The sequence below is a fragment of the Amblyomma maculatum genome, chromosome 3 (assembly GCF_055883805.1).
Source record: "Amblyomma maculatum isolate TAMU_Amacu chromosome 3, ASM5588380v1, whole genome shotgun sequence".
NCBI classification, from domain to species: domain Eukaryota; kingdom Metazoa; phylum Arthropoda; class Arachnida; order Ixodida; family Ixodidae; genus Amblyomma; species Amblyomma maculatum.
In genome coordinates this window covers 30,612,035-30,756,213 of record NC_139346.1, presented here as the reverse complement: position 1 = coordinate 30,756,213, position 144,179 = coordinate 30,612,035, and the positions used below count along the sequence as shown (strand labels likewise).

The 144,179-nt window shown below is 45.8% G+C and overlaps 1 protein-coding gene and 1 long non-coding RNA gene across 3 annotated transcripts; one reads left to right on the top strand and one right to left on the bottom strand.

Moving 5' to 3' along the window:
* Positions 1 to 26,578: 26,578 nt before the first annotated feature.
* LOC146194444 (aminopeptidase NAALADL1-like) lies at positions 26,579 to 126,118 on the bottom strand. The gene is made up of 18 exons (XM_084597412.1): positions 125,956 to 126,118; positions 122,867 to 122,951; positions 102,207 to 102,548; positions 98,521 to 98,680; positions 88,509 to 88,637; positions 86,264 to 86,358; positions 83,968 to 84,179; positions 82,959 to 83,049; positions 62,085 to 62,168; positions 61,917 to 62,002; positions 59,861 to 60,063; positions 52,180 to 52,243; positions 51,035 to 51,099; positions 50,853 to 50,947; positions 36,037 to 36,127; positions 32,706 to 32,964; positions 27,970 to 28,051; positions 26,579 to 27,594 (listed from the first exon to the last, which is right to left on the bottom strand). The coding sequence occupies exons 2-18, from the start codon at positions 122,896 to 122,898 to the stop codon at positions 27,303 to 27,305; spliced, it is 2,382 nt and encodes a 793-aa protein (XP_084453538.1). The 5' UTR covers positions 122,899 to 122,951; positions 125,956 to 126,118; the 3' UTR covers positions 26,579 to 27,302.
* On the top strand, positions 107,298 to 113,803 carry LOC146194445 (uncharacterized). 2 transcript variants are annotated; one of them, XR_014705449.1, is made up of 5 exons: positions 107,298 to 107,368; positions 109,253 to 109,389; positions 111,737 to 111,894; positions 112,810 to 112,950; positions 113,686 to 113,803. It is a non-coding gene; the product is annotated as an uncharacterized LOC146194445 (long non-coding RNA). The 2 variants fall into 2 exon arrangements; XR_014705450.1 differs by having other exon boundaries at positions 107,305 to 107,368; positions 109,256 to 109,389.
* Positions 126,119 to 144,179: the final 18,061 nt, after the last annotated feature.

Below are 144,179 nucleotides of genomic sequence, written 5' to 3'. Positions count from 1 at the left end.
AAATTTTGCCCCTATTTGTACGAACAACCATGCAGGTTGTGAGCGATTACCATGCTCTGTGCTGGCTCGCCAACTTAAAAAGATCCCTCCGGCTGCCTTCAGCGATGGAGTCTCGCCTTCAAAGATAGTATATACGTCCGCCCGCGAGTATTTCGATGCAGACTGCTTGTCACGAGCACCCGTTTATGCGCCACCGAAAGAAAACAGCAATGACGGCTTCTTGTGACTGGCAAGCGGCAGCAGTTCTGACCAACTGCAGCTCTCGGGCCCTGAGTTGAAAGACCAGGCGGATTACCCGGAAGGAAAGGTCGCTTCTCCTCCTGCTGTGTTCAGACGGCATTAATCGCCATTCGCCTTAAATAATCAAGTCGTCGTGAATAATAATTTCGCAGCATGTTGTGCCTCAGACAGGAGATTCTGCTGGCGCTGCATGATGAGCCGACAGCAGTTAGTCTCGGGTTCGTATGCCCGTTGCACCACATACAGGAGAAATATTACTGGCCGCGTTACCTGCCGATCGCACATTATGTGAAAACATGCCATGAGTGTCAGCGACGCAAGACGCCCCCAATCAGACCAGCTGTTCTAGTGAACCCAATACGCGATGCGCATAACGCCGACAGCGCCGCCTGTCGCCAAAGCCGTAAAGCGTAGGCGGGCTCGGTCGGGCGCTGTTCATGTCAGCGTCTATGCGCGCGCGTCGTGTTTTCGTCTTTGGTCGCGATTTAACAGATATAACGCCGTTGCAATCTTTAGCAATGTCCGGGAAGAATTGCTGCGTAGTTGGTCTTTCGAACACACATAAGACCTTGCCAGGAACACGTTTGTATGTTTCCAGTGATGCTTCACGAGAACGACGGCGGATGTGAATCGCGGCTGTTCGACGCAGAAAGCAAGCAATCGCATCGAATGACATTTGTTCAGGTTAATGACATTTTTTAGACACGCTGCTACACGATCAAAGCTAATGCAATTTCCAAATTATGGTAACTGTGATTGATATGCAAATGTGGAGTGCCTACAATATGTTGCGAAGATGACGGCGCTGTAAACGAAAGCAGCCTTTAAATTGACATTCATGTCTTGCATACCTTGTAACCAACCTCTTGATTAGGACTATCAATTACGAAGTTAGTGGCTGTGTCGGCGGCGTTTTGTTTACGAAAGGGTACGGAAGGTACGCACGTGTGCGCTCGACTGCGAAACGCGTACGAGTTTCAACAACGTACACTTTCCGCACTAAAGCAAGTGTCAAGAGCAACACGTAAAATAGGCAGTATCTGGTGTACTGAACCTTCGAGTATCACCCGACACCGAAGCATACTACAGCCTCGTTGACTCCCGTACGTTTTCGCCAGATCGTTCGCTTGGCGTATTAAGGCCTATCAAAAAATTCTCGAGCTTAGCCTCACCAAGAAAGCATACGGCAAATTCATAAAGCTTGCCACATCGGATGCCGCGTGCTTACCGCAACGACACTGCCCGAGAAGGCGGCCGATGACGGCGTTCTGGCCGTGTGCTAGGCCTTAACGCCTAAACGGTTTCGCTTGAAACCCGTAGCTGGAAGTGCTTTGGAAATAGTAAATTTTCTATTCATAAAACTGCCTTACTATAAGTTCAATTGTCTCACAAATTCTGTTACAGTAAGCTTAAGGTACAACTTCGGCGACGCCTCAGCAGCGGAGCTAGAGAACGAAATTGGATGAGCTGCGTCACACCGGTAGCAGCTGCTGAAAGCAGAAATTTGCTTGTATTGATGTTATCACTTCTTCTAAAATCTCTTTACATAACGGCGATCCTCAGTAAAGATAAGTTTTTTAGATTCCTTCCTCAAATTAAGTGCGTATTATTTAAGATGAATGCAGCATGCTATTCTGAACGTGGCGACAGAAATCCGCCGTGTCGGTGACTCGGCGCCTACGGACCGCAGCAGGAGCGACCTATTCCGCCTGAGCTGAGTGCAGTGGCTACGGGTTGGTTGGCAGCGATGGGTGCCAGTTATTTTATTTTACGATGCTATTTGGCGTAGTTCACATAGATGACTAGCTGCAAAATTATAGGAGCACAGTAGTATTTAATGCCGGTGGCACTTTTGTAGTTTATTTTGGTTGTATCTTCTCACCGAGTCTCTGGTGTCAACATAGCACACTTTCTCCTTAATCGCATTCGGATGATTACCTCAAACTCATTTGCTGCCTAATGTCGTTTTCATCAAATTTCATTATATTTTCTCATGTAGCAGCAAACAAATATCATTTTGAACGAGCGTCATTCGATGGAAAAGGCATTACATTTGCCGTGTAGCAGGCCTGATTGATACATATATGTTTTCAGTGTTTTCTGCTTGTCATTGCACCTTCCGCGAACATTTCTTGTTCAAACGTGGTCGCCTCCGCTAGCCGGGAAGATACCGCACGTATTAAATTTGTGAAACACTTATTCAGACGCTGGTCAGCGTGCATTGGCATCGCACAGCACACGGTTGCATTTTGCGTTTCGTTGGTTGGTTGGTTGGTTCATAGGAAGGGAAAGGCGCAGTATCTGTCACACTTGTTTCTGTGGACACCTGAACCGCGCCGTAAGGGAAGGGAGGAAGGTGGGAGTGAAAGTAGAAAGAGAGAAAGGGGAGCCGTAGTGAAGGGCTACGGAGTAATTTCGACCACCTGGGGATCTTTAACGTGCGCTGACATCGCACAGCACACGGACGCCACTTCGTTTCGCCTCCATCGAAACGCAGCCGCCGAGGTCGGGTTCGAACCCGGGAACTCCGGCACAGTAGTCGGGCGTCTTATCGCCTCCACCAAAACGCGAGCGGCGCGGTCGACTTCCGTCCCGATAACTCGATCCTGCTCAGTAGCCTGAGGCACTGCAGCGGGTTATTGAAGAGATATTTGCCAATGTGCGGTTTGAAAGTTGTCATGCAATTACTTTGATGACCAGAGCCAGTGTTAATTCCTGTTGTCTGGCAAGATTACGAAAACATAACATGTCGCTGCACTTGCTATTCAGGCTGAACTCTTGCTACAGGAGCCAAATATGCGCTATTGTTCAGATGCTGGGAATGCTGGTTTGCAAGATCAATTGTATTGCGTCATGGCGCTCCTCGGGTGCTCCTAAGTTACCGCGAGACGGCCTTCTTATCGACAGTCGTATCCGAAGTTCTTCGTGCGTCATCCACCCTCCATAAGACAACCTCAAGCTACCATCCCCAGACTAACGGTCTGAATGAGCGATTTCATCGCACTTTATCGGATATGATATCCATGTACATCACACCGGAGCATCGAAATTGGGATACTGTTCTACCATTCGTCACATTCGCCTATAATACTGCAGTACAGCGGACTACCCGCTACTCTCCATTTTTCCTCGTTTTCGGCCGTCCTCCCACTACAATCCTCGACACTTCCTTCTTCTTTACGCCCGACTACTTCTCATGATTACCAGCCCAGTTCTTATCCCGTGTGGTCAGATGCCGTCATCTTGCCCGCCTCAACACAGAAGCGCGCCAGCAAAACCGCGAGAGTCGCTACGATTCGATGCATCGCGTCGTCTCTTTCCTTCCTGCTGACGAAGTACTGCTCTATACACCACTACGCACCCCTGGCCTCAGTGATAAATTTCAGCGCAGCTATCTTAGTCCCTACAAGGTCATCAACCAAACTTCCCCAGTAAACTACCAAGTCACACCTATTGATCCCCCTGCAAACCGACGCCACCGTGGAACTGAAATTGTACATGTATCTCTCTTGAAGCCGTTTATGCGCAGCGGTGCATCGGTTGGTTAGGAGCGGCCAGGCTGGCCGCTTCCGACCCCCCGGGCAGATTGTGTGAGCCCTCAGCGGATCTTCTTTCATTTGTACATACCATGATATTCTTCTTCCTCTTGTACACACCATCATCATCGTTCCGCGGCGCCGGCTCCGGCACGCGCTTGGGGTTTTCTCCATCGGATTAAACGCTGACACGGCATACCTTGCCTTGCCTTCACGACCTTGCCGCCTCGACCTGGCTTTCTTTCACAGACGCATCCCCGACGACACGATCACATCCGAAAGCCGCCGGGCGCGCCCATAAGTCGTCCATGTTGTGCGCCTCAAACCTTATTACGCACGCTAAAGTTATTTTTAGATATCTATTGTTTTGTTTAAATTTCTCAATTTATTTTGTAAGCATCGGGTCGATGCCTTTTTAAGGGGGAAGTAATGCCGCAAACCACTAAAAACTTTATTCTTTTTTCGACAGCCACCGGCATGCGGCCTTATCGGATTCTGGCACGTTCTATATTCTTTGTTTATGCTCGTTGTCGCGAGACACAACTTTATCAGTTTCTTTGTCATGCAAGATGAGCCGAGATGTGTCTCGAAGATTCTGACCCCTCGCATGTGTTTCTATATTGTTCTAGGTTGTGCTAGTCATCGTTTGCGGCTTTACCTACAGCATGTTGCACAATTAGAGGCGCGTTGTAGAATGCTCTCCCAGCTAAACTGTGAAATCCTCGCAGTTCAAATTTTGCACAGAAATGGTATTTTGTCGCTAGTATTTTTCAATACCAAATTTTTTTTGGAGTACTTGCTTGATTCGATCAAAAGAAGTCAGATGTTTCCATCTTATGCGGCGGCGACGACTCCAGACGAGCCGCTGCCCCAACGATGGTACTGGTGGCGCCACCGCATGCTGCTTACAACAACTCTGTAGCCGGAAAAGAGGGGGCGAACGTTTTGGCAGAAGATTTAAGTTGTTGTGGGATAGGAAAAAATGAGATGCAAGCGCAAAGGGACAAGGCGGGCAATGTCATCACGAATATGGACAAGATAACCAAAGTAGCCGAGGAGTTCTATGCTAACCTCTACAGCAGCCAACGAAGTCATGACAATAATGAGACTGGCGGTATGGAAATGCAGTCAGACGTTCCGCCAGTGACGAAGGACAAAGTTGCGAAAGCATTAGAAAGTATGAAAAGGGGAAAAGCAGCTGGAGGGGATCAGGTAAAATACATTTCTTGAACAACGGGGGGATATCGTGCTAGAAAAAGTGGCCACTCTGTATACGCAATGTCTGGTGTCATGGACGATACTGGAACCATGGAAGAACGCAAACATTATCTTAATCCATAAGAAAGGGGATGCTAATGACTTGAAAACTTGCAGACCAATTAGCTTACTGTCTGTTACGCATAAGGTATTTACCAAAGTTATCGTTAATAGAAACAGGCAACTTTAGACTACAACCAAACATAAAATCAAGCAGGTTTTCGCAAAGAATACTCTACTATCCATCATATCTATACCATCAACCAGGTAACAGAAAAATGCTCGGAATATAGCCAGCCCTTACACATAGCATACATTGATTACGAAAAAGCATTTGACTCAGTTGAAACCTCGGTGGTCATACAGGCATGGCGAAATCAGGGTGTAGACAAGCCGTACGTGAATGTTCTGGAGGATATATATAAAGCGGGCACAGCAACCTTAATTCTGCATACAGAAAGTAACAAAATTCTTACAAGCATGGAGACACGATCTGCCCAGTACTATTCACAGCGTGCTTAGAAGAAGTATTCAGATAGTTGGAATGGGAGCAGTTAGGGATAAGAGTAGATGGAGAAACCCTAAGTAATCTGCGATTTGCTGATAACATTGCCTTGCTAAGTAACTCAGGGGATGAATTGCAAATAATTGATGACCTAGAATGAAAGAGTAAAAAGATCGGCTTGAAAATCAATATTTATTATTTATTTATTTATATTACCTGTCAGGGCCAGAGGCATTAAAGAGGGGGAGTGGTAAATACACAAAAATGAAGAGAATACAGTATGTTCAGTACAGTTCAGTCGTGTCCGACTCTTCGTGACCCTATGGGCCATGTCACGCCACGCTTTCCGTTCTCTCACTATCTTCCTAACATCACATAACTTCATCTGCAGTGCCTCGAGGATGCCATCTAACCATTGCGTTCGCTGCCACCCCTTCTCGAGCGACCCTCAACCTTTCCCAACATCAAATCTTTCTCCAGCGACTCCTCTCTTCTCATCAGATGACCAAAGTAGCTGAGCTTTACCTTTAGAATTTGACCCTCCAATGAGCAGTCAGGGTTTATGGTCGACAATATCGACTGATTGGATCTTCTCGCAGTCCAAGGAACTCTCAAGAGTCTTCGCCAGCACCACAATTCAAACGCGTCAATTCTTCGGCGGTGATCCTTTTTCACAGTCTAACTCTCGCATCCATACATCACAACTGGAAAGACCATAGCACGAGTTATACGGATCTTGGTTGGCAGACTAGTGTCTCTGCTCTTTACTAGGCGGTCAAGGCTAATCATTGCTCTCTTTCCCAGAAGCAGGCGTCTCCTAATTTCATGGCTGCAGTCTCCTTCCGAGGTAATCTTGGAGCCCAAGAACAGAAAATCTGTCACAGCTTCCACTTCTTGTCCGTTGATGCTCCAAGACTTGATAGGGCAAGACGCCATGATCTTTGTCTTTTAAATGTTCAGTTTAAGCCCAAAATTCTCACTCTCTTCTTGTACGCACATCAGAAGTATCTTGAGTTCCACTTCACTTTCTGCCATTAAAGTGGTATCATCCGCATATCTAAGGTTGTTGATACGTTTTCCATCAATCTTCACTCCAGCTGAAGACTCGTCCAGGCCGGCCTTCCTCACGATGCACCCTGCATATAGGTTAAATAGGCAGGATGACAGTACGCAGCCTTGCCTCACTGCTTTCTCAATTGGAAACCAATCAGTAAGACCATGCCCAGTTCTGACTGTGGCCTCTTGCCCTTCATACAGGTTCCTGAGGAGACAGATGAGGTGAATTGGAACTCCCATCTCTTGGAGAGCTTGCCACAATCTACGCAGTCAAACGCTCCCGCATAATCAATAAAGCAGAAGTAGATGGGTTTCTGGAACTCTCTTGCTTTTCCCATGATCCAGCGAAGGTTGGCAATTTGGTCTCTAGTTCCTCTGCCCTTGCGAAACCCAGCTTGCACGTCCGGAAGCTCTCGATCCACATACTGCTGCAGCCTACCTTGGATGATTTTCAACATCACCTTGCTAGCATGCGAAATAAGCGCGATCGTGCGGTAGTTGGAACAATCTTTGGCACTGCCTTTCTTTATAATGGGGATGTACACTGACCTCCTCCAATCCTGTGGCCACTGCAGGGTTGTCCAAATATTCTGAAATGACGTATGCAGAATGTTAACAGCGTCATTGTTGAGGTTTTGTAGCAACTCAGCTGGAATGCCATCAATTCCGCTAGCTTTGTTCTTAGCAAGGCTGGCTAAGGCCCATTAAACTTCACTCTTCAGGATGCCCGGCTCGAGATCAGTAATCACAACAGTCGTATGTTGGTTTTGCACATTCGGGTCCTTCTTGTACAGTTCTTCTGTGTATTCCTGCCACCTCTTCTTTATCTCTGAGGCTTCCGTGAAGTACATGCCTCGTTTGTCCTTTATGACGCCCAGCTTAGCACAGAAGCTTCCTTTGATATCTTTGATTGTCTTATACAGAGCTCTTGTGTTCCTTAATTGGCTGTTGTCCTCAACTGCTTGGCACTGTATATTCAGGAAGGCATTCTTATCCCTCCTTGCTATTTTCTGAAAATCCGCATTGAGAACCTTGTATCTTTCTCTTTCCCCATAACTTTTGCCATCCTCCTTTCCTCAGCTATTTGCAAAGCCTCTTCAGATAACCAGTTTGCTTTCTTGCATTTCTTTTGCTTTGAAACTACCTTAGTAGCAACTTCCTGTATTATATCACGAACATCAGTCCACATCTCTTCATGCTCTTTGCCTTCTAGATCTAATTCTTGAAATCTTTGCCTTCTAGATCTAATTCCTCACTTCCACAGCATATTCTAATGGAATTTGATCCAGATCATACCTGAAAGGCCTTCTGGTTTTCTGCATTTTCCTCAATCGAAGCTTAATTTTGGCAACAAGAAGCTGATGATCGGTGCCACAATCGGCCCCAGGCCTTGTTTTTACTGCTTGTATAGGACAGTATGTACATGAATTTTAAATAGCACCTGAGAATACAATGTTAGCTAGAGCTACACGGATCTTTTTTTTTACGCAATCTTGCCATAAAGCATATTATAGAAACTCGTGTATATTGAACCGGAGCAGGCTCCCGCTCTTATCGTTGTCGGTGAGCCATTTAGAAAAGTCCTATTCCCTCATAGTAATGCCAACAATTTCTGCGGGAAGGTTGTTCCAATCTCTTGAGGTTCGCGGCAGGAAAGATTGCGAGAAGGATTTCGTGTTAATGATAAAATTCCTACTCTGTGTTGATGATCAATGCTATGGTTAGAGCGCCCGTCTCGGCTGCGGGAGGTGGTCAGTTCGAAACCCACCGCCGGACACCCACCGGTAAAAATGGGTACAAGCGTCCCCCGGCCTGGTGCTCGGCTTTTACAGGGGTGTGCGTTTGGGAGAAGCTCCGTAAACCCCGCTGCGCGCCCCTCCTCCGCAGTGGGCCCAAACCCAGTTTCGAACCTCGCAGCCTGCAAAGGTGGTTCTGTTTGTCTTGCAAAGGACAAAAAAGGGCCACATAATGGGCTGTTGCCGCGCAAGGCGGACTTATTGTTGTCCGATGGCGGAACGAATCACTGCCACATCGGCGCAACTATTTGGGCCGTGACCCCTTTTCCCAAGCATTTCACCCCAGAAGAGCCGAGCACCAGGCCGGGGGAAAGCTTGTACCCATTTAAAAACCGGTGGGTAACCGGCGGCACCAGGGATCGAACCCGGTACCTCCCGAATGCGAGGCGGATGCTCTACCACAAGGCCACCGCTTCGGTTTCGAACTGACCACCTCCCGCAGCCGAGACGGGCGCTCTAACCACTGCATTGATCATCAACACAGAGTAGGAATTTTATCATTAACACGAAATCCTTCTCGCAATCTTTCCTGCCGCGAACCTCAAGAGATTGGAACAACCTTCCCGCAGAAATTGTTGGCATTACTATGAGGGAATAGGACTTTTCTAAATGGCTCACCGACAACGATAAGAGCGGGAGCCTGCTCCGGTTCAATATACACGAGTTTCTATAATATGCTTTATGGCCTAGTGGTTAGAGCGCCCGTCTCGGCTGCGGGAGGTGGTCAGTTCGAAACCCACCGCCGGACACCCACCGGTAAAAATGGGTACAAGCGTCCCCCGGCCTGGTGCTCGGCTTTTACAGGGGTGTGCGTTTGGGAGAAGGTCCGTAAACCCCGCTGCGCGCCCCTCCTCCGCAGTGGGCCCAAACCCAGTTTCGAACCTCGCAGCCTGCAAAGGTGGTTCTGTTTGTCTTGCAAAGGTACTTCCTTTGACCCTCACCTGAAGTGCTCCCTTAGAGCCTCAGCTGCAGCAGTCCTAAAAAAACAAAACATAAATTGCACGGGGAATGAGGCGATCACGGAGAGCGGCATGATGGTACAACTTGTGGAACAGGGTGATGCGGAAAACTTTTCTGCGCGATGTCAGTATAGTGGGAGGCACAAATTAGTCTTCATAGCTGTTATACTGCCTGTTCGGTTTTAGTTAGCAAGGTGTCGTGTTTGCGCATCGTCGATGTAGAACAGATGTACGCGCTACTGTTAAACTGTTAACTTTGTTAGCGTCGACCGAGACGTAAGCCGAACTGGTCGGGCGAAGAACGGAGGGAACGGAGGCCGGAACATGGGGATAGGACTTGCTTCCCAGAACTAGAGGAGGGTGAGTGAGCCCGCCGAGCGCAGGCAGGCGGCGAGTCCTCCCTGCTAAGCGCGGAGAGGGGTGGCGGGCTGGCCATTAACGCGCACTGCTCCAGTCACAACAGAACGGACGAGGACACAGCACTTCGAACACAACACTTCCTTTCTCCTTAAAAAGTTGCCTGATAGCGTGCAGGGGGTCGGCGAGGACGCGTGGAGACGCGCTGGCTCTGTGCGCACAGGGAAGAACCACTTGTAGGCTGCATGTTGCTCGCTGTGCTTTGTAGGTCTGCTCTGGGTGCAGTCTTTTCTTCTCTGGAGAGATGACAGGCTATATGGGAGGATGGTTCAGATGTCCTCGCTGCTGCCGGACTGCTCTCGGAAGACGTCGTAAATCCGCGCAGCTGGTTGAGGTGTTGGCGGGCCACTGTTCTATGTACACTGACCAGCCAAGAACGCAGGCCTATGCGTCTCACAACCGTAGCTTTCTCCCAGCGTGGTTTCCTGAGAAATTGGCGTGCGAGCACGCGCTGCCCTTCAATAAGTGTCCCGAAGCGCGGAATAGATCTTTCTTCCCGGGTCGTCTCTGTTTCAGGCTCGGGGAAAATAGCTGTGAGCTACGTTCGCATTTCGCGCTCGAACATCATTTTTGCTGGGGTATGGCGTATCGTGTTTTGAACTCGCTTGTGCTGCTTGAAAAGAAAACGTGCAAGGCAGGGGTGCAGCGACCCTGTCTGGTCTCTCTCAAGGGCACGCTTTATCTCAGCCACGTAGCGTTCGAGCATTCGACGTGGTAGGGGGCTGATGTGACTGATGAGATCCCGTTGTCGCGATAAAACTTGAGAAGCTCCGCGGACACAAACGGTGTTCCGTTGTTCGACACTACCTTGCGGAGAATTCTGAACGTTGCGAACAGTGATGGGGGGTTGTCAACGACTGCTGCCGAAGTCGTCTGTCGCATTTTCTTTATCTCAAGCCATTTGGTGTAGGCATCTACGAGCACAAGGAAAGTGCAGCCTTCAATTGGGCCTGAAAAATGTGCAGGGTGCGCCAAGGTGTGTGTGACTTTTCCCATTGTGGGAGAGGAGCTTTCGGCGGATTGCTCCGGCTGCTTTGGCAAGGCTTGAAATTTCGGACTGTTGTTTCAATGTCGTGGTCAATGTTAGGGCACCACATGTAACTTCTGGTACACATTTTTCACGGCAACGATGCCCCTTAGTCCAGCGTGGATGAGAGACATAGCTTGTGTGCGTAGCTCACTCGAAATCACAACTCGAGATCCCAATAGGATGCAGTCGCGGTGGGTGCTCAACTCTGTAGCTCGCCTGCGGTAAGCGTCGAAGTTGTCCCCTTTGAGTTGTGCACATTGCCTTGTTGAACAGCTGTCTAAAGTTGCCGAAGAATTGCGCACTTCTCCGTAGATGCTGCAACTGTACATGCTGTAAGCGGAGGTTCTGGCAGTGCTTCGCACATAAGAACGTCTCCGGGCGGAGGCGGTTCGTCAACTGTTTCGTTCAGTGGCAGGCGGCTTAGCGCGTCGGCATTCTGATGTTTAGTCCCATTGCGGTAGACCAGATTGTAGTCGTACGCTGAGAGCTTGATGCAGCAACGTGTCATTCGCAGAGACAATGTCAGTGGCATAGGCTTTTGTGGCCCTAAAATGCCCAGTAGCGGTCGGTGATTCCTTATAAATATCCCCTTTCGCCAGGCAATGTACTGGGGAAAATGTGTCGCCGCGTAGACGATGGCCAGCCCCTCTTTGTCCAGCTGCGCGTAATTGCGCTCCGCTTCTGACAACTACGTGAGGTGAAGGCAATCGGGGCCTTCCTTCCTTGGTCATCAGTCTGCGAAAGAACCGCGCCGACTCCGTACCGAGATGCGTCATGAGACAAAAGCAGTGGCTTCCATTCGTCGTAGTGGCTGAGGACTGTACACCTTCGAAGCAGGTTTTTCGGGGCGTCGAATGTTTGCTGAGGGCGTGGCGACCATATCCACTTGACATCTTTCCGCAGCAGCTGGTATACATCGTTGGCCACAGTTCTAAGAAAACGTCCTAGAACGTAGAATCCGAGAAACGCCTCTAGCTCCTGCTTGTTTGCTGGTGCCCGTGCTTCGATAATCGCTCGCACTTTGTCTTCGGTCGAGTGGGTGCCTTCTGCATCAATTTGATGTCCCAGAAATCGTACCTCTGACACCGCGAAACTGCATTTCTCTTTGCTTAAACTCAAATTTGTGTTTGCTAGCCTTGTTAGTTAACCTCACTGAAGCCTCGGAGATAAAGAAGAGGTGGCAGGAATACACAGAATAACTGTACAAGGAGGACCCGGATGTACAGACCCAATATAAGACGATTGTGATTACTGACCTCGAGCCGGGCATCCTGAAGAGTGAAGTTGAATGGGCCTTAGCCAGCCTTGCTAACAACAAAGCTAGCAGAATTAATGACATTCCAGCTGACGTGCTTCAAAACCTCAACCATGACGCTGTTAACGTTCTGTATACATTGTGTCAGCAAATTTGGAAAATCCTGCAGTGGCCACAAAATTGAAGGAGGTCAGTTTAGATCCCCATTCCAAAGAAAGGCAGTGCCAAAAAATGTTCCAACTACCGCACGATCACGCTTATTTGGCATGCTAGTAAGGTGATGTTGAAAATTCTCCAAGGTAGGCTGCAGCAATATGTGGATCGGGACCTTCCGGACGTGTAAGCTGGGTTTTGCAAGGGCAGAGGAACTAGAGACCAGATTGCCAACCTTCGCTGGATCAAGGAAAAAGCAAAAGAGTTCCAGAAAGCCATCTACTTCTGCTTTATTCATTATGCGAAAGCGTTTGACTGCGTAGATCACAGCAGATTGTGACAAGCTCTCCAAGAGATGGGAGTTCCAATTCACCTCGTCTGTCTCCTCAGGAACCTGTAAAGGGCAAGAAGCCACAGTCAGAACTGGGCATGGTCGTACTGATTGGTTTCCGATTAAGAAAGGAACGAGACAAGGCTGCATACTGTCGCCCTGCCTCTTTAACCTATATGCTGAGTGCATCATGAGGAAGGACGGTCTGTACGAGTCTTCAGCAGGAGTGAAGATTGCTGGAAAATGTATAAACAACCTTAGATATGCGGATGATACCACTTTAATGGCAGAAAGTGAAGTGGAACTCAGGAGACTTTTGATGCGCGTACAAGAAGAGAGTGAGAAGTTTAGGCATAAACTGCACATTAAAAAGACAAAGATCATGGCGTCTTCCTCTATCAAGTCCTGAAGCCTCAAGGGACAAGTGGAAGCTGTGACATATTTTCTCTTTTTTGGCTCGAAGATTACCCCGGAAGGAGACTGCAGCCAAGAAATTGGGAGACGCCTGTTTGTGGGAAAGACAGCAATGACTAGCCTTGACCGCCTAATAAAGAGCAGAGACATTAGACTTCCAACGAAGATCCGTGTAGTTTGTGCTATGGTCTTTCCAGCTGTGATGTATGGATGCGAGAGTTGGACTGTGAAGAAGGCTGACCGCCGAAAAATTGATGCGTTTGAATTGTGGTGCTGGCGGAGACTCTTGAGAGTTCCTTGGGCTGCCAGAAGATCAAATCAGTCGATATTGTCGACCGTAAACCATGACTGCTCATTGAAGGTCAAGTGCTAAAGTCGCTCACCTTCAGTTGTTGATATTCCTGGGTGAGGTCTAGAGCGCTGAAGACTCTTGCGCCGCGTCGTACACTGAACACATCTCCAGGTGTCGGCAGAGGGTAAGGCGACGCTTTAGTCACAAGATTTATGGTGCTCCGGAAGTCTCCACAGAGGCGTAGGTTTCCGTTCTTCCATTGAACTACAACCAGTGGTGTGGCCCATTGTGAATGTTGTGTCGGCTCAATGACACCTTGCTGCTCCAGTTTGTCCAACTCCCTTTATACTGCAGTTCTGAGAGCAAAGGGCACCGGCCTGCCCTTCAAAAACTTCGGTTGCGCGCCGCTTAACAACTGCAGTGTGACTGGGGGCCCTTCATTTCCTGGAATCTCATCACAGAATACTGTTTCGCATTTAAACTGCAATTATTCAATCACGTTGTGGCTCGGCGTTTGGTGTACGCCGCATATCGTCACCCCTAATGGAGAAAACCAGTTCCTTCCTAGAATGGTCGATCCTGATCCCTTCACAACAAGCAGAGGTAGCATATGGGTCTGGCCGTTGTAACTGACCAGCAGTTGGCAGAGCCCAATAGTGGCAGGTTCTGTCCTGATCACGTCCGCAGGTACGTGGCCTCTTGTTGAAAGGATGGTGCATCTGATGGCCATGAAGTTCGAAACGTGTCTTCACTTATCAGAGTGCAGGCTGCACCGGAGTCCACCTCGAACTTAATCAGCTTGTATGTACTGTGACTTCGGTAAATATCTTCGGTGGCGCGCCGAGATTCACGGTGTTTAGATATACAATGCTGACGATACTGCTGATATTGCTTCTTGGACATCGGATGGCCGCCTATGGGGACCGGGCGTCCGTTGTATGGCGCCACCGTCGCCCCGGCGGAACAGCGCCGCCCAAAGTGGAGTGCCAAGGCAGCGGAGTGCCGAGGCAGCTGAGCGGCGCAGTCGTCTCCGTTCTCCGAGGTGTTTTTGAGCAACATCCCTACCCGTCGTTTTGCGATGTGGCTTTGAGAGCTTTGAGCTGATTTGAGTTCTCGCATGGAGTATTTTTCGACCGGGAAATCTTAAAAAAGTAAAGGGCCGTCCTCGGCAGGGCGTGCGGGATTTTTTTTTATTAGAAACCACCCGGCGCATGTTATTTCTTTTATATTCTCGAAAATGCCGCTCGCGCGATTTCACTATGCGCTAGGAACTTTCTTTAGGTCTCGTAAAGACGACTTCGGAGACTGGAATTGCGCCTGCACTGCGCATTCATCTTATATTTGTTCTAGTCTAAACCAGCCTGAAGATCAAATACCGCCGATCCATGTAGCTGTGGCGCCGTAGTAGTGGTAGTTGTAAAAGTCAGCGTTCATGTAAAATGAAAAACATGCTGCACATGTCTTTTTTGGTTCTAGGCTCAAAAGATTCAGAAAAGAATAATAGCAAACGACATTCCAGTTTCAACCTTGCAATGAGAGCTGGAAAGGGAGAAAAATAAACAAGCAAGGCAAAAGTAGGATTCTAATTATTGTTCGAAAAGCAAACACGCATACTTCCAGGACTTCCTGCACCATTACGCTACAGTAGCTCACTGAACCCGGCCTTGAGGCTATCAAACTTAATCATAATATTAGCCAAATGAGTAATACCACCTCAGCATAATTTTTACATATACGACAATGCTCTTGTTGAACACGTCGGAGCTGCTACAGATAATTGACTTGAAAAATATTATACTATAAATATGTACCTTTCGACATGCTGTGGAGGTTGTGAAAAAAAAAAGAACATTAATTATCCTGCTATCAGCAGCCATACTTTTCGGGTCCCCTGCTATTATAGAGAGATCTTGGTAGTATTTGGCTTTTGCTTATTTAGGCGTTCACTCAGCGCAGCAAGTTTAATGCGATTGACCGCAGCAGCCACGAGCATTTGAAGCCAATACTGTCAAACTGTTAAATACAATCGAAACACACAAACACACGCACGCACGCACCCCCCCCACACACACACACAGTGTGATGTGTTGTAAGATAAGCCACCGACATCTAAGAGGGCGTTCAATTGTTAAAGGAATGCCTCTGAAGGCTTGTTCGCTAGGTACTCAGCGTACCACGAACTTGCGGGACCGGCATCTGACCGCAATACCTGATGAGTGTGAGAGGATACGACCATATAGGTAGTCTTCTATTTGCACATAAAGGAATGTGGATAACTGAAAGCCATTCCTTTTACAAACTTGTCACTGCAGCTTGCCGGACTGCCGCTAAATCTGTTTACAGAATTGGCCGTAAAAGCAATTTCTGAGAGGTAAAACGGTATTGTTTTACTACGCCACAATCAGAAAATCTCGCGTCCACTAAAACGACAGTGAGAAACTATTTAGGCGGGCCAGGAAATGGATGCTGCTCACAAAATACGTAAATCCGTGTCAGGTGCAACGTGAATGCGAAATAAAAAAAAATATTTGCTAATCGGCTTTCGAAATTTAAAAAAATAAAATGCTACATTCATGCTGGAATTTCTACAAACTAAATTGTATTTTTTTTTCTTGTTCGGCTTTTATATGAAGCCGATAGTAGATTTTGTAACCATGTGGTATTGAATGAGCGGTGAAATGAGTGATTTTATTAGGCGAGACGGACATGCCACAAACAGATATTAACAAATTCTAAGAGTATCAACGAAGTGCTCTCCGCACATTTTCATTGCTTGACAAATGGAGAGAGGAAAAAGGACCAGATCGTGGTAATAGGAATCGTTCATATCTCCTATCTGCTCTTTCTGTTAAGAGAAAAAAGTAAATTATCTCTAACTGTATGTCAGCGAAAGTAGCTGCATAAGCATATTGTCTTTGCCCATAACTGAAGTTCGTAAAGCTGCTGCCTTTTCGTTTTCAGTGCTGGGGTTTCCTTGTATACACAGGCGGGGAAATGCTAGCGTTTTAACTTACGCTGTCGGGTTCCTTAAATTTCCGGTTGTTAATAAAATGACTACAGATGAAGGAGTGCGGCTTCGGCTTCGAGACTCTCGTGCCGTCACTCCTATGGAACAAAGGCACAAAGCATCCGGTTACTACCGGAATTGAAAAACTCCGGCACTTTCCATGACCACACAGTAACCAAATACCAACCCTAACTGGCCGGGCGAAGAACGGAGGGAATGGAAGCCGGAGCATGGGGATGGGACTTGCTTCCCAGAACTAGAGGAGGGTGAGGGAGCGCGCCGTGGGGGGCGTCCCGCTGAGCGCAGGCAGGCGGCAAGTCCTCCCGGCGAAGAGGGGTGCGGGGCCTGTCCATTAATGCGCACTGCTCCAGTCACAACAGAATGGACGAGGACACAGAACTTCGAACACAACACAAGGATAAAACACACAAAGTTATTTTGGACCATCTCGAGAACAGTACCATGTTAGCTACACTTCGCTGTCGCGTCTTGAAAGAAAAGCCAAAACTCAGCTGCTTACAATCTATAACAACTCTTGGATAACTGGCAGCCTTGTAGAGAGCTGGAAGACTGCGCGCGTAATACCTGTTCTTAAACCTGGTAAGCCATCAATTGATCTAAACGCTTATCGTCCTATTGCACTGCTAAGCTGTGTTGGGAAATTGATGGAAAAAATGATTCATTCACGCCTTACCTGGGACTTGACGAATAGGGGAATTTACCCTCCATCAATGTCTGGCTTCCGAAAAGGCCGAAGCAGTATTGATAATGTTATTGCTCTTGCCAACTGTGTCAGGCGCAGCAAAGCTGAGCGGTCTCTAATTATTGCCGTTTTTCTTGACGTTAAAGGAGCATTTGATAATGTCACGCACGAGGCGATTCATTCAGCCTTGCGTTCAATTGGCATTGCTGGACGAATGTATAGCTGGCTTTCTGATTATCTTCGTGATAGGACCATTTACATGTCAACGGATCAAGGTGACACGTCCTTACATCATGTGTCTCGTGGCGTTCCTCAGGGAGGGATTTTAAGTCCAGCCCTCTTCAATATATCTCTTCTTGGTTTGGACAGGTCCTTGCCACCTACTGTTCAAATCTCCCTCTACGCAGATGACATCTGCATATGGTGCTCCGGAAGAAACAGGCGCATTGTGCATGCTCGGCTACAAAAAGAAATAGTTGGCATTGCATTATTTTTAAACAAGCGAGGTCTTGTTATATCTCCAGAAAAGTGCGCAGCAATTTCATTTTGCCTTGGTCTTCCAAAAACACTTCCACAGTGGGAACTCTGGCGGAGAGCAGACGTCTATCTGTAACCGTGCTGATACTGCAGGAGCTGCTTCGCGCCCAGCTGCGCTTTGCACGTGAACCTTCCTACCCGTTTTCAGATCAAAGCATGACATCACTCTCCAATCTAGTGCCTGCGCAATATCAACGCGCAGTACCGTCATTTTTCCCACCATGGAGGTTTGCTTCATGGCAAATTTCGACAACTATACCTGGCACAAAAAGAAAAGCCCACACCCAAGGACCCGCACTTAAATACTTCGCCCTTGAGCACATCTGTGCACGCTACAGTCATCATTGCCACATCTATACTGATGGCTCTGTCACAGCTATTTCTTCATCCATCGGCGTGTGGATACCATCAATGCACACCACAATCTCGGCAACACTCAGTCATCGCACTTCAGCTGTGGCTACTGAGTTAACAGCTCTGAGAGAAGCAATTATATATATTCTACAACAACGCCCTGCAGCATGGGTTATCTTCAGCGATTGTCGCGCTGCACTACGATTGCTTAAATCATCAAGAATTCAGGAAGAGCTCGTCATTGACATAAGCTACACACAGAGGCCTATGACCTGAGTCACAGCATTGTGCTACAGTGGTTACCTGCTCACTTCGGCATCGCGGGCAACGACCTCGCAGACGCCGCTGCAAAAGAACTAAAAGATTCCACAAGGACAATTTCAATACCATTCTCACGAAGAGATGCAGCAAGACTTGTAGCAACTGAATCATGCCGATTGCAACGCTCTCTGTGGTGTGACCCGAACCATCAATATCGACCTCTACACCGAATAGATCCCACTTGCGTCTTTCGAATTCCTCACAATTTGAACAGGTGGCATCGAAACTGTCTACACAGAATCCGCTTAAATGTGTCATACACAAACTACTTCCTACACAAAATAGGCATAGCGAGCAGTCCTCTGTGCTCTACATGTGATGTGTGTGAAAATTTTGAACATTTGGTAACCTCCTGTCAACGGTTTACTGCACATCGCAGGACACTGCGCAATAATTTAAGCTTACCTAAAGAAACAACCTTGCGCCTTGAACATGTCCTGGGTCCTTGGTGCGACGGATCGTCTGCTGCGCGAGCTACCAAGGCCTTACTAACTTTTCTGAAGGACACAGGGTTGATTAATACCCTTTAAAACTCATCTGTGTGTGATTATGTGCGTGTGAAAGTTAACTTTTCTTAAGGACACAGGGTTGATCAATACCCTTTAAAACTCATCTGTGTGTGCTTATGTGCGTGTGAAAGTGTGCGACACCGATTCTCTTTTTTTCTCATTTATTTCCCCTTCCCCTCCTATACTCTGTCACCCTCATCAGGCATGCTAGGCTTACCACCAGGCAGACATCTCCTGTTGCCATTAAAATATATATCTCTCTCTCTCGAGAACAGTAATTAAGTTCGCATGAGTAAGGTCCCATACCGGTGAAGCATACTCGAGTTTCAATCTTATTAATGTTTTGTATAATAACAGTTTCAAATGAGAAGGAACATTGAAAAATTTGCGACGTAAGTAGCCTAACATGCAATTAGCATTTTTAATTATGTTCTCGGTATGGAAGGACCAGTCGAGATTACTAGTAATGCGGACGACGAGTTATTTGTATTCATCATCATCATCAGCCTGATTATACCCACTGCAGGGCGAAGGCCTCTCCCATATTTCTCCACCTAACCCGGTTCTGTGCTAGTTGCATCCACTTGACCCCTGCGAACTTGTTAATCTCATCCGCCCACCTAACTTTCTGCCGCCCCCTGCTACGCTTTCCTTCCCTTGGAATCCAGTTTGTTACCCTCAGCGACCATCGGTTATCCTCTCTTCGCACTACATGTCCTGCCCATGTCCATTTCTTCTTCTTAATTTCCACTAGAACGTCGGTAACTTGAGTTATTTCTCTGACCCACTCTGCACGCTTTCTATCTCTTAATGTTACCCCTACCATTTTTCGTTCCATAGCCCTCTGGGTTGTCCTCAACTTAAGTAGAACTCTCTTGGTTAGCCTCCACGTTTCAGCCCCATAGGTGAGTACAGGCAAGATGCAACTATTGTATACTTTCCTCTTGAGCGATACCGGTAAGCTGCTAGTCATAATCTGCGAGTGCTTGCCAAATGCGATCCATCCCAATTTTATTCTTCTTGTTATTTCCTTTTCATGGTCCGGATCTGCGGTTACTACCTGTCCTAAGTAGACATATTCGCCTACTACTTCCAGTATTTCGCTACCTAATGTAAACTGCTGTTCCTTCCCGAGGCTGTTGAACATTACCTTAGTCTTCTGCATATTGATTTTCAAGCCTACCTTTCTACTTTTTCTGTCTAGGTCATCAATCATTATTTGCAGTTCATCCCCCCAGTTGCTTAGCAAGGCAATGTCATCAGCAAATCGCAGATTACTGAGGTATTCTCCATCTACCCTTATACCTAACTGCTCCCATTCCAAGTCTCTGAATACTTCCTCTAAACAAGCTGTGAATAGTACTGGGGAGATTGTGTCTCCTTGCCTAACACCTTTCTTTATGGGAATTTTGTTAATTTCTTTATGCAGAACTATGGTTGCTGTGCAGCCACTATATATATCTTCCAGCACTTTCACGTACGGCTCGTCTACCCCCTGATTTCTACCCCCTGATGCATCACCGCCAAGGTTTCAACTGAGTCAAATGCTTTTTCGTAATCAATGAATACTATGCATAAGGGCTGGTTATATTCCGAACATTTTTCTATCACCTGGTTGATGGTATGAATATGATCGATTGTAGAGTACCATTTCCGAAAACCTGCTTGATCCTTTGCTTGACTGCAGTCTAAGGTTGTCCTAATTCTATTAGCGATTACCTTAGTAAATACCTTATACATAACAGACAGTAAGCTGATTGGTCTGTAATATATAAGGTCCTTAGAGACCCCTTTCTTATGAATGAGGATAATGCTTGCATTCTTCCATGGTTCCGGCACCGTCGATGACACCAGGCACTGCGTATACAGGGTGGCCAGTTTTTCTAGCACGATATCCCCCCCGTCATTCAGCAAATCTGTAGTTATCTGATCCTCTCCAGCTGATTTCCCCCTTTTCATAGTTTCTAGTGCTTTCTTGACCTCGTCCTTCGTCACTGGTGGAACGTCTGACTGTTTTTCCCTACCGCCAATCTCATTACGGTCCTGACTACTTTGGCTACTGTAGAGATCTGTATAGAACTCCTCGGCTACTTTGACTATCTTGTCCATATTAGTGATGACGTTGCCCGCCTTGTCCCTTATCGCATACATCTGGTTTTTGCCTATTCCCAATTTCTTCTTTACCGCTTTAAGGCTTCCCCCGTTTTTTACAGCATGCTCAATTTTGTCCATGTTATACTTCCTCATATCGGCCACCTTGCGCTTATTGATTAGCTTTGATATCTCGGCCAATTCGGTCTGGTCTGATGGATTGGAAGCTTTCATACTCTGGCGTTTCTTAATCAAATCTTTGGTCTCCTTAGACAGCTTACCGGTATCCTCTCTAACTATCCTACCACTACCTCTACCGCGCACTCAGTAATGATATTTCTGAAATTATTGTTCCTTGCCTCTAGGGTAATGTCGCCATCCTCAGTTAGAGCTGAATACCTATTCTGTAGCGAGATCCTGAACTCTTCTGCCCTCCCCCTCACCGCTAATTCGTTGATGGGTTTCTTTCTTACTAATCTATTGCGTTCCTTCTTCAGATTTAGGCTAATTCGGGACCTCACCATCCTGTGGTCACTGCACCGCACTTTCCCGATTACCTCTACATCATGCACAATGGCGGGGGTTGAACACATTATGAAGTCGATTTCATTTTTGGTCTCTCCGTTAGGACTTTTCCATGTCCATTTCCGGTTCTTCCGTTTGCTGAAGAAGGATATTCATGATTCGTAAGTTATTGCGCTCTGCAAACTCAACTAGTAACTCCCCCCTACTATTCCTAGAACCAATGCCATAGTCACCTACTGCCTTGTCTCCTGCCTGTTTTTTCCCTACCTTGGCATTGAAGTCGCCCATTAGTACAGTATACTGCGTTTTTACTTTTCGCATTGCCGATTCTACATCTTCATAGAAGCTTTCTACTGCCTGGTCATCATAACTACATGTAGGTGCATAGGCCTGTACAACCTTCAGTTTATACCGCTTATTAAGCCTAATTACGATGCCTGCAACCCTTTTATTAATACTATAGAATTCATCTATATTGCCCGCTATATACTTATTGACAAGGAAACCTACTCCTAGTTGTCGCCTCTCCGGTAAACCTCGATCACACAGTACATGCCCATCTTTCAGTACAGTATATGCCTCATTCGGCCTCCTAACCTCACTAAGCCCTATGACATCCCATTTCATGCCCTCTAGTTCCTCTAACAGCACTGCTGAACTAGCTTCACTAGCTAGGGTTCTAGCATTAAACGTTGCCAGGGTCAGTTCTAGCGGAGCCAGTCTTTCTTAGCACCTCTGCTGCGTCACAGCAGTCTGACCGCCGCCGTGGTCAGTTGTTCCGCAGCCGCTGGTGACTAAGGGCCGGGGTTTTATGGAGCTTATCATAGGAGGTTGTGGCCAATTACTGCACCAGGGTGGCCAACTCCTGTTCTGGTGAGGGAGTGCGTGGCCGAAGGTGTTCACCGGCATCAGGTCGCACCCCAAACCTGTGTATGCAATTCCATCGACACGCGGACTTTTTTTTCCGGTGGAGAATTGCGCGGCCCCGGGATTTGAACCCCGGCCCTCTTGCATGCGAGGCGGATGTTCTACCGCTACGCCACCGCTGCACCATTTGTATTACGAAACTTATTCTAAGGAAATGTTATCGAGGTAGTAGTGGGGCGGGGAGGAAGTTTTCCTAGACACGCGCATGATTTTGCATTTGTTAATATTTACCTGCATTAGCCAATCGTTGCACGATTTACCAATAGCAGAAAGGTTTGACTGAAGCTATGTAATGTCGTTACTATTAGTTATTTTTCTATAAATGACACAATCATCACCGAAGAGGTGAATATGAGAGTTCACAAGACAGGAAAGATCGTTAATGTAAATCAGAAACAAAAGAGGAACCTTGTGGAACTGCGGAACACACCTCTATGAAGCTGGAGTTATAGCCATTAGGAGAGACAAATTGTGAGCGATTAAGTAAAAAAAAAAAAACATTCAATGCATTTCAATAAGTTACAGTCAATGTTCAGATTTGATAGTTTGTGAAGTAGTAGTTTGTGACAGACCTTGTCGAACGCTTTAGAAAAGAATATGCAGTCAGCTAGTGATGAGATGTATAGTATGGTGATGCAGAACATCTGTAAATGATATTAACTGTTTTTTACACGAGTAGGATTTCCGAAAACCATGTTGCATTGACGTTGCATGTTGCAATGCAAAGAAATTAACAAGGTTACTGAATATTATATGTTCGAGCATTTTGCAACAGGTACTGGTAAGGGATATTGGACGATAATTACTAGGGGATGCTTTACTGGCGGATTTGTAGACTGGAACCACTTTTCCAATTTTCCACTCATTAGCAAGTGTTAAATGATCAAGTGATTGCTGGAAACGTTTTGATAACATTATAGAAGAATAAGCTGACGTGTTTTTTAAGAACTCTGAATTAATACCGTCGTATCCCGGAGCAGAGTGAAAACTGATACCATCAATAAGCTTTTTGACATCTGGCATGTCAATGGGTATTGGGGGCATGGTAAAATATTTCGAATAGTGCATTGTTGGCCTGTGTACATCAGATATGGTCGTAAAGTTGTCAGTAAATTCGCAGTTCAGAATCGTAGCACAAAAGTCGGATGAAATGGGGTCACCTGATAGGAAAGTTAGGGCGATGCTGTCATCAGTAGAAGGATTATTGACACGCCAGAATTTTTTTACATTGGTGGTTAGTTTAGAGGGCTGTACACGTGAGTAAAATTTCATTTTAGCTTCTTTGAGCGCATGCACATACGCATGGGACGCAACTATATATGAAGCCCATCGCTCGCTAGTTGGGGAAAGCTTCGCGATACGGTAGAGGCGTTTTTTTTTGTTAGATAGATGCTTGATGTGATTATTATACCAGGAAGCGTTTAAGTTATTGGTAACCGTGCGAAGGGGAATTAACTGTTCAGTTAGTTGAGTCACTATAGCTGTGAACATGCTCCAGTTAGTTTGCACACTCCGGTTGTCAAAGTTATGAAGGAAAACATTTAAAAAGCAAGATAGCTCGTTATTTATCGCCTCAAAGTTTGCTCTGCTGTAGTCACGTATAACTTTTTTCATTTTAAGGTTATTCGTAGGCGATAGGCTAGTGTCAAAATGCAGAAAAAAGTGGTCGCTGATGCCCGGAAGGTATGTTATAGGTGACACTATGTCGGATCAATTTGTTAAGGCTAAATCTAGTATATTCGCTGCGTTGGCTGCTATTCTAGTTGCTTGTGTGCACAGTTGTACTAAGGAGAATGTTGAGCCTACATCTATGAACTCGTGACCTTGAGAAGAGAACGGGGACATTGAAGGGGAGTCCGGGATCCATGTTATGTTTGGAAAATTTAAATCACCAAATAAGAAAAGCGGACATGAAGGAAAACGTGTAGTGACCATATTAATAGCATCATAACGTTCTTCACTAAACGTAGGCGACGAGGAAGGTGGACGGTAGCAAACCCCTATCACTACTCGCTGGTGATTAAGGGTGGTCGCGGACCAAACTATTTCCAGGTTAGTCTCGATGTGTATGCATAATGAAGGGATGTCATTGGAAATAGCTAGGAGCACTCCGTCGCCTCGCTGCGTCCCATGATCACACCGGAAGAATAACAAACGTTAAGTGTTTAAAAAGATTTCACTGTCGTGAACATGCGCAGTGAACCATGTTTCTCTTAAGGCGATTATTTTAGCGGAACAAATGTCGATAGCTGATGTTAAATCGTTACACTTGTTCAAACGCTTCTGACATTGGTGAAAAGAACACATACGGAAACTGCGATTGCCTGACCACTACCGCTCCCACGTACCTATGATGTGTTATCCGAGACAGCGGCAGAGGTTGACCTAGCATGTGCGCTGCGTGTATCAATGTTATGACGGTGTCAGTGTTAGTGTGGTAAATGTAACATGACTTGTTCATAATTAGCTTAATATGCAGAAAACTAAGGTAATGTTCAATAGCCTACGGTTGGAACAGCAGTTTACATTAGGCAGGGAAGCACTGGAAGTAGTAGGCGAATATATCTATTTAGAACAGGTATTATAACTGCAGATCGAGACCATGAAAGGGAAATAACAAGGAGAATAAGACTAGGATGATGCGAATTTGGCAAGCACTCGCAGATTACGACTAGCAGCGTACCGGTATTGCTGAATAGGAAAGTATACAACAGTTGCATTTTACCTGTACTTTCCTATGGGGCTGAAGCGTGGAAGCTAACAAAGAGGGTTCTACTTAATTTGAGGACACAGCCGAGGGCTATGGAAAGTAAAATGGCAGAGATAACGTTAAGAGATAGGAAACGTGCAGAGTTGGTCAGAGAAATAACTCAAGTTACCGACGTTCTAGTGGAAATTAAGAAGAAGAAATGGACATGGGCAGGACATGTAGTGCGAAAAGAGGATAACCGATGGTCGCCTAGGGTAACAAACTGGATTCCAAGGGAAGGAAAGCATAGCAGCGGGCGGCAGAAAGTTAGGTGGGCGGATGAGGTTAAGTTCGCAGGGGTCAAGTGGATGCAGCTAGCACAGAACCGGGTCAATCGGAGAAATATGGGAGAGGCCTTCGCCCTTCAGTGAGTATAGTCAGGCTGATGATGATAATGATGATGATGGTTGAGGGTATGGATATGATCGATAGTAGAGTATCCTTTCCGAAAACCTATTTGATCTTTTGCTTGGCTGCAGTCTAAGGTTGTCCTGATTCTATTAGCGATTACTTTAGTGAATACCTTATACGTAACAGGCAGTAAGCTGATTGGTCTGTAATTTGTCATGTCCTTAGCGTGTCCTTTTTTATTAATTAAGATAGCGTTTGCGTTTTCCCATGGTTCCGGTACCGTCGACGACACCAGGCACTGCGTATACAGAGTGGCCAGGTTTTCTAGCACGATATCACCCCCTTCTTCAAGAAATCTATAGTTACGTGGATGCAAAAACGCTAACAGGAGTCGCAGCAGCGGAGGTGAGGAAATTCGGCGAATCTTCGGGATGAGTAATGAATGCTAAGTTAGGGCAGATGAAAAGAGATGACAAATAAAATGTAGCGGGGCTCGTCTCATGAAGAACAGGAGACGAACACTAGAAAGACAAGCGAGGAAAAATTGTTTAGAATAAACATTTGCCCCAAATAAATAAATAGAGGGCGTACCAAATGATTCATGAGAGCCATCAATTAAATTAAAAGGCTTTTGCAGGTTTGAAGACAGCCTCTGCGGCACTATATATGTAACTAGTTGTGACAGAGAAAAAGTATATTGATGCAAAATCGTTAGCCAGTTACTAATTTAGGACGTAAGACTCATCCTATACAGCTATGTCCTCATTTTGATCAGAGCTTTATAGCCAGCATTCTACGTTATTGATTACGTGAAGTGAAATCATGTTTCATATTATTTTGTAATGCGCATTGGTTAATTTTTTACAAAAGTAAGGTTTAAGATAACTGAGGTAATTTTTTCTGTAATTGATTACCGGTAATGAAACACTTTCTAGCAAGAAATGCTAAAGGGGTGAAGCATACCTGATAATTTAAGTGTATCAGATTGCTCGGCTGAATGGCGGTGCGCATGGCTGCCTGGCGTGTTGTGCTCTCCGCGCTCATTACTCCTGATCAACGCTAATTTCTACGTTTTGGACACCTGAAAATGCAAAACATTCTCCATTTTTGCGATCATCAGCTGAGATTATTGGAAAATTTTTTGCAACAAGAAAGCGCCCATTTTGCACAGAGATAAACTGCCTTCCTGTGACATTAAGACGCTATGGACATCGTGCATATTGTATTCGAATACGCTTGCATTGAAGGACTGCGACTCGTTCTTGGTGGATATTTTATTATTGCAGTTGCAAGCAGTTCTCTCCTAACAACCTGCAAAACGCAATTTTATCTTTTTGGGTTTCAATCCGTGATTACCACACCAACGCGTATTATATGAATAGCGTTACCTGTTTTGTGCGCGTTCGTCATAGCAACACACCATTAGCCGCATCCAGCACCGTTGACTGCAGCCTCTGTCAACACAGTTGGGTTTTTACGCTTTATTCACTCTTAGCTGTGGGTTGTTAAAGCATGTCGTTTAAAGTTCATTTTTCAAAGCTCAGGAATTAAGCATCTGGTGGCGATTGGACTCGGTCTTCCACAGAAAGTGCTGCAGATAAATTATGTGGTACATATAAGCTTATTTTCTTTGTACTAGTTTAAAAAAAAACTTTTTACACGCACAAAAAAAGGAAATCTGTTAATCAATGAATGTAGATGTAAGGAAACCTTAGATGGGCATCGATCTGGCAGAAGGATTTGAAGAGAAAAGTCAGCTTTCTGCTTTGTTTTTCACAACTCACGACCACTCCATATCCGCAGGGTCCAGAAAACAACGCGATCGTTATCACATCGGAGCTCAGGAAAGGCCGGATGCGGTACTTTCAGCGGCTGATTACAGATGCGTCGACATCATGCCCTAATCTGATCTGTAAGAGTAAACGACACACTCAGTCTGCGCACAGCTGAGCTTAATCAGGTTCACTCCTACGACGAAGCAGCGGTCCTACGGCGCGGGTACACGCAGCGCCGCGGCTGCTGCCCTGATGGCCACCAACACATCTGCCAGGTAGAAGCGCACATTCTTCCAGCCCTGGTCGCGCGTCTCCGGTGGGATCTGGGAGATGTAGAACAGTAAGTCGCCGAAGACTGGAAACCCTTTGATGTGGTGCCTGTCGAACTCCGATGGTGCCCAGAGTAGGTGACGGGTCAGAGGTCGGCCGGGTATGCCCGTTGTTTTCAAGAACGACTGCTCCGCGAACATCATTTGGTCGTTGAGGGAGCGAAGGTGTGTGGCCCTGCGCATTTAGGAGGTGAATGAAGATTGACCGAGTGCAGTACAATAAAATAAGCTCAGTCTATGCCTAATTGAACATAATTAAGTCGCAGAATGCTCTGCAGAAAGACTACGTTCAATATCAGATGAAAAGAACATTTTCAAACTAGAGGCAAGAAAATTTTGTGGCTTCCCCTTTCTTTTTTAAACACAGGAAAGTTTATTTTTGTGTACACAAATTAATAGAGTGAAGTCGCATCTTTTTCTAGAGAATTTTAATTTGAGCCGCAATTCATGTTTACGTCAAATTGTTTTGATTATTTTCTTAGGTACAGGCAATTATAGCATAGCGAGATTTGCTGCTATCACCACTTGGATGACAGGAAATGACACAAACCTGCTTTGGTTCAGCTGTGACACGTACTCCGTCCACTTATCGGCAACCTTGCGGAAGTGTTGTATCGCCACTCGAAGAGGATCTGCAAATTGTGCGTTAGTCAGTACTGACTGTGTAGGTAGTGCAAATTTGAGAGCATGATGAGAAAATCATGCGTTGCATTAGAAAAAGAAACAGCATGATTAGTCTCATTTAAAAATTGGGACCAAACATACTAAAGACGGAGATAAGAAGTGCAAGCATAAACGGTATACTGGGGAGTAATTTGAACGCAGCTGAACAGAGTTCAGACGCCTGGCTCGTGTGAAAAGCGAACGTCAGACGAACAAAAACAATTGACGGTGTTCTTCAATAGCATTGGGCGGTGGAATGCGTAAATTCTTCTCTTTGTTCTTTTTTTCTTGACACATACTTTTTATCTACTGCTATTTTACTTTATATTATTTAGAACGTTTGAAGTTTGGAAGTTTAGTTTATGGCACAATAGAAGGAATATACACATATAATACTGCAGAAACCCAACAAGATTTTGTTTAAGAGTTCCTATAAATGCAAACTAAACGATTTGTTCTTTTTGTCAGCGTAACATAACTAATTAACACAGACACATGAGCACTAAGAACTACCCAAGTGGTCATATCAAGCAAGGACATTTGTTAATCACTTGCGACAGCAATCGAGAACACAACAGAATTAAAATTAGGAGGAATAAAGTAGAAAATGTTTTAGTTTTTTCTGAATGGAGCGAGGTGGTGGTAAAACTTAAAAATTATTATTGAAAATATTCCCCTGGTTATTTCTCATGCTAAAAGCTGTATGTAATACCTGCCAGTATTCATACTGAATACTCTTACTAAAGTTGCTCAGCAAACATTTGCTGAGCAACTTCGCTATGGCCATTGCTGAGACATTTGTATTCATTTTAATTCTGTTGAGCCATTTGAGATATTTTTGTTCTGCATAGTGATTAGAAATACCATCCTTTACGGATTTTACAACTTAATTTTTCTTTTTCCGGCGGAGAGAGGGGTCTTCTCCTGGCAGCCACCTGCCGGCCCTTGTCTTCCCTACACAGAGAGAAAGTGGGTTCCGTCTTCTTGATTGACCACCCGCCAACAGGCCAGGGAGAGAGTCACATGTGATACATAGACAACGAGTTTTTCTCCGTGTGGCGTTTGTATTGCTAACGCTTTAAAACGGTCAGAAGCGAAACAGTAAGAATTCTTTAACGGTGCGGAGAAAGAATTGTAGCGGCTGGCTTTAGAATAGGTGTATTGTTTCAGCGGCCATAGCAAAAAAAAAAAAAACACTTTTTCTTCCTGCACTCGGTCGAGCCGCCTGCAGGAAGTCGACGAAGATCACTATAGACGACGGCTGAGCGTAACCTCAATCATTCTCGGCATATCTCTATCCACCCTGCACCTTTGAAAAAGCATCAGTGATATATCGCTGAGGCACTATGAACGTGGCGGAAAGGCATCGATGTGCCGAGCTTTCGCGGAGCTCTCGCATGCGGGAAGTTACTTCAGCACCTTGAACAAAAGGGAGAGGGGAGCGTAACGAATATTTCACCTCCCAAATTCATCGGAATCTATACGCTATGGCCTATGCTATAGCAAGGAACAAATCAAGCTGCACAAGACATGGCAGCAGGACACTGTGAGGAGTATCAGAAGTACCATTGAATAAAAAAACGTGATAGCAGAAATCCAAGTTTGGCTGACATGTTATTAGACATTGTCCAAACCTGCCTTCAATTCAAGCTTGTCCCTGTTCGATCAAGCTGGGCGCAGTCGTCCAGACCAGGACGGTATCCGAGTGTCAGATTTAATTTTTTGTTAACTGTTCTTTCCAAAAGCGTTGTTCCGTGCCAGGCTTTTGTATATGATCACCGTTTAATGTCTGAAAATATATCCGAAACTCGCGGAAGGCTAAAGCCTATTGAATCCCCGAAACTTACTTCACCTGCTGGTGTGAACGCATTCGTTCAAAAATATCATCATAGAGCAAATCTCAAGTCTCATATATTCAATCGATTTCATTCATCAAGTTTGGTTCCACAGGACTGAAACATAGGTGACTCATTTCGGCATAGAACAAGGTCGTCACGGTCACCTAGTAATCGTTCGCCTATGTCACTACCTTGCATTTGCTGCAGATAATTACAACATGTAAATCACTGAAATGTAGAAGATTTTGCTGTCGTAATATTTTCTTCCTAAAACAAATCAAAGGTATTTCGCAAAGGTGAGTTTTGTGAGACAAAGTAAGGATTATTCAGTATTGATCTTAGTACTAGTCCTGATATAATTTTGGCATTGATGCTTTATTGTTAGACTTCGTAAATCTTTTTGAGCCGGTTTCTAATAGTGGGCAATTTTTTACATTTTCATATTTTAACATTCATCCTGATATGTATAAAACGATCTTTTAGCAGAGAGTAATTTGTGTATGCTAACAATGGCGTTATATATATATATATATATATATATATATATATATATATATATATATATATATATATATATATATATATATATATATATATATATATATATATATATATATATATATATAATGTTACAGACTAGACGGATGAAGAAGAGGAGCTTATTGTAGGGGGACGAAGAAGTCTGTGATAGCGGAGGTGCTGTCTGGCTTGGGTCTGCTGTTGTATTGTCGCAGTAGCGTTGACTTACGCCATGACATCAAGAGCGTTACTTTTTGGTGGAGGTCTGGTTTCGATTCCCCGGCGTCGCCCCGCCATTTACGCGCCCTTGGAGCCTCGTCGTAGAGGCGCATTGCTGGACTTCCGCCACTGTTCATTACCATGCCGCCGCCGAGTCTACCTCTGTGCTTCTTACCACTTCAAGTCAGGCGGCTTCCACCCTTTATCCACCGCGCTAGGAGCCCCGCTCTTTTGCTCGCGCAGTGGAAGAGGATGTTGACTAGTGGCTCCGCTACTACCAACGGGTGAGCCGCTACAACCGTTGGGAAGCCGTCAATCAGCTCGACAACGTCGTATTTTTCCTTACCGACACCGCCCTTCTCTGCTATGAAAACCACGAGGACACGCTGACCACATGGGAGTAATTTGTCGCTGAACTTAAACAGTGTTTCGGCGACTCGTCAGCGTGCAGCAAACGGGCTGAGCAGACCCTCGATCATCGTGCCCAACTACCCGGCGAGACCTGCACTACCTATACCGGAGGGCCTCAAATTGTGCAAGGCGATAGACTCCCACATATCGGATGAGGACAAAGTCGGACATCTTCTGAAGGGCATTGCAGAAGACGTCTAGAACTTTCTCATCGCTAAAAATGATCTCTCGACTGTCTCCGCTGTCCTTTGCCACATGCGGACATTTGAATCACTGAAGACTCGTCGAAGAAGGCCAAAGTTTGGAAGGTTGCGCCCTTCGAACCATTCCTTCGAGACCTGAAGAAGCAGGCAAGCGTATGCAATTTTCAGCAGTCGCCTAAATAGACACTGTGACAATTTCGTCTAGTTACTGCCTTCATACGGTCTACGGATAAATCCAGAAAAAAAGTACCTACATGTCTAGACTCCGTAAAATTGTACTAGCAGAAGAATTGATGCCCATGTTAGGGCTATATCCCCACGAGATCTTGTTTAAGAACAAGCGAATATAGGCACAGCTTTTGAAATTTTCTCTGATTGAAAAAAAAACAATCAGCCCCAGAACAAAAACAATAAAATGTTCGGGTAGGTAGCCCTTTTAGTTCTGCCGAACAGACATAGGCGCAGTGAGATTTAGGCATGTAATCTGCTTATACTGTGAATAAGCACTACACGTATTCCTAGTGTCTCTGTACAAGAATGAAGACCTGCGCGTATACACGTTCGTCGGCACCCATGTGTTTCAGTGAAATTGTACCTAGAAGTACTGCTCAAGACAGTCGTTTATGAAGAAGCCATGTATGCTTTCTTTATTGATGGAAGGCAATCGGAGGTCTTCGCAGAATTTCGTCAGCCACGAAGCCGCTCCCCAATTCTTAGACTCTTTCCCTTCGAAGGCGGTCTTTGCAAGATGTTCACTCTTTGAATAACCTTGTTTTTTCACCACTTCGACATTGTTTGTAGGGGGTGTATGGCAAAGTTCCGATTTCATTTTATTCGGCTGTGACGGCATAAGTGGCGCAAGCGACGGTAGGCACAGCAGGAAATCGCAAAGACAAACCTGCCTCGGTCATGACTCCGCTGCTAGCTATCCCTGTTTCCCCGCACTCAGTACGGCACAGCCGCTTAGATCAGGCTGCACCAATTCTTCACACAGCAGGAGCACGCATATTTTTCGTCTCGGGTGAATTAGCTTCGGTGAAGCACACCAATCGTGCCAACGGTGTCGTGCTGCACTGCCATTCGCCGGTTATGGTTTAAGCGGAGCCAAGTGAGTGACACCGTGTTGTTGCAGCGCGGTGGTTTCTCGCACGACCTGTACCTCAATGAGATGAGCGACCAATGGAAGTGGACCAGGTTATGGAAAGCAAATATTGATATAGAAAACAGAAACTTGGTTTTAGGATCCAATGGATAAAGATCTCTCTAGGTGACCCCTCTTCGTGAGCTTAGACGTTCAGACGTAGCTTACAAGTTCATGGCAGCTCCCACTTGTCGTATATGCGGCGCTCAAAATGGCGACAAATACATGGCTGATTGCGCCCCTTCTCGTGTGCCTGTGTCTGGATCGCACGACCTCTGTCTCGAATACTCACCGAGTGACACGCCATTGAGCTCAAGCTGCAGCGCTGTCGGTGATGACTGGAGGACGCTCAGCGACTCTTCCAGACGCCGGCCGAGGGCTGAGAAGTTGGTCGGGACGAGAGCGGCATTGGCTGCAATCCAGGTCGCTGCACCGTGGAGCCGAGCGCACATTGGTGTCAGCCGAGGATCCGTCCAGTTGTGGTAAAGAAGGAGCGTGTCATACGCCGTGTGGTAAGCAGGGTGGGTTACCTCCCCTTCGTCCGTATTTCTCTGTTTGTAATGGGAGATTAAACGCAAGAGCAGGTCTATAAGGAAGCGTTCGTTTGAGCGACATATGCTAATAAATCGTAAATTGTTTTAGCCACAAAGTGGCACTAATTCTTTCATGACCTTTTACTTTTATTGTGCTTAAAACATGAAAACCTAGAAACCTTTTCTCTTCGCAAATGTCGATATAAGTATGCTGCATTTAACTTACAAACTTTGTATTTTACCGAGAAAGGCCAATATTGACAAGCAAGCCAGACGTTAATAGATATGAAGTACGTTCTCACTCAAAAGAAGCCAGTAACAACATGCGGAAGCCAAATTCATGGCTGGAAGTTGTACCCAAAATAACGGCTTGAGGGGTCACCGCCATGTTTGGACAAGGTTAAGGTCTGCGAGGAAGTGAGTGGCATTTTCCCCCTGGGCAAAGAAGAGGAAAATGAGAAGAAGAGGAAGTTGAGACGTGCCTGAGTGTAGAAGAGGAAGTGTTTTCCGGTTCTTCTTACAGTTGGTAGTGTGCGCGTGTGCTGTGTATCTTCTCCTGTGTTTGTGTTTATTTGCGCCACATATCTGAATACGAAGTTGTACCCGTTGATAAAGTAGCGGTCTTGCCCACTTCGATGTATCGCTCTGCCCATCCCTCCTCACGTTGGCGAAATGAATTATTATTGCTTATCGCTATTTATTTATTATAACGTCAAGGCAAACCATTACGTTAAAGTATGGGTGATACAGAAAACAGCGCACAGACAAAAAAAACAGGGCATGCAAAAATAACTGGTTAAAAAAAAAATACAAGGTTGAATTACTTAGGTAGGACCGTATTACACGTTATAAGCGGCAACAACACTAAAGGGTCGAGAATTGACGCAATAGCAGTAGAAATTTGGATCCAGCTGTATATTACACGAGGCAAAACGTAATCTGTGAAGGTTTTATTTCTGCATGTGGTAATAATGCCTAAACCATGAACGTGATGTGAGCGTGGTGAAGTAAATGAAGAAGGAACAAGTATAGCTGATTAATTCATGGTGAACCAAATTCTGAAAACATTCTTACATTTAATTGGACAGATGGACTCGCCGGAATGTTCAACTTGTGGCATCCCAGAGACTGCGGACCATATATTATTGGTGTGCCCAGCGTATGCGCACGAAAGAAGTGTGCTAGCGGCTTCCTTGAAGCGTTTAGACAAGAGGCTTCTGTCGGAGGAACTGCTGCAGGGCGCTTGGCAGGACAAGGGGAAGGGTATCCAGTTAGTGAGGGCTCTTTACTGTTTTTTGTGCGCCGGCGGACTTGATTCGCGCTTGTAAAACAAGCTACTGTGTCTCTATATGTATTTCATATGCCTTCTCCCACATCGTCACCCATCATGATCTTCTTTCTTCTCTCCTTCCAATTCCCCAGTGCAGAGTAGCAGGCCAGATTTGAATTATTCCGGCCAACCTCTCTGCCTTTTCCTTTCAATAAATACATCTATCTATCTATCTGAAAAGAAGACGGGCCGGATATTTCGCATGCTATCTTTATTAATTTTATGCCGACAGCAAATAAAGCATTACATTTAGAGCTTAACTAACACATTCAGTAATTTGCAAATACGAAATTACATGTGACTTGCTATATACAAGTAACGATCTGTTTTGCTAGGAAACGCGTCAAACGGTTTTGACCGTCAAAGCATATGGTCTATATTTCTTGTCTGCGGTTGTAAAAAGACAATTACATCACCGAAAAATACAGGCAATGTATTAGAAAAAATCGTTATGCGCAGATAATCAATATCAGCATTATGAAACGGACGACAACAACAAAAAATAACAACCTTAGAAGCGTTGAGATTCGCGCTAGTTGGTTGCTCATGTTGACTAAAAAAACGCGAAGGACGAGGAAAGTTCTCCAGGCTTCCAAAATATAAAACTATAACACGTAAGTAGATGGGCGAGTATTACCTGTATATATCTCTTTAGTTTTCACGTATTGCGCTGTCGCCTAATAACACAGAAAAAAATGCCGTATTTTGATAACCATTATTATTAAGTACTAGCGTTACAAATTCAAATGCATTGAAGACCAAGAGTAGTTCAATCCATTTGGTAGGCGGTGAAGATGCCTGGCTATTTTCAGCCTCAGTTCGCAAGCCGAGCCAACGTTTCGACAAGTGGACTTGTCTTCGAAGACAAGGCCATGGCCGAAACGTTTTCAAGGCCTTCAAACTCAGGCTACCGCTTAACCCCGGTTCAGTGCTCTTTCATAGTGTGTAGCTATCTTCTTCCGCTCCTTCTACATTGAATATTTTCATGTATACACCGCCTATGTGGCTTAGAGTGGTCGACTGCTGTGCCCAAGGATGCGGGATGGAATCCAAGCCGCGGCTGATGCTGTTCGATGGAGGTGCCCAAAAATCAAACCATACTGCAAAAGGGTATGTGTCTTTTCTGTAGATATTTATTCGCTGCATAACTGTTTGCCGTTGCTTTGTTATAGCTTGTTAGATCCCAAAAAATGGTCGTTTAACGAGCAGCGCAGCTGTATTGCAATGACGATAGTAAATACCTGTATGCAGCTCATTCGTTAGCATCGGGATGGCAGTTCCTTAGAGGCGCGATGACAAAGCAGGGTTGTTTCTGCTGAAGAGGTTGCCTACAAAATACTTATGTGGTGAAAAAATAAGGAAAGTGTCTGGGTAAATGTACTAATAGCCAGTTGTTTTACTAAACATATAGTAGGAAGGAATTGGGCACAAAGGGTAAGGGGGCAGCCTTGCGGCAGAAATGCCGCGCAGACTGACATGGTGCCAAAAATGAATTGTTTCTAGCAGAAAGCTTGATCGCGCTCTCCAATGACTGCACAAAGCTTCTACGTCTATTTTAAATACTGGAGAAATAATGACAGTTCATTTGCCCATGAGTAGCTTAATTCGTATGATCAGTAAGTGCTTTCATGAACCACGCAAAAGCACATATGAGCAACGTTCTGACCCAACAGTTTCTGAACATATTACGCTATGCAATCAGCAATTGGAAGTCATATATTTATACCGTTATTGTTTTAACCAGCATGACATTTATTTACCTTTACTGACTTGAAAAGAAAACTTAGGGAAGGCACCCCAGCATACAGGCTGAAAGGGGTGGTATCTGATGTTGCATCCATTTGTTCCGGCCTGAAAAGAGAATAACCGTCGCATTACTAGATACAGCCAATAACGTTTAGAAAAGTGGCTACAGTCTTAATTCTCTTTACTGCATTCTAAATAACTGAGAGCGAATATAGAACGAAAAGTATTGCATTCAAAAAACACAAATTATCTAATGACCTCTTCAAGTTCACTGACATTTTCGTAATAGTAGTTTCTGAGGAGAGGCCTGGAGGCGAGATCCGCTACATTATTTAGTGGAGGGGGGACAGGGGGATTGCATCCATGTCAGCTACTCCGCCTGTGTGGCGCAGTGGTTACGGCGGTTGACTACTGTTCTCAATGACGCGGGATCGAATCCCGGCCTCGGCGGCAGCTTTTTGATGGAGGCGAAAAGCAAGGCGCCCGTATGCTGTGCGATGTCAGCGCACGTTAAAGAACCCCAGGCGGTAAAAATTTCCGGAGTCCTCCATTACGGCGGCTCTCATAGCCTGGGTCACATTGGGACGTTAAACCCCACAAAACCAAACCAAACCAAACCTTATTTACAAAATGCATACACCTGGTGTAGCTATCAAATGCCACAGCAGTCTATTGTTGAGCATAACATGGTCTCCGGGACATAAACTAAATGCATTCCTGATGCGGAGCTCACACTGATTTACACCCATGACTTCCATCGCTTGCACTCTGACTTATACTGACGCCTCCGAACAAGGGTTTTTGAGTACGCTGCTGTTCGGAGGTTAAGCAGCGTCGCGTCGACGTCGTGGTAACCGAACGAGAGTAACGAACCACGAGCCATGAGAGAGCCACAAGTCAAAGAAGAGTCTTGTTCTGCATAACATGGTCTCCGGAGACATCTCAAATTCGCATAAACTAAATACAATCCTGATGCGGAGCTCGCACTGATTCACACCCATAACCTCCATTGCTTTCGCTTTGACTTATAAAGACGGCTCCGAACAGTATTTTGAGTGCACAGCTCTTATACAACTGATCGGCGGTTAAGCAGCGTCGCCGTTGGCGTCAGGGCAACCGAACGAGAGTAATGAGCCACGCGTCATGAGAGAGTACGAGCCCAGGAGAAAGTCTCTTTTTCTGCATAACATGGTCTCGATCCGGAAACATATCACAAATTTAGATAACTGATTACATAAATTACATAGAGGAAGAGAAAGAAGAGACACGAGCTCTGCGCCGATTGCTCATCGGTTGCATGTGAGTGTTTGTACGACAGATTCTCCTTGTCGCTACTCACAGCATTGCCTCACAGGAATGAGTGACGTAACTAATATTATTATTGTACTAATATAAGCGTTATGCAAAGCTGCATCGTTGCACTTTACATTCCCACTTCCTACATTCCCAATTTCCTGAGTCAACCGTCTCAGGAAATTCTCCTGTGTACGCCTCTACACCTTAGACAATTCCCCATGGGGTTAGGTGTCACGTTTCAAGAGGACTACTGCAACACCAACTATGAAACCAATAGAAGTGCTTCTCATGCCCCTGCTGCTAACGCACTGCTTGAGTAGCACAGTGCCGCCGAAGCACAAGCTTTAAGCACCGCCACCGAGAGAACCCTGCAGCTCGCGCTGTCAAAGCAGATCGTCGCCAGCGCCGAGAGAACCCTTCATACTCCAATTGCCTGCAATAATCAAATACCTAAACATCTGCACTAATCAATGGGTGTTTGCGCCACCGAGAAAACTCCGCAGGCCGTTCGCGCTGCTGAAGCTAAGTAACTGAGCTCACATTTCACATTAGTGAATATCCTACTCAACTTCAGAATTTCTTTTTTCTCATGCTATTTTTCACAGACACCTGTAGACCATGCTTATCGATCTCAGGCAGCTGTGCTTGTAAGCCGCATTGGGCAAGCGACATTGGGGATATCATCTCAAGACTACCGATACCCTTTAGGGAAATGCCATAATGAAAAAAGACACCGTCGTCACTTTTATCTACTGCCCCTTCCTCTTCAGCACTGTATCCTTTTTGAGGTCTTTTATAAAGGGTTTACGTTTATGACCTCATCACACATCTGTATCGTTAATCCGGCTGTAACCTCCGTCTCTTTAGTTTGCACAAAATGTACTGCGTCTTACAATATTAGGTTGTTTAGAGTCAGTCTAAGAAGGCGATATATCCAGCAGTTATGCACCAAACTTCAACGCTTTTTTTAGCATACCAAGTGATCCAGCGGTTGCTTATTGTTCCACTTCGATGACGTGATCGGTTCACTGGGCACAAGCCATGAAATACATCAAATAATTAGCTGGGGCTTAGCTTAGTTAAGCCCGGTAGGTTGCGAAAGCAATAATGGCATGGCTACGCTATAGTTCCGTTGCCATTCTTCTGTTTCCTGAACGTGTCGTTGCCGCCTAGTTGCAATCCTACGTTCTTGACGGCTGAGTGAACACGTCAACAAAGAGTCTTCACTGTTGCAAGCGTCCATTACATTCCATTCGGAAATGTCACTGCTTGAGGACGATTCAAGAAAGGCGCGACGTGCTGGTCTAGCTGCATCTTGAGCGCGCCGTCAAGCGAGACGCCCCCACTACTCTTTAATTTGGCAATGCTTCATCTCCCTGCCCAACTAGGTAAGGTTCAAGGTATACAGCATGCGTTGTATGCCGACGACATCACCATTTGGGCTACAGAGGGCAACATTGGTCAACTGGAGTACTGCCTGCAAACAGCGGCGGGCATAGTGGATCCCTATGCTACGTACTGTGGTCTCCAGTGCTCTCCTCAAAAATCAGAATTCGTGCATCTACGCTCCTCGCCGAGATGTAAGCCACCAATACTTATCTCTCTGGCTAGTGGACCCATACGCGAAGGCACAGAGATTAGAGTCCTCGGACTCTTTATTCACCGAAATCGTCGCGCTGACACAACACTAGCCAAGCTTCGCAAGGTTGGCGACCAAGTGGGCCGCATGGTCCGCCGCGTCTCCAACAAGTGTGGGGGTCACAGAAGCAGGGATGCGATGCGACTCGCCTATGCTTTTGTGACGAGTCAAATTCTTTATTCAACTCCATACCTGCACTTGCGCAATCATGATGAAGACATCCTGGAGGTCACTCTCCGCAAGATGATCAAGAGGGCGCTCGACCTCCCCATCTCTACCTCCAATGCGACGCTCCTTGCATTGGGCCCGGTGAACACCTATCGGGAGCTACGCGAGGTGCACCTCACTAATCAATACACGCGTCTTCCACAGACCATGTCCGGTCGTGTCCTTTTGGACTGGCTTCATATACAACACAACCATCACATTGAGGAAAGGGTACGAGTACTAGAGCTATAAAGAGGCGCCCTGCATGTTCGACCCCTTCATACCAAAATGGACAGAGCAGACCACAATCGACGGCGTCAGGCGCGGGCATGCTATGCAACGCCATTATGGCTCTAAACAATGTTTCTATGTGGATGTTACGGGCCCGCACCATTCCAGGGGCCAGATCCCGCGACGGTTCCGTTCCGGAACTGGTTCCTTTCGCCGCTCCTAACTGGTTGCTGCGCCACGTCCGGCGTGACCCCCAAATCTTCCGGAGGCGGCTCCGCGTTTTTCGCCTACGTCACGGGGCGGGGCCACCGCTCCGAAAGGAACCTTTTTGCCGGCCGGCGCAGGAACCGCGACGAGTTGGTCAGCTTCGAGATGGAACCGCTCTGCGCTCGCTGTGGCGCCTCATGGCCGTAGTCGAGCGACGGCGCGCGCCGCGCAGCTGCTTGAGTACGGCCGTGGTATCCTTTTTTTTTTTTTTTTGTGTGTGTGTGTGTGTGTGTGTGTGTGTGTGTGTGTGTGTGTGTGTGTGTGTGTGTGTGTGTGTGTGTGTGTGTGTGTGTGTGTGTGTGTGTGTGTGTGTGTGTGTGTGTGTGTGTGTGTGTGTGTGTGTGTGTGTGTGTGTGTGTGTGTGTGTGTGTGTGTGTGTGTGTGTGTGTGTGTGTGTGTGTGTGTGTGTGTGTGTGTTTTCGGGCAGCGCTTTGCGCGTTTTGTAAACTGACGCAGTAAAAAAAAGAAAAACGAGACAACGTCTACTACATGTCTCAGGAGGTTTTGCAGCAACACTGGCTAAGGCTGCGTGCCGATCGCGAAGCGAACTGGGGACGAAGAGGTATGCCGGGCTGCCGTCAGAAGCAAAGGTGCTCTGCGCTCTTCGATCGCTACTTTGCGATCGGGAGCTCTCGGTCAACAGCAGTGCGACCATTTGAATCCGGCAGTCGTAGAGACAAATAATTCGCGTCCGTAAGTGCGGGCTGAGTTTTGCCTCCTTCTACATCAGCGGAAGGGGAGCAGACGGTGGCTGACTGGGTCGAGTGCGGTCGGATTCCATGTGTAATCGGCTGCGTCCTACATTGACAGCTATTCACGGAAAGGTCGCGCATACTCACGACGCTTGAACGGTCGATAAGGCTACGGACTCTGCCCCGCTACATAGGCAGGCGCGGACGTGCCGACGCGGTGCCGGTATCAAGCAGCTTGTTCGTACTCGCAACGGCGGCAGCAACTCCTCCGTCAAAGAGCTAGCGTGATTCGGACTGCGTACTACGGGCGTTGTAGACCTCGTTCTTAGGATATTTGCCACTCTGTGCGAAAGGCAGAACTTACAAAAACTTCACAGCGAGCGAGAAAGCAGACGACGCCGCCGCGCGCGCGACACCATCTAGCGGCAAAGAAAGGTACTCATGAGCCAAGACAATTGCTTGGCAGTTGTTAACAGGATGCTTCTAAGAATATTTCAGTCTATTATTCACTCGTTTACATTACTATATAATTATTAGATTTATTTAGTGCTTAACACCACTTTGGTACAAGTATTTGGTACCAGAAAAAGCCACATGCTCGTGGTGGACACGCCTACGACTGGCGCCATCGCTGATTGGCCGCTGTCTTTCCCGTCCTCGCCGTGAGGTGGCGCCCGCTGCCTTGCTGACGTCAAATTGACGTCATCTTGAAAGAGAACGGTTCCCGAAAGGAACCTCCGCTGGATACGGCCCCAGGGGAGGATGGTACACGGCTGCAGTCGTTCACGAGGAAAGACAGGTGGGTGGCCTCACTTTTAAGACCCCTAGCGCAACCCACGCGGAGGAGGTAGCAATCGCCCTGGATGCCTCCCACCCTCAATCTAAATTCATCCTATCCGACTCTAGAGGGGCCTGTCGGAATTATGGGCTGGACTGGATAACGCCTACAGCACAAATAATACTTCGGAAAGCAGCTTGGAATCAGGATCCCCAGACCCGATTTCTCATTTGGGCTCCGGGCCACCAGGGCCTACGAGGGAATGAGGCCGTCAACTCGGCCGCCCGGGCACTCACTAACCGGACCCCCGGCGTAGACCCTGCCGATCTGGATCAGGACACTTGTCCTCTCTTAACTTTTCAAGAAATCTGTGCCTAATACCGGGACTCGCACCATCAGTACCCGGCTCCTCTCAAGGGGATAGGGAAAGCGGGCGAAAGAATACTTCTTAGACTTTCTTACTAACTCTCTACTGTGCACGGCAGTACTCAAACATTTCGACCCTTCCTTTTCTGGCCTCTGCCCTTTCTGTGGAGAGGTGGCTGACACCTTTCACATGGTCTGGGCATGCCAGCTAAATTCTTCTCTTTTACCTTAACCGCTTCCCCTACCCGAGAGGACTGGAAGGCGGCCCTGCTCGGCTTCCTGGATCTAGTGGCACAACAAGCGCTGGTCCAACGATCTCGTGTGGCGGCCCAGACCAATGGAGTCTCGGAATAAGAGACTCCACCTAGTATTGTAAGGGGAGCGGCTCAATAGGGGTGGCTGTCCAAGCAACGTCTCCTTTGGGAATAAATGCTTTCCACCATCACCACGCGTTCTTCATCTGTCTCTGTAGCTCGCTGTCGTTCCTGGCTTCATCGAGACGGCGTGACTTTTCTTTCTGTTCATCAGGATGCATAGCGAGTGCCTCAGCTGAGCAAGCGCGAGAATTTATATACCCATAGTTTTGCTCCCCCTCCTCCTCTCAACTACGAGAGAGAATAGGTGGCAGAAGCACCTCTACTCGGTAGCAGCGCGGCTCCAGCTGCAGCGCGCCGTGCCTACAGACCGCCGCCACCGACGACTCGACTTGGTAGCCCATATCTCACAGCTGGTATGACGTCACAGCTAACTGGGGTCATTAAAGGTCAAACATGCCTACCGACCGTGGCTACGAGAAAGGCTGAAATTGGGAGTAGTATTGCTTTCGCAATAATAACGTTTGCCAAAATATAAGGCTAAAGAGGTTTGGCTTTTAAGCTGTAGTGAGGCGTGTTATGATTATTCCGCCCGAAGGCGTAAGTTCTGGAGATGAGAAAACTAAATTACATCTAAAACAACAAAGTTCAAGCGCTGACGGTGCTTATATATTTGTTGCTCAGAAAGCAAGAAGAAACACTCATTTTTAAAGGCAGTTATGCTACTGCGAGCGCGCAGTTGACAAGCGTATGTTAGAAAGCATTGGTCAGCCGGATGTTCAAGCTTGTATTGCTCTGCCAACCTGCCGCTACAAGCGCGCGCCGGCACGCAAGGTTTTCTGCACTCATCAGCTCCATTTACATTTGGGAAACTAAACATATTCTGTCTCCGCTTTTAAGCGGCAGCCATCTGCTTTTAACCGCAGGTCGCTAGTGATGGCGACAGCACTGCCACAAACGAGCTTAATGCTCCTCCAACATGGCGGCACCACTGCAGCCTAAAAGGTTACCAAAAATGTGTCATCCGCTGTAACATATAAAGATTCTTTGGATCACTCACGAGGCATCTCATGAACAGTTTGGCCATTAAGCCAGGCGGCAAATTTTTCAGCATATTTTGTTTCCTGTTGAAACCGTGCACCTAACGGGGAAACCTTGGGGCCGAGACTTTCAAACCACGTTCTGCTGGTGAGAAAGGCTGGGCTAGATAACATGACGTTATCATCATCATCATCGGCCTGACTATACCCACTGCAGGCGAAGGCCTCTCCCATATGTCTCCAATTAACCCGGTTCTGCGCTCGCTGCATCCACTTGACCCCTGCGAACTTCTTAACCTTATCCGCCCACCTAACTTTCTGTCGCCCCCAGCTACGCTTTCCTTCCCTTGGAATCCTGTTTGTTACCCTAAGCGACCATCGGTTATCCTCTTTTCGCCCTACATATCCTGCCCATTCCCATTTCTTCTTCCTAATTTCCACTAGAATCTCAGTAACTTGAGTTATTTCTCTGATCCACTCTGCACGCTTCCTATCTCTTAATGTTACCCCTACCATTTTTCGTTCCATAGCCCTCTGAGTTGTCCTCAACTTAAGTAGAACCCTCTTGGTTAGCCTCCACGTTTCAGCCCCATAGGTGAGTACAGGTAAGATGTAACTGTTGTATACTTTCCTCTTGAGCGATACGATACCGGCAAGCTACTAGTCATAATCTGTGAGTGCTTGCCAAATGCGCTCCATCCCAATCTTATTCTTCTTGTTACTTCCTTTTCATGGTCCGGATCTGTGGTTACTACCTGTCCTGAGTAGACATATTCGCCTACTACTTCCAGCGCTTCGCTACCTAACGTAAACTGCTGTTCCTTCCCGAGGCTGTTGAAGATTACCTTAGTATATTGATTTTCAAGCCTACCTTTCTACATTTCCTGTCTACGTCATCAATCAGTATTTGCAGTTCATCCCCCGAGTTACTTACGTTATCATTGCGCAGTAATATTGGACTGTTTACAGTTAATTTGATTTTTGTTCTCTCCGCTCTAAAAAGGCGTTGATGCAGCTGTGCGGAGGATTATCATGCACCATGCATGCACTTCTGGCAGCCATAGGCATAGTAGTATTCTGGCTATAGCTTAATTTGTGGCCATTTCGACGGTTCCGCTGCAAGTTGGCACGTAAAGGGGTCATGCCATGGTCATCCAATCTATTATATTTTTGTAGTTTGCTAGATAACACTAGGCTTTATTATTTTAATTCTAAAATCTCAGCTTGCAAGATGAATTTTTTATTTCGAAATAAGTAATTGAAGTTGATACCGAGAAGCTCGTCTCACCGAGAGCGATCGACATATTGAAATGCTTGGTGACGTCACAGACCGACAACGGTCACCCCGTCGTCTGCTGCTGTGCCAGCTCTGTACTGTGTTCGCGCTTGGTCAAAGACTAGCATTGCACGCGATCACACTAGGGATCATGTCTCGCCCAAAGATGGCAGCGCTGCCGCGCAGTAAACACCACCGCGATGGTCGCACCGGCCATGTCTCAATTGCGGTACGGCGGATCCTTCCTTGCGCCGGTGCCAGAAAACCATGCTAAATGTGTTTTATTTTCTCCTAATAATAGTAGGTCATTAGAAAAAGATTAAAATGAATGCTTCCTGAGCAATACTGACGCATGCGGCGCGGGAGTTTCTGCTCACAGCCGCATAGCACCTTCCGCCGGTGCAGTGCCCGTGTTCTTGTATCCGCTAGCTCCGGTGCTAAGGCATGCCGAAAACAATTTCTGTTACTGCGGAACAGTCTGGTACAGACTAAGAAAGGTTCATCACCGAAAATACCAGTTACTATAACGCGTCGCTGATCATTTACAAAGTGCCGTCTGCTGTGGCTGCAATGAGAAGCAATTTAGGCCTAGCAGCGATCAGGGGAACTAAACGTCCAGAGCACCGCCGTCAGCCACTATTGCGGGCGGCACCTTTGCTGCAGGTTTCCGGCACACGGTGCTGTAAGCCTTATGACCTTATCTTCTGCCTTCATTATGCGGCTGGGGGCAGACTTTGACCTGACAACGATCGAGCAGAGCAAACGATGCTGCTAAGACGGGACGAGGTGCAGGGTACATCGATCTATCGCTCCGCAGCACTAGACTGGTGCATCGTAGGTGGTACTCGCAGTTTGTACAAAAGCACCGTCGGACGGCACTCTATAGAGTGCCGTTGGACTGCATTTTTGTGTGTTGCTTTCCATCGCTTTCGGAGAGTGTTTTTAGTGTATATTGTGTATGGTATTGGAGCAGGCCAGCTCGTGCGCCTTTGTACTTGGGCGCCAATGTGCATTTGAATCCCCCTCACCGATTCCGCTATTTCTTTCAATGATCGAAAAACTCAGTTCGCGCTAAACGCGGTTAGCAGCATGGCTGCTGTTTGGTACGCCACTTTGGCTTAACACGGCTTCGTGTAATGAACGCGTCGCGGTTGACGCTGCTCTTGCACAGAACATGGGGCAGACGTTGTTGTGGCTGTAGAAAGAAGAAAAAGAAAATTCACGGGCCTACTACTGGCTCTGTAGCTGAACCCCCTCCGCTGCTTTGTGCGAACAGAAGAGAAAATAGAGAAGAAAGAAGAAGAAGAGGGAGAGAATGGCGCGCGCCGCAACAGCCGTCGTCCACCACTGAAGCGGTGGGGGGTGCAATGACGGCCTATACAACAGATAAATTTCGATGGCAGGCTAGCCCCCGCCACAAACGGCGGTGACCTACCTATCCCAGCCCCATCAGGGCCAGGAGCAACCACCCTCCGTCCACACCTGAGGCAGACGTTGTTGTTGTGGCTGTAGGAAGAAGGAAAAGAAAATTTGGAGGACGCTTAAGCTTCGCCTTTAAGAATGGAACGCGATAGCGTTATCGAGCCCCATTCGCACCGTCTACTCATTTGCTTGTCGCGATTTTGAGTGACACAAAGACGTAGTTCACATCATTCAACACTCGTTAACTTGTCCAAAGCATGTTCAGTTCAGTTCAGTTCAGTCGTTCAGTCGTGTCCGACTCTTTGTGACCCTATGGACCATGTCACGCCACGATTTCCGGTCTCTCACTATCTTCCTAACATCACATAACTTCAACTGCAGTGCCTCGAGGATGCCATCTAACCATCGCGTTCGCTGCCTACCCCTTCTCCGGCAACCCTCAACCTTTCCCAACATCAAATCTTTCTCCAGCGACTCCTCTCTTCTCATCAAATGACCAACGTAGCTGAGCTTTAACAGAATTTGACCCTCAATGAGCAGTCAGGGTTTATGGTCGACAATATAATAATAATAATAATTGGTTCACAGGAAGGGAAAGGCGCAGTAACTGTCACACTTGCTCTGTGGACACCCGAACCGCACCGTAAGGGAAGGGAGGAAGGTGGGAGTGAAAGTGGAAAGAGAGAAAGAGGAGCCGTAGTGGAGGGCTACGGAGTAATTTCGACCACCTGGGGATCTTTAACGTGCGCTGACATCGCACAGCACACGGACACCACTTCGTTTCGCCTCCATCGAAACGCAGCCGCTGCGGTCGGGTTCGAACCCAGGAACTCCGGCACAGTAGTCGGGCGTCTTACCACTGCGCCACCCCGGCGGGGCCGACAATATCGACTGATTTGATCTTCTGGCAGTCCACGCAACTCTCAAGAGTCTTCGCCAGCACCACAATTCAAACGCGTAAATTTTTCGGCGGTCAGCCTTTTTCACACTCCAACTCTTGCATCCATACATCACAACTAGAAAGACCATAGCATGAGTTATACGGATCTTGGTTGGCAGACTAATGTCTCTGCTCTTTACTAGGCGGTCAAGGCTAACCATTGCTCTCTTTCCCAGAAGCAGCCGTCTCCTAATTTTATGGCTGCAGTCTCCTTCCGAGGTAATCTTGGAGCCCAAGAAGAGAAAATCTGTCACAGCTTCCACTTCTTGTCCATTGATGCTCCAGGACTTGATAGGGCAAGACACCATGATCTTTGTCTTTTTAATGTTCAGTTTCAGCCCAAACTTCTCACTCTCTTCTTGTACGCGCATCAGAAGTCTCTTGAGTTCCACTTCACTTTCTGCCATTAAAGTGGTATCATCAGCATATCTAAGGTTGTTGATACGTTTTCCAGCAATCTTCACTCCAGCTGAAGACTCGTCTAGACCGGCCTTCTTCATGATGCACTCTGCGTATAGGTTATATAGGCAGGGCGACAGTATGCAGCCTTGCCTTACTCATTTCTCAATCGGAAACCAATCAGTAAGACCATGCCCAGTTCTGACTATGGCCTCTTGCCCTTCATACAGGTTACTGAGGAGACAGATGAGGTGAATTGGATCTCCTATCTCTTGGAGAGCTTGCCACAATCTGCTGTGATCTACGCAGTCAAACGCTTTCGCATAATCAATAAATCAAAAGTGGATGGGTTTCTGGAACTGTCTTCCTTTTTCCATGATCCAGCGAAGGTTGGCAATTTGGTCTCTAGTTCCTCTGCCCTTGCGAAACCCAGCTTGCACGTCCGGAAGCTCCCGATCCATATACTGCTGTAGCCTACCTTGGAGGATTTTCAGCATCACCTTGCTAGCATGCGAAATAAGCACGATCGTGCGGTAGTTAGAACAATCTTTGGCACTGCCTTTCTTTGGAATGGGGATGTATACTGACCTCCTCCAATCCTGTGGCCACTGCAGGGTTGTCCAAATCTTCTGACATAATGTATGCAGAGTATTAACAGCGTCATGGTTGAGGTTTTGAAGCAACTCAGCTGGAATGCCATCAGTTCCGCTAGCTTTGTTCTTAGCAAGGCTGGCTAAGGCCCATTCAACTTCACTCTTCAGGATGCCCGGCTCGAGATCAGTAATCACAACCGTCTTATGTTGGGTATGCACATTCGGGTCCTTCTTGTACATGGCAATTACTTGTTCTGAAACGTGCTTCTTGGACGTAGAAGCGCTGGCAGCCACCTTGCCGAAACGCGTGGGCCTCAAGTTGCAGTTGTAGTTCGTCGGCAACATCATTGCCGATCCGAGCCGGCGCGATGAAGATCTCGGAGGCCATGCCCTGTCTATCTTATTCCGTGCACCACAAGCATGATGGCGCTACGTGCACGCCAAGCGAAGAGGAAGTACAGCGGAAAAGTAATGTGCCATTCGCTTAACTGCGTTTTCTGTAATTCTGTAATTTACATGCTCATAATTATTATTATACACCACAATACACTTCTCTAAGCGACATTTCTGAGACAACACCGCAATCAGTAGACGCACCTTCGTCCATTTCAAACCATCTAGCACACGGAAACATGCCAGTAAAGAAGTTCTTGGAAGGGAAAAATTTATTTTTACCTTCGGGTTCGCATTGTTTAATTTGTAAACAGCCAGAAACTATAGACCACATTTTCGTACATTGTTGGGAAGAGGTATACTTTTGGGATATTTTACAAAGGACTTTAAAAAAGGAATTTTCATTAGACTCGCATGGTATTAGGTACTTGCTAGTAGAGAATGAGGATGGGGTGCAATTTGACCTTAGTAGGCTAATGGCCCTTCACTATATTTGGCGCTCGAGAATGGCAGGATACCATTGCGATCCCGACGCACGGCCAGCACGGATCTATTTTCGGGAAAGCATGAATAGATATATTGAAATTCAGAAACTTCCTTCTGAAGCTCCCGAGTGGCTCGGAAGATTGGAGCCATTAATGACCCTAAGAGAATTTTAGGCATGACGACGCCACAACCCAGCTGGCTGATTGTTGTATTAATGAATGCTCATTGTGCCCTGTAAGTGGTTTTGTGTATTGTGCCGAAGTCAGGCAATAAATAAAAAAAAAAGCTGGCGTGGTGGAGTGGTTAGCGTGCTCGTCTCGTACCTCGGAGGCCCACGTTCGATTCCTCAGGTCAGCGATTTTTCCTATTTGCTTTTATTTATTAATGCTTCTGGGATTTTTCGCTCACGGCCGCGTATTTGGGTTTGCTCGGTACGGTGGCTCCGCAAGGGACAAAACGACAGAAGAGACGAAGAAAGCGGGCTGTTCCGACTAGCATCTACCGCCCCCAGGAGCCGAGCAGCCTAGCGATTAGCGGCGCATGCTTTTTCAATGGGCGTCATGTTGGACGCGGCACTAGCTTGAGAAAGCCTATACTACTGCTACTACTGTTACTACTACTACTACTACTACTATTATTATTATTATTATTATTATTAATATTAGTAGTTTTAATAATAATAATAATAATAATAATAATAATAATAATAATAGTAGTAGTAGTAGTAGTGGTAGTAGTAGTAGTAGTAGAAGTAGTAGTAGTAGTATAGAGGAAGACTCGTTTCATAAGTTGGCCCTGAATTGTCTGTAGGTAACGGCGAAATTAACTGGCTAAATATCTTTCAGTTTTAATTATTAATGATAATAATATTAATTGGTTCACAGGAAGAGAAAGGCGCAGTATCTGTCACACGCGTGTCTGTGGACACCTTCATCCCTTGGTGTTCACAGACACAAGTGTGACAGATACTGCGCCTTTCCCTTCCTGTGAACCAATCATTATTATTATTATTAATTAAAACTGTGAAGATAATATTTAGCCAGTTCATTCGGCCGTTAACTAGACAATTTAGTGCCAACTTCGTGAAACGAGTCTTCCTCTATACTACTACTACTACTAATGATAATAATAATATTAATAATAATAATTAGCAGAAAATAATACAGTGTATTATTATTATTTAGTAGTAGTAGTAGTAGTAGTAATAGTAGTAGTAGTAGTTGTAGTAGTAGTAGTAGTAGTAGTAGTAGTAGTAGTAGTAGTAGTAGTAGTAGTAGTAGTAGTAATAATTGTATTATAGGCTCTCTCAAGCTAGTGCTGCGTCCAACGAGACGCCCACTGAAAAAGCATGCGCCGCTAATCGCTTTGGCTCCTGGGGGCGGTAGATGCTAGTCGGAACAGCCCCTTTTCTTCGTCTCTTCTGTCGTTTTGTCCCTTGCGGAGCCACCGTACCGAGCAAACCCAAATACGCCTCACGGCCAATGCCAGACGACGCGGGACGGCGGCCGTCGACGACGGCACCGTCTTTTCTGCGACACGGGTCCTTAACGCTACCGCGTTAAAATGCACGGGCCTGCTGCTGGCTCTGTAGCTGAGCCACCTCCGCTGCCTCGTGCGGACAGAAGAACTGATTTATTTATAGGAAGGGAAAGGCGCGGTAACTGTCTCACTTGATTTCTGTGGACACCGCAACCGCGCCGTAAGGGAAGGGAGGAAGATGGGAGTGAAAGTGGAAAGAGAGAAAGAGGAGCCGTAGTGGAGGGCTACGGAGTAATATCCACCACCTGGGGATCTTTAACGTGCGCTGACATCAAAGTAGAGAAGAAAGAAAAAGAAGAGGGAAAGAAAGACGCGTGCCGCAACAGCTGTCGTCCACCACCTAAGCGGTTGCGGGTGCAATGACGGCCTACAAGGGATGAAAATTCGGTGGCAGGCTAGCCCCTGCCGTAAGCGGCGTTGACCTACTGTCCCAGCCCCGTAGGGCGAGGAACAACCACCCTTCACCACCTGACCTCCCTGGGGCAGACGACGCGGCGTCGGCCTATGTCGTAACAGGCTGCGCCGGTTGCCAGATCAGTACAGAGTGGTGAAGGGTGGCAGTTTCTGGCCCTACGGGGCTGGGTCAACGCCGCTTGCGGCGGTGGCTAGTCAGCCACCGAAGTTTATCTGTTGTAGGCTGTCATTGCACCCGCCACTGCTTCGGTGGTGGCGACGGTGGTTGTTGCGGCGCGCGTCTTACTCTCCCTCGTCTTTTTCCTTTCTTCTCTATTTTCTCTTCTGTCCGCACGAGGCAGCGGAGGTGGCTCAGCTACATAGCCAGAAGCAGGCCCACGCATTTTCAGCAAGCGCTTCGCAAAGAAACGAAAAAAAAATGAAGTAATTGTTTGGTTTAGTTTCTTGGCACATCAGGAATAAAATGCAGTAAAATGTTTATATTACAAAATTGGTGTCGTGACCCCTTCAATATGTTCAGAGCAGTCACGGTACTAACCAGATATCTGACTCAGCCGTGCGCTTCTTCATCCCGTTCTCTTGGCGACGCCAGACATCAGCCATAGTCATGTTTGCTTCCCGAGTGTCCCATACCTGCACCGCCAAAAATTTCTCTTTTTGCTTGCGGCATAACGTCGAATGCCTTCTGAGAACATACTACACTGACAAGGGAAAACCCACCCGCGAAGCTGCTTCCACCGCAAGGCTCTCCAATGTGGGCCATGCCTTCGGCACCACAAGCCCACCTGCAAGCGAAAGTTTGGCTGTTAGGATCATATTCTCATTCGCATGATCAGCTATGGAAATAGCTGAGGATGATTATGCAATATAGACAAGCATTTTTGGAAACAAATGAAATGCGAACTGCGGAGCGCTTCTCCAAAGTTCGAGCACACGCTGTTCGCTGTCGGAAATAGGCGCGCTTATATGATTCGCAACAGCATTGCTTCTCTTTTCTTTGATGACGCTCATATCGTCACTTTCCTGCCCCGCCGGGGTGGTGCAGTGGTAAGACGCCCGACTACTGTGCCGGAGTTCCCGGGATCGAACCCCGCCTCGGCGGCTGCGTTTCGATGGAGGCGAAACGAAGTGGCGTCCGTGTGCTGTGCGATGTCAGCGCACGTTAAAGATCCCCAGGTGGTCGAAATTACTCCGTAGCCCTCCACTACGGCTCCTCTTTCTCTCTTTCCACTTTCATTCCCACCTTCCTCCCTTCCCTTCGGCGCGGTTCGGGTGTCCACAGAGCAAGTGTGACAGTTACTGCGCCTTTCCCTTCCTGTGAACCAATTTAACTTTAACTTATCGTCACTTTCCGACTGGAATGCTAGCAGGCGTTAATCACAAGATGAAGTCGGGGTCAAAACTGAGGTGCAGCAGGCAGGGGGCCAAGAGCGCTTGGCTCAACCAGGCGAGCTACAGCCGCTGCCAGCACGTAAACCGGGCTCCGTAACTTGCGATCGGTGAGTATTATGAATATGGCAGTGCAGTTGAAACGCCGTTGTCAACGGCAAGGCTGACAATTATGATTGTTAAGCTTCGGCTGCAGAGCAGAAATGATAGCGCAGTAAGGTGACCTTCACCCGATTACGTTTAGGTGTCCACCTAAAAGTATACCGGGCCTTCCTTTCCCCAAACCCTAACTTAAAGAAGAAATATTAAAAAAAAAATCATTGATTGGCAAAGGCGTTGTTAAAACAGGTTAAAGCAACGGAAACTGCACCACGCATTGTTTATAACGCGAACAACTGCGCAGCTTCACACGCAACAGGTGATTCGTGTGCAATGGAGGTGATCGCATTGACAATATGTGATCGTAATCCACTTACCGCTGGCACATTCACTGATGTCTATATAGGCGACGGCTCGAGTCTGCAGCTCAAAAAGGTGTTCCTGAAGCAAGGAAATGCAAAGGTTGTTATTAATACAGAAAGCAGTATGCGAGCAGCAAGATAATGAAAATAAAATTTCTTCTACCTACAGGTCAAGTAAGAAATTTACGAATATAATTCGAAAGTGCTAAAAAAGTTGTGTTTCCTCTATTATGTATTGCCGCGTGCCTCTCTGAAAAGAGGACAAAGAAGAACAGAGGACAAAAGAGGACGAAACTGAGTGTAGCGCGTGGAACTGTTCCGATCAGTGATCGCTGCCTTGTACTCGTTACAGTATACTATTAATAATATTATAATCTGAACATTGCGCTGTAAACCCTCCTTTGTCGAATGTTTACACGTATCGGGCTTTCCATCCGTAAATGATTCCTTTAAAAAACTTTTTCACGGAGCAAAACTATTTAGCGAACCAAGATATAAGGAAAACAGGAATCTCGTAGAACAATGACAGGATCAATTTTCTCAGATATACTAACACGCGAAGGTGGATTAGGGCCACCTATTTCAAACAAGGAAGAGCAGCTCTATGTAGTGCCGCCATACAAATTCTTCTCTCCAGACAATGCTGCCGCGCAGCTTTGTTCTTTGTTCTTGCTCTATGGCACGGTCTCGGTGTTATGCATTTATTTGTAGCGCAATGTGTACCCATATCTACCTCAAATTATTGCAGCCGCGCGCGAATGTTTGAACACAGTTACAGGTAATTCCACGCCATCCCCGCCCGGTGACCAGTTGAACGCGGGAGGCATAGCGGTTGCTGCAGGATCGTAGATAGATAGATGGATTTATTGAAAGGAAAAGGCAGAGAGGTTGGCCCGAATAATTCAAATCTGGCCTGCTACTCTGCACTGGGGAAGGGGAAGGAGAGAAGAAAGAAGGTCATGATGGGTGACGATGTGGGAGAAGGCATATGAAATATATATACAGACACAGCAGCTTGCTTTACAAACGTGAATCAAGTCCGCTGGCGCTCAAATAACGGCAAAGAGCGCGCACTGCCTGGACGCCCTTCCCCTTGTCCTGCCAAGCGCCCAGCAGCAGTTCCTCCGACAGAGGCCTCTTGTCTAAACGCTTCAAGGAAGCAGCTAGCACATTTCTTTCGTTCGCATACTCTGGGCACACCAATAATACATGGTCCACAGTCTCTGGGATGCCACAAGTTAAACATTCCGGTGAATCCAGCTGTCCAATTAAATGTAAGTATTTGCGCGTGAAAGCCACGTTTAAACGAAGTCGATGTATCAAGCATGTCTGATGACGCGGAATATCACGCGGAACATAAAATTTAAATGTTCGATCAAGCCTTCTTAGACGGATGTGTCGGGCGTCTGGTTGAGCCCAGTAAGCTGCTGTAGCAATATTCATATAACTCTTTAGAAGACACGTCGTATCCGCTCTTGAAAAAGGCACAGCTGTTTGGAAGCCATTGATGAGTGCGCTTTTCGCTTCAACATCGGCCTGCTCATTCCCATGGAGGCCGCAGTGGGCAGGAATCCATTGAAACATTATCGTGTGGCCTTGCAGCTGGGCAGATGTGATGAGATCCATAATGTTTAGTGCCAGGGACTGATAGGCAGTGTGGCGTAAGAAGTTTTCCAAAATTTGTAATGCAGTCTTCGAGTCCGTGAATATACACCATTTTTGAGGTGGTTCCCCACATATATAGCGAATAGATTCTCGAATGGCTACAAGTTCGGCAGCGGTTGATGTAGAGGTATGTCCCAAAAGGAAATGCAGAGTCGTTTTCCGAGCTGGTATGACCACAGCTGCAGCGGATGCCTGTGCTGACACAGATCCATCAGTGTATATGTGAATATAACTGGGATATTCTGACCAGATGTGTGCCAGAGTAAGTTGTTTGAGTCCACTAATTGGTACCATTGATTTCTTTAGTATTTCGGGAACACGAAGGTGCACAAAAGGTTTATCCATCGTCCATGGTGGTTGGGTGGGATGATATGGGAGGGCATATCCTGTCGGTACTTGCGACTGATGGCAGCGGAGTGCAGTTGTAAAACTGCAGTCCGGCCTCTCATCCAGAATCTTGCTGAGTGGGTGAAAACGGTGTCTTGTAAGTGCTCGTAAATATACACGAAGTGGTTCGTGCGACAAGTATATGGACATTGGGCGAGCGTGTGCCTCTTCAATTGTGCCTTTGTTAGAGGTGCATCTGGGCAGTCCAAGGCATATTTTCAGTGCCTGCGCTTGCACGCTCTCTAAAGTCCGCAAGCAGGAAATGCTCATACTAGAGAGTACTGGGAGACTGTACCGGATGTAGCCAACAAACAGAGCCTCGTAAAGGCGTATTAAGGAGCGCTCAGTTGGACCCCATTTGATGCCAGCTATGTAACGAAGTACATGGCAAAAATTAATTAGCCTCTTCTTCACCATAGCAATATGTTTCGACCAGGATAGTCGGTGGTCAATAATTACTCCCAAGAATCTGTGCCTGGAGACGTATGGTATTACGACTCCATGAAGGGTAATCGGGTAGCGGCTGACACATTTTCCCGTAAACGCGATCACTGCACTCTTTTCTGCCGCTAAAAATAAACCTTGACGCCGTAAGTACATCGATGTTAATGACACAGCTCGTTGCAGTCTCGCACGTAGTTGTGGGCGCGTCGAACCAGAGGCCCAGATGCAGATGTCGTCAGCATATGCACTTATGTGGATGTTAGTTGGCAGTTCACTCACCAGGCCAATTAGCGCAACGTTAAATAAAGTTGGGCTGAGAACTCCTCCCTGTGGAACTCCACGACCGACCTGAAAGTGGGTAGTATCTCCTTCAGGCGTAGTCATGTAAACAGAACGGCCGCTGAGATAGCTTACAATCCACAAGTACAGCCGGCCACCAACTCCCACGTCGTCAAGTCCATCAAGAATAGCTTCATGGAGGACGTTGTCGTAAGCTCCCTTTATATCTAAAAATGCAGCAGCTACTAGTCGACGGTGACGCTTTTCGTGTTCTACTGTCGCCACAAGGTCGATGACGCTGTCAATGGAAGAGCGTCCGCGGCGAAATCCAGTCATCATATTAGGATAAAGATCATTACTCTCTAGATACCACTCAAGTCTTGCCAGCACCATGCGCTCCATAACTTTTCCAACACAGCTTGCTAGGGCAACTGGCCGGTATGAGGTAAGTTCGAGAGGAGGCTTTCCAGGCTTCAAAAGAGCAACCAGGCGGCTAATTTTCCAGTGTTCAGGAACAGTACTAGAAGCCCATATATCATTGAAATAATTAAGTAGTGCAGTTCTACCATCCTTGCCTAGGTTCGATAAGGTTGAATAAGTAATCCCGTCAGGACCAGGTGCAGATGAATGCCGACAAGAAGCAAGAGCGGCGTCTAATTCAGCTATTGTAAAGGGCACGTCGTATTGATCATTCGGCGAAGGTGGTGCAAAAACCTCTGAAATTGGTAACTGTGCCTGGTTTGTGCCCACAACCATTTTACAAAAATCTTCAGCTACGTCAACTTCATTGCGGCGTTGGTAAAGGGCCAGGGCACGAAAAGGGTGCCTTTCTCGCGGAGGTGTGCGCAAGCTTCTCGCAACATGCCAGATACGCGACAGGGGCTTACGGGGATCCAGTGATGAGCAGAACTGTCTCCAACGTTGTCGTCCTAACCTCTCCAGGTGACGGAAAACTTGACGTTTAGCTCGGCGAGAAAGTGCGAGATCTTGCGCGGATTTCGTTCGTCTGTACTTCCTTTCAGCCCGCCGACGGATCGCGCGAAGCCGCTCGAATTCCACGTCGATGCTGGACACTGACACCGGCACACTAACATAGCGAGTGTTCTCACTGAGAGAGGAAGTAATGAGTCCCTCTATTTGAGATGGTGACTGGAGGTCCACGCTGGAAGTCTCCACCGCTGCCCTAAAGGCGGGCCAGTCTGTGTATTGCACACGAGGTGAAGTGGCAGGTGCAAACCACTTGATGCATATGTACGTTGGTATATGATCACTCCCATGTGTTTCCACATCACTACACCAAGAAACGGAGGGATGGAGGTTTCTGGAAACAAACGCCACATCCAAGCAGCTGCTGTAGGTTGTTCCGCGTAGAAACGTCGGTGAGCCGTCGTTTATATTGACGAGATCTTGCGTATGCATAAAGTCTGCCAGGTCTCTTCCTCTATTGCTCATTATTGCACTACCCCACTGAGGGTGGTGAGCATTAAAGTCCCCCACAATAATACGAGGAGCTGCACAACACTGGATTGTTGAAAATAGATATGATTTGTCCAAGCCATCCCTCGGTGGAATATAAGCGCCAATTACAGAACATACTCGTCCTTTCGGGGTTAACGTCAAACAAATGTAGTGGTTCGTGTTGTGGGGCTGCAGAGCATGGCGGACGTGCGCAATGTCTTGGCGTACACATACCAGCACTTTGCTTGTTTCGTTTGCTTCTCTAGACCATAGCAGAACATATCCAGAAAGGCGGAAAGCAGCCGGCATGTTGGGCTCACAGATCACAATCACAGGAAAGCGGTACTTCTGTACCCGCTGTCGGAAGTCACTCAGCCGACCACGCAGGCCTCGGGCATTCCATTGCATCACAACACTGCGGCGCAAGTGCATCGTCACAGAGGTGGGGTTAGTTTGTTGCGCCATTGTGAATTATTGCAATGCCGCCAAGAGCGGCTCAAATGCGTCCAAAAACTGAACAGCAAACTTTGCTGTTTGCGTGTTGATGCTGGAGAGCAGCACCCGCATTGAACGAACCAGCTGTTTCAGCATTTCTTTTACCTGCTGGCTGTCGGGGTTGTCGGAATTTTCAGTACGTGTGGCAACCAAACTGGGATTAGGCCTGGCGTTGGCCTTTGATGGTAGAGCTGGCCACTCAGCATCAGAGGCGGTAGGTAATACAACAGCCTCTGTCTGATCCTTGGCATGTGACACTGTCTGCGACATTACAGCAAGAGTACTCTTAGCGGGATTAGACTCAATCTGTTGTGGCACCTGAGCTGACGTTAACTCTGAAGTTGACTTATCCAGGCTAGGCTTGCCTTCCGATTCCTTGTGCCGGCGTCGGGAACGGTGCTTGCGACGACGAATAGACGCGGCCGCTTCTTGATGAGTCGAGTTATCTCTCACCTGAGGCTGATGTAGTCATGGTTGACGTAGACGCTGAGTTGCACATCTGCGATCAGATGCAGTGCTGTAGCAGCCACTACTCAGGTCGCAGCCCCTGGAGGCGGCAGCTTGTTTGCAAATCGTTTTCAGACGGAGAGCTTCGGTGGAGACTTTCCCGAAAGCAAACTTCTCGTGACGACTCGGGCTGCTTCGGCAGTTCCTAGGGGTTCCACTTTGTTGTCCCAATGGTCGAGGAGTCATCGTGACGATAAAAAGGGCTTCCTAAAGAAAGTCTTCATTGCGATGACTTGCGCCCACAAAGAAAGATACATTTCAGCGACGGCGATAGCGACAATCGTGTTCGGTAGTAGCCAAATGAGAGAATCCCCGCTTCTCTCGGCCGCATTCAGTTTAAAGCCGGCAAAAAAGCATTGCGATAAACCCATGAGAGGCACTTAGAATTGTCTGGTGCAGTGTGGAAGCCGTCGCGCGGTACTGCAATTATTGGAGATTAATATCGGCATATATGTTGCAAACAAACTGATGAAGCCGGGAGCGTGATTACTGAGTGTGAACAAGGCAACTTAACAACGTTACGCGGCCACGTCAACTAAGAGTCCAGTGTGCGGAAGAAGCAGAGCTGGACTGCGAAAAAAATGCGCTTCCAGACTGACAAAAAAAAACGGATCCGCAGAGAGTGGCGTAAATTTTTTCGCCAAATTTCTTCTAGCAGTAAGTAAGCAGTGCACGTGGGGGAGGCTCGCATTAAAGAATGTGCGTATATCATTTAACGGAGCAGTTGTTTTCAGAAACCTGCTCAACCTCTCCTGCCAACGTGCAATGTCACTCATTCTAGTACTAACGAATACTCAGAACTCGTTTTACAAATAGCACTTGGACAGGGAGTAGTCCGCTCTCACTGAATTCGTTGGATTTGTAAATAAAATACTTTTCGCTGATATATCAAGCCATAGCTATACAGCGTAATTGTTGATGATAACTTTTTAGCTGCAAATATTCTGGATTAGCCTTACAGAGCCGCTATTTTCTTCATACTGTGAAGGTTGTTTAAAAGTAGACTTTGGTCCTATTAAGGCCCTTTAATGGCTCATACTGTTGTTTGTTAAAAATAAGTGTCACATTACTTCTCGAGATTCCGCGGGATATCACGAGATCGGGACGTCATGACCTGGTGACGCCATTGACCATGACCGGACATGAAGTTAAAAGCAAATAAACAAATCTTTTCTCCACCGGGAATCGAACCTCCATCCCTTGGATCTCCAGCCAAGCGCTTTAACGAACTGCGTCACGCCTGGGATCGTGAAACGCTCATCGTGCTTCCCCTTGTCTACCGGGAGGATAGCGGGATTCCGCGAGTAACAGATACTACGCCTTTGCTTTCCTGTAAACGAATTATAGAACGTCGGTAAACTTTGATGCGTTAAATGAAATGCTGGTTGTGTACGAGAAGGGGCGCGCGATTTTCCATCACGACTGGTCATGACGTCACCAGGCGATTCATGCGTAGGAACGGAAGGCCAAATAATCATTTGTAATAGCAAAACAGTCATCTACTATTAGCGAACGTCTAATAAATTATATTGAAATAGTGAAAAATAAGTAGAAAGCTGGTAGTGGTGGAAAGAGGCGATCGCATGGCGGCGTCTATAGGCAGGAAATTACATACACGTGGTATGGGCCTGTCACGTCTAAAAAGATGAGAGACAGGACGATAAATGCAAACAAAGTGGGGAAAGAGCGACCCTTAACCACGTCGTTTGGGAAATACGCCAGCTTCCCAGGAGCTAAGACAAAAATAGTAGAGAAGCCTGGGAAACCCTTCTGCGGTGTAGGACGCAACTCTTCAGAAGCAAGCCATCCGCCTGGCGGCAGAGGCCGCAAGAAACCAAGACCGTTTTGCCTACCTCTAATCGCGAGAGGTCCCGGCCCCCGTCTCCTAGCCCTGTGTGCCAGGAGCGGGGAGTAGGGGTGGAAATAAAAGTTGCTCACACACATGCATATACAAATCTGACCCCGCCGGGCGTCCGATCCAGGCGTCCATGCGGAGCCCTTCATTTGCCGCTTCCTCGGACGACACACCACGCAGCAAACAGAAGTAGACCCAGATGTCAATAGGTGGCGTTACTACAGCACGCATCAGTGGCGTTTAAAATTGATTTACAGGAAAGAAAAGGCGCTGTATCTGCCACAATTTGCGGACACCTTAACCGGGCTGTAAAAGAAGGGAGGAAGGTGGGAGTGAAAGAAGAAAGGGAGTAGCGGTGCCGCAGTGGAGGGCTACGGTCCACATCATTATAATGGCTTTCGCCTCATCGCAGTTTAGCGGTCCAAAGTGCCCTATAAAATTTTTAATGTGAATGTACGCTTCACATTCCCAAGAAAAACATTCAAAATTCATCGGTTTCAACTGATTCCAATGGGTTTCTTTTAATATGGCATGAGTGACTTCCAGGTGCTTGTTTGCCATCGTTTTCTTCTTTAAGAAAGATTTAAAGGCACGCACTGAACTTGCCTCGACCCACTCGGTGGAGCCCAGTTGTCCATACTCGCCTGCCGCCCAGCTGCACAAGATCACGCTGCGGCGGGGCCGAAGGCCTCGGCGCTTGAGGCTGCCCAGCGATTGTCCCATCGCGAGCAGAGATGCCGTGCTGGATGCCGAATGGAGGGCGCCAAAGCCGAAAGAGTCTCGCTGAGCGCCAACGACCACGTACCTGTCTGCGTGGCAGGACAAAAAGACGCAAGAAAATTATAAAAGTTGCGTAGTGAGAAACTTTTGCTGCTTGTAGTAGTTACGGTAAGCTCTAGCACGCCAAGCATATCGTTAATTACAGCCTCTAGTAGTGCGCCACAACTGTCGAGAGAAATGAGCTAACTCTGGGAGTTGTGTGAAGGCCACAAAACGGCAGGTCACTTCGTCGCCAGAATTTACTAGGCTAGCTGTTTCTAGCGAAGTGATGCATTTCGGTTGCTTTTGCGGGCTTACCCTGAGCATTATATGTCGCTGACAAAAATCTTGATCGCGACCTTTTTAATACAGATTGGCAAGCCAACATTAGATAAATTACTGCTCGTTCATTTAGTGCAATATTTTTATTCAAACCGATTCAGTGACAGAGTGAAGGACACCGGTATTTCATTTAAAAGCAATGACCTCTTCTCCCCGCGCGGGAAGTCAATGCGGTGGAACAGCTTTGCTATCATGGTTGTGTAAGCAAGGAAAGCTTTTTTTTTTGTGTCATTCCTTCCCACATGTGACATTAGTTGAGGGGAAAAGCCACATAGCTCTTGAGAAGAAATTGACCCCAGCGATTGTGGTGTTATAAATACGCGGCCCTTGCTGTTATCTCCGGTGATAAGTCTGGGAGGACGGCACCATCACGTACGGTGCACTCTCTGCTCAAATTCCGTTGCATGGCAATAATAGGGAACAACGTTTGACGGCACAAGAAATGACGGCTGCCTCGGAATAAGAAAAAATCGAACTCTTTGCAACTGCTGGCGTTATGTTCAGAGTTTGTGCAGCGTAAACAACGCGAGCATCATCAGTCTGAAAGAGCTTCCATGCATCCATTCATTCGTCTATTTCATTGTTTTGTCTGGTTGCAATAGCAACTGGGACGCCATCCGTGGTCGGTCCATCGAAGCGGCGAGTGTGAGCACAGCATGCAGTACAGATACTTCTGCGGAAGGTTGGCTTCTACTACTGCGGCGTGCGCGCCATTTGCTCGCACATCATTAATAATGAAGCTTCGTGTGGCGCCACATTTCCTCTATTTTTGTATTAAAATCGCGAAGCAACGTAAATAAACCTTCATTAGTATTCCTTGAAAATGAGACGTCTAACACTGCCAATCTATGCGCCATTTTCGCAATGCTAAAACGCCATGTGGAGCCAGTAAATCTTGCACTTGTGGCCAAGTGATAAGACGAACAGAATAAAAAACGTGAGAGGCAGATGGAGCGAGCTGTGGGAACACCAGCAGATCGGGCTGAGGGGCTGGTGCCCGGCCATACTGCGCTACCTATTCGCACGACTATTTAATATGCTTAGAACGGCCTAGTTTTAACGCGTGGAGCTCAAACTTTAAACAAATAATTTAAATAGCTAACTTTTTGTTTCCACTATAAAGGCACAAATTCAATTTCAAAACACTGTGCAGATTTCAAATTTTCTCAGTCAGCAATGTGGTATCGAACATCAAAAACGAGCATTTGAAAGCTCATTGGGTTGGGTTTCCTTGGAATGAGCATTTATGGAGTTGAGTCGCAAGCATTTCTAGAGCATAACAACCAGACTCCTGTTGTTTATTATATTACGTAGAAGCAGTCAAACTGATTACGTCTACGGTACTACGAGCGACGACACAAATTTTTAAATGTGCCAATGGTAAAGCCAAATTTTGGAGCTTTGAAAATGTATATTTGTGGCACTATATTTTAAACCACACTGCCGAATAAGAAAACGCAAAAACCACTTTTTCGTTTCGTCGGTTCATTACTAAGGGGTAAATTTTCAACACATGTTGCATGAATGCAGTTCTGTTAAGTTTTTAAACGCTTGGCCTCACCTGGCTCGACAGCACCGTCCATCTTTGCGATGACGTCCTTTATCAGCGCCAGAGTGAAGAGGTTGTTAACTCGTAGCCGGACCAACCTGTGCGCCCATCGCTAAGACTGAGTGCGCGAACAGACCACGTAATCCAGGCCCAAGCGCAGACAATGAAGCATGCACGCACCTGTCATGTGATCCGTCTCCGAGTCTGTAGGTAACGTTCTCCAGTAGCCGGAAGTGACCAGGAGCTTCGGGGCCCCCCAAAGTGCTGAAATATACAATGCCCCTGTTTCAAAAGCCCGTTAAGCCTGCGTCGATGTGCTGCAGCTTCTACACTTAGAGGAGCGCGCCCTCTTTCTTGCAGAGTTCTAAGTACGCGAACATAAATTAGATAAGCCATGCTGTTAAACTTCAAGACCGAAAGATGGCTGAACCTAAATTATTAGAACCGACTAAAAAAATAAACATGGCTTAGCTATTATATGCCTGGATATCCGTATCGAAACGAAGTGACTACATTGGAATCAGAAGTTAATTTCTCCAGTCTTCAGCGCCGTTCGCCAGCAGGTTAACTCTCCATGGCTTCCATGTCGACCGCGTCTAAGTTCACTGGCGTTCTATAAATCGTTTACAAGAAAGGAAAGGCGCAGCATCTGTCTCTCGGATGGATGGATGGATGGATGGATGGATGGATGGATGGATGGATGGATGGATGGATGGATGGATGGATGGATGGATGGATGGATGGATGGATGGATGGATGGATGGATGGATGGATGGATGGATGGATGGATGGATGGATGGATGGATGGATGGATGGATGGATGGATGGATGGATGGATGGATGGATGGATGGATGGATGGATGGATGGATGGATGGATGGATGGATGGATGGATGGATGGATGGATGGATGGATGGATGGATGGATGGATGGATGGATGGATGGATGGATGGATGGATGGATGGATGGATGGATGGATGGATGGATGGATGGATGGATGGATGGATGGATGGATGGATGGATGGATGGATGGATGGATGGATGGATGGATGGATGGATGGATGGATGGATGGATGGATGGATGGATGGATGGATGAATGGATGGATGGATGGATGGATGGATGGATGGATGGATGGATGGATGGATGGATGGATGGATGGATGGATGGATGGATGGATGGATGGATGGATGGAATATAGGAGCGTCCCCTTTGAAACCGGGTGGTAGCAGTAGCTATCATGCTCATTTTTCTCCCTATATCTTAATTATTGATTTAGAATGTTAACTAAACCATCATTCTATTTATTAAATTTTGTTCCTACATTACTAAAACTATGTCACTTCTCTGCTTTTAAGCCACCAATCTTCCAGTCGTTTTTGCTAGTTTCCACCGCCAGTTTATTCACCCGGCCACTGTTATCTCTAAACCCCAGAGCTTCAGGAACAGTGATGGCGCCTGCACCAACTTCCGGATGGATACCATTACATTCGAGTATAATATGGTCAATTGTTTCACTGGAGTTTCCACATACAGCACATGCGTCATCTCCATTGTTAAATTTCTTTTTGTAGCTGCGTGTTTTAAGGCACCCTGACCTAGCTTCAAAAAGTAGGGCACTGCCTCTTGAGTTATCAAAGAAATCTTCTTCCCCTATCTGCATTTTCCACTTTCGGTATAATTCCACACTCTGTTTCTTTTCCATCAAATTTATCCAATTTTTACCTTCTGTGTTTTTCACCTGTTGCTTAATGCTCTTTATTTCTCCGTCCTTGTTACTAGCATACTTACTAGTTAGTTTCCTAGTTATTTTCCTCCATTGTGAGTCAACGCTTTTTAGGTACAGGTATTTAAATACTTTAGCTGCCCATCTGTTACTGTCCAATTTCCTCAGGCGTTCCTCATATAATATTTTACTCTGAGCTTCCCGTACTTCGAAAGATGCCCAGCCCATATCTCCCTGTACCGCCTCATTTGTAGTTTTGCCGTGGGCACCTAGTGCACCTAGTTTCTAATGTCGACTGTACCTCTGATTTTAGGCACAAAACCGCATTTCCGAAAGTAAATCCGGGCACCATAATTCCTTTCCAAATACCCTTGAAAACCTCATACCTATTGTATCCCCACAATGCCTTATGCTTCATTACCCGGCATTATTTCGCCCTTTGGCCTTAAGTGATTGCTCATGCTTTCCAATGTATGCCGATCCTTCGTTTACCCATACCCCCAGATATTTATATTCTGCTACTATAGGTATTTGAAGGCCTTGTATTTTAAGACCCTGATCCGTTGAGCCGTTGAAAATCATCAGACCCGACTTAACTGCGCTGAAACTGAAGCCTAGAGCGTCCCCTTCGTCTCCGCAATACTTAACTAGAGTTTGCAATTCTTCCAGACTCTCAGCTAGCAGCACAATATCGTCTGCATACATCAAATAGCCGGGCAGCGCTTCTCGCGGAAGGCAAGAAGCGCCGCCCGGCGGCGTTGGAGCGCGCTCATTCCCGCTTGGTCCTCATAGATGACGGCAGATGGGTGACGTCATATCCTTGACGTCACACTAATTGAGTGACTTAACATTATTTTACTATTTCATCATCATCATCATCAGCAGCAGCAGCAGCAGCAGCAGCAGCAGCAGCAGCAGCAGCAGCAGCAATAGCCTGACTATACCCACTGCAGGGCGAAGGCCTCTCCCACATTTCTCCAATTAACCCGGTTCTGTGCTAGCTGCATCCACGTGACCCCTGCGAACTTCTTGACCTCTTCCGCCCACCTAACTTTCTGCCGGCCCCTGCTACGCTTTCCTTCTCTTGGAATCCAGTTTGTTACCCTAAGCGACCATCGGTTATCCTCTCTTCACACTACATGTCCTGCCCATGCCCATTTCTTCTTCCTGATTTCCACTAAAATGTCAGTAACTTGAGTTATTTCGCTGACCCAATCTGCACGCTTACTATCTCTTAATGTTACATCTACCAGTTTTCGTTCCATAGCCCTCTGAGTTGTCCTCAACTTAAGTAGAATCCTTGTGGTTAGCCTCCACGTTTCAGACCCATACGTGAGTACAGGTAAGATGCAACTGTTGTATACTTCCATTTTGAGCGATACCTGTAAGCTCCTAGTCATATTCTGCGAGTGCTTGCCAAATACGCTCCATCCCAATCAATTTTATTCTGTTATTTCCTTTTCATGGTCCAACTTAAGTAGAATCCTTGTGGTTAGCCTCCACGTTTCAGACCCATACGTGAGTACAGGTAAGATGCAACTGTTGTATACTTCCATTTTGAGCGATACCTGTAAGCTCCTAGTCATATTCTGCGAGTGCTTGCCAAATACGCTCCATCCCAATCAATTTTATTCTGTTATTTCCTTTTCATGGTCCGGATCTGTGGTTACTACCTGTCCTAAGTAGACATATTCGCCTACTACTTCCAGTGCTTCGCTACCTGAAGTAAACTGCTGTTCCTTGCCTAGGCTGCAGAACATTACCTTAGTCTTCTGCGTATTGATTTTCCAGCAAACCTTCCTACTTTTCCTGTCTATGTCATCAATCTTTATTTGCAGTGCATCCCCGAGTTACTTAGTAAGGCAATGTCATCAGCAAATCGCAGATTACTGAGGTATTCTCCATCTACCCTTATCCCTAACTGCTCCCATTCCAAGTCTCTGAATACTTCCTCTAAGCAAGCTTTTTAGTTTTTGGTACTTTCAAATTGCGCGCCAATCGCAGTATCTGTCACTCACGGAGTCCCGCTGCCATCCTCATGGTAGACAAGTGGAATTATAATTGTTCTGGTTTGGTTTGGTTTGGTTTGGTTTGTGGGGTTTAGCGCCCCAAAGCGACTCGGGCTATGAGAGACGCCGTAGTGGAGGACTCCGGAAATTTCGACCTCCTGGGGTTCTTTAACGAGCACTGACATCGCACAGCTCACGGACGCTTTGGTTTTTGCCTTCAATGAAAAGCGGCCGCCGAGGCCAGGATGATGATGGGCTACCGCTGGACATGATCATGTTATTGGGCCTGCACCTGTATCTCGCGATCCAGAATGGCTCTCACGAATGCAGACATTGATGCGAGGAAAATACGGTAGTATTTTCGCGAAGCCGTTGCGACTGTTATTGATGCTTTCGAGACACAAGACTAAGTGCCTGAATGGCTTCCGGGAATGGACGTGTTGCTGCACATGCCTAAATAATAATAAAAAAGCGACTGATTTGAAATTGATCACGCAGGCCGAAATCGCGTGGTTTTAACCCATGTTGTGTGTTTGTGGAGTAATGTACTTGATGTGTAAAATTTGATTATTATTTTTTTCCAATAAAGAAAAAAAAATAGATCGTTTCACGACCAAGGAGGGTGAGAAAGATGGGGGTCATGCCCGCAACCAAGACCTTCTTTTTCCATCTACACACTGGTACCCTACGTGTTAAACTTAGTTGTGTGAAAAAGGCATATATGTACCATGGGGGACAAACTGCTTTCTGTGTAACAAAACAGAATCAATAGAACATATGTTCCTTGAGTGCAACAACACTATCTTCTTTTGGGACGTAGCGTACTATTCAAAAGGATCTTCCTCTTATACCGCAAGGTATCAGATTTGTCATTTCACGACTATGCAATACCATACGATGCAATATTTCTGATCAGCCTGTATTCTGTGTGACTCAGTGCTATGGAATATTGTCACAATGACACTGGTGCCAGATCCGTGTATGAATATTCTGCCGAGAGTATTGTGAAAGTACATTATGCTTTGAAAGATACAGAATATGATGCTCAAATCGAGGTGGTGTTTAGAAACCTTGCACAAATGCTCTGCTGGAGATCCAAGGGATAGAGGTTTGATTTCTGGGTGGAGACAATTTTTGTTTTTATTGAGGAGTCGCACACTTCTTCAGCGTTGCTAGGCAGCGCCGGCAGAGATTGGCGAGTCGGCTGCGCAGCTGGCCTTGGCTGTGACGGTCGCGGCATACGGCGTACGCGAAGCTCAGAGCCAGTAGCAGGCCCGTGCATCTTTTTTTCCTTGTTCCTACAGCCACAACAACATAACAGCCCTACGGGGCTGGGAATGGTAGGTCACCTCCGCTTGCGGCAAGGGTTAGCCTGCCACCGAATTTCTATCTGTTGTAGGCCGCCATTGCACCCGCTGCCATTGCGGTGGCGGAAGATGGCTATTGCGACGCGCGCCTTTCTCCCGCTGTTTTTTTTTCTGTCTCCCCTATTTTCTCTTTTGTCCGCACCAGGCAGCGAAGGTGGCTCAGCTACAGAGCTATAGTGAACTAGAATACTTTCTATACAGAGCCAGTAGCAGGCCCGTGCATTTTCTTTTCCTGGCTAAGTTTGCGGTTTTATCGGATTGGCTAGGGAAAGTTGCACTTTGAGTATGCTTTGAGTTAGCCGTCCAGAGGTGTGTAGCGGCAAGCGCGTTTTATTACGGAAGCAATACTACTCGCACTTTCAAGCCTTCGCATGACCCGGCCGTAGTTACGTCTTACCCACGTAACGCTGTGACGTCACACCCCACGTGACGCACGGAGTGGCAGGAACTGCCAACTTGGATCTCTCGTTTCACATGGATCGATTATGTCAGAATCAGCCTTCTACAGCCCTGGCACTCACGTTACCCCTATAGACCACTAAGGCACATTCATATGGATTGGTTAAAGCGGGGCTTTATATGTGGCTTGAGGAAGAAGAAAAAGAGAAGAACGCTCGGTCACCCGCAGCTAATGCTTTCGCTCAATATTTGGTTCAGCAGCGTTGAACCCTTGTAATTTGGTTTTCTCCCACGCAGGCGGCTGGCATGATCACGGACAGACGGACGGATTGACGGATGGACGGACGGACAGACGAACATGTGGGCGAACGGGCGGGCGGGCGGATGGATGGATGGATGGATGGATGGATGGATGGATGGATGGATGGATGGATGGATGGATGGATGGATGGATGGATGGATGGATGGATGGATGGATGGATGGATGGATGGATGGATGGATGGATGGATGGATGGGCGGACGGACGGACGGACGGACGGACGGACGGACGGACGGACGGAGAGATGGACGGATGGGCGGAAGGATGGATGGACGGATGAACGGGTTGACGGACGTAGATATGGCTGGAATGATGGACGGAAGGATGGATGGCTGGGTTCACGGACGGACGGACGTAGAGATAGATGGAATGATGGACGGATGGATGGATGGTTGGATGAACGAACGGATGGAGAAATGGATGGATGGATGGATGGACGGAGGGAAGGACAGATGTTTGGATGGACGGGCGGACGGACGGATGTATGCCTGGATGGAATATAAGAGCATCCCTTTTAAGGCGACAGCCTCATACTGTCGTCCGCAAATGTGTCCACGTTTGGAGTGCATGCCCTATATGGGCACATGCTAATCACCATTGAATCATACTTACTCAATAGCAATCGGATGATATCGGAACATGATTTAAGGCATCTTCAAGATAAGTTTATGATAATTTGTTACTAATAATAAAATAGTTAAGTAGAGAGGTCATCGTAACTGTCACTAATTATCACTTACTACTTAAGGTGTGTTTAACTAACACTAAACATTAACTAGTACTCAGAAAGTGCAAGTCATGATTAACTATCACTAAACAATAGTAATGATAAGGCGTTTCGAGACAGCCATAGCCGTCACACGGAGACGTCATCGACCGTGGCGTCATGGTGGATGTAACCTCTTCCTGACGTGACACCCGGTCACGTCTATTAACCGGAATTGATAATGACGTCACATCCAGGCATTACGTCATGACTGGTGATTACATCACCAGGAAATTCACGCATATGCGAGAGAGAAAGATAACTTTTATCTGTCCAACAGAGTGACTATCTAGCTCTCCGGGGGTTAGACCTGGAAGGTGGGACAGTCGCCTTAGTTTCAGGCCGGTAGTTCTTGGACTCCGGTGACATCTTCGGCCAGTCAAACACTTTCTCTTTGGGCTCTTAGGTCTCCTAGGCAGAGGTGAGCATTTGACCTCAAAAACCTCGACCTCACCTCAAACAAAAAAAAATATTTTCCGACCTCAATCAACCTCAACCTCATCAATTGAGGTTGCGGTCCCCCAGGCGACCTCACCTCACTTTTCAGGTTACCATTGACGACCTTACTCAACCTCACCTCAAACTCAAAATGTGAGGTCGAGGTCGGGCGCTCGACCTAAAAAAAGTATCAATAAATGAAACCATAACCCAAAGCAAATATACATTTCTCGGTAATCCTGGGGTATATATAGGCTAGCCTGATCTTTGTCGTATTAAGGCTGTATTTTACTCCTAATTTTACACTACAATTAATATCCTGGATAAAAGCAGAGAAACTCTGGACACTGCATGTCCAACTCTGCACTAAAGTGGCAATCCTCTCCTCCTCCTCGCCTACCCTTTTGTGGTCGGTTTCAATCTAAGGCCTACATGGGTACCACGTTACTACGCATAGGCCCCTAATGCAATACAAAAAGTTTATCCCATCTTACCCACGTGATTAAGATTCGTATTAGAAATAAAACAAGCCAGTTCTTACTATAAACTGAAAAGACAAATGCTGTTGACCCTAGTGACGACAACAATGACGATATGCTCTTTTTCGTTTCTTACCACACAGCGCTAAACAGACAGGGACACAGCGAGACACACGGGACGGGCGATTTTTTTTATCACCCGTCCCGTATGTCTGGCTGTGTCCCTGTCTGTTTAGCGCTATGAGGCAAGAAAACCGACACCAACGCACCCAAGCTTTCATCCTTGCTCTTTTTCTTAATTCGAAAAACAAATTGATGATCGCCGAGCTTTTTTTTAACACACTTGTAAACCTGAATCTGGAAGCTCCAAAGGTACTGCCATTCGTAACGTTCGCGTACAACACTGCCACCCAAGCAACAACTGGTTTTTCGCCCTTCTTTCTCTTATACGGCCGTGCACCACCTTGTACTCTGGACACAATTTTGCCATACCATCCAGATGCCTCTGAGTACAGTGCTTTGTCAGATATTGTACAGAAAGCCGAGGAATGCCGTCAGCTAGCTCGCACGTTTACCTCCTACACTCAAGGTTATCGCAAAGATCAGCATGATAGCGATACCCCTGCTCCCACGTTCCTGGCCGACAGCTTCGTTTGGCTATGCGTTCCTGCCACCAACAAACTAGAAACCAAATACCACGGACCTTATCCCGTCTTGGAACGCAGATCCCCTGTGAACTACGTCATCGAGCCAGTCACCCCTTCTTCCGACAACCGCTGTCGCGGCCGCGAGGTTGTCCACGTTAGCCGCCTCAAGCCATATTACAACCCTCTGGTCGTCTCTTCTCCCTGAGTCGCCAGGATGGCGACTTCTTCACGTGAGGGAAATGTGAAGACAAAGAACAGAAAACGCTGCGGCATCGCCATCACCATCGCTTGTCTCCGGCGCCCATCTCTCGCGCTGAAGCTGTGCCCTGCGGCTGGCAATTCGACCCTGCTGTGCCCGAATTACTGGCAGCGCTAGACGTTCAAACCATCTATTAAATCCACATTTCACACTGTACATTGTTTTGCGCACTGTACATTGTTTTGCGGCAGAATACATTAAATTAGGAAAAAATTGGAATACAGTCGTGCCTCGTTAGTATGGCCGCTTTGGTTTCCAACCAAAACTGTCCATAAAGCGATTCATCCATAATAACGAGACATGAATAAAAACGAAAAGTATATAATTGAGAAAAAATTGATAATTAATGGCAGCTGTTTTAATTAATTTAGGTGTATAAACACAGCCGAGATGTGGATGCTACCCTCTTCTCCATAAATCCGTCGACCCGAAACGGCATGTCTGCTCTTCAACCTTGTCAGCCATCCTCTTGAGTATCTGAAGTCAGTAACGCCTAGACAAAGCGTAGAATAATATTTCTCAGTAAACATCCCCCTGTTTTACTGAACAAAAATTCCGTAAGTCATCACAGATAAAACCTATCAAGATGGAGGAGAAGCACCCATAATGTAGCCGATGCAGCGAGCCTTCTCTTGAAGCATTTCGTCGCTCACCAGAACACCATTCTCGTGCACATTCCCGAGCCACATTAACAAGGCTGACTCCTTTTCTTCGAACTGTGCTGGGCGCTGTCGAACTGTGGCTTACGCTATGATGCCGACGTTGAGCCATTTATCGGAGTCCGGTAGTATATATAGATGGTATACCATTGACCTGGCGAGGCTGAGGCCTAGTTGAACTTGGAACTCTCACAAAAGCCGAAGCGAACTACTCTGCAACAGAAAAGGAGTGCTTGGCCATCGTGTGGGCCCTCAGAAAGTTTCGCCCTTACCTTTACGGCCGTTCGTTTGATGTAGTCACGGACCATTATGCCCTCTGCTGGCTTTCATCGCTCAAGGATCCTTCCGGCAGCTTGGCACGGTGGGCTCTTCGTCTACTAGAATATGACATCCGTGTTATTTACCGATCTGGTCGCAAGCATACAGACGCCGACGCTTTGTCTCGCTCACCGCTGCCATCCGACCTTGCCGGCCTCTCCGTCTCGGACTCTAAGGTATCTTCCCTCGACATCAGTGACATGCCCGCTGAACAACGAAAGGATCCGTGGATCGCATCCCTTATTGACTACCCTTCCAACAATTCAGCGATTGCCCCTTCACGCGCTCTTCGCCGTCAAGCTTCCCACTAGGAGATTCGGGATCACCTCCTTTACCGGCGCAACTACAACTCGAGTGGACGGAAATGGCTCCTCGTGATTCCGCGCCATCTACGGACTCAAATATGTACAGCTTTTCCCGTAGATCCGCAGTGCGATCACGCCGGAGTTTTCAAGAGTTACACTCGAATCCGTCTTCGCTACTATTGGCGCGATGTACACCTCGGTACTTAGGTACGTTCGATCGTGCTTGACTTGCCAACGCCGCAAACCTGCTTCTCACCGTTCGGCTGGTGAGTTACAGCCTCTCACATGCCCGCTTAGACCCTTCGATCGCATTGGAGCTGACCTCTATGGCCCTCTTCCGTACACAGCTGATGGCAATCACTGGGTCATTGTCGCCATCGACCACCTGACACGATATGCCGAAACCGCCGTGCTCCCAGCTGCAACAGCCAGAGATGTGGCCGGTTTATTGAAGAGCTGCATTCTCCGTCACTGTGCTCCTCGTGAATTACTCAGCGACAGAGGCCGTGTTTTCTTATCCGAAGTCGTTGAAGCCCTGCTCGATCAGCGCAAAATCATTCACCGGAATTGCACCGCTTACCACCCACAAACGAACGGCCTTGTTGAACGATTTAATTGCACCCTCGGTGACATGCTCGCGAAGTACGTCGGATCCAGCCACACAAACTGGGACATTGTTCTTCCTTACATCACCTACGCGTACAACACTGCTACGCAATCCAGCACGGGTTTCTCTCCGTTCTTTTTGCTGTACGGTCGGCATCCATCTGCTCCCCTTGATACTGTCCTCCCCTACAACCCTGACGCATCATAATGTACCACAGTGACCGAAGCTGCACAGCACGCAGAAGAATGCCGCCAGATTGCACGGACATTCACAACCGACTCTCAGTGGCGCCAAAAATATCGCCATGACACCAATCAGAAGAACGCACCACACTTCGAGCCCGGCACACTCGTGTGGCTCTGGGTTCCGTCCGGCAGCCCCGGTCTCTCACCAAAACTCATCTCTAAGTATCATGGGCCCTACCGCGTCGTCGAGCGCACTTCACCAGTGAACTATGTTGTTGAGCCGCTTACGCCATCTTCCGATTTGCGACGCCGTGGCCGTGAAACTGTTCATGTGCAGCGCCTTAAGCCATTCTACGACCCCATTGTGTCTTCGTCCCCTTAAGTCGCCAGGATGGCTCCTTTTCCCCTGGGGGGGGGGGGGTTTGTGAAGAATAAGATGGACCGTTTCTCTGGACGCTGATGAGAAAGACGAAGGTGTGGAATTGCCATCGCGCAGATCGTGTTGGTCTTGATCGCCCTGCTTCCCCGTCGACCTCGACGCTGTCCTGAACGTCCTTTTTCTACAATATAAATAAATACCATGTTGACGAAAGTAATAACAAATATCGCACACTAAAAACAGAAGAGAACTGCGCTTCCCCGAGCGTATAGAAGGTTTGAGACATCGACCTAATACTACATTCCTCAGTGCTAGCATGTAATTGGCTTCCTATCACGTACATCTAAATTGAATTTTAAAGAAAAAAACAAATATCTGAAAAAATTATTACGACATCTGGCCACAAAAAGTTTCATCCGATTGATTTGTCCGTCTCGAGCAGACGGGAGCACAAAAGAGACACGTTCAGTTCGCCACACCAATTCGTCCGCCTAGACACCAAAATGTCGAGCCGGAAACCATCTCAATACTTTCTAGCTCATAAAAACATGTCGGAGAACGCTTTTCTCATTTTTTCTACGACTGAATAAGAGATTTCAAGAGAAACCTTATAGTATGAAGTTAAGAATCCTTTACTCTCCTCCTTCCTCCTGTATTGCTCGATTTCACTAGAATTTCAGAGAGAAATAAAGGGCCCTAGCGGAGCGAAATCATTTTTTTTTCATTGCGCTTTACTGCATACAAGCCCCAAAATATATCTCGGCAAATGATTAACATGCGCAGGCTTCTTTCCTGTATACCATTTGCGTCTTATAAGCTGTGCCGTCCGTTTCATCCTGTTGCATGTTTTACTGCTACACTAGCACCTTCATCCCATTGCAGTTGTTCGGGGCCACCTGTGAATCTGTTAGAAGAAACAAGCAGCACAAGACCAGAGAGGTTGTTCTGGAGAATAAAGGAATATAAATTTACAGGACCGGAATATAGAACGATGACGTACAATTCGAAAGGGCGGACTTCGATAAAATTCCCAGATGGTATTGTGCCGGTTTTTCTGGTTTGTTCATGACTTTTTTATCTGTCAGTATCACGTCCCCTAACAATTTCGCTGCACCATTTTCTGTTAAGTTTTCGTGTAATGTACAGCGGGGTCCTTTATCGAATGTAAGGCAGAAGCCGTGACGTTAGCGCCTGGAAACGGGCATGCACAAGACACAGTTCTGCTCCGCGCCGTCTGCGCAAAGACAATTTGTTTCGCTTATTAGTTTGCTGGTTTCTTTGCGGCATCCGACAAAAGCACCGCAGGTCAACGTGAGTTATGTGCTTTGCGCGCTCCTGGGTGTTTGAGCCTGCGGCAAGCATCGGCCCAAACAAGTCAGAGGAAACGGGGGTGGCGGGCGGGGGGCATGAAGAGTTCGTGAAGTAAAAAAAAAATATCTCCTTCCAAGTAGACCAGAGGGAAGCGTCCTCGGGCTGCGGACATTACGGTGGAATGCCAAAAGCTTGGCAGGGGCTGCGGCATCCGGTCGTCCGATTGGGGGGTAACCAAACACCGAGAGTCGGCGGACACACCGCGGCAGTACGCTCGAGCTCCGCGTCAAAAGGGGCGCTCTTCGAAGAAAGCCGCGGCAACAGCAAAAAGCCTGGACCTCACAATTTCGACCTCACACAGTGACGACCTCACTCAACCTCAAACTCACGCGTGAAGTTGAGGTCCAATTTCGTGACTTCACTCAAAATATTTCGAGCTGTCACCGACCTCACCTTAACCTCACCTCACTCCGTGAGGTTGAGGTCGACCTCATGCGGTCGAAACCTATTGAGGTTGCCCACCTCTGCTCCTAGGTGTCTTTAGTTATATTTTTCGTCCTGCCTGGTGACTTCGTACATTCCCATATTATGTGATCTAGTGATCGCCTTTCCTTACATAATGAACATAGGTCTGATTTTATTTCCGGCGATATATGGTTGACTAGACGTCACATCCAGTCATGACGTCATGGCTGGTGATTACGTCAGCAGGAGATTCACGCATATGCGAGAGAGAAAGATAACTTTTATCTGTCCAACAGAGTGACTATCTAGCTCTCCGGGGGTTAGACCTGGAAGGTGGGACAGTCGCCTTAGTTTCAGGCCGGTAGTTATTGGACTCCGGTGACATCTTCTGCCAGTCAAACAATCTCTTTGGGCTCTTAGGTCTGAGCTTCGCAGAAGGGTCTCCTAGGTGCCTTTAGTTATATTTTTCGTCCTGCCTGGTGACTTCGTACATTCCCACATTATGTGATCTAGTGATCGCATTTCCCTACATAATGAACATAGGTCTTATTTTATTTCCGGCGATATATGGTTGACTAGAACTGGGTTCGGGTAAGTATTTGCTTGTAGCTTTCTCCATGCTACTGCTTCCTCTTTGCCTAACGTGGAGTCTGGTGGTGGTAGGACCCTCCTGCTCAGTCAGCAGTGTGTTGTTACTTAGCTATAGTTAATCAGGTCCTCTTGTTTGCCCTGTGAGTGAGATATCGGGCTAGTTTCTGTGCCGCTTCGTTTTTGGTCACGTGCGTGGGCTGGCATCCAAACAAGGGTGACGTCTGTTTCTATTCACTTTTGATCGAGGATTCTACTCGCGATCGTCGCTATTACTCCTGCGGTGTAGCTCCTGTTTGCGCTTTTGCTGTCACTGACTATGCATTTTGCCTGAGTCTGAGCAGGAGCCAGTGCTATTGCAGCCTCTTCCGCTGTCTGTATTGATCTTGTATTTATCGAGATTGCTGGAACCATTTCTGGCTTGCCATTGACTACGACTGCATTCATTTTTACTTTGCCGCAGTATGCAGCGTCTACATATGAAATTCTACCAGTATTTTCTGCCTGGAATCATCATGTCTGCATTTCTGCCCTTTTCTCTCGTCTTTGTTTATTATATTCAGGATGCATGACCTTTGGTAATGGGGGGATATAGATTCGTTTCCAGTCCTCTCCTCTCATTTCCTCTGTTTTGTCTCCCTATTCATTCGGTTGTATACCTATTTCCCTTAATATGTTCCTTCCACTCTAAATTTTCTCTAGCCTTCTTTGTTGTGTAGCTAGTGTTTGCTCAATTATTTCGTGTAATGTGTTGTGTATTCCCAGCATCATTATCCTATCCGTGGAGGTACGTGCCGGGCGGTGTAGTGCTTTTTTAATGGATTACCTGATTATGCTATCAGGCCCTTTTTCAGGTCTAAATATGGCATGGCATACCCGATCCTACTTATTACGAAAGCGTGTTTGAGCCTTAATAGGTTACTTTCCTTAAGACTTCCTTTTTTATTGGCTACTCTCCTTATAAGGTTTGTCGTTTATATGACCCGACCCGTCTTAGTTTCTTTATCGTTTCTCCGTTGTATTCGTTTGTTTGGAGGACCATTCCTAGCACCCTCATTTGCTCGACCTCCGACACCGCTCGTCCCTCCACATCTATACTTATGTCCACTTGTTCTCTTTGCCTTAGGTACTTCAGATTGTGTATAAACAACTCCGATTTTTCAAATAACATTTCACGCCCCTCTCTTTTGCATATTGTACACTTTTGTTTGCTGCCTCTTGCAATTTGTGTTCGATTTCTGCATCGCTGCCTTTGTTTGTCCAAATAGTTATGTCATCCACATGTAGGCTGAATATTACATCTTCCATTTTCCTTGGCTTTTTTAGGAGTCCAAGCATGGCTATATTTGAAAGTGTGGGCGATACCACCGCTTCTAGTGGTGTGCCCTTGCTCCCCAGTTCGAATATATGAGATTATATCCCCTGGTGTCTTCTTTTTTCTTTTCTGTCCGTTAGAAAGTTTCTTATATATATTCATACATCATTTCCCCTATGTGTATTCTGTGAGGCCATGTAGAATAGCATCGTGTTTTACACTGTCCAATGCCTTCTTTAGGTTCATTCCTAAGATAACTTTACCATCTTTTGATCTTGATTTTACCATATGGTGTAGCCTGAGCATAATATCTTACGTACTAAGATATTTCTTGAACCGTATGGCCTGCCGGGGCGGCCATAGTTCATTCTCATCCGTGTATCTGATCAGTCGTATCTGAATCACATGTTCGAATAATGTACCTACACATGATGTGAGTGATATTGGTCTCAAATTATCGACCGTGCGAGGTTTTCCGGGTTTGGGTATTAGCACTATCTCAGCAAATTTCCATTTTTCTGGGATTTCCCCTGATTCCTACCATCTCTGCATGAAATTAGTTAGCTCCACTGTCGAGTTGTTATCCGAGTTTCTTGGTATCTTGTTTGTTATCCCATCCGGCCCTGGGGCCAATTTCGTCTTTAGTCTTCGGATGTCTGCCACCACCTCAGCTATCGTTATGGCGACATCTATTTGCTAGTTTGATGAGAAAGAGGCCAGTGCTACAGTAGCATCTTAAACAATTAAAAACCAACCTCTCTCATTAGCGCTACAAGGAAAAACGGGGTCCTGGAAAACTGGCAGGATTCCAAGCTTTCCATAGTAACAAAGGAGACAAAACGAGGATGACAACGCTAGTAAAAAGAAATGTGGAAGTTCGGGAGCATGAGATAGGATCCAGGGATATATAACACGTGTTCGTGGAGGTATTAGCCGGAAGCATCACAGAGCCAAATATTTTCATACTCAGTGTCTACAGCTCGCCAAAGCAGTGAAGGATTCTGTTGCAGCATTAATAAAAAAGACTGAAAATATATGCGGAGGGCAACACTTATAGTAGGAGAATTCAATGCACAGCATCAAGCATGGGGTTACAGCAGACAATGCCACAAGGGCAGGCAACTTAGGGAAGATATTTAGGAGCAAGCCTTCACTCTGAATAACAACCCCGACAGCCCGACGAGGATAGGAAATAGCGTCAGCAAGGACACGTCTCCGGACCTCACGCTTTCAAAGAACATAGAAGGTCTAGAGTAGTACAATATGGCATTAAACCTAGGCAGCGATCATTATATAATAGCAAATAATATAGAAGGAGGGCCGAAAGCACGAAAAATAAAGAAAAGCAAATTAACTGAGTGGGCAAGTTTAGAGACTCAATTAGGGTGACGTCACCCATCTGCCGTCAGCTGTGAGGACCAAGCGGGAACGAGTGCGCTCCAATGCCGCCGGGCGGCGCTTCTTGCCTTCTGCGAAGTATGGGAAGCTCAGAGTAAAATATTATATGAGGAACGCCTGAGGAAATTGGGCAGTAGCTGATGGGCAGCTAAAGTATTTAAATATCTATAAGTAAAAAGCGTTGACTCACAATAGAGGAAAAGAACTAGGAAACTAACCAGTAAGTATGCTGGTCACTAGGACGAAGAAATAAAGAGCGTTTAGCAACAGGTGAAAAACACAAAAGGTAAAAATTGGATAAATTCGATGGAAAAAAAAACAGTGTGTGGAACTATACGAAAGTGGAAAAGGCAGAACAGCAAGGAAGCTTTCTTCGATAACTCAAGAGGCAGTGCCCTACTTTTGGAAGCTAGATCAGGGTGCCTTAGAACACGCAGCTGCAAAAGGAAATTTAACAATGGAGATGATGCATGTTATGTATGTGGTAACTCGAGTGAAACAATTGACCATATTATACTCGAATGTAATGGTATCCATCCGGAAGTTAATGCAGGCGCAATCACTGTTCCTGAAGCTCTGGGGTTTGGAGATACCAGTGGCCGGGTGAATAAACCGGTGGTGGAAACTAGCAAAAAACGACTGGAAGATTTGTGCCTTAAAAGCAGAGAAATGACATAATGTTAGTAATGTAGAAACAAAAATTTAATAAATAGAATAATAGTTTAGTTAACTAATCTAAATCAATAATTAAGATATAGGGAGAAAAATGAGCATGATAGCTACTGCTACCACCCCGTTTCAAAGGGGACGCTCCTATATTCCATCCATTCCATCCATCCATCCGTGACGACTACTTCCACCCTGCACAATTTTTTTTCTCTCACAAAGGTCCTTTGGTCCATATATTATAAGAAAAAGCTATATATATGAAAACAAAAGCGCCAGAGCTAGAGAGCGCAAGTGTATACGTGCAGTGTGCGAATTTTAGAGGCGCTCAGGCATATGTCGCATAGTTTAGCGTCGTTTTCGCTCGTCCGGTTGTATGCGCTCACGTCGCGGCTACTCTGGTACTGAATCAGCACTCTCTATAGAATTCACGCGACGATACACTGCATTAGTTCGTCTTTTTCTGAAGGTTTCTAAAAATGTAGTTTCTTACTCTTTTATGGACGCATAAATACTACCCCTCCCCCCCCCCCCCCCCCCTTCTGGATAGGACCCCCACGATCGTGACTGAATTAGAACATCTGGAAAATTCTTACGCGGGACTTTGCACGAGATTAAAAGCTTAGATCAGTCAAGCGCTGTAGATGTGCTCACAAGAGACCATTGCTGCCAGAATCCCTCTAACCGTCATTCGTCCAAGCGTGGCAAAGTTTCAGTCCATCTCGGGGTTGAGTGGAACCGAATCGTGTATTGTATAGAGTAAAATGCACTTGGACTGCTCTCGGGGAGTTGTGACACATTTTGCAAGGGATGACGCCGCATACATTGTAGAATCAAGCTGTCGTACATCGTTTATATCGTGAGCTGTCTCTGCACTTCGTCCACTTTGCGCCCTTCATGTTCTTTCGAAATAATAACAGAACGAAACAAAGCCAATCTGAGGGCTTTGGTTTTAAGGCATAATTTTTGCACTTCGTTTATTTTGTTATGTATTTTGTTCTTTCCATTACAAATTTTGTTTTATTTACTTGTTATAGCTTTCCTTTAGAGCATCGTAATGATGAAATTTCTACGTATGAGTCAAGATTTTTGTTTCTTTTTTTGCCTATCTTTGGTTGCATATAAAATCCTGTCTTGCTACAGAAGCTGAAACATCGCTGCAACTTTCTTTGTGCAGAGCAAGAGGCAGAACTTTGCTATTGAATAGAATTATGCTACAAAAACGGAAACATCTGCTACAAAACGTGAAATTTCTACTAAATATATATAGCAATTTGTTCTGCTACAAAAGCTACTAGAAGAAGTCCTTTCTATGTCACTCCGCTGTGAATGTCTTGAACGCCTTAATATGCTTTTTACAAGGTGAGACGTGAAAAACGAAAGTACACGAAGGAATGAACGACAGGACATGCGCGACTCTGAAGAAGCGAATGTCAGATTGTTCCTTGGTCCCTGTGATGTTGCGTTCTGACGTTATTCTTCTGTAAATTCTCCTTCAAATCCATGCCACTAAACGTGCTTCAGTGCAATTCGTCAATGGTAATTTGCGACTAAAATTAGATTTCATTTTCTTTAGATTTGCGGTTTTGTAAACGCCATGATTTCTGTAGGGTTTTTCTTAAGGTCAGGTACTGAAAGAAGCTTCCACGGCACTTCAGAGGCCCACGTAATTACGAGGCAGTGTGTGCTGGAAAATGTTGTTGAGGAGTCAATTAATTGTACATCTGAAGGGTAAGTAGTTAAGTGCATGACCCTTCACAAGCATGAGATAGCTTTATCACCTCACACGATAATAGTGCCTGATTAGCCATAATCAGTATGATAGAAGCATTCCACTCGAATGTTATTGCTTTCCAAATTGCTTAGCCTTCATAGGTACTGCCCTCGCTTTCACTACTATCAAATCAGTCACTCGTACAGGGGGATTGCTACAAACTAATAAAACACAACGGGACAGTAGTATTACATATTACCAAGGTTACATTCTTTGAGTTCGTTCAATACACTTGTATAAACGTACGTAGCGCTCACGGCACGACCTTTGCAGAGTAATCAAGACTTTTGCCTTCTTTGTACTATTGGCGCCAAGAGTTCAAAGGACGCGCCAAAGATAATTTAGTTTCCAAATGTGATTTTTCTTAGCAATCATTTAAGTTCCTAGCTCATGTGAAGACACTTTGGTGCAGCTTTCACATCAGCAAGCCTTGTCTTTGATAATCCGTAAAGAAAAAAATCTATCGGCTTCAGATCCCGGTTTCGCGTCCTGGATAATTGTGTTCCCGAGTTAAGACTTATACACAGGTAAAAATTAGTGTTCCTATTCGAAGATCTACCATAACTATTTCCAGTGTGGTCCTTGGTAAAACATTCGTACTGTTGATCTTTCTAGCTACGTGGACGGGAACCCTGCAGCAAAAGATATATTTATCTTCGAGAAAATCGGGCCTCAAAATCTTCGCGTCCGCCGATTTCAAGCTACGTCTTTATCCACCAGGCAGTATTGAACCGTTTTGAAACCAATAGTGGTGCAGCGTACGGGCCCATAGTTAGGGCTCCCCTGTCGCTTTTATTGTGGATGCTCTACTTCTCACACGCCAAACCTCAAGGTCGTCTAGCCCCGAACATTTGACCTTGAACCCTCGCGCTATGCTGCAAACATCGTCGCCTTCATTAAGTTCTAAACTCAACACAATCTCGCACAGCGCAGTGAACATTGTCATCTTCGTAAAGTTTCATCTGCGCCGCTCGATAACAGCGTGGGCGGGGTCCTCGAGCTTAGTCTACAGGAAATTGAACAAGAGACGTGCGTTTTAGCATGGACAGCAAAAACCACGGTGTCAGGGAGTAAGCACCCAGCTCACGCTGGGTGCGGCATGACCAACAGACCTACAAAGCAGCGACTGTCGAGTGGTGGACCATTGTGACCACAGCGCGCCAAGCCCAATGCTAGGCGTCGAATTAGTGATACAGCCCTCGTTGTTTATTTTTTATACTTTCCTTCTATCCCTAGTTCTTTTCCCATTGTTTTGACATTTGTTTTACGTTTCTGTAATATTTATTTCTTCAGGCCATGCCACATTTTTTGCGTCCAACGGTTGAAAAGGGGCCGGCCACCACTACATCAGCACCAGCAGCAGCATAGCGTAGAGGAAACCACTCTAGCTGAAGACAGAGACCGCAGCATTGGAAGACAGGCTGCCGAAACCATCGATTAACGAGAAGCCAGACTAGCCCCGTCGGTGAGAAGTTACCAAGTGCCAAGAGGCTGGAGCCAAGATCAAAGCGGCAGCAGCAGCGATGCAGGTGATGGCTAACGCTCGTGCACTTAGTTAAACTATAGTTGAACCTCTACAGATTTTTACTTGTGAACTCGGCAGGTGAAGGCGACTCACTATCTCCTTTCCTAGTCTCATATAGCTTGCAGAAGTTTCGTTTTCGGCGTGAGCGATGGCATTGTAATCAAAATGCGTTGCCCTATATCGATGCTCTTTGTGCTGCCTGCTCCTAAAGTAAATCTGAAGAGCCCGAAAAAACTGCGAATAGAGCAGCTTCATAGACTCAAACTCTAGCGAAGGTAACAACAAAGTTCTCTAGATATTCTTCGTCAAAAGCAGCTTTCTGTGCGCATTTCCTACCTGAAGGGCTGAAACCACAAACCAGCCTTCGTTTCAATTAAGTGCTGTTCACCAGGCTTCATTTTCAACGTCACTTCTCAGTTCAAATTCGGAACACAGTGTAGAGCGTATGCGCTTTCCTTTCCATATATTCCCGTCAATTTCTTATTCCGTTTATTATTTTACACCACCGCTAAATGTAGCTAACAGGAAATGTACACCGTCGTTAAGTAAGGACGAGTAATCAGTTGTGTATATTGAGATGAAACGCAATTCCCCTTCAATATCTTATGGGGTAATCTGTATCTAATGGCCAAATTTTATCATCTGAAAATTATCGCGCGCTGCCTTTGAACTGCCGGTAAAGACCGATATAATTTCTACTGCATTAGCTGCATGCCAATATGTCTACGTTTTCTGATGAAATGTCAACCACATACACGCCTTTGTAGCATTTAATTCCTGCTGTACCATTTATTGAAGCTGCAGCATAACGCGCGCAGCATCCGAGTATTTCAAAGCGCATGTGAATTCTTTTGAAAGCCTCTATAATACACTGTTCATAGTCCCGGCCCAAAAACGTGCGCTAACTTTTCCGTTATAAGGTTTTCTTACCAGTATTTAGATTCTAAAGCCAACAGAAGCTTTTTTTTTCATGGTTTTCATGATCACACAAGTCAAACTTCCAAAGCCGATTCTGTCACACAATACGTACCATTTTTTTCGATTTCCCTCTGCTATTTTATACTTTTCGACTAAACACTGACGCTGCCTGACAGTTCTCTTGATGTGTGTCCTTTTCTATGGCAGTCTCAACGTTCTGCCGCAGCGCTCACCTCAAAAGCAGTTCAGCATCCCTGTAGCTGATCGACTGGCTCGGAATCGGCGGCAGGCCAGCGAACGAAGGATCCATTCTCTCTGCCGAAGCTGCACAAGAAGTTATCACCAAGGTTTAATTTCACCTCTATTTAGTACAAAATTAAATGATTTGTGTAATGCAGAGGAATTGTTGAGCATGCAGTGAACTAAACAAACTCTAAAACATGTTGATTTGACACTTTTTAGGCGCAAAAAAAAAAACAAAAAAAAACAGATAGACAAAGCCAAATGAACATTTTTATGATTTCTTTATATGTTATGAAGTCTAGAAGAGTTCGTTTCCCGACAAGAGCAATTTCCTACATGAAACAACATTGCTCACTAGCAATCTCTATATATCTGTCGAGAACAGGTATTAATTTACCTATATTTCCCGCTAATTAAATATAGCCTCTAATGTGGGTCAAGCACGCAAGAAAACGTAACAATTATATTTTCGAAGAACACGAGAGGGCCAAATGAGAAAGTATGGGAATGCGACGCTCCACAGTTTTCAATACAGATCACGGAGCGGACTAGAGTAACTAAGATGTTTTATTATAATGTCGAATTTGGTGACTGAGGTTTGTAACTGCTCTCTCATTCGATGTCCATTACCACGTGTGACCTAGATATGATTGCGTAAAACTGTTTGCATGCGCTGCTCGTTGTTTTTCAATAATTTTTTCTAGAATAATGAAATCGGCATTACGGCATTTCCGCACCCTGGATGCCTAATGTAATTTCTTTTGCAGTCTATGATGTCCCCCCAAAAATATTTTGAGAACGTTTGGAACTAGTTTCAAATTCTGCAAGATTAAAATGAACAATTTACCACTGACCTGACCTCACTCAGAGCTACGCCTTGTAGGTGAAAATATGCAAGTGGTAGTAGATAATAACAGCACAGCGGGCTGTTTTATCATTTCTGAACATAATTAAATTCATTTTTTTTTGTAGAAAATGGTAACGATTTTCTTGACTCACGTATGGCGGGTACTCCAGGCGTGAGCGGATCCCCCACGTGCATCATCGTGTCCCTTCTTAGCACACTTTCCGGCATGCGTGGCCCAGCAGGAAAGATCGACGGCGAGGATGTTTGTGACGTGACGCCACTGGGATCGGGAAACACAAGCAGCCCCACGGCCCCCTTTCGGGCGCAGCTGTACGCCTTAGAGGCTAGCGTGGAGCCCCCGTGACTGCAACAGATGAAGAGAACTGGGAGTTCATCTTTTTAATGTGCAATGAAACATAGCGTGCAGGTAACTTGCTACTACTTAACCTGACAAAAACCACTTTCATGATATTTCGCTCTCACCAAGAACAAGCTTTAATGGGGTCACGCATTTATCTAGGAGATCATATTATTGCTGCCGCTGAATCCGGTACGCGTTTCTGGACACCACACTTGACTGTCGTCTATTTTACCCATTACACAAAATCTATCAGTAATTTTTTTTTTGAATGTGGGTATTAATAAAAGCTACATATTTCTTTCGACGCCATTTTCTATTATTCCTATATTGTTCTCTCTTTAACAGTTACCTTGATTATTGCACATTGCTAATCAGTAATACCTACTATGTCATTTGTCATGCATTTCTCATCTTAAACATCAAGAGCTTCGAATTATATCTTTCAACCAACATATATCCTGTGCTTCACCCCTGAATCAAGACTTTTGCCTTATTTAGTTGGTTCATGGCTAGGTGGCGAAAGAACTGCGCCAAAAAACGAGGATAAAGAAATACATGAAAACACGGGACGTGCGCTGTCCTCTGTTTGCATGTATTCCTTTGTCCTCGCTTTTTGGCGCTGTTCTTTCGGCACTTCACCACTGAACTTGGACCGAAACTTTCTGACGTCGCAATCCCTCCTTCAGCCTGAGTTTATGTCTAAGTTTTCTAACTTTACCGCGCTCATAACGATAGAAATTACTTCTCTGTTTCCAAGCATCTCTCTTCGCTAATAGCAGCAACACTCGATTCAGTGAACAAAACAATATTCTACTACCGAAAGTGAACAGAAATTATAGAAAACAAACTGTTTCTTTTCTGCCATTAAGACATGGAATCCACTACCGTTAGGTATCAAATCAGCCCGTTGGCAGCCTGAATTCCACAACTTGCCATAAAACCACCTCTTATCAAATCTTTCAAATTCATTCTTGCCTATAAGTAGCTTATCCTTTGCAAACGGTCATACCATTCCTTTACGAAAATACTGTATTTTTTCTTCTCTTCCAGATAATAGAGGCAAAGATAATGAAATTTCTGCATTTGTCCATCAGCATTTGATGTCGTTATTGCTATTTTTTGCTCTTAAACTTTTTGTGTCTTTGTTTTTGAAATAAACATTTTGCCACCTTTAACTATTGTATAATTTAGACATTGCCGCGAATGTAATTATAGGTTTCAATAAGATATATATTCTGTTCAGCTCCTCTGCTGAACTCGTGAACTTTTGTATTTTGAAGCGGGGACTCCTAGATAGTTTCATTTCAGGAACTTTTTTTATACCAATTTCTTTGAAATAAATTATTGATCATATTTCGTTTAATCAACCTTCAAACCAACATTTTCGTGTTTCGGATGTATGTCAGATTTGACTGCACGGATCGAAATTAAAACCGCTTTAGCGGCCAGTTTTACGGGAAGCCTCACTAAAAAAAAGTCACGTACCCGTACATTTTGTAAAGAGCTTGTTACTTAAGGCCCACTGAGTGGTAATCATAGATAGAGCATGCGGAGAGGACTCAGTGTGCATGATGGGTTTCAAACACTCCTCAAATTTCTGGGGGCCGATTCCCGAGAACGAAAAATTGAGTGCCCCTGAGAAAGCAGAAAATTATGGGACTTCTTGCAGAATTTGAGGCTATTTCTATACGACCAGAACAGCCAGAACAGTAGCTTGGGCTTGTCGGTTATTCATCTTCAGGTAACAGCGCAAAACCATGGACGGGACACCAGAGCAAGAACTCGTTGTGTGTTCTCGCTCTTGTGTCTTGTCCATGTTTTCGCGCTGTTAGATGAAGATGAAGTTCTATATGACGTCACAAGACACAATTGATAAACCTCGAAGTACCTGAATATGAGAATATCGCAGCTCTGTTCCATTCATTACAAATATATTTCATAAATCGCATGTATATTCAACGAAATTTTGTAATAGTTTATTAAACAGCATTAAGCGCCATCTTGGGCTCTCACGGTAATACTAACTCTGTTGCTGTTCTTCCTAGCTCTAACACAATGCACAAGCTGTAAGTTTCGTATATACTTACCGCGCAATGCAGAGGCATCCGGCAATGCTGACATTCAGCGCTTCTACGTCGTCGAGGTCTTCATGCGTGCCTTTATTGACATACACAAGGCAGCCCTGCAGTAAGGCAGGCCTTCAGTTAGCATAATTTCGAACGAATCTTGGCTGCTTATTTTACTAAATCTGGTTCGCTTCTGCTTCTACTGTTGCTTCTCTGCTTGCTCCTACTTCGCACACCTGCTATCTTCGCACACCTGGCAAACTTTATTCGTGCCGGTATATATCTCCACAAATATGCATTGCCTGGCACAGTGCCATGCAGCCTTTCAGTGCCTCCTCACCTTTCCCATGACCGCCACTGTTGCCCATCTGGCTCGCCTCCTGGGACTTCCTCCTTCGAACCCCCACTCACCCTCATCCACCCTCACTCCATTCTCCTCCCTCAGCACCTTCGTGTCGTCTAGACCCGGCCTGTCCTTGAGTTTCGCACACAGCCACTGAGGTGTCACGTGCTGGGCCAGTGCTTCGGCTGCATTTCATTGACGTTCGCCGACAGCCATGGAGGAGTTAACCACAGCAAATCCTGCCTGACTAAGCTTTATCAAGCTTTCGCTTTTTAAACTGTAGTTCAGGTCTAGATGAGTGCAACCTGGCTACGGCGCTCTTTAAAGAAGCATATTAGTTTTCCACAACAATCTTCGAAGCAGGTCGTCTAGCTTCGGACTGAATTCATCGATCTTACTGGGGTTCTCAGTGCGTTCATTATTCATGCAGGCCTCGTCGGGCGTTTGTCTACCCTCATCTCACGTTAAGAATAAGGCCGGTTTCTTCACAAAAATTGTTTCTGTTTTGCAATCCAGACGGTGCATGCAGGCTGAGATTTTCCCCTACTCTTCGCTCACTGCGCTTCACTAAGTGTTGGATGCGACAATCAGCATAACTTCATGCAAAATGCTTTTCTGAAACTTCCTAATGGTGTTTCAGCGCTTGCTCCATAGATAGCGTTTATTTGCAATCTTTCCCAACCATATCTCCATACACTGCGAGGAGATAACTATCCACACCCTCCGGATTATCTGAGCTTTCTAGCTCCCACAATGCTGCAAGGAACTCGTGAGATAGGGTATTGTCTATCAAAATTTATTTTGTGACCCACAGCAACCATTTAATATCGCTTGTAGTGAGATGGGTTATTCAGTGCGATCCTCTATCTGTAGTCTCGCCCCAGTCTAACAATTAAAAAAAATGTATTTCACACAACAGATGAAAAGGGAGGATGAAGAAAAAGCTGCGTTAATACAGCTTGACGACGGTCTAGCTCTCCCGGACCCCACCCTTTCTTCCATGCAACCGGCAAGAGTAACAGCTTGCATGTGTCGGCCTTAAATACATATAAAAGAAAAAGAAACTGTTCTCTCACAGAAATTGACATGATCCTCGCTCATGAAAAACAGACTATATGTGAAAGAACACACACCCGTGACTGAATATGCGTCACGGGTTAAAACATAAATATACCCAAAACTTAAATATGCATATTTCAAAAAGACAAACCGACATAGCTGAAATAAACTCCCCAATGTCATCCTCGTAACGTTACAATGGTCACGTGTGGCGCAAGGATTGCTCTAAAACGCGGCTTTTCTAAGTGTTTTTGTACTCACGTGTTTCGAGTGAACGCGGTTTACAGCGTCGAGTAATGCCCATGTGATTCCTTGCTGACCATAGCGTGTGCGTGAAAAGGAATGTACCATGACACCTGATGGCGATAGAGGTATGCATAGTGCTCGCTTACCACATTGGCGTGGTATGAAACCGCGTCCATGTTTCCCTGGACTGCTCGCTTGTAGCAACTGATTAACTTGAAGTATATATCAGTAGCTTTTATACGTTCTTTACTTTCTCCACCCATGCTTTTTTTTTTTCTGGCTAACTGGTGTAGTTTGAATCTCGGCTTTGCACGTTGTTGGTGTTGCCCCTTTCCTCCACCTTGGCCTTCGCTCACTAAACCGTAGCCATTCTGTCCTCGCGCCAGTCGATATCAGAGGAGCGCGGGAGCAAGAAAACTAAGTTTTTGCTTCCGTAGTGGATATCGTCATCAGCGTAACTGCATCCACCTCTGACCGAAATCATCTTGAGTTTCAACCAATCCTGTGGCAGCTGCAGCTACACCACCCGCGAGAGGAACTACTTTCCTGTTCCGCTAATTATAGTACGCGGCGTTCAAAACACCCTACAGAAGAAAAACGCAATATTTGAATACACACCGAAACGTCTCCGGGCGGCGAGTATGCAAGAAAAGCAGGTCCAATGTCAGTGTCCGACAACTCAATTAGCTCTTCTTGGGAAGCTGCCTCCAGCAGCACGTCGCCTGTAGTGACATTCACCAACTGCACCTTCGTGATGAGAATGAAATTATACAAGAGTTAGCGCTTTCAGTTATCGTCATGTCGAAAAATAAAAAATAACATGCAGTGCTCAAAACTTGTCCTTAAATTCACAGATTGAAATTCATAGCAACGCATATCATGCACTTCTACCACCTAGTCTCATTAATCGGCTAACCACAGCAAAATGTACATGGAATGCCTTAAGAAAAAATATCTCATAAGGTCAGGTGTGTGGGGTGTTTGTTTTAAACGCTTGCAGGTGTTTGTTTTATAACTTGACAGAGATACACCCCCGCGGTCTGTGCCTGTAGATTGTGCATTTTTGTAAACATTACTTGATTAGGACGGTGATTTTTAGTGCTTTAGTTGAGTAAAAATGTGCAATCGACTTTCATTTCTTTATTACAAAATTGAGCTGAATCGAAGGTCGCCAAAATTGGAACCGATCCACTTTTTATTTAAATACACTCGATCCCAGAAATGTCAGCCCGGATATATCGAAAAATGCTTATTTGAAATTCTCAGAAAATCTTTGTATTTAAGAGAAACGAACACAAATTGCCGCTGGAGGAAATAGCAAAAGGTCCGAAAAGAACCTGGGCTAGCCTATTCCCTCCTGACAGCTTATGCTGCAAGTGTTTATAGACGGCTGCGCATTAGGTGCCAATTGAAATACAATACATCAATGCTAATACACTAAGAGATAAAGCTTCCACAATGCAAATCTAATAATCCTGTGGAGGGGAAAGGCAATAACTTCTTTTGAGGTGTAATAAATTAAAGGAATTTCTTAAGTGTTGCAATCATTTTATCGGCAAGCACAAATGTTATTACGAAACCAAAACCCACGAAAGGCCAACAAGAGAGCGAGAAAGAGAAGAACGGAGGAGGAGGAAGGTGAACTAAAGCGATTCCCAATACACAATGCACGAAAGTACACAATGCAATGCAATCCATATAATGCGTAACGATAACACAGCAAAATATACAAGACTTGCCACAGAGCGTTCGGTGAGGGGTCAAACTGCCAAACCTTCTGCACAGCAGGCGGGATACTTTAAAGCCATACTTGAACTGAATTGGGGAGCCTATAGAATTTAGTAAGAATCTAGTATCATAGTAGGTCACAGTACTCATGGACGATTTCCGGAATTTGTGGCAAAAGCCTATATATCCCAACTGCTTTCAATTCCATGCATTAGTATAAAATTGTCTTTGGCGCTTATCGAACTACCGCTGAGAGGAACATTCGATATATCAAAGTGCTCTCCGTGTCTCAGCCATGGGCGCTTCTCCTAATCGCCTTCACACCGTCCCTTTCCGCGTATTAAGCAGAGTCGGCTCCGCAGCCTCGCTGTGAAACAACCTGTCGAGATGAATGGGTCTCTGGTATGGCTGACTTATATTCAATGCGGCACTGCTCCTAGTTGATAAAACGCGAAGATGCTGTCACGCGGGAAAGCCATCGTTCGGTGCCCTGGTTGTCATAGAGTGTAAAGCCAGCATAGCTGACCGAAGACTTGCGCTGGCCATTTCGTGGCCTGCTCAGTTGCTAAAGGAGACGCGGAAATCATCTGCGACCAAATTTTAACTGAAGTATTTATTGTGTAGCCTGCCAGTGAAAAAGGAAGGCCTCGTCTCCAAAGGCCACTCCAGCTAAGCTTTGATGCGAGCGCCAACTCTAATGTTACTTTGCCGCGAGGCGCGTGACGCGAGTAGCTAGAGTTCTAACGCTGCGATCTGTGCATGCCAGATATTTGGCGCGCTCGAGCTTGCGCCCACTTGCGGTGCTTGAAGGGGACCCCAATGAATCCCTTTTCGAAGTCTGGCACTAAGTGGCGCACGGGTGCACGCGTGTACGTCCCGCTACATCCCGCGCTTACGGCAAGTGGTATGCTGCTAGTATATCTGTTGCTGGTGGTGTTGGTGGAAAGCATATATGTACAGATATAAATACAGAAGGTTGCTCACGAGCTGGCTCTGACGGGGCCAACAGGCACAAATACTAGGTGGAGGTCTCTACTTCGTGACCCCAGTGGCGTCTGCTGCCACTCGGGCACGTCCGACTAAAGCCTGTTGAGCTAAGACCATTGTCGGTTTTCGTCTGGTGAACGATTGCGGCCGTGTAACCTTCCCTATGGTGTGGGCCGGAGGCGTCACATGATAAATGCCGGGTTTGGAACCCTAACGGCGTTTCAGAAATTCCGCCCGCCCCAGGCGTCAGCCATCATGGTACTGGGGTTTTTCATTTACCAACACCCCAAGCCAGACACTGCATTGGCTAAACTCCGCAACGGGGGGGTTCGGGTGGGCCGCATGGTCCACCGAGTTTCCAATAAACGCGCCAGGCTACGAATTAGGGATACCTTGCAGCTAGCAAACACCTTCGTAACCAGTTAAATCCTGTATTCGACTGCATATATCCACCTGCAGAAGCAAGATGTGGATGCCCTCGAAGTAGTTCTCCCCAAAATCATTAAGCGGGCCCTCAATATCCCGGTGAACACCTCTAACCAGCACATCATAGCACTGGGAATGGTGAACACCTGCAGAAAATTGAGGGAAGCACACCTCACAAATTATAATCCTCATTTGTCGCAGACGCAGTCGGGTCGCCGCCTTCTTGCCCGGCTCCACATCCAACATAGCACTAGCTGCCAGCAGGCAGCAGTAGCTAGCTTAAGTGCGCAGTATTCACGCTTCTGGATTAGAAGAATCTCACCTGTTCGCATGCTTTATCGAATTATTGATATATACAACTATTATTTTATGCCCTATATATCCGACATCGAGTGTTTTATAATTGGCGATTTGTTTCAAATGTGAAAAGTCAAACATCACCGTTTTAAAGCTTTTTGGCGTGCTTACACTATGCATGCGGCGTGCTTACACTATGGCGTGCATGAACTAGTGTCGATGCGCTTCCTAATCTGGATAAATGTAACATCTTTTACGTCATCAAATAAACGACGTCTTTAAATGAAAAGTAATAAATCCGAAAGATGCCATTTCAGAGATGCGCCGTACTCAATGGGAGATTAATATGCGCATATTTCACGTGAGCGCACGGCTCGTTCACCTGCACACATGATCAACATTTAATTCCAAAAGACGAGGAGTATATTAGCTTACAGGTGTTTTCAAACTACGACGGGTTGGATAAGGTCGTTTGCGGTACCGGTTGTACATGACTAACGGTCTTTCCGGTGGCTTCAAGCTTATCTAGAAGAACCTGTAAGACACCGAGAGCCAAGAGAGCCTAAGATATAGTCCACAGGGCTCGACAAATGAAGGTAAAGCAATGTTTCATAGCCAACCTGGTTCGAACAGCGCCTTCCTCTTAGGCCATTTGAAAACTATCTATTCTTGCGCGTTGTAAGCTGGAAGGCTTTTTAGTCAGTCAGAATAGAAAAAGAACAGAATTAGTTAATAAATGAAATACGCTGCGAAATGGACGCACTCATGTTCCCTCAACACTCACAGTGGGATTTTTAAAAGCAGCCCTGGTACACACACTGTCAAACCAAATGTCGAAGTGAGTTTTTTATTTCTCTTTTTTTTTTCAGGTACTTGGAGCGAACAGCCATTACCAGTTTTTCGCTTTCTGTAGCCGGCTGGCAATCACATTAAAAATCATGTGGAAGTGATTTCAAACCCATTCGGTGCCAATCCCAAACACACTTCGCTTGGCAAGTGCCCTCCCACATACAGCTGCGAGAGGAAAGAAAACAAATGCAAGGACACTTTGCCAAATAGCGTTCTGTAAGACCACAAGCGGCAAGTACAGAGCCTCTCGATGCCGCACTCGCAAATGCAAACACACATCATCTGTCTTTGAAAATGGCAGACTAATGTTTGTACAGCCTATCTAGTAGGCAGTTAGTGGACGTCGTTCAGGCGATGATAAATACGTTGCTATCCCCTCTCACGAACTATATAATAAGTCGCTGTGTTGTACACGCGGAAAATTAATTTCCGCTCCCAGCCCATAACTGCAAATGTGCAGGTCAGATAAGCCACACTCTCCTGACCAGAAAATCTCCGGAGCTCCAATTGTTGGAGTATAAGAATGCAGATAACAGTAATAGATAGTTAAGTGAGTTCAAATCTTCTAAATTAGGATGCGACACATTGATAAGGAGTGGTATCCTTGAGCAATGACGAAAGAAATAGAAATAAGTATGTTCTCAATGGAGCGTATTCCAAAACGTATCCGCTTGTTAACGCAATCTGGTTATCTGAGTTCCTCTTCGTTTCTTGCAGATCATCGAACATTGATTTTGAATGAGCGAACGTTTAGACGAAGTTGTCTAGAGCTCTCGACAATTGACTTTCTATAATCATCGGTCACAACCTCAGTCAATTTTCAGTGCCACTTAATTTCGACGTCCAGGGATGCGCTCTTATCTGACAGAAAGAGAACTTTCTTCCACAGAAATATGGCCGGCCGCTGTGGGCGGGATTTGATATGCGCTCAGGCAGAGCTGTCCAAAGCCAGTGGGCCCGAATCCCATCATTTCGGCTCCGAAATTATCGAATACATGCAGAGTTATGCCGCCCTTGTGGTTACTTATGTGAACTTTTATTAGCGTATATAGGTTTTCGAATTTTCGGAATGGTCTAGTCATGTGGGCTATATATTGTAACGGTGTGGGATGGCACTCAGGAAGACATACGCAAACCGCCGTCTAACCATCCTTGTCTTGTTTCTCCTCTCATCCACGCAATCGTGCCGCACGCTGATACCGTGCTTCCTCTTCTTCAGACCACACACACACCACACACGCACGCGCATGAAAACGCAGAGTACATAGAGAATGAACAATAAAACATACGAGATCGCACTAACCAGGAATGTCCCATCAAATCCCAGTCCAACTCCGGAGAGGCCGTTCGATGCTCACAATACCGTTGCATTTGATGGATCCGTTCTAGAAACATCTCATTTTTATCTGGCGCTTGACAACCCAGTGGCTGTTGGGGTCGTCGTGATTCTGCGTGCCAGTCACCAGCTTCCGGTCGCTGGCTTCCACTACTCACCAACAGCTCTGTGAGTCTCCAATGTATGAAGAGCACTACCGAGATATGCTCGACTGTGGACGCCATTGGAACCGATAAGCGTGTCCCGATAGCTAAGTCGGGATCACTGTGGGCGTCGGACAGATATCGCTGGATATTCGTAACATGCTCTGGAAATATGCAGTGCACACCGCGTGGGCGACGCTCGGGCAGGTCTTACGGTAAGGGTAGCGATATCGGGGTGAAATCTTCGGGGCACATATGGTGCGGCGAACGAGGACTCGCCGGGTCGGAATCAGGGAGCTGGTGAAGACGCTTCACTGTGGACTTGCACACGTGCATGAGCTTTCAAGAGGTTGTGCTGCGCGTCGAGGCGGGCGATCCGAAGTCGTTGGGCGGAGTCAGACGCGGACACATTAGTACGGGGCAGGCCTAACTGCATTTCGAGAGGAATGCAGCGTGACCGGCCATAAAGAACTAAGAAAGAGAGAAAAACGCCTGTGTCTCGCCTCTTTCATGTGGTCTGCATTGTTCGGCGCAATTTGTTCATCAATTCAAGCACGCCAGCTAGCCCCGAGAAAAGGTGTTAATGAGAAAGAGGACGCATGCGTTGTTTCTTGCACCGCAGTATTGATCGTAAAAGCTGCAGCAGGGACAAAGCGGTCCCTGTTAGTTTGGTACGGAGCTGCGTAGGATGAAAGTATAGCCTTCAGGGTACAATAGATGCGCTCCACGGGGCCAATGCACTGTGGATGGTTGACCGACGTTGGAGAGCTCTTAATGCAAAAAGAAGAGTTCGTTCGAACTCTTGAGAAAATGAAGCAGCTCTCACGGTCCGCCACGAGGCGGTGGGGTGCGCCCTGATGCCGTTCCACAAAGACGGCATGAGTAGACGATGTATCGGGGACGCGTAGTTCTGTTTTCTGAACGGTAGGGCCCGGCAACTTTTTCTCCACACTGGTTGCCGCTCAGAGAGTTAAATGGAGATTGTTGCTGAGAGGTGTCTCTGAACGCAACCTGAAGGTAACATGAACTTGAAGGCAGGAAATGATTACAGTGAAGGTAACTGCATAGTGTAACCGTTGCCACACCGTCACCTCCTGGCGGTGTTCACGCTGACTTTGCTGCGATTAAGAATCAAAAGCATCACAAAATGCACCCTAAAAAGGAGCACACCCCGCGATAGATGGTAGTAACTTATTTTAACGTTGTGATTTAAAAAAAATAGTAAGAAAAAATTGCACGCCGATGATTTGAACAGATGTTTCAGCGCTGGGAGAAGTAGTGTTAAACATTTCGCCACACAAGCAACGGGAACGGCGGGTTTTAAATGCGCTGTTATTCGTTTCGACAATGTTAGAGATATTTGTCGCCCGGTGACACTCTTCAGAGGACCCTCTGGTAGAGACCAGCAAAATGTGTGTTGGAAGATTGGTGGATAAACAGCAGGAAGGGCGCGCATGGGAGCTAAATAAAAATTAAAACACGGGCATTTAAAGATATTCCGGGACTGAAAGGAAAGTCGTTAAAGTTGACGAATTATCTAAGTTAAAAAACATAAAAAGAAAGGTTGAGCATGTCGATGACTATCACCACCCCGTTTCAAAAGGGACGCTCCTAACATACATTCATCCAGCCAGCGATCGTTGAGACAACGGAATCATGCTGGAGGACGGGCAATGCTTCGACCAACTTGTAGAAGTGGTCGATTGCAACAAGGATGCATTTGTTGCCAGATAAACTCGGATGTATTCGGATAAACTGGCCCAAACAATCTAACCAAACCAATTCGAAAGAAAGCCTGTAGGGCTACTTTGGACACCATCATAGACGGCTTAGTGTACTGACACGTCTGGCTCGATGCCACGGGAATCTTGATATCTCTCCATACATATTAAGTCATCAAAAGCGCTCCAACGCGCGAACATAAGTCTTGATGCGACCAAGAGACCTGCCGTGGGAGCATCGTATAAGCCACGCAACACCTGCAACCGCAAAGCTTCAGGCGTCCCTCCCCCCGCCGGGACGGTGCCTCTCCGAGCCTGAACGGACTGGGAGACCTCACTGCGGTCAGCGGACCCGGTCAGGCAGAAGATCTTCGTCAGTCGGGCTGCATACGTCATGGATCAACATCACAACATGAATGTTTAGATTGTGAGTGGGGTCGTGCGGAGGCCCAGGCGGCCTGCCTGCTTCGAATTCTTCGTATAATAACGCTTTTCCCTCTCATTCTTCAGGAACCACCTGTAACCACAGAGGAGGCCGGCCCCGGAGCCGGTTCACACGATACAAGACGCCATCCTCCATCTGGTAGGCCAAGAGCAGCTTTCCGTTGTTTCTACCAACATTGAAGCTGAGGGAGTGGATTCTGGCAGTAAAATCTGCATCTTGGAATTACGCAGTCTGCAAGTCCATCGTCATAAAACAAGGATGCTGAACGAAAAAATTGGCATCTTGATGAGCAGCGCTGCGCCGATGCTCGATGCTGAAATAGTACTCCTGGTGTTGCAGAGAGCAGCGCGCAATTTTCGCATTCATATGTTTTGAGGACTGTAGCCAAGTCAAAGCGCTGTTCCAATGGTAAAGTAGCGGCCGTAGAGATCGGGACAGAATATTCTCGACAGCCCAGACAGCACCGAAACAATCTAGTTCCGAAGAGTGGCGGCGGCGTTCGACATACAACAGGTACGCTTTCCTTGGCAAAGTTCGGGATGAGACGACTGAAATAAGAAGCGAATCTCGGTAAACATTTGAGTTCTTTGAGAGTGGTTGAGGCTGCGTAAGCCATTACCGCTCGCAGCTTATCAGGATCGAGGTGCATGCCGGTATACGACGGGACCTAAGTATGTTACTTCGGCGAAATCGAAAAGGCAATTTTTGGCTTTTAAATAAAGCCCGGCTGTGGTAAACGCTTCCATGATAAGTTTCAGGCGTCGCTGATGTTACTCAAAAGTACCTGCGAGACTGAAACGTCGTCCTGGTAATCCAACGCCATAGTCTATTTCATATGGCCCAGTACGCGGTCCATCGGGCGCTGAAAGGTGGCCCGTGCATTCGGGGCGCCGGATGGCATGCGGTTGAACTGGTAAAGGCTGCCGGGAGACCGAAATGCCATTGTTTAAGCGTCGTCGGGCTTGAGAGGCACGTTACAGTAGCCGGAGAGGAGGTCCAAGTTGGAAAAGTAGCGTGATCTCTCCAAGCGGTATGTCGTATCATGGAGCCGAGGCAGCGGGTCCACATTGAGATGAGTAATAGCATTAAGCTTATGATAATCGACTGAAAAGCTCACTGTATCATCCTTTTTCCGTACCACGACGACAGTGGAGAAACAATGGAGATGATGCTCTGAGAGGATGCCCTACACGAAGGGGAGATGATACCCTGGTCGACGTATCGACCACGTGTTGCTCGATAGCCCGTAGTTCGGCCGGGGATACACAAGGTTGTTTGTACACGGGCCGATGGCATTTAGTGCCGATCCGATGCTTAATTCATGAAGTACACCCAAATTCATTGGCATGAACAGCGAAACAACTGCGGTGTTCCTGCTGCAAGGCCTTCAGTGAGGCACACTCCATGTCGCTGAGGTTGGGGCCGAAATTGAGACTCCCACGGCAGTTCTGTCTGTGCTGTGGGGTGTTGAGCCAGCGCATCAGGCTGGAGAGACGCGACCGACAAGCCAGGTCTCAGAACCGACATCATACCCGGAGGGGATCCATAAGTCAGCACGAGAGGTTCACGGCTTAAGTTTCGTAGAAACACATGGGTCTCTCCTTAGACCACAAAGAGAAAATTCACGATGCTTTGCAAGCATCGTGGATGTTCGTTGGGCAAAACCGATCAATATAAAGGTCCAACAGCTTTTCCCTAAATCGTTTTCCCTAAATCGTTACAAATGAAAACCGATGCGTAGTGCATATTCCAATCAAAAGCGCTGTTCGGCAGCTTCTGATATTAAAGTCATTTACTCATTCCTAAGCGCTCAGACACTTTGACAGTAATACGAGAACGGATCTAACCGGCATCCCTGCACAGATGCAGCTAATTAAACTGCACGAAGCGTTTTATACTCAGTGCTGGCCATTACCTACGGAGACGCGACAAATCGAGAGCTTCACGTAAACACCGACTCACGAGCGGCGTGTCGGCTCCTTCTTGCAGGCAGAATACCTACAAAATTAGCTCGCTTCCCAACTAACCCATTGGCTACAAACTCACAGCTCAAACATCAGATCACTTGGGTTCCGGGGCACTCTGGATTGGAAGGTAATGAGGCCGCGGATAGGCTAGCTCGAGGTCACACAAACCGAGCGGCCACCAATCCCGATCTCACAACCAGCATTCCTGTCCCAGCGACTTACGGCGCGCGACTTAAGTACCTACGGGAACAACGTAGGATTTATCCCCCTCCACACAAGGGTCTAAGTGCACAAGAAATGCGGGAATGGCGACAGCTCCAAACCAACACTTACCCTAACCTACATCAATACAACATAATGTTCCCAGAACACTACACAGACATATGCCCTTGGTGCAACGACCAGCCCACCGCCTACCACGTCACATGGGGGTGCACAGGCCCCAAACCTCCACACTTAAACATGCACTATTCGGAGGCGCAGTGGGAGGCCAGTCTGCAATGCTATGATCTAGAGACCCAGCGTAGGCTGTTAACTCAGGGAAGAGCGGCAGCCCAGGCCACTGGGGTCTTGAAATGAAGACTCCACTCACTGCCCCCCCCCCTTTTTTTTTCTTTTTCCTTTCTCTTCTCTTTTACTTTTTGAAATAAAGTTTTCTCTCTCTCTCTCTATACTCAGTTACACAATGTCACCTGCATGAATTTTCGCAAAAATTCCGTCAACGCACGTACGGTATTGGGGTCCGAAGCGTTAGGGTGCGACAGTAGCACGTAGTAAGGCTGCAGGCGCACTTCGTCAAATCCGTACTCTGTGAGCCGGTCAGCGACGTACTCGGCCAGAACGTATTCTTCTCGCGGACTCCCTGCGACGTGAGGCTCCTTGGCGAGAACACTGCGCAGACACGAGAAAATTTGGCACGCGGAACATATCAGCGCCTTGTTTTTCTGCTCTATTACTCACGTTTTCTACGTTGCTCTAAGTAATTTTTGGCTTCGACACAATCTCTTTCCTTCAAGTGCACCGTTAAGTATATCTGAGGCCCACTTTAAATATATTGAATATTTAAGTTTCAAAAACTCGCCCCACCTGCCTCATCGTTACAAAACCAAAAAGTGCTTCTCTTCCCACGACTTTCACTAGGGATAGGTGCTTGAGGCTGTGAAAATAATCCATGCCGCCACTGAATCGAGAAAATACCGTAGGCTTGAAAAACAAAAAAGTAAATAACTAAAACCAGAACATCTATCGAAAAACGGGAAAGTGGTTCAACCTTACTTGTTTCGGTTCGGTACGTTTTCATACCACCAAAAGCAGTTTGTGGTGCTGTTTGTGTCCTAAACGAAATCTGCAGCGTGCGTCAGGCATAAAACTTTCACTCTACTTGTAATAAAAGTACATATAATAATGTTGGGTCTTCTGTTTTGTTGTTCTTGCACGGCCTCAGTCCAGACCAAAATTTTGAGAGTACAAGTGCTTTGACAGCAACTCCGGCGAGATTTTGATTCGCACAGATACCAACGATATTTGCCTCAGAAGTTCTTCTCAATGCCAAGATTATGTATGTCAAATAGCAAAATTTAAAACACTTCGGGTTTCTCGCAAAGTACTTTTAAAGACAGCCACTCGGGACTCGCGGTACGCGCTGCCAAACCGAAAATTATTACGCCAACATTGTGCTTTATGACGTCACAGTTGTGCAGGAGCGTCGGTGCAGCAGACGACGGCAACAGTGAAGCAGCCCTGTAGGCGTAGATTGTTGGGTGTTTGGCCGCCTTTATAGCCTTCTGTTGGCCGCTTATCCTCACGTGCAAGATTTCAGGTATGGTTCCTGGCATGGGGTCCACGGCGCCAGTCGCAAACAGCCCGGCATACTGCAGACGCGGTCGACAGCTTGCTTGCAAACAGCGTCGATTGTGTAATCACAGATTTGTAGTTTAGCTCATACTTAATGCATTTCTTGCAAAATTGGGTAGTAACTAAAGGTGCTTTGTTTGATGCAGAATTATTACCGAAAAATATCATAGCGAATTACAATTAATCTATCAAGGACAAGGAGCTTCGCCACAAATTCAACATTGCTCCGCCGCGGGGGTGCAGTGGTTAAGATTCCCGACATCGGTGCCGGAGTACCCAGGTTCGATTCCGATCGCCGGCGGCTGCGTTTCGATGGAGGCTAAACGGAAAGGCAGCTGTTGGCTGTGCTATGTTAGCGCACGGTAGAGATCCCCAGGTGGTCGAAAATACTGCGTAGCTCTCTACGATGACACCTGTTTCTCTCTTTCCGCTTTCATTCCCACCTTTATTCCATCATTTACGGCGCGAATGAGGTGTGCACAGAACAACTGTAATGGACTGTTATGGACTTGTGCAGGGACAAGGGCATCAAGGACACAGGTTCTACGCGAAGTTGGACTAACCACAGCAAGAGAAGAGGACTTTTCTAAATGGCTCACCGACAACGCTAAGAGCGGGAGCCTGCTCCGGTTCCTCACGGAAAACCATTTACATGAGTTTATATAATATGATAATATGCCTTATGGCAAGCTTGCGTACAAAAAAAAATAAAACTGTAATAGATAATGTGTGTTCCCTTTCATGTGAACAAATTTATTTATTTATCCGGCGCACCAACTGGTCACGACTTCTAAGAACGCATCTGTGCTCAGACCATATTACGCGGTATATACTGCTACCAACACAGGATGCCTGTGATGGAGCAGTTGGGCCTCGCGAGCATCGGGTGATGGTAAAAATCAGATGCTGTGGCGACGATCTTCCCGCCCGCAAAACAAGCTGAACCGCCTGCCGCCTGCGGCAGTCTGTGTGCACCGACACGGCGGATTCTTTGCGCTACCGTCAGAAAGTACGCTAAAATATTTCAATCTTAATACGCGCTCGGATAAATGTATGTAAAAAAAAACCTTACTGAGGATCACAGTTCTTCAGCGAGTTTCTGGTAGGAGTAATAACTGCGATAGAAGTACTCGCAGCCCCACATCAACTGCCGGTGTGATGCAGCTACTCTAGCTGCGCTGCAAAGCTGTCGCCGAAATTGCACTTTTTATTACTGCGAGCCAGCTGGGTTCAGAGTGAGGCAGTTCCGCGATATAATTTTGGTACAGAGCTTCTCGATCTCAAAGCGCAGTCTTCTGTGGTTTCGATGTCAAACCGTTTAGGCCTAGCGATGACTACGGCGTTCCGCATGGCCAGAGCGTCTTCGGCCGCCGCCTCACGGACAGCACCATTACGGGTAAACTCGCAACATGCGGTTCTGGAAGCGTTGCGAATCTTTTGACGACTATTTTATGCATCTGTGTAGACATTTGTCTACGTACTACTACATCACGCCGAGAAAAGAGCCTGCGAAGACGGGACTGCCAAGCTGTATGCTTCGCCATTGGGCGAAACTCGAAGGTAGTATAAAAGCGCCGTCAGACGGCACACTGGGCACTGATATGCTACGTAGTGCACTTGAAACTTGATTTAGCTTCCAACGTTTACGTAGTGGAATGGGGCCAGGGGTCGTCCGCTTGTCGCACTCGGGCGCGAACGAGCACCTTCCGTACTCTTCCGTAAACAAACGCCGACACAGCTACTGAACTTCGTAATGGATAATCATGAGCAACAGGTTGGTTACAAATGCCATCCGGGGGGAAAGGCATTAAATTTTCCGCTTGGTAAGAATATTGTGACGGTGGAGAACAATACTATCACTCGCGACGAGGCGGCCTTTTGGGTCGATATCGAGGCAAGAATGAGAATTCGGACCAGCAGTATAGCCAGTATAACGATCGGTCTCCCTGGTGCCGTGTACTTCCGCCAGAGCTCGTGAGGGCATAAACGGCTTACACAACATAGCGAATGCTTCACATAGCACTAATTTAGCCCCATTCAAGATCGCTCGCTCGTTCTGCCCATTGGGCGTGTGTGCCGAGTATTGTTTGTCTTCTTGTTTTCAGTTCATTTTGAATTGCAAGTCCTAGTTTTCACTGCCCGATATCATCGAGGATGACTTCCCGAAATCAAATAGTATGTTCCCATGGTTCAGCGGCTGTGAAAGAGATTGACGTTAGCACACCACGACAGGACGATAGCACTTGCGTGCAGCTAGGCTGCATGCCTTTGTCGTCATCACGTGACGTCACGCAAAGCAATGCTCCTGGAGCCACGCACGACAGTTTGTTTTTATTCTTTTTTTACTTATTTAAAATTATAGTTTGCGTGTTCTAAACAATTAAATCGCGGACTGGGATGACTAAGCCTTCAGCAATATGAATTAAATATAAACGCTCTGAAAGCCAGCAGAATAGACCTTTAAGCGTCTCTCATGAAACATCTCTAGACATTTTCACTACAAGAGTGCTTCGAAGCATGATTGATATACTTTAAGGATTATTGTGATCGGAAAATGGCGTACCGAATATGCTCCACTAGAGTCTGGTCATGGATGCCTTCTATTAAAAGGTCGGTGTCGACATGCCCATGTGCATTCTCCCAGCGAACAGCCTCAGAAGTGCTGCAGATTCCATTGGCACAAGGGACACTCTTATTTACTGGTTGGAAGATCGGCCTCCCGCGCTTTAGGTCGACACTCTCTGGTGGTGGTGAAGTTGGGACACAGTCGCTCTTTTCCGTGCCGTTGTGCTCCCAGGCTGGAGGCAGGACGTAGTGCCCCACAAGCAGGAATACAACGGCAGCCACGAGTACAGCCACAGTACCCGCTGCGAACACTTTCCAGTGGCCGCTGGACGCGGTGAACCTGCGATCGTTGGAGGGATAATGATTGCTATGTACTGTATTATCAACGTAATGGAGATCAGGTAATTTTTCAGGTAGTCTCGGCCAGCACAGCGCACAGCTATCATGTGGAGTATTTAAAGGTTGAGTGTTGTCTATGTACACTCTTTTGTCCCATTCCACTGGCAGAAATTTCGAAGTATATAAAAATACATAGAGGTTACCATGCTGTCGGCATTACGTAATGCTAGCCAGCGTCCGTGCGCATATAAAATACAAATTCATTACTGGGAAACAAGAAGAACCCACATGAGAACTGTGTGAAGGGGGGTCACCAAAATCATACTTTGCTCTCACATAGCCGCTTAAGATACGAAGGAGAAATATATGTCAAAATGTATCACGAATAACTTCTATTCAACATTAGCTTAGTATTCAGACGAAATTGATTCGCAGAAATTTCGTCCGTTGTTTCGTTCTTGAAACAAGCGAACCTTAAAACGTGGCAGCCTTTTAAAACACCGGTTGCCTCAACCACATTAAGCACTCACACTAAACTGTGCGTTTCGCGGATAATGAACTTCGTTGGCTATGTGTCAAGCCATTCAACAAAGCGCATTGTGGGAGAGTACATGAAACACCAGAACAAGAACATCCACATTACTTAGGCAGAGGGTGAATACGGGCTGCTTGGTACATGCTGAAGAATCGAGTAAACCAACGCTAAGCAAGATGGGAGACGTGAAGGAAAGACACTAGTGCCTCTCCTTCACGTCTCCCGCCTTGCTTAACGCTGTTTTACTCAATTCTTCAACATTACTTGATTTTGCCAGAGAAAAGGAAATTAAAAATAGAAAAGGACACCTAAGTATCGCTTTCTGCAGCGACTCCTCTCTTCTCATCAGATGACCAAAGTAGCTGAGCTTTAACTTTAGAATTTGACCCTCCAATGAGCAGTCAGGGTTTATGGTCGACAATATTGACTGATTTGATCTTCTGGCAGTCCAACGAACTCTCAAGAGTCTTCGCCAGCACCACAATTCAAACGCGTCAATTCTTCGGCGGTCAGCCTTTTTCACAGTCCAACTCTCGCATCCATACATCACAACTGGAAAGACCATAGCACGAGTTACACGGATCTTGGTTGGCAGACTAATGTCTCTGCTCTTTACTAGGCGGTCAATGCTAACCATCGCTCTCTTTCCCAGAAGCAGGCGTCTCCTAATTTCATGGCTGCAGTCTCCTTCTGAGGTAATCTTGGAGCCCAAGAAAAGAAAATCTGTCACAGCTTCCACTTCTTGTCCCTTGATGCTCCAGGACTTGATAGGGCAAGACGCCGTGATCTTTGTCTTTTTAATGTTTAATTTAAGTCTAAACTCCTCACTCTCTTCTTGTACGCGCATCAGAAGTCTCTTGAGTTCCGCTTCACTTTCTGCCATTAAAGTGGTATCATCCACATATCTAAGGTTGTTGATACGTTTTCCAGCAATCTTCACTCCAGCTGAAGACTCGTCCAGACCGGCTTTCCTCATGATGCACTCTGCATATAGGTTAAATAGGCAGGGCGACAGTATGCAGCCTTGCCTCACTCCTTTCTCAATCGGAAACCAATCAGTAAGACCATGCCCAGTTCTGACTGTGGCCTCTTGCCCTTCATACAGGTTCCTGAGGAGACAGATGAGGTTAATTGGAACTCCCATCTCTTGGAGAGCTTGATACAATCTGCTGTGATCTACGCAGTCAAACGCTTTCGCATAATCAATAAAGCAGAAGTAGATGGGTTTCTGGAACTCTCTTGCTTTTTCCATGATCCAGCGAAGGTTGGCAACTTGGTCTCTAGTTCCTCCCCTTACAGAAATGGTCGTGAACAGTCTTTAGAATCTGTATTAACAGCTTATTGACCTTATCAATATTGTACGTAGTTTTAATCTGTATGAACATGCGTAAATACGAAGTTCATACACGGTTACTTTTGTGTATTTAAATCAGTTCATATAAAGTTTGTCCATAGCAAGTTGTTAGGTGAATATACTTCTCTGTATATACTCCTATCAATATACAGCAGGGGCGTAGCCAGGGCTCTGTTTTGATGTCAGAAACCCTTCCGAAAGTTTTTGAACTCCTTCTTTCGGCCTTTTTTGCAATTTTTTTATCGATGCCGTATAACGCCCTCGAAAATTATTTCTGGTTATACCACTCATACACAGCTATTAAAATATATTGAAGCAATTTGGCATTTCAGAAAAAATGTTCAAATCGAAAGTATATAGTCCGAATTAACTGACCGAGCGCATGCTATTCATTGCAACTCATATTTGAATTACATTTTTTATTATGAATAGCATCTGTTAAAAAAGAAATGGAAGCGGAAAATTGATACGATCAATTTGCATGAATTATAGATAAAAACGTATAAGGTTATATTTTGAAAATTTAACTGGTTACAATTTCGCTCTTTCTTCATCGCGCATTTCTTAGTCAAGCATCCGCTCTTGTTGAGGACGCACTGAGTCCTTTTATCAAGTTCGCTCGCACAATTAAATACAAAAACATCACAAATGGAAGGTAAACGCACCGCGCCGCCGACTTTACAGTGGAGAATGCGCGCTGCGGGTGTTGTCGGGTTACATCACGCGATGCTGAGACTGGACTCTCGGATCCACGTAGCTCATCCCTCAGAAGCTATATGGGCGAAACTTACAGTAAGCTACCGAACGACCCCCCCCCCCCCTTCTCCGCTTTCCTTCTCACGCGCCGAAATTGCTGGAAAATGGAAGGTGCATTTCCCTGGCAAGGACCAAATTTTCATCAAAAAAAATGAATTTGTTTTTTTTTCTTTATCGACCCGACCGTGTTTAGAAGTGTGCTCCCAGACGCATCCGAGCCACCCCGCTGTGCATACGCCCCTGTCCACCACTTATGAAAACAAATCAGCGCCCGCCGCCGACATTTTCTCTCGCCGCGCTCAGTATGTTAGCGATTGTCTTATTCTCTTATTCACTTCTGCGCCGCCGCTCCCGTCAAGGCAGCGGCCATATCTTAGCCCATCTGTTCCTGACCGCGCGCATCGTATGTTTCGCTCGCGGAGGTTATCCGACACCACCCAGCAGCCTTTGGACATGTGCGTCAACCGAGCGAGCGCTCTACAGGTTCTGCTTTTGTTTGTTATGTTTTTGCTGGAGGTGGTGTCTGGTTGAGGTGCGAGCTTAGGGCAAGGGTAGGGTAAGGAAGCGCGCTAGTGGTAAGTGAAGAGGGGAAGCGGAGAGAAGGCGCGGCGGCTGGGGAGGGGGGGGGCGGCGAACTAACACACATAACGGCACAGAATGCGCCAGCAGAAACACGCATATTCGCTCGCAGCCTTCGCATAGCGTTCATGCAGCCTCGTGAACTATATCAGCGCGCAACCTGCGGTCCGCGGCACCGACCTCTGTAAATCAATTAAGCGCCCTTACGGCACAATTAACACGCACTTGACCCGAACCACGGAATATCGACCAGCTGTAGCTGAACATATTCATCCTTCCGCTGTGATCCATTGGGAACGTTACGCTAGTTCTAGTCGCAACCACCCTCTCGAGAGGTTGGCTGCAAGCTGTCCTTCAAATCCAATGCGCGGGAAGGATGCAAGGAGGCGCTTGGCCATCAGAGCGCGGCTTCGAGCTGGAGGATGGGGGGCGTCTAGCCGCCCTGCGAGCAAAGCACACAGCCGTGCGCACGCACGCACGCATTCTTTTGTTTTTTCCTAGAAGTGCGGGAGGTATGAAAGGAGAAGTGGGCAGGCTAGCCAACGTAGACAGCGCGCGGTATCAAACCTGTGACGGTTTCATTTACGCGCCCTTCAATCAATCAATCAATTTTTTGTTTTCAAATCCAGAGGACGGGAGGGGGGGGGGGGGGCACCTCAGCGAGAAAGCAGTTGCACATTGCTTGAGAGTGCCGAGGACCCTCGCAAACATCAGCAGGTGACAGCTCAACAGGAAGCTAGTTTACATGGAACACATTACAGGCATAAACACAGGCATAAACATTGCAGACATTACAGAGATGAACAGCAGCAAAAGCAAAAAAAGGAAAAAAAAAGAAAAACATATGTGTTCACCGAATAACAGCGCAATTTCACGGTATTACCGCAGTGATGTCATCAATACAGCAAAAAGGATGCGTTTAAAGTTTCACAAAATATTCACAGAGCAAAGTTGTCTCCGAGTAACAGTAACGAAATCTGCAATCAGTTTTTCGTGTTTATTTAGCACAAATGTATGATGCTCTCAGCCTTGAGAGCTATTTCTTTTTCGCCTCTGCTAAGCTGCATGTGTGTGAGCGCGCGTGCGTGCAAATAACTCATGCGCAGGCACACAATATGTGCGGCTCCGCATACGGTAAGAACTCAAGTTTTCATTACAATGAAGGAAGCAAACACACGATCGCTGAAGTGGGCTCGCCACTCCGAGTCTCTGCGTCGCCTCGAATACCAGCCACCCCACAAAACCACCGGAAGAAAAAGAACGAAAGCACAAGATAGCGAACGTACAGAACTCGCTCGGCGTTCCGCTAATCCCGCCTTTCGTCTGAGCAGCGCGGCGCGACAGCGCGACTGGAAAAAAAAAAAGAAAGCGAACTCCACAAGACACGTGATGGAGCAGCGCGGCGTGGCAGCGCGACTGAAAAAAAAAGAAAGAAAGAAAGAAAGAAAGCGAACTCCACTAAACACGTGATTCAGCTTCAAGTGTCACGTGATTGCGCACCGACGATCTGCAAATGCTCCCGTGACTGAGAGGCGCCGTTTGGCTGTTTGGCGACGTCGAGCGTGGAAAATAGTTCTTTCTGCCAGAAATCTTCAATGTAAGTTGACAAACTTTTTCATTCCTTTCTTATAAACGCTTTGCGCATACTCGCGGAAAATTTTGTGTTTCAGAAGTGAGCAGTTTTTACATTACAAGCGTTTACCCATTTTTTACTTTGCTGCATATTGCACGACCTATGCTCTAGGAAGATTTTTCATTGTTTAGCTTTTTTATCACCTAGTTAAGTTTTAAAAAGTGATCCTCGATTGTCCGCGGCCTCTTTCCGATCATTTTGCAACATAGTTCAGATCTTTAAGGCGTTTTTTGCAGAGTTATTACTAATTCTTCAAAGGTAAACAACCGCTGGGCCTCGCAGCCATAACCGTCAAATTTCAAATATTGAGAGAGGCCTTGTACTGCGTAAAAGCTATGTAGACGTATAAAACCTGTCATTTTTAAATTCCATCAGATGTGTGCGATCGCTCGCTACCTATCTGTTTTATTTATAGCGTTTCTTCGTTGAGCTATTTGCACATGGAGCCGGTAAGTCGAGGTTAAAGCGCTAACCGCATGAGGCGACAATTCGCGGCGACATGCCGCGCGACGCCGTCGCGCGACGGGCTGAGGGCCGCCAAAGCATTGCCGCTCGTCGCCGTCGCTCGGTTTCTGGGTTTTTAGAAAATTTCGCGTGTCGCCCGGAAGCAGCTCGCGAGGCAGCCAATCGCAGAGGGCTTTAGGGTGCTCAACTTCCGTTCTGGATTTTTTTTTTTCATTTTATTGCGTGTGAAGTTAGTTTTCCTAGTCCGGTTTGGGCGAAGAACCTGGTGCCTTCACGCGCTCACTTCGTCTGATCCGTGCATATATGTGAGTGCATCGAGATAATTCAGTAAAAGCTTGGAAGGGTAATAAAAGAAAGAAAAAGGTTAGCGTGGCTTGATATTGTTAATTTCCGAAAGGAGCAGGAGAAAGTCGCTGCTTGCAATGCAAGTCGGCATCGTAGTGTATAGTAACGCACCGCTGCGCTGTGACCCTTTAAAATACGATGCGTTACAAGAAATTTCATCAGTGTTTCATCGTACTTCATGCTGTTTAGTGTTAAAAATGGGATATAGCGTGATTGCATTCCCCTTGGCCGAATGACGAGGCGGCGGTAACAGAGCAACGCTGAAAACGCGCCTCTGTCGCTGAGCGCCGTCGCTCCGTGCGGTATGCACCAGCGACAGGCGTTGGCGGCGGCGTCGCGCGACGGATCGCTAGGGGTTGTCGCCTCATGCGGTTACCGCTTTATTGGAACAGTCCATAAGCAACGACTTTCCCCGTAAAATTAGGTTTTTAAGCTTTCCTTTAGAGTAAGCACAGATTTGGGGGGGGGGGGGGTGATATATAATTTTATTTATAACAATTCGCAGACTTCAACGCAGTAATAGTTATATTTATATCCTTAGTAGGTCAGTACGTATTATTTTAGTACAGGCCCAGTGTTCTTTTTCTTTTTTTTTTTTTAACGGAGGCGTGGCAAGTTATGTGGGTCAAGCTAACAATTGGCTGTGAATTAAGCGATTAGAGCTTTCAAACTTAGTCTTCTGTTTTGTTTAATTTCTAAGAACCTTTAAGCTTCACAGAGAAACAGCATATTTTGAAAAGTGAATTTCAACTATGGACGTTCTTCGTTTATTAATGTTTGACATTGCTGACAAGGGTCAGAATTGAAACAGATGATAGGATCGAGTTTTCTGGTAACTTATGGCGTGTGATCTAGAGCTGCTAGGAATTCATTTTCTGAGACAGCTTTTCTTTAGAAGTGTAGGGAATGTAATGGTATGTTATGGGTTTTGAGAAGCATGGATTTAATGAAGTCTTTCTTTGACTGCGTTTACGGCTTGTTTGGCAATAATACTTGCAGTCCAGCTGATGCAATTGTATTGTCACACTGCTTTTGCAGCAGATTTCATCTGCCATCGAGGGAGGGCTGCCTGAATATGAAGCAGACAGCGTCATGAATCTGTTGAGGCAGTTTGTTCTATCAGCCATGGGTGCCCTGTCCTAAAGCATCCTTCCTGTAAAGGAGACATTGAATTGGTAGGTATCACATGCTGATGTTTTTTGCATTCATGTGTTTGCTTTATAACTGTAAAATTTTTACTGGTTCATGCTTTGCATTTATTGTTTTCTTTTGAGAGTATAAAGGGCGGATGTGTAACAGGCTTCATTAAAGCAAAGCTTGAAACCAGCTCGGTGTTGTTATATGATTCTTGCTGTGTTTTTAGCGCAAGACTGACATGTTGGTGAATCTTGCTCATATTCTGCACCAAAGAAAATTTTTCATGGCCTCTTCAGAGCTTTAAAACAGGAGATATACTTAGCTGTTTTATTGCATTAGTACCTACTATTTCTAGTTGAGGCAAAATTGAGTAAACCTGTGTTTTAATAGCTCAGTGACAAACATGGTTTCATAATATAGCTGACTGCACTGTGCATATGTGTGCATGGTCATGCTGACATTCAGTTACTGTTTATTTAGACCGCCTCGGCATATGTACACATACAGTGATGTTTCACTTGAACAAAGTTCAAGGGACCTTAGGAAAAAGTTTGCTGAAATGAAAGTTCATTGGACTGAAATAAATGCGTGGAAGATTGTTTCCATTAGCTTCAAGAAATATTCAGTTCAGTCGTTCAGTCGTGTCCGACTCTTTGTGACCCTATGGACCATGTCACGCCACGCTTTCCGGTCTCTCACTATCTTCCTAACATCACATAACTTCATCTGCAGTGCCTCGAAGATACCATCTAACCATCCCGTTCGCTGCCTACCCCTTCTCCAGCGACCCTCAACCTTTCCCAACATCGAATCTTTCTCCAGCAACTCCTCTCTTCTCATCAGATGACCAAAGTAGCTGAGCTTTAACTTTAGAATTTGGCCCTCCAATGAGCAGTCAGGGTTTATGGTCGACAATATCGACTGATTTGATCTTCTGGCAGTCCAAGGAACTCTCAAGAGTCTTCGCCAGCACCACAATTCAAACGCGTCAATTCTTCGGCGGTCAGCCTTTTTCACAGTCCAACTCTCGCATCCATACATCACAACTGGAAAGACCATAGCACGAGTTATACGGATCTTGGTTGGCAGACTAATGTCTCTGTTCTTTACTAGGCGGTCAAGGCTAACCATTGCTCTCTTTCCCAGAAGCAGGCGTCTCCTAATTTCATGGCTACAGTCTCCTTCCGAGGTAATCTTGGAGCCCAAGAAGAGAAAATCTGTCACAGATTTTTAGGTTGTTCAAATCTTATCTGAGCCCATTTATTTGTCACTGCGCTGATTTGCAAGTGAAGAATGCGTAACTTTTTGCAGCACTTTTGAAAGGACTACAGTGGTTTTGAACTCGATTACTGTGCAAGCTCCTGAGAATCTTGCCTATCACAACGGCCTGCTGAGGAGACAAGGCTTTCATTTTCTCCAAGCAGATCATGGTTAACCAAAATGCACACATTTGCAATTCTTGGAGCTAAAGGGCCTGGTAGGGCTGAAGATCTGGCTTTGACTGGCTATGACTGTACAGCTAATTAAGCGTGCAGACAGCTATGGATTCATCTGGTTAGAAGCTAGTTTAGACAGCCAATTCACTTTAAAGCTAAATAACGGCCACTTTTCTTCACATGATAATGAAGAGTGGTTCTTAACATAAAAATATGCTACAAAGAGTGCGGACTGTGCTTTTTTAAGCGCTCAGTATGACTTTGAAGACACAGGATAGCACCGCGGAAAATGTTCGTTGAACTGAAATGAGCGATAACTGAAGTTGAAGCATTTTACATTGCTAAAGCCGAGGACAAGTGTGTGGCTAAGGCGTCTGTTAGCCTTCATTGTAAGGAATTTCATCAATTAGAAAAGTCGTTAGTTAGGCCTTGACTTGGAATTGGCTTTGAATTTTCTTCTTCATCTTCTTCCCAATTTCCTGCCATTCCACCTGCTGGGTTGTGCGCGAGCTTTTCGGAAGGTGTCTTCGTTGTTTTCTTCTTATCAATAACATTCAGTTGATAGTCCAGCCTTGTCCTGTCCTCCTCTTTGCTGTGTCTCATCTTTTGGCTGGTGCAGTATGAACCCATACCAACGTGCCCAGTCGTCAACCTTGTTGTATTCCTATAGTATCGTATGCATGCACAATAGATAAACGTAACCCCTTGCATATATCACTGAATCTTCCACTCTAGAAGAGAATTTTGTGCACAAGCATTTTACTGTAGTTTGCCTCTGTGGAGCATTGTATTTCTAATTCTGTGCTTCTCTTTTTATGCTGTTACTCAGCAACATATGAAGTATTCCTTGTTTGTTTCTGTTACTTGTGCATTTGACTTTTCCTTTTTTTATTATTCGAAATAACTTTCTTCCTACTGTTCTGACTAGTGTTTTCGTATGCATATACAGTCCTCTTGATGCTTCATTGAGCCATATCTGGAGACTCCCTGTTGCCGTGGTCTGTGCCGACAAGTAAAAACTAGGCAACCTGACTTCCGGGACAAGTAGCAGTGGGACGTAGCTGCATGGTTTCTTCAGCATCCATGTGGATTTCTTATAAAAGACAGGTATTTCTCCTATATTTGACTTTCATATGTGATCAAGATTTTACCTTGGTGACAAGCTCTTGAAGGAGAGGATGGACATGAATGGCACTTTCTTAATTTCTTACTCTCGGGAATACACTATTACGACTTGTTAACTGCATATGTAGCAAAAATTATGTGTGACTGCATATTCCAGCAGTAAGCTGCATGATTTTTTAAGGATGAAATAATTTAGCTCCTATTGTCGGTAGCCTACTATTGACGAGCCAAAGCAGGCAATATCAGGTATCAAAAAGTGATTATGCGGGGCCGGGTGGGTTTTAATGAGACAAGCTCTCCACGTTTTAAGCCTTTGTACAGGGCCAACGTGTCTCCCTGAATGTGTCTGGGACACATGCAAGTCTTGTATCCTCAAAAGGACCTTGTCTAAATTTAAATAAAAGTAGCGCCAACCTATTTTGAGTACGACCAGTTCAGCAGTAAGCTCAAAATTGAAGCAAAAAGGCATTCATGTCCTGTGCGATGTCAGTGCACGTTAAAGAGCCCCAGCTCGCCAAACGCTCTGAAGTCCTCCCCTACAGCATCTCTGATAGCCTGGGTTGCTTTGGGATGTTAAACCACATAAACCAAACCAGTCATTTTTTACCACCCCATCTGACTTGTCTTTCCACGTATCTCCAAAAGATAGTGCCTACATAAGACTTGCCACTATTCCTGAGATTACCAAGATTATTATATATTTATGTATTTTATGATTATGTAATTTTCCTCAGTGGAGCATTGAGTTTTCAATTCTGGGCTTTTCATGCTGTCACTCAGCAACCATATGAAATACTCCTCCTATGTTTCTTTTACTTGTACATTTGACTTTTTCTTTATTATTCAAAAAATCTTTCTTCCTGCTGTTCTGACTAGTGTTCTCATATGTGCATGCAGTCCTCTTGTTGCTTCATTCAACCATATCTGGAGACACCCTGTTGCCGTGGTCTGTGCCGACAAGCAACAAGGCAACCTGACTTCCTGGACAAGTAGCAGTGGGACGTAGCAGCATCCATGTGGACTTCTTATAAAAGAAAGGTATTCTAAATTTTGCTTTCATATGGGATAAAGATTTTACCTTGGTGACAAGCTCTTGAAAGGAAAAGATGGGCATGAGTGGCATTTTCTTATTTTCTTACTCTTTGGGAATACACTATTGAGACTTGTTACCTGCATATGTAGCAAAAAGTATGTGTGACTGCATATTGTAGGCTAACTATAATATACTTCATCATTCCCTATTATCGCTCCTGTATTCCCCTAGGTGCTTGGTGTAGCTGGTCTCCTTCAGTAATTACTTATGTGTGTGTGTCATCTGCTATGGCAAACATAGCCATCACTCAGGAAAAATGGGAGCAAACAGGCATAGTGGCATCACTTGCTGGTAGCATGCACCAAAATGTATGTATACATACTGATACGTTGCCACTCAACATGTGTATTTGCTTGATGTAGCAAATGGCAGAGGAGAGAGTTTATCTGATGAGCAAGCATACTGGCGTGTAAATTTCACTCCTTTGTTTACTGGGCCCCTATTGTGATAAACTAATGTCGAATGATATAGAGGATCAAAAGGAATACAACTAAACACAGCAATAGTCTCTATCTCCTGAGGGTGTTTTGCAGGTACTAGTTTGTACAGAAAGTGGTTCGAAACCAGTTAGCATATTTTGAGGAAAAACAGGCATCTGAGTGAAGAGAGATGTGTGTGATGCTAGCACAAAGCGTGCGAAATTGGCAGAAAAATTTTGAGCATGTATATTTCTTTTCTAGGTGACACCATGATAAATTTTGATATGGCTGGTACATCAAACACACAATGTCGTTGCCGTCGGAAACCAAGTGTTTCTGTGTCAAGGGTTTGTGCAATAAATGAAGGTATGAATTTGCATCTGTTTCTTTCGCCACTCTCACTTTTCACGAAATATTACATGCATGTGAATAGTGAGTAAAATACACATTATTATTGGACACTTGAAATATAGTTAGCATAACACAAGGTATTAATACTTTGTATGAACATGATTCTTTAAAATAATGGTGGCCAATTATCGGAACACAGTCGTTACAGTGTCCATATACGCTATCAATAGGCTAATCATAGGAGGTATAAATACGTTCTATGTAAATACATTCTATTCAATCACGGTGGCCAATTGTCGGAAGGGAGATCATACATAGATCATACGTGTTCTAAAGACTTTCTTTTGATGGTCGATAGCTTCTATGATCATATTGTCTAAAGACATCGCATAAAGTGATCATAGACATTTTTGTAAGGGTCTGCCCTTGCAAAACCCAGCTTGCACGTCCCGAAGCTCCCGATCCACATACTGCTGCAGCCTACCTTGGAGGATTTTCAACATCACCTTGCTAGCATGCGAAATAAGCGCGATCGTGCGGTAGTTGGAACAATCTTTGGCACTGCCTTTCTTTGGAATGGGGATGTAAACTGACCTCCTCCAATCCTGTGGCCACTGCAGGGTTGTCCAAATCTTCTGACATAATGTATGCAGAATGTTAACAGCGTGATGGTTGAGGTTTTGAAGCAACTCAGCTGTAATGCCATCAATTCCGCTAGCTTTGCTCTTAGCAAGGCTGGCTAAGGCCCATTCAACTTCACTCTTCAGGATGCCCGGCTCGAGATCAGTGATCACAACTGTCTTATGTTGGGTTTGCACATTCGGGTCCTTCTTGTACAGTTCTTCTGTGTATTCCTGCCACCTCTTCTTTATCTCTGCGGCTTCAGTAAGGTCATTGCCTTGTTTGTCCTTTATTACGCCCAGCTTAGCACAGAAGCTTCCTTTGATATATTTGATTGTCTTATACAGAGCTCTTGTGTTCCTTAATTGGCTGTTGTCCTCAACTGCTTGGCACTGTATGTTCAGGAAGGCATTCTTATCTCTCCTTGCTATTTTCTGAAAATCCGCATTGAGAACCTTGTATCTTTCTCTTTCCCCCATAACTTTTGCCATCCTCCTTTCCTCAGCTATTTGCAAAGCCTCTTCAGATAACCAGATTGCTTTCTTGCACTTCTTTTGCTTTGGAACTACCTTAGTAGCAACTTCTTGTATTATATCGCGAACATCAGTCCACATCTCTTCGGGCTCTTTGTCTTCTAGATCTAATTCTTGAAATCGATTCCTCACTTCCACAGCATATTCTAATGGAACTTGATCCAGATTATACCTGAAAGGCCTTCTAGTTTGCGTTTTCCTCAATCGAAGCTTAATCTTGGCAACAAGAAGCTGATGATCGGTGCCACAATCGACCCCAGGCCTTGTTTTTACTGCTTGTATAGCGCTTCTCCATCTCTGCCGGCAAATAATATAATCGATCTGATTCCTGTACAGACCGTCCGGTGAAGTCCATGTGTACAGGCGCCTCTTGTGCTGTTGAAAATGAGTATTCGCTATGGTCAGGTTGTTTTCTTGACAAAACTCTACTAGCCTCTGCCCAGCTTCATTTGGCTCACCAAGACCGAACTTGCCTGTAATTCCGGATATTTCTTCACTCCCTACCTTAGCATTCCAGTCTCCTATGAGAAAAACTACGTCTGATGATGGGGTGCGGTCTAAAAGGCATTGTAGCTCCGCATAAAATCTCTCAACGTCAGCTTCTTCAGCAGTAGTGGTCGATGCATAGACTTGGATAACTGTTATGTTGAAAGGGTGACCTTGGATCCGAAGTGAAATCATTCGGTCGTTTTTGGGGTTGTACCCTAGCACTGCTTTGCCCATTCTTCTGTTTACTATGAGAGCGACCCCATTCCTTCTCTTGGATTCGTGCCCACAATAAAAGACATAATGGTCGCCGGAGTTAAATTCTCCCATTCCGGTCCACTTGAGCTCGCTGATACCCAAGATATCAATGTTCAATCTGTCCATTTCTCGCTTGACGATATCCAGTTTACCTTGCGTCATAGATCTTACATTCCATGTTGCTATGTGATACATCTCCTTGCAACATCGGACTTTCCGGTCGCTGTTGGGAAAGGTTGAGGGTCGCCGGAGAAGGGGTAGGCAGCGAACGCGATGGTTAGATGGCATCCTCGAGGCACTGCAGATGAAGTTATGTGATGCTAGGAAGATAGTGAGAGACCGGAAAGCGTGGCGTGACATTGTCAATAGGGTCACGAAGAGTCGGACACGACTGAACGACTGAACTGAACTGAAGTATCGCTTTAAGATTAGATGCAACAGTGCCTTTAGCACCGCCTTTTCAATCCGCCATTTTGTAAACATTATTCAAGTTGCTTTTTTCGGAAAGGAAAGTGCGCTGTCTGTCTCACTTCTGCGTTGACATTTACACTTAAGATTAACGGCATATGACTGGAGACCCATATTCCTTTAGTTCGCATCCCTATCGCGAACTAGACTGCAACCTGACTGCTGCATGGAGATGTTAATTGGAAAGCATAATGGGTAGACAATACCCTGAACGCTGCACAAAGAACGGTTGCGTCACAGTTTTAAAACAAAATAATGTGACTATTCTTGCAGATATGTTTTCCCGCGCGTTTTGTACGCGTCATCTCAGTTCTGGGGCGACAGCTTTTCGGCCGAACGAGCCCAATACGCTATCGCGAAAAATGATGGCATCACTGCGTCGGACATAGTCCGCCGTAGGTGCAAATGAGCCTAAGTCATGTCCAGAAGACTCACATGTACAGAAATAGCAGATTTTGGAGAGCATGCACACTCCTCCTCAGGGAAACTCATTTTCAGGGATGTGAACGAAGCCGGCATTTTAGTCGTCGGGTAAAAAAATTGGTCTCTACTTCATTTAATTCGGCGATGACTCCTTTTGAACCGGCAAAGTTCCCTCATGTATTCCACTTAAAAAAAGAAGAAAGAAACAACAAAATAGTTTGGCTGCCCACTAACCGATCCCGTGAAAGAAATTACAGGACTGCGCATAAGTCTGCTTAGAGTGGAAATGGGGAAAGCCAATTTAGAGGTGTGGCATCCGTAGTCATTGGCATACCTATCACACACATCATTATCAATCGCTACTACCATCATGAGCATTATCACTCATCGCAGGGTCATTTTCATCGCTACTGTTATCATTATCATTGTCCTTAGCTACACCGTCAATGTGACCGCTACTGTAGTTCTCAGGATGGAAAAGGAAAATTGCGATATATATTTCACCAGCCCGGCATGGAGCAGTGGATTGCACATTTGGCTGTGGATCAGAGGTGTAGTGGTCCGATTCCTGATGGAGGCAGATATCTGATTCGTAAGCATTGTATGGCTATGTCGACAGTTTCATGTCACCAGGATTTGTCATCACGATTAGTTCGAGCAAAACAAGTTAAAAGAAAAAGAATGATTTCATTACATAGACGATGAGAAAATCTCTCTGGGGCAAAAATGAGTAAATGTGGGTTAATTATATAATATGTTTTTACGGGATGATGGGCCTGCGCAGAAAAAGCCACACAGGAAAACACAATCGGCTGCGGCGATTCCCTTTCGTTTTCTACCTCTCGCGCTAGCGCTGCACGCTCTCCCCTCGCGCTCGTCCCGCGCGCCTCTTTTTTATTCGTCTAGCATAGCGCGCTCTTGGTTAGTTAGGTCATATGTCGTAACATCTTTCCACCAGAGAAAGGGCGGGGGAGGGGGGGGGGGGAATCAAGGTAAAGTCCAAGTTAAAGTCTGACCCGACACACTTCGGAACTTGTGATCGCGATACCCCCTTTACAGAGAGGTCAGGCCGTGCTTTGATGCAGGGTTTCTTGGGGTGATGCAAAGCTAATTAAGTCAATCAGACGTCTAAATAGCTTGCAGGGGTAACAGCGACGTCCGTCGAAATGAGATCACGTGGTACTGACTTTCGGTGACGTAGGCCTAACTTTCGTTGGCGAGAAATTTGAAATGTTTGAACGTGAACGAGTGGACAAAGTCGTAATTTGCGTGCACAAACGAGTGGTAATGTTTGACACTGTTTAAAGAAAGGTAATCAATAAACTGCTGTCTGAAAAACTCTGAGAGCAATGCAGAATCCGCAGTGGAGAAATTCAAAAGCCTGAGCGTTACTGCGGCGTTGCGCCAACCTACGCTCCGTTCTGTTGACGATCCTGGTTAGCTCAGTTGGTTGAGCGACTTCCCGTGAAAGGTGTTGGTTCCGGGTTCGATCCCTGGACCAGGACGTTTTTTTCTTTAACTACGGAGTTTCTGAGAAATATGTACCATTTTCCTTTGTAGCCGCATGGCTGCGCTTGGGTAGATGACAATGAGTAATCACAACTTTATTTACAATCTTTTGTACCATGAGAATTCAAAAATTTATTGAAGAGCTTCTCTTTCTCTCTTTGTATTTTTAAACATTGTTTAATAATAAATGGCTTTCGAGATCATTGTATATGTCTTAGCGTAACAATAGGGAATGACTGGGAGTATGATTCGTGACTCAGTCAAGAAGACGTTATAGGCATCATCGGATGTTGATGAGCTATAAACTGTCTTTCGCACCAATTTAAGGTGGAACGTGTTAATTGTCGCCTTGCTAATACTTTTAATCATTCTGGTTGGGAGGGTCGCCACACGACAACTCGGCTTCGATCTATGCGGCCGCATATACTGCAAGACCGTGGGTACGACTGCTTGGTTATTATCGGCGAAGATGATACGTTCTAGCGAAAGGCAGTATAGCGTGGGCTGTCACAAAGGTCGCCTTTTCAACAGAATTTCGCCGCCAATAGTTTTTACGCTAGATAAACCAAATCAACACACACTGAGGAGGCGATACGGAAGCGTTCTATTTTTGGAGATGCCTTTGATGAAAACATGAAATGGTTCATACTGCGCTTTGTTACAGTTGCCTTGCCTTGGGCTGCCCGGTGGGTGCAGAGAGAACGGAGCAAAAAGCTCCCTCTAAGGGCCTGCAGGGTAGTTAGCACAAATCCCGCCATCAGCTTTCGAGCGCATGCAATCGGTGTGGACAGCCATCTTTCAGTTATATTACGGCTTGAATTACCGCAATATTAAGCTGATGAAGATGTTTCTGAAGATGGAATGATGTAGAAAGGAATAAATAACTGAATGTCAAGCATTTATGCTGCGAAAAGAAATTGGCGGCTAACTCTGGCTGGCAATCAGTATCCCGACGATATACTGTTTATGTATTCGCGGGCGAGCTGATGTGTATGCCGATTGTCATTCATCGGATTGTGCCTAGGTTCCGATTCAACTTTTACACGTGTATCAGGGCTTATGTAAACTGCATAGCTGTACCAAGTGGAGATTAGCATTGTTGCACTCGTTGCAAGAAATAAGGAACCAGCTACAATTACTCCATTTCAAACTTAAGTGATTACAGTGTGCAATTACAGTGCCATATACGTAACTGATAATTCGAGAACTATAACCGATTAAAAATGTGCTAACTTTCATCCACTTCTAATGCCATAACGCAAACTGCTTCCGACTACAGCACACTTGCTGCTTCAAATGTTTCTTTTTTCACACGTCACTGATTTTCAGCAGTAGTTGTCTTTCAAAGTTGTCATATATTTTGCAACGTTCTGTTGTGAAAACATCAGCTGCTACAGGGAACACTGTCTACGAGTTGAGTACTAGAGAGTAGGGCCATGTTATATCGTGCTCACTTGCACGTAGTTTCGGAATGTTTTGAGGCCAGTTTCCACATCTTTTATGACTCGCCGCAGTGGTGACTCAGTGGTTAGGGCGCTCGACTGCTGAAGTGAAGGGTCCCGGTTACGTTGGCCGCTTTTCGTAATACGCGAAAGGCAAGGCGCCCGAGCACTGTGCGATGTTATGGCCCAATTAGAAACCCCGGGTGGGGAAATTCGCGTGACCGACAACTACAAAGGCTCTCGTCTCCTGAGTTTCTTTGGGCCGTTAAATCCTCCAAAGCAAAGGAAACATCCTTTATGAAGCACTATGCCTCGTTGTTTGGCTTGCGAAGAGGCGCTGAGGTCAAGGTAGATAAAAAGCTGAAAGTCTGTCACGAAGCTTCAAGCATCGATCGTGTGGGTGGTTTCTTTAGAACATCAGAGGCCGATTATCGCGTGGAAGCAATGCAAGGCTGGTTTATTCTTTGGCCAAACGCTATGGGGCTCCTTTCCTCGTCCTCCACTGGGCACTCATTTGGCTTTAAATCGAGGCATACTAACATACGCCAACGGAATTAACCCCTATAATTAAGACCGCATGCATAGAGGGCAACATGTCAGGAAGACATGTGGACCGTCACGCTGCCGAACATTTTGATGCAATCGCAGCTTCACAGACACGTCGGCCCTATGGGTTTCATTTTTGTTACGTTAGTTGCTTTCAGCGGAATGTGCGGCTGAAAATGATGTCCTCCTCTCCCCACTCAACCGATCGCACGACTCAAGAAAAAAAGAAGAAAACAAGTCGGGATGACGCCCCAATACTGTCCGTTCCGCACGTGAAACTTAGAGACGCCCAATAAGCGGCCGCGCCAGTGGGTTGGTTTGCGCGGCAGGATGTGCCCCACAAATCGGTTGCGAGTAATCGCCTTATGCTTTTTTTTATGTAAATTATCGGCTCCACGCCAAACTTTCCCATTTGGCCGGAATACTTTTAAAGACAACCTCTATGAAATCCTTGCATTAGAATTTCGCCGCAAGAAGCATTTCAGGAGCCCTTTAAAATTCGAATGTTTGCTTCCTTTCACAGCCCCGAGAAACAGGCATACGATGTGATTCACACGGGCGATTCGGGGCACTGTAGGAAAGAAACATCCTCCCCGCTGTGCTCTCTACTCCGTAGGCTCATAGCTGAAATATATGGTGCACTATTAGCTATGTACTCGCGTTCATTCATGATCGCAAGAAAAACTATCCATTGCGGAATTGGCTTTAGATGTCCGCTAGAGAAAACTGAGCTTCAAGCAGCTATAAAAGGCAGGATGTACACAAAACCACAGCTGCTTTACTTAAAACGTTTTTCTACCTCATTAAAAGCAGCCATTCAATGCCAAAATGAAGCAACAACATATCAGATTAGGAACATCTTTATAGTTAGTAATCAGCTGACTTAAACATTTAGACCATTCAATGCACCAAGTTCTTGAGCTGTCAACGCGTTCTAAATGTGTCAAACACCACAGCTCAGATAGTGTCTGCCCGACAGTTTCTCACACACAGGTAAAGGCAAGACAGTCGAGCAGCATGCCGACGAGGTCAGCGTGTCTTAACGGATACATATAGCTACAAATTAATACCGAAGAACTTACTGCGGTGGGATTAGAACGTTTCTGCAGCCTCTACAATAGCTTGATATGCCCGTTTTAAGTTCATGGCTTTATATATTCTCCAGAATTACGCGCCTCATTAACCAGTTCAACTGCGCGCATAAAGCAAGCACCAGCGTAGGACTAATACCAGAGTTCAGGGGCACGCAGTGACCGAATCCAAGCAGTTCACGCACGGTCTGTGGAAAGTGCCAGGCGGGTCTCTATGCGCCCCAGAGGGGATAAATTTATGTTGACTAGCCGTGCTTACGGTTTCGTGTATTCGCTTACTTGAGCTTAGTCGCATGTAAGCTTTCCTGAAGCTATAAGGTGCCCCTAATTGATTGCTTGTAATCAATTACATTTGCGTAATTTCAATCAACTGATTATTTTTTCAAAGCCAGCGTTTGAAGCAATTAATTTTTTTTTCGTAATTGATTACCAGTTATCAGTTACTTGTGTGGAGAAAAGACATATTATAATTCAGGTAACACTGATTCAATAATTTCCTAAACCATTCGGAAGCAATGCAAACTGAAGAACAGGCGATTCGAGAAATTCATCACACCAGTGGCTGTGAGCATCGTACGCGAAGATCACTTTCCAACTACCAGTAAAATCATCTACAATCGAGTGTCATCACATCACTTGAACGCATGTCCACTCTTTAATTGTTATTCGTGCAACTTAGGGTGACGTCATATCTTTCAGTAAACTACCTTATCGTCCTGCGCTATTGCTTATGTTCCCGCCGCCAATTTTATCATACATACTTGTAATAAATAATATCTGCAAAAGTTTGCAGGCTAAACCTTATTCTCAAAACTCGGGTCACTGCAAGAACGGCGGTGCAAAATTGGGCTTCGACTGTAGTGAAACATTGAATAGACAAACTACGCTTTCATGCAATGGGTGCATTCGATCGAGACCTGGAAAAGTAAATTGCATTCCAAGCACGAACGTTTGCAATAACCTTGCGTGCAGGCGGACAATGAGTACCTGCCAGCCCTGCCTTACAGCACCGCGGCTATCGTGGAACGCTCTATTATACCAGAGCTGCGACGTAGAGCAACTCAATAGGCAAGCGCACCTACTCTTCTAGAACCCCCATATACTGCCTATGGCACAAGACTGGCAGGTTGGCGAGCCATGAAAACGTGGTTATACACCCCAGAAGAGTCCAGAAATCTATTCCAGGCTTATAAAAACCGCAATGCTATTTCGAATGGTGAGTACCTGCCTGCCATGTTTGCATCAAGCATACAAATCATTTCTCAGTAATCTGCTGTCAAAAATATTACCTCTTATTCGTTCTTGTTTAATGTTTAGGTGAGTACAACGAAATATTTCTGTAACTTTTAAACTTAACCGGTACATCTAGTGGATGCGCAGCACGTTGAAACGACCCGTTGTTTCCGCTCCTTCAAGCGTGGTTTATTAGGCTCCCCCTCAACCCTTGTTCAGTTCTTTTTCATATTGTGCATTCACCTTCCTGTCCTTTTTTTTACTCAATGAGTGGGTCTGTAACTAGAGAAGACTGTATACTATCATCACCTCATATTTTACGGCGGAACTCAAAGGTCCACTTACTTTTTTTTTCTGTAGCATTCACAACAAACCTCTACTATGGTTAATAGATTACCACACGATGCAAGGATGGATAGAAACTTGAAATCTTTCACTTAAGTGCATGTTAGTAGAGCTAGGCAAACGCCCTTCTACTCACTTTGTTTTATCTTGTTTTTCGTCGTCAGTCATGGTGAAGGGCCCTCGTAGATCCTCGGCTACCGTATCCTTTTTCCGGGGGTGGTCTTCATGGAAAATTGGAAAGTTGGGTGGGATATAACTAAATCGAATTTCCTCTCAACAATTTTGCTTCATGTGCACTCTGCCCATATGCATTCATGCTGAGAACAACTAAACATCCGTCTGTAAATTCCCCTGCCGACCCAACCTACTCTGGCCCTTACTTCCCCGACTGCCAGCAAAGGCGTCTCGAGTCAGCCATGGTGCCTTCGCGGCGGCCATTTTTATCTAGACCTCACATTTAATCAGCCCGCAATAAACACTGAAGCACTATACTGCAGTTACTAAACACCGCAGACTTGAATGTGTGCCTATTCAAATGCGTGATTGACGAATTGCTGGAAGAAACAGTTGTTTTTGAACTGAGACTGAGCAAAACGGCGGCCGTTACTAACATCCGGAAATAACGCAGAAAGGAGTACAATCGGACCCGCGGGTGCTTTGTAACATCTGCAGTTGTGGCTTTTCGGCTTGTTTTGGAGCTTCAGAAACCTCATTTTAGAATTCTGAGGGACGTCAACTGGTACTCAATAAATTTACGTCACTGCAACCGAACACCAACCGCCAGTTTGGATTACAGATTGTTTGCCCTAAGTATCATAGCTTAAAATTGCATACGACGCCGGCGTTCTTGCACCCGGTGCGCATTCGTTTCCAGATGGCTGCACTGCACAGTGTTCCCGCGCAGTAATCGTGGCGGAAATTATGAAAGCTTAAACATTGAAACCAACCTACGACTCCAAAGCCATGGAATTCAGCCTCCAGCGTTTTACTCTATACGCTGCCCGAAATTGGTTCAGACACAGGGGGCTCGGTTTGAGTACGGTTCTTGAATGTCTTTTTCTACGTCATACCGGGTAAGGTGTTCAACTTCCCGACAAGACGTCAAGTGCACATGCTCTGAAAACGTTTGTGGCAACAAACAATTCCCAACAAGCATAAAACCTAGTTACGATTAGTTTAGAACAAATCGGTCACATTAACAGCTTTTGAAGCGAAAAGTAATATTTATTTGCACTTGACCTTTAAAGAGCCTCAGATAGCAAACATTTCCGGGCGCCATCTACCAAAAAAATAAGCAATAAAAACCGGCGCCTTCCGCTGGCCGCCGCTGGGAAATACCTCGTTATTAAAAGGGCATATTTTGTAATTTCGAAAAAATTCAATATTCGGGAGAGTGATTACGCGAACATGGTGGATACCATGGCTGAGGCTTCCTTCTCGCTTGAAAATGTGAACAATAAATGTCACCTGCTCTCACACCACTCATTTCCGACGCCTACTAAGAATGCATGGGATTTGTCGAACATTCGAAATTTCCGTTGTGAATTTGCGTGTGTAGCGCCGCTAGGCACATAGTGGCATTAGAGGAAGGTACAAGCGCTTGTCCAGATTGTCCGGTCATGGATTCGCGGTTCGGCATCGCTGAAATCAGAGTTCATTCGCACCGGCGCATTATGCACTGAGACTTCAGGTAGAAACCAAACGTGCGAAAGCTTGGTACGAAAACGAGTATAAACTTTTCATACAAGGCACGATGTGGATGGTTTTGTCATGTATGCCCAGTACAAAACTGCTACTACTTTGGCAGCTCAGATTCGACTGCTGAAATATTCTCATTTTCTTGAGCGAGGAATGGAGGCCATAAGTTAGAAGATCGCGAGTTCAGCGCGTATTTCTTCTGCTGCATGCACTGATCTTTGCTATAAGGCTGTTGAACAACAAGCATGTGATTTCTGAGCCAGCGTGTTGGCTAGTAGACATTGAGTATTCACAGATGTCACATTACCGGCCATTTGCTTGCATCAGAATCCACGACCGCGTTCTACTTTTTCCCCAGTGATCATACTGCCAAAATCTGGCATGGACACTGCGAATGTCTATGTTAACGCAGTAGTTTTACACTTTTTTGTCTTGTCTCCTCATTTCCAACACTTGCTATCGTCAGAAAATGACGTTAAAAAAATTGGCAGTAGCTTACAGCTCTGCTATGCCTGGATATACGTAGCGTAAAACTACCGTTATTCTTGGTGCTGAGTTTACACTTTCACTGAGTTTCCTCGTGTGTCCAGTGCACCGACGAGTCTTGGAATCACCTTCTTCATCCTCCTCGTCCTCCTCCTCACTTTCCTCCAGCCGATATTGCTGTTGTTTAGTGGCGGCCATAGCACTTCGTTTAGCTTCTTGGTGACGTCTTTTCGCTAAGCGCTCTTCTCGTTCTGGGAAGATTCAGTCTTCCGGGCCTCTCTCACAGCCACTCTGGGAAATTGTCTTGTCGTGATGTACATCGCGCGCCCCTTGTCGAATACAACCAGCATTTCATTGGACGAGTAAAGTTCACCGGCGTTTTATAATTCGGCTGCAGGAAAAAAAGAAGCTTTATTTGTCATTCGCGGAATCTCTATTATTGTCACTGTAGAAAAGGGGAAATATGAAAAGTTTCACGATCCGGGGCGTGGCGCAGTGGTAAAGCGCTGTGCTGGGGATCCAGGGGATGGCGATTCGATTCCCTAGTGGAAGACAAAGTTAATAAGTTATTTTGAAGTATCAATTCAATGGTGATTGGGCATGAGACTTCTGGTTGGTCGCTTCAAATTTGGCGGCTCTCGCGCATGCGCATAACGCGCGGCACACAGTCACGCGAACCTCGTCTCTGACCAGCATAGTGTAGATTCACGCTACAAAACGTCGTTAGCGAATCTTGAAAATGCCCACGTTCTCACGAACAAGTGGACAAAAATGCTCTTCGGAGTGCTTTCCGGACGTGGACAGAGACAAGCATGGTAGTCTTTACAAAACTCTCACTGCGATTTCGGTCGCACTGCCCCCACCCCTTCCGCCCTTGGAATAAAAATATAGCGGTCATGCAATAAGTGGGGTGCAACCTGTTTTGTGCCACGTGCCCGACCTGCGTCGTGTTTTCTATCAAGCATTTACGATTCATATTACCAGCTGCTGAGTTATATTAGGTATTCGTCGATAAGCCGTGACTGCGTGCAGGACACTTACCATTTGAAGCGCTGCCCACACAAAAAGAATTGAATGAATGTCCCAGTGGTACCTGACGCCACGAAACTTTCTTGACGTTCACTTGCTGCAAAGCACGCTATAATGTCCCAGTGGTACCTGACGCCACGAAACTTTCTTGACGTTCACTTGCTGCAAAGCACGCTATCCGGACTGCTTTCTGGTGGGAAATCTTGAGCGCCAAGCAGATAGTGAATCCCTGGTCCTGATAAGCCAGCAATTAAGGAAGCGCGAGCAGTAATTACGCCTCGTAAACGTCCCCTCAAAGATAGCTCTTGTCTTTCAGATAAGAAACATATTCTTTTCCTCTTACCCACTTGCTTCTTGCCTTGCACACCCAACAAAGAGGCATAATATCGTAGTCGCAGGTATATCTAAGCAGTGGCTCGCTAGTTTTTTTTTCTTTGCGCGTATCGCATTTTCCAAAGGTCAACAACAAACTGGGGCATGCTACTTACTCGTTTAACGGTGAATTTACGATGCATCTTGAGCTATGCACCTGAGTAAGGTGGGGGTAGGTTGTCCTGATAGTTAACGTCATTTGATGTTTGGATGTTCTGTAAGCACATTGTTATACGGATGAGTAGCAAACCTCGTTTGTCAGTGGCTTCCGACCAAGAAATTATGTCACAGATAACATGCCTGGTGGATAGTATTACATGGCGTGAATGAGCAATGGGAATTCTTGTGCATGTCTAGGTTAAATGAAAAACCCTTCAGCGGAATTGTTTTAGTCCTGCACTGTAACCACTGTCATCTTAGTGAAAGAAGTATCTTAGAGCAAGGAGTGTACAAATAACTACCTCAAAGTTGACTTCTTTTTTGTTTTGAGTAACCTCAATTTTATGCATGCCGAAAAGTTAGGCCTACAATTACAAGATGAGCCAACGTGTGCTTTAAAGAAACAAAAGCGAACGACTGGCAAAGGTAATTTGGCATATGGCGTAAGCAGTCGTTCTGGTGCAGTATTCTAGACTCGCATGACCGTCGTTCGGCGCCATATTGCTTCTCTGAATGATTCTCAGTATAATCACTTGTTTCAAATTTGCGGCGCGAAATTGTGATCTTCTGATATGGCTTTTTGCGATGACATAAAAATGACGGGGCCTTGAAAACGATATTTTAGCAGAGCCGTTCATGATGACTGAATGGTAAATATAAATAGTGGAGGAGGAAAAAGGAAAGTAAAAATGATATAGAGGAAAACCCTTTTGCTTGAATTAGAGATTAGGCGAAATGAACTGCCTACTGGAAATCTGATTTGCTGACGTTGTGTAGTGAGAAATATGGTATGCACAAACATGATACGACGATGACAAATAGAGTTTCATGACACAAAGGTTATGCATCCATTGCTGTAAATGGCAAACGTCACGCGCCACGTTTTCTATCCATTGAGGCGACCGCGAAAAGAACATGGTGAAGTTGACGTGTATTATAGGCACTTGATGCCTCAGGTTTGATAGCCACTGATTCTGTAGTAAAGTAAGGTGATACATCTTGTTCTAGCTGCAGAAGGCACTGGAATGATGTCATGCGGCTACATTTCGGCTACGTAACATTTTTGATCATTAATAATGCGAGGGCACTGACTCTCCTCCATTGCAAACGCTTTGCTGACATAGAACCGTCGATCAACGCGATTATTGTCCAGTGCCGGAATGGTGATCTGCAGTTCGGCAGCATTGCACATTCGAGCAACACCTAAAGCTTGAACTTTCTGCGGGTGACCAAAATATTTTAATGTATAAAGCAAGAAGTGGCAGTTGTGCACTGCTGCCGAAAATAGGACCGATTCTATTTTGCTCCTGAGAGTGCATGACTTTAAGTGTTTGTGGTAGGTGTACCACCACATGAGCGCAAATGAGTAAGGACTTCACAGATATTAGCAAGGTACTTGAAGTCCTGAGGCGCCAACTAAGAATAGTACTAAGGAAAGTGTAAAAAACTACAACAATACTTGCCATGGTGTTTGTGAGACCAAAATACAATCAAAAAACTTCGAAAGGAAGTTCAAAGCCTTTCAAAGAGAAACGAAGAGTTTGAAGCTGAAAACAGCAGGCGTAATGAAAAGTTAACACAACTGGAACAGTGTCAGCGATCGAACAACCTGAAAACAAAAGGAGTACCTGAAGAAGGTGAAGAAGGCGAAGGATTGGAAGCATTTTGAATGAAACGATTTCGGACTAAGATATAGATATGTCACTGTATCACGGTATCAAATCATGCTACAATACATCTGGAGTGTTCGCCACTAGGAATTGGCCTCGATATGCCTCGTGCAGCAGAAATCATCTTGTGAATGTTTGGTTGAAGACAGAACTTCAGTCCGAGCTCCAACACTTTGCGATGGGCTTCCGGTAGGCGGTATCCCCCTAAGACGAGAACCTTCCCACCAGGAGCTGGAAAGTGGTTGGTTGGTTTGGTTGGTTTGTGGGGTTAAACGTCCCAAAGCGACTCAGGCTATGAGAGACGCCGTAGTAGAGGACTCCGGAAATTTAGACCACCTGGGGTTCTTTAACGTGCACTGACATCGCACAGCATACGAGCGCCTTGCTTTTCGCCTCCATCGAAAAGCGGCCGCCGAGGCCGGGATTCGATCCCGCGTCCTTGGGAACAGTAGTCGAGCGCCTTAACCACTGCGCCACCCCGGCGGGGTCTGGAAAGTGGGTCTACTTATCATGTACACAGGGACGTGCAGAGTTTTAAAGGTAGTTGGTATGTTGGTCAGCCAACTCACACAACTCACGGTAATGCCCGCGATGGTGCGTATCAACCCCAAAGGACACAAGTAAGCAGTCCTTGTAGAAACGAGAGTGGTCCCAACATTCCGAAGAAATGATATATGGAACATCCTGCGGCAGTGGCTCTTGGATGGCTGGCGCCAACCGCAAAAAAACTTGCAATTCTATGGGACACAGGACACGTTTGGCGTGCCATGAGGCCAAACTTGCCTTATATGCGCAGACAGCTATTAGGGCTGCTAGGGTGGCAGGATTAGTGGGAAGGGAAATAACACTAACAGGAGAGCTCAATTCTTAATATTTAAAGGCGCGAATCACACGGGACAAACACAGTGAAGATGATGGCGTGAAGTGCCATCTCCAACTAGTTTATTGAACGCACAAAACATACATATTGCCGCAAAACCTTGAAAACTGTATTTGTTGTTTTTTATTAGCCATCAGCACGCGGCCTTATCATTCTGATTCTGGCAAGCATATCAATTTGGTTTGTTAATGCTCGATGTCGCGAGAAGCGCCTTTATCATTTTTTTTTTTATCGCTCAAGATGCGCCCAGATCTGTCTCGAAGATTCCGACCACTCGCGTATGTTTCTACAATGTTCCACGTTGTACTAGTAACAGTTTGCGATTGTTCTGAGCAGCCTTTAAATTGAGCGTTGACGTATGCGGCAGGTATTCTTTGTTCGACGACCGCCGAGCACGATTGTTGCTATCGCCGCCACCGAATCGCTTGGTTCTTTTCCGGACGCAAGTCAGCCCAATAAAGAATTAATTTCAGTGCTTGTATACCTGTGTGTGTTCACTTGTGATCACTTGTCACCACCACGTGGCAATATATAGGCTTTGTCATCACACGGGCAGACACGTCACTTAATATCAAATTTAACGTGATAGCCCACGCCCAAGAAATGTTTCATCCACCGCGTACAAAACAATGCAAGTGTCACTTGTGCACGAGCTGGCTTTCTTTCTGATATAAAATGCTTCGATCAGTTTCCCAGCTATCTTGTCTCTACCTTTGCGAAGGATGCTCACGTCAGAATAGCATGGAGCACTCTGAAATGTGCTTCGGCAAATGCGTGCCTTTTTTCATTTGTTCCACATTACGTTCATGTTCTGTCGTTCGCTCATCGATACACCGATCAGTCTGTCCTATCTAGGAGTGGCCACAGGACATGGGGATCTCGTAGACCACACCTTCAGCGCATTTCACATAGGGTCTCCTTTTCTTCGTTCCGCAGCCTCGTTCTTTGATTTCTTTGTCAGTACGCGAGCAAAGGCCTCCGAGCTTCCTCGTGGCTAGAAAAAAAAAACATCGGTACTCTATGGCGGTTAGCAGTTTCCTTCAAATTGTTGGCCACTTGGTGTATATACGGCGCCACGACAAGTTTCACTGCTTCATTATGGACGTCTGGCCTAGCTCTACCAGTAACCTTAATTTTTGCGGATGGCTTTCATCCACAGCTGTCACGAGCGAACGAGGGAACTCGGCTTCCAAGAGCATCGCCAATTGCTGATTAAAACTATTCTGCATTTTATGAGGCCATGACTTTCTGAGCTCGGAATCAAGGCATAGCGAAGCAATCCCTTATTGATTTCAGACATCTTAGGTCGCGCGAACAAAGACACACACAAGACAGAGTGTGTGTCTTTGTTCGGGATACTTGAGATGTCTGAAGTACTGCACCAACTAGGCCGACAACACATCTTACTGAAGCCCTTAGCGATGCAATCCCATAGCGAAGCAATCCCAATTTGAAGAAGGTTGCTAACTGCCAATGAGTACCGGTGGTTTCTTGAGCAACGAGGAAGCTCGAAGGCCTTTGCTCCCGTACTGAGAAAGAAAGCAAAGAACGAGGCTGCGGAACGAAGCACAGAAGATCCTATGTGAAATGCGCCGAAGGTGTGGTCTACGAGATCCCCATATCCTGCGGCCACTCCTGCATAGGACAGACTGGCCGGTCTATCAGTGAGCGAACGACAGAACATGAACGTAATGTGGAACAAATGAAAGAAGGCACGCATTTGCATTTCAGAGTGCTCGTCCTGTATTTGTGAGCCATGCTATTCTGACGCGAGCATCCTTGGCAAAGTACAGACAAGACAGCAATAGGGAAAGCCCCCCAGCTGGTGATGTAGTGACACTTCACTTCCTTTGTACACGGCGGAAGAGAAATTTTTTGAGCGGGGTCTATCACGTTAAATTTGATCTAGGTGATGTGTCTGCACGTTTAGCGATAAAGCCTATAAATGCATGTTTCGTGCGTTCAAGAAACTAGTTGGAAGTGGCGCTTCAACCCGTCGTCTTTACTGCATTTGTCCTGTGTGATTACAGCCTTCAAATATTAAGGATGGAATGTAATCAATTCGCCCAAGAACAAGTTCTCCTAAAGGTGAGCTCAAGGCACTAAAAAAGAACTGAAGCAAAACTGACAACTGAGCGATTTGGTACATCTTGGAAATTAAATAGCGCACACGCTATGTACCAACTCGCCCAATTGTCAGTTTTGCTTCATAAGCAAGTCTCAGGGCAAATTCCTAGAGACGAACGCTCCAGATGCATTGTAGAATGTGTTGATGCCATTAAGCGATCTGGAGTGGGAAAGAGGGGAAATTCCTGCCTGAGGCGCTTGTCGGATTTTTTGACGTCAACTAATCAGCGGGTAGCAGTGTCTGACAAGGAAGGGTATTTTTTTGTGCTGCCCAGATTTAAAAAAAAAAAAGGCTGATTGCGCTATTGAAGCCAATTTCAGGCCTGTTGAGATTAAGGCTAATAAGGTGAAAGAGGAGGCCCTGCATCTTCTGTCACGCCTAAACTTAGAAACCTTGCGGTCCGGCATGTGAAAAGCTGAAATCCTAACGCTTGAAGATTTCTTTTCGGCCAAAACGCATAAGGATATTCCGTTTCGGGCCATTAACACGGAACACTCCACTTGGCAACATGTTGTTTCTGGCTTCCTGCTTCAATAGCTGAAGAAACTCGAGTTGGTGGATCCTTTTCAGACACCTGATTTAGTGGGCGTCGTAGAGTATATCCGCAATGATAACCCTTTTCGAATCTGTGCTTTTAGCATTGATGTTAAAAATGTTTTTACTCGCTTCAGCACCGCAGTTTGATGAAATTCGTTAGTAAATGCATTACTATAGATAGTGATGAAAAACGCTTTGTGGATACTTGCGGTATCTCGGTGCCTTATTTCTAAGAATTATTATCTTTTTATCTTGTTTAAACGTTTTTAAACAGGAAAGGGCAATTATTTCTCCAAAAGTCTGTGGTTTGCATTAGGTCGAAAGTGGCTCCTGTTCTAAGCGATATTTTTCTTTCCAAAGTTGATGTGGCCATTGAAAAGAATATATGCAACCTTTCCAAGAAAATTTTCAGGTACGTTGATGATTACCTAGTATTTGTTGAACGTGCCGATTCCATAAGGTGCGTTGTAGACGTATAAACATTTTCAAAGAAAATGGGTTCGGCCTGGAATTCACTTTTGAAACGCCCTCCAATGATTGTTTACAATTCCTTGATATTAATCTCCGGTTCACGGATGAGCAGATTTGTTGGATGTATTCCCCTAGGTCGGTGAAACCACTTTTAGATTTTAAATCCAGCCATTCTAAGATAGTAAAATGTGGCATTGGGGTAGCCTGTTTAGGTTCTTGATTAAATGAATCTTGTCATTACTCAATGCACGATACCTTTACTGACTAAGTAAACAGGCTAAGACGTTTCCTCAGAACGTTCTGTCACTAGCCTGTAAAAAGGTTCTTAAGAGACTGAAGGAGGCTTACAGTCTTTCATCTGCGGACGCTAAGCAGGATAAGAAAAAGTCGAAAAAAATAGCTGTTCTACCTTATGTCTTCCACTTCTCGCACCAATTGAAAAATGTGGGCGACAGATATGGCTTGAGAGTTTTATTTTCTGCTCCGAAAAACGTCGGTAGCATTTGTGCTATATAGTTTACATCCGGGCAGGTGGCACCCCTTGCAAAAAACGAAAGGCCTGTTCAGTCAACCATGGTAATCGGTACATCGAATATACAAAAGGGGTTGTGTATCGCATACTTCTCTCCTGTGGCCGGACCTATATTGGGCAAACTGGCCGGGGCCTCAATGTACTGCAGGAACACGATCGGTCTCTGAAGAAACCTCCGTTGTCTAATCTGGCCAAACACTGCGCAAAGGGCAGTGGTTGCAGGCCGATACTAAGCGATACTGCTGTTTTATTTCGCCACAGTGGCCAACTAACTAGGGATATATCAGAAGCATATCATATAGCAAAAAAAAAAAAAACAAATGACCTAAACTGTGTTGTTCATCCAATGGTGATTCTCCATCAAAAAGAGTTTTTATACTTTGATGCGCTTAGTGATTTCTTCCTTTATTTTTTTTTTCGTTCTTTCTTTAGCATGTTTTGTACACATTGCCTCTTTCCTGAATAAAACTTTAGTTGTGAGTAAGCGCTTGTGGTGTATTTTCTTCCTTGACCCTTGTTGTGTGCGCTATTTAATTTCCAAGAGTATACTGTGCATCGCTTAGTTAACCTCCCTGCTTTACAGTTCTCCCCCTTTCTCAGGCATTTTCTGCGTTTCACAGGACACACACACATACATACACAAGCGCGCGCAAATACATAGGTACACGCACCCAAACACACAATAGCTGGTCATAAAGAGGCTGTTCGAAAAAGATGGGCAGCAAAGCCACAACAGCTAGCACTAATTGATACTTTGAGACGGTGATCGTTGTCCTCGGACATTGACCATGCTGGCTGCGCGGGCGCGTCTTCGCCAGTGCTGGAGCTACTTCGCAAATCTGTCGATTCCTTCAGTTTACGACGAGCTCCTTGTATGCTTTAGTTCCTGCCTTCAAATATCGCTGATCAGTGAATGTGGGAGGTCATTGGCGCTTATGAGGAGCAATGCCACTTTTCGTTCTCCTGCGCCAAGCCGTGGCGAATTCCTTCTTGCTCTTTAGCTGTTACGCGCTCCTCGCGTCTCACTCATCCCCTCCTTACGTAGCTGCTGCCGAATGTCCGGCAGTAATTATGTGATACGCTGAGAACACAACAAAATATTTTACTCGCCCTTACTGCAACGTGAGGCGTCCGCATCGCCGAATGCACCGCAGCGGCTTGGTTCATATAGAGCATCGCCATTTTTCATACTTGGCGTCATTATAGAGCGGCAGGTGAAATAGCTCTTTTTCTATAGTTTTTTTTTTTAGCTTTTCTTCTAAATGCATAGCCAGATTGTGCGGGTACATAACCTGGCACCGCCATACTGCACACGTCACGTGCGTCACTATTTGAACAAAAGGGCGCCAGGTGAAGAACTAGAGAGCCTACATGCCCGGGAGCCGCGGCGCAACATGTCGGCTCCCTAGAAAGAACGCGCTGCTGCTGCCACACAGTGACTGGAAAGGAAATCTATAGCCTCTTCTCTTCCACGCCACAAGGTGTCATTACAGGGCAGGGGGCCCTAAAACCCCTCAATAAACTAAAAGTAGCGCCATCTCCTCTCTCCTCCTCCGGCGGCGCCGCTCCTCCTCTCGCATTTCGACCGTGGCTCCACCTACGGGGTGCGCGACAAGCGCGCGCTCTCCGGAGCAGGCGCCCTTCACAGCCATCTCGATCAGCGCCGCGCGCGCGCCGATCGAGGCGACCGTGCGCCGGGTCTCACCAGAGCCTTGCATTTTGTCGCAATGTGTTCAGGTTAAAATATTACTCACTGCTGAAACATAATTACCGAATGTTGCCAGGGATTTCCCGCCAGAATAGTTTCAGCTGTGAGTGTCATACACCACATATACGCGATTTCGGCGTTGGTTCAACTCGCCGACATCTCCGTGTGTCCGTAGTTCGTCACATTTGGCCACTCAGCGGCATGCTTTATAAAATTTGTAACTAGGCGGCGGACAGGAACTATTTCGGAACAGTCTGTGTATGGTTTCTTTGCAGCGTTGACTGAATTGCGAGCTGCCGGTAAACTTGAGAAGTGTGGCAGCAGCTGTCTTCCATGTATTTTCAACTTCAGCTGCAGATCAAATAACTATAGGCGGCGGAAGCTGCAGTCTGTGTGGAGTCTTTGCAGCTTTGATTGACTTGTGAGCTACCGGTAAACTTGGGGAGGGAGGTAGCAGTTATTTTTTTTTTATATTTGGCGTTGAGATGGTGCCGTGTTCAGCTGCCATGGTGTGTCACCATACGTACACGATTTTGGCGTCGATTTAACTCGCCTACACCTCCTTGAGGCCGTCAGCCGTTGACAAAAGTGCGCAACATGCTTGAAAAAAAAATTAACTAGGCTGCGGAAGCTGCAGTCTGTGTGCAGCGGGAACGATTCAGTAGCAGTCCGCGTGGCAGCAAAACACACGGCGATATGTGCCGCGCGCGCGCCGCCCGCCCCGCTGGAAAGGAGGAAGCTGCACGCCCAGCAAGAAAAAAAGCGCGCGCGCGCACGTGACGGCGCTCGGCCAATGAGAGGGTCGAACGACGAAGGAGAGCGCAGGAGAGGAGGCGGGCGGCAAACTTCACATGTTGGCGCTACTTTTAGTTTATTGAGGGGTTTTAGGGGGCCCTAGAGTTGCTACGGCAGCTGAGAGTAAACCTTTGACTCCGAAGAGAGGAAGACCCTCAGCGTTCCCTCTGCAGCCTGCAAAACAGGCTAGGTTCACAGAAAACAGGCCTGTTCAAGATGTCAGGTTTGATCAGATCGGACATTGTCCCATTCATGACGAATCAAGGGAGCAGCGATGCAAAATGGAGCACTGCGCTGCAAAATTGCGCATCCAGTGTGAGAAATGCAAGGTCAACTTGTGCCTTTCAAAGTCTAGGAACTGCTTCAAAGTGTTTCACACTCGATACTAAAGAAATTGTGATTTCTTATCGCTTCGTGGAACCCTCAGAATAAAGCATCGAAAATTTTCATTTTACAACCCTTGAGCCCTGATGTCCTATTTCGACGCCACATCGCTAACTCCGTAACTATTTTCACTACAAGGTTGAAACTTTCTGAGGATGTTATTTAACTAATATAAACATGAAAAAATGAGATAAAAAAAATCTGCAGTCGAAATAAAAAATTCAGGGCCGAAAGGGTTAATGCCCTCGTAATTATGTTTGTCTCGTTTAATACGATTTTTTTTTTGTGTAGGTTCTGTTGTGTTGATTTGTACCCATTTTTAGCTCTGCGGCTATATGTGGCGCCTCTCCCCTCTAGACTGCTGGCTAAAGCCCGACAAACCCTTTTGGGTTAGGCTGACTTGTCGTAATAATGTGTACTCTTTGGATGAATAAAGTCGTTACTATTGTTAATATTATTATTATTATTATTATTATTATTATTATTATTATTATTATTATTATTAGTAGTAGTAGTAGTAGTAGTAGTAGTAGTAGCAGTAGTAGTAGTAGTAGTAGTAGTAGTAGTAGTAGTATTTTTTTTTTCCTCCATTTACAAACATCCACATTGTGATTCCGTTTGCCTCCCATATGGTGCACTATCTAATTCCGTTCTCTTTGACGAGGAGTTGATAACGGAGAGTCTTAAGCGTCTGAGACCATCTTTGTCTCCTGGACCTGATGGCATTCCAGCCGCCATAATAAAATCCTTCAGTTATATCTTTGTACCAGTACTGACTGCCATATTTAATAACTGTTTAAAAAATGCTGCCTTTCCTCGCGTGTAGAAAATGGAACGCGTGTTTCCTGTCTTCAAGTCTGGAAACAAATCTGATGTTTCCAATTATCGTCCGATTTCTCTTCTACGTGCAACCTCTAAGCTTTTCGAATTAACTTTGCACAACGTACTTTCCTTCTTCAAACATATCATAGTACCGAATCAACATGGCTTCATGTCGGGTCGCTCTACTTCTACCAACCTAGTCACGTTTATGACGTATGCCTCTGCAGCAGTCCTTCAGAGGGGTCAGGTTGACACTGTGTACTGTCATATGAGCAACGCTTTCGACGTTGTTACTCACTCACTGCTTCTTGAAAAGCTTCTACTCTCTGGCGTCGAAGTCTCACTCGTAGCCCTCCTACGCAACTATCTCCTTGATCGCTTCTGCTTTGTCAGTGTCAATGGACAGACCTCTTTCGTTTACCCTGCAACGAGTGGAGTTCCTCAAGGTTCAGTACTAGGTACGCTTCTCTTCTCCGTTTTTATTAAAGATGTTTCCTTGGCGATAAAGAACTCCTCGTTTCTTCTTCATGCTGATGATATAAAAATGTTCAAGGTAATACATTCGTTTCAAGATTGCTTGTTGTTGCAATCGGACATATCTGCTTTTTCTGATTGGTGTGCGAAGAATCGACTTACCCTCAATTCTTCCAAACCTAGGGTTGTCTCATTTACCCGTAAAACACATAACTTTCTCTACCATTATTCTGTGAATTCTGCGCTATTGGACAGGGTTGATGAAATTCATGACCTTGGTGTACTTTTTGACCGCACCCTCCAGCTTCTCCTCTCATACTAAACGCATTGCTCAGCAGGCTATGCGCACACTCGGATTGGTTTGCAGACTTTCGAGAGAGTTCCGTACTCCACTTCCGTTCTTAAAACTGTACCTGTCCAAATGCTTGCCGCTGTTGGAGTACGCGTCGGTTGTTTGGAATGGCACTTGCAAATCGAACTTGGACAAGGTTGACAGAGTACAAAAAAAATTTTTACGGATATTCATTATCGCTTTCCTTGCGCAACTTCCTCCTCTCGCTCCACCAGGAGCGCCCAATTGAGTCTTCCTTCTCTTCACTGCCGTCGTACCAGAGTTGATATCACTTTTCTGTACAAACTCCTTCATGGCCACATTATGTGCCCTCAGCTCTTAGAGTACATCCTACTGCGCGTTCCGCGAAAGAACATGAGGGAATTCAGACCATTTCAAGTTTCTCCGTCTCTTCTTTCCCATTCCCCTCTGGACAGAATTCAGTGGTTATTTAACTCTTTTTGTCCTCACCTTGACATCTTCCAAAACTCACTCTGTTCATTTATATTGGATGTTCGTAGCGTTGTATTCTAAATAGTACTTTATCACATATAACTCCCACTTTCTAGCCTAAAATATTGTATTTACTTCACTGTTTGCTTTTGCTCCTGTTCAGTGCTGTATGTATCTTGAACTGCTTTTTATCCGTTTCTTACTTATATTTCAACATTAAACTTTATATTCGAATCTTACTGTCCCGTGTTCAATTCTATTTCTTTATTGTATTATTCTGTATTTCTAGCCTGTGTTTTAAGTACCACGCACTTGTTGTGCCTGGAATGGTTATTTATTTTATGTATATTTCTATATCACTATAATCAATGTCAGTTATTTGTTGTTTTTTTCTCTCTATCTACCGTTCCTTCTTTTATTTTTCTTTCGTGTTGTGCTCGACAATTCTCTGACTGTGTATATAAGAGACGCTACTCATTGATTGCTTTCTTTCCGTGATAATTTTCGTCTCAATTTCTTTACATGTGTTATTTATTTCTTCTTTGTGTTCTCTCTGTGTCTGTAAACATGTTTGTGCATTTTCATTTTTGTTTCTTTTTTTTGTGCTGCAGCACGAAGACCACATAGTTGCTCCTGCGCACATTAAATAAAGATAGATTAATTAATTAATTAATTAATTAATTAATTAATTAATTAATTAATTAATTAATTAATTAATTTATTGATTGATTGATTATTACTATTATTATTCCTTTTTGTGCTGTTCTAAAGAATTTCTTATGCGGACGTTCACAAGTGGTCAGAATTAACAGCCAAATGGAGCACAGTGGAAAGCTCCCTGTAAAAGCGGGTGTACCACAGGGATCCATTTTATCTCCATTGCTCTTTAATATATTTACAAATGATCTGAGCTCAGTAACATCCAAGTGCTTGATTTTTCAGTACGCTGACGACACAGTTCTGCTCACAAAGCATATAAACTACGAGACGGCAGTGAATGTGTTGCAGGAAAACATTAATTATGTCAAGAAATGGTTTTCCGATAATGGAATCTCGGTGAACATAAAGAAAACGAAAATGATGTTTCATAAATCCTTTAAAGACACTACTTATAGATAGACAAGTATTCTTGCATGATCATGATTCCCTGCCCTGTTGTTGCAAGCCAACAGAATATGTTAACTCGATCAAATATATCGGTGTTGTTTTTGACAGCAGCTTATCTTGGCATGACCTCTTGGCATATCTGTGCGCTAAGCTACGGAAAGTAACATAGTTACTCTTCAATATGAAGTCTTTGGCGCCGATGTCAGTAAAAAAAAAAAAACTATAATTCATGCACTCACGTACAGTGTTCTCAGATACGGCATAACTACATTTGGCCATGTCCTTCAAGCTCATTGCCGTATTAATAGTATATTAAAAAACATGTTGAAGAGCATTCCGTACAATTGTCACATACCATCCGGCACGGACGTCTTTCAGTTCCTAGGCCTTCCGTCAATTCATTCTCTTTTTGTGCAGACAGTTGTTCACCGGCATTTTTGGAATTCTGACTTTTTAATTAATAATACTCTTGAACGGAAGTTAAGGAAAACATTACGTTATTATATACCACGTAGCGTAACTAGATACGGGAAAGCAAGGCGATGTACTTATATACCTGAAATCTTTAATAAGTTACCGGATGAAATTTTTGCGGTAACTTCTATGCGTAGCCTAAAGATGCATCTGAAAGCCCTCTGTTGATCTTTGTATTCTTTTGTCAGAGTGGGGTTATGCTTAAAAATATATTGGTTAAAACATTTATATTTATATTGACGTCTACTCTGGGTTTAGAGTTCAATTTCTCAATACTCATGCTGTTAACTTGTTTTTTCCACCTTTTTTTGTTTCTTTTTTGCTCTCGCTTGGGTGAAACGAGAAGCGTTGCTATATCTATTGCCTTTTTTGTAGTCTTGGCCGTAACTGCCGGGCCCAGTCCCTCAAGCCTGTTGTTGGCTTTGACGGGCCTGAACCATATTGTATCATCTACAACGTGGCAATAAACATTATTATTATTATTATTATTATTATTATTATTATTATTATTATTATTATTATTATTATTATTATTATTATTATTATTATTATTATTATTATTATTATTATTATTATTATTATTATTAGAGGAAAAATAGGGGGCCAGTGAAGATTCAACTGCACCGACAGGCAAGGTGGGATGAAATCAGTAAAAGAGGAAGCGCTGTGGAGGGCTGCAAAGTAATTCGATGATATGACGTACACTAGCATAGCAGACTGCCTGCACGACTCTTTGCAACGCAGGGATTGTATCCTGAATGTAGGAATGCACCAAATCTATGTGACTTGTAGCGCTTGTCTTATATTATTTTGTTTACATTTTGTGTCGCGAATTCTAGCGTTACTGATGTACTTTCCTTGTTTACGATGTCAAGTTCTTATCTAATTTCTTACAATGCCAAATATAATCTAAGATTTGTTTTCACTTGTTATGTTTTGTTTTGTTTTGTCTTGGTGAAACTGACCTTGACCTTGTCCATCCTTCTGCCATTGATGTGTGACCCGGGATGAGGCCACGTAAGGAAGAATGCCATCAGATTCTTCCTTTTGCCTCTTCCCGTGGGCATATTCATATTATCCCTCATATTATCAGCGACGCCCTATTCCCAGCCCACCTCGTCGATCCCCACCACCGCCGGTGTCCTCGTCTGAGCCAAGTGGTGCCTATGTATCCCGACGCCTGTCCCTTTCCCCATACCGCCGCTCTGTTTCTCCACTTCGACTAGCAACAACTGTTTCTGTCCGTCATTCGGAAAACTAAGCGATGCAGTTTCCGGAGGTGAAACTGCACTCTGCGAACTTACCAAAAGTCCTCCTCATCGCCCGTACAATATGATTTCCGTTTTAGCTGAAGGATTACCGGTCGAAGCTTTGATTGACACAGGGGCTGCAATTTCTGTTATTCGCGCTGATTTGTGCCACCGTTTGCGGAAAGTAACGACACCATATGATGGACCTGAACTTTGTGGAGCAAATGACGTCCCTCTACATCCTTCAGCAAAGTGTACAGTTCGAATTGTTATAGACGGCGTCCGCCACCATGTGCAGTTTGCTGTGCTTTCACCGTGTGCGCATCAGATTATTTTTGGATGGGATTTTTTGTCGACCGCTTCAGCGTTAATGTCTTGTGGCGACCGTGTCATTCATATGACAGACAGTGATTTTTCATCTGACATTTCTGAAGGACGTCGTTCCCTCATTGCCGCAGTTGATACTATATTGCCTCCACAGTGCGAAAAGCCTGCTACCGTTGTTTCGGAACACATCACTGACGAGGATGTACTCATCGCACCATCTCATCGTCATCTTGCACGTGGAATTGCCTTCCCATCAAGTCTTGTACGATTCCGCAGCGGCTCAGCGATAGTAGCTGCCACGAACACATCCCGTAAATACCTCGTGCTGACTAAAGGAACTTCCCTGCCATGCATAGTGGATGCTCACCCTATGTCCATGATGGTGCTCACCGCCCCGCTACTTCAGCAACGTGATTCATCTCACGTCTCTCTTCTCATGCTGTCGAAGACAATCAGTCCGGACCTCATGCCGCACCAACGCAAAGAATTGCTGGAATTGCTTCAAGCCCATCAAGCCATTTTTCATGCCACTTTCCCAACACTGGGACGGATTAGTGTTGCACACCACCGCATCATTACTGAAGGTAACTCGATCGTACGCCGACGACCTTATCGGGTTTCTCTCTCGGAACAAAAAGTAATCGAAGAAAATGTGAATGACATGCTCCGTCGCGATATTATTCGTCCATCAACAAGCCCATGGTCCTCCTCAGTAGTATTAGTTTAAAAAAAGGACGGATCGCTACGATTTTGTGTTGATTAGCGCGCACTCAACAAAATTACCCCTAAAGATGTCTACCCGATGCCGCGAATAGATGACGCCCTTGACTCTCTCCAAGGCGCCGAATATTTCTCGAGCTTGGATCTCCGCTCAGGTTTTTGGCAAATACCTATGCACGAGGGCGACAAAGAAAAAACCGCTTTCGCAACTCCCGATGGACTTTACGAGTTTAATGTTCTGCCCTTCGGCCTGTGTAATGCACCAGCGACATTTGAAAGAATATTTGATACGGTACTTCGTGGCCTAAAATGGAGAACCTGTTTATGTTACTTGGACGACATTTTTATCTTTTCGGCAACTTTTAACGACCATCTCACGCGCCTGAATGAAGTCCTGACGTGTCTTTCTTCAGCGGGCCTTCAGCTCAACACCAATATGTGCCACTTTGCACAGAAAGAAATTAAAATATTGGAATATCTGCTTAGCCATGACGGCATTCGTCCAGAACCTGATAAAATCAACGCGGTCTTGAACTTTCCTCGCCCGCAACGGACTTCAGATTTGCGCAGTTTCCTCGGCCTGGCATCATATTTCCGGCGTTTCATAAGGCATTTCGCAACTATTGCGGCGCCAATTCATGAACTACTTAAAGCGCGCAGCTCTTTCGTGTAGACTGAACAGTGCAACACTACTTTTACCGACCTAAAGCCCGCCCTTACATCAGATCCCGTTCTTGGCCACTTCAGCGACAGCGCTCCTACCATCCTGCACACTGATGCCAGTGGTCACGGTCTTGGCGCTGTCCTTCTTCAGCGCGATGCAACTTCGCGTGAGAAATTCATTGCCTTCGCCAGTCGGACCATGACTCCAGCTGAGAAAAACTACACCATTACTGAGCAGGAATGTCTTGCCGTCGTCTGGGCTGTTCAAAAGTTTCGCCCCTACCTCTATGGTCGGCACTTCACAGTTGTGACCGATCACCATGCTCTTTGCTGGTTGTCTTCACTGAAATATTTGACAGGCCGACTTGGCCGCTGCATTCTACGCCTGCAAGAATACAATTTCGACGTCGTTTATAAATCGGGTCGCCAACACCAAGACGCCGACGCTCATTCTCGCTGCCCAATTACAGAATCAGCCTGCTCTTTTTCTTCGCAACACATTTCTACCTCTGACCACAGCCGACCATCTCTCCCTCCGACGCATATCACAACAGTTTATTTTGACGATTCTGAGCACGAACACGCACTCCGCTCACAGCAATTAGCTGATGCCTACTGCCGGCCCATCATCGACCGCCTTATCGGCGCTTCGAACCCGCCCAATGCAAGGCTTCGCCGACAGCTTCGCAATTTAAAGCTCGGAGATGGCATACTACGCCTCTACGTGTATTGCCCTTATGGTACTCGTTGGCTCCCAGTCGTACCGCGTGCGCTTCGCCCACGTATACTGGCGGCTTTCCACGATGACGCTACTGCCGGTCACTTTGGTTTTGACAAAACATATGACCGCGTGAAAAGACGATTCTTTTGGCCTGGCCTATCTTCTACCGCATTGATGGCATTCCAGCTGAGTTGCTTCAAAACCTCAACCATGATGCAGTTAGCATTCTGCATACATTATGTCAGAAGATTTGGACAGCCCTGCAGTGGCCACAGGATTGGAGGAGGTCAGTTTACATCCCCATTCCAAAAAAAGGCAGTGCCAAAGATTGTTCCAACTACCGCACGATCGCGCTTACTTCGCACGCTAGCAAGGTGATGTTGCAAATCCACCAAGGTAGGCTGCAGCAGTATGCGGATCGGGAGCTTCCGGACGTGCAAGCTGGGTTTCGCAAGGGCAGAGGAACTAGAGACCAGATTGCCAACTTTCGCTGGATTATGGAAAAAGCAAGAGAGTTCCAAAAACCCATCTACTTCTGCTTTATTGATTATGCGAAAGCGTTTGACTGCGTAGATCACAGCAGATTGTGGCAAGCTCTCCAAGAGATGGGAGTTCCAATTCACCTCATCTGTCTCCACTGGAACCTGTATGAAGGACAAGAGGCCACAGTCAGAACTGGGCATGGTCTTACTGATTGGATTCCGATTGAGAAAGGAGTGAGGCAAGGCTGCATACTGTCGCCCTGCCTAGTTAACCTATATGCAGAGTGCATCATGAGGAAGGCCGGTCTGGACGAGTCTTCAGCTGGAGTGAAGATTGCTGGAAAACGTATCAACAACCTTAGATATGCGTATGATACCACTTTAATGGCAGAAAGTGAAGTGGAACTCAAGAGACTTCTGATGCGCGTACAAGAAGAGAGTGAAAAGTTTGGGCTTAAACTGAACATTAAAAAGACAAAGATGATGGCGTCTTGCCCTATCAAGTCCTGGAGCATCAAGGGACAAGAAGTGGAAGCTGGGACAGATTTTCTCTTCTTGGGCTCCAAGATTACCTCGGAAGGAGACTGCAGCCATGAAATTAGGAGACGCCTGCTTCTGGGAAAGAGAGCAATGGTTAGCCTTGACCGCCTAGTAAAGAGCAGAGGCATTAGTCTGCCAACCAAGATCCGTATAACTCGTGCTATGGTCTTTCCAGTTGTGATGTATGGATGCGAGAGTTGGACTGTGAAAAAGGCTGACCGCCGAAGAATTGACGC

Bases quoted from the DNA above. Each gene is read 5' to 3' on its own strand.
- LOC146194444 (XM_084597412.1), bottom strand. From the start codon at position 122,898: ATGACTGACGACGAAAAACAAGATAAAACAAA. The intron at 32,965-36,036 runs GTAAATAAATGT...CATTACAAACAG, and splicing joins TTCTTTTCAAGTCAGTAAAG to AGAAATACGGACGAAGGGGA. The intron at 28,052-32,705 runs GTGAGTATTCGA...CACAATTTGCAG, and splicing joins GCTCAATGGCGTGTCACTCG to ATCCTCTTCGAGTGGCGATA.